The sequence below is a fragment of the Lepidothrix coronata genome, unplaced genomic scaffold (assembly GCF_001604755.1).
Source record: "Lepidothrix coronata isolate B3197 unplaced genomic scaffold, Lepidothrix_coronata-1.0 Scaffold7, whole genome shotgun sequence".
NCBI classification, from domain to species: domain Eukaryota; kingdom Metazoa; phylum Chordata; class Aves; order Passeriformes; family Pipridae; genus Lepidothrix; species Lepidothrix coronata.
Window position 1 is genome coordinate 6,290,136 of NW_016690187.1, and position 144,179 is coordinate 6,434,314.

At 39.7% G+C, this 144,179-nt stretch overlaps 1 protein-coding gene across 2 annotated transcripts; it reads right to left on the reverse strand.

Annotated features, from left to right (window-relative positions):
* Positions 1-15,527: 15,527 nt before the first annotated feature.
* On the reverse strand, positions 15,528-73,610 carry UBE2E3 (ubiquitin conjugating enzyme E2 E3). 2 transcript variants are annotated; one of them, XM_017838814.1, is made up of 6 exons: positions 73,486-73,610; positions 71,977-72,179; positions 69,755-69,805; positions 21,052-21,184; positions 19,130-19,277; positions 15,528-18,042 (listed from the first exon to the last, which is right to left on the reverse strand). In XM_017838814.1, exons 2-6 carry the CDS (start codon positions 72,168-72,170, stop codon positions 17,945-17,947), a joined length of 624 nt encoding a protein of 207 aa, XP_017694303.1. In that variant the 5' UTR covers positions 72,171-72,179; positions 73,486-73,610; the 3' UTR covers positions 15,528-17,944. The 2 variants fall into 2 exon arrangements, with proteins under 2 accessions (XP_017694303.1, XP_017694312.1); XM_017838823.1 differs by lacking the exon at positions 73,486-73,610 and adding an exon at positions 73,028-73,080.
* Positions 73,611-144,179: the final 70,569 nt, after the last annotated feature.

Genomic DNA, 144,179 nt, shown 5'->3' on the forward strand with positions numbered 1-144,179 from the left:
TCAATGTAGCCAGTCTAGTGAAGTGTCACTTTCCTGCTGTGAGAAAGCACAATCCTTCTTACTGCCACAGCCCCCTGCTGACATGTTTTACAACATTTAAGCAGGAAACTGTTAAACCTTACTTCTCTCTTTTCCCTCCATGCAGACAGAAATCTTCTTTCCTGCTGGTTTCTCACTTGAATTAAGAGCCGTTAATATGTGCCCTGACTTTTACCCTGAGCATTGCCCTAATTTTAACCTTGTGCAACGGTTATCTTAATTTTACTCAGACTTTTAAAACTGACTCATTCAGTAAGACAAACCGAAAGTGTCTGGTAAATGAATAGATTTTCTATAAGCTCGGTAAAAAGGTCATCTTTGCCAGGTTTTCTTCAGAGGGGGGACAGGAGGCAGCCTCAGTGCACTGACATACAAACCCCATCAAGTCACTTCAGGGCATTCTTGCTGCTGTAAAGAATGCGAAAAGCAAAAAGGCTGTGCTTGGAATTCTGCATCTGCAACCTCAGGCACGCGTCTTCACAGTTCTCACCAGCAGCATTTCTAAAGAAGGAAGGGAAAAATGAAGTATAGGAGCCGATAGCTCCATCAAGCTGAATAAGCACCATTAATAGATATTAAAGATTACGACTGAGAAGCTGATACAGGTGCAAGTTTTATGAGTTTGAAACTTTACATTGACATAATGAGTAAAGTTAAAGCCGGAGGCTGTTATGCCATTATGAGAAGCTCTGTCAGTGAGCACTGTAACCTAATTAGTTTTGATGAAGCAAATCAGCAAAGCCACCATTGGTTATGACCTCTGCCAAGAGCATGAGAGAGCCAGACAAATGAAGCTTAAGATGTTATCAGTTGTTCTATTGCAAAGTTCCAGATAAAATATGACAGGATGTTGTTGCTTGACTTCGGCATCGGTTCTCCAGATGGCACTCAGCACTGGCTTGTAGCGAGGCTCGCAGGGAGGCTGCCACATTGTCTCTGTCAAAACGAAAGTTTTCCAATTACAAAGAGATTATTCGAAGCGATGCAAACTTAATCTCCTGAACGAAAGGTTGCAAGCTGTGTAATAGCAGTTGAGGGGAGAGATTTCGCATAGTTCGCTTGCTGTAAACACTGCTGTTCAGGAAAGCTTTATTATCCTGCCCAGGGAAACAAAGAAATTAGATGCTCTTGACTCTGTGTGTTAGGGCAGCTGTGGCTGGATAGAGAGGTGGCACAGTCTCTTTGGTGGAATTAGTGGGTCTGATCGGTCTGCTGGGCTGTTGGTGCAGATCAGGAAAGATGCTCCTGAGATAAAATGGTGCAAGATGGAACTAAAAGGAAAATTAAGGACCTCTGAATGAACCGAGTCCTGTACTTTCATTTCATAGTAGACCAGGTAACTTCTGCCAGCTTGGCTGAGGGAAATAATGTGTGTTTTTTCCTCAAATTTTTACAAAATATTTAGTGGAAAAAAGAAATTATGTCATACAAGTGGTGAGGATTTGACACTGATGTTATGAAATATCTTCATATTTATAGCACTGTAACAGGCCTGTTGAAGCTATTTAGCAGCCACAGTGATAGAATGAGGAGGTAATGGCCTGGTAACAAGCAGAAACAACATCTCACCTAAAGATCATTTTGAGACGCTGGGAAGCATCAGGAATCGTCTAAAGGATAGAAGATACAGTCAAGAAAACATCTTCCACTTGACCTATGTACTGTTGAATGAAGGTACCACATTCAATTTTAAAAGCTTTCAGCAGTATAGCTTTTATATCACACTCAGTACTGTTAAGTGAATCACGGCTGTGCTTTTCAGGGTGTGAGTATCCTCCTCCACCTGATACTCTTCCGATGCTTGAAAGCAACATGTTTCGGGAACACTGCTTGAAATAATTCAACACATGAAATTCTCCTTAAGTATAAGAGAAAATCTTATCTAGAGAGGATGGTCAAACATAGGCACAGGTTACCCTGTGGCATGCCCCTCCCTGGAGGTGTCTGAAGCCCAATTGGGTGGGCAGTCAGCAGCTGACTCCAGCTGATTTCGATCAAGCCAGTGGTGGAATTGGACAAGATCTGGAGGTCCCTTCCAGCCTCAGCTGTTCTGAGTTTCTATGAATCTATTTAAATTATCATCTACTAAAAATTATTATCTACAACAAACCAATTTAAAAAGAAACTCACGCTCTCTGTCTTATTATAAGGATGTACTTACAACACATAGGAAAATATGTAAATGTAGACAAGCAATATCAAAACATGAAACAGCAGGATTATTTTTAATTCCCTGATTTCTAACTCAAACGAAACTGCCTGAGCAGCCCCACCAGCACACAAAGTGGGAGGGGGGGGTGTTGCTGGCAGGGTGTGGGGAGCTCCAGAGGAGTCCTGCATGACTTTAGCTGCATGCAATCTCCCAGGGGAATGCTGAGTGCTCTGAGGGTATCCAGAGAGATTTTCCTGCAAATGGGCAGCCTGGATTTGGCACCTCCTTCATGCCCCTGGCCTGGGTACTCTGCTGCCCACTGCCCGTGGGAGGCAGAAGGAGACACTACACATGACTAAGTGGAGTTACAATTTTCCTTTTGGAAGATGAGTTGTAAAACTAAGGATGACAAGGGAAAAGTGCTTGGAGGACTACAGAGAAATCTGGATTTTGTTGGTCAGAAGCAAATCACCAGATAAGTCTTCAGGAGGGGCATTTCTATGCTTATTTTTCAGACTAGTCCATACAGCAAATTCAGAGACAGCAATTTCTGACTTTAAGATGGGTGTATGGGCGCTGGTTAAGTGGGCACACAGTTTCTCTTGATGATACACTAATGACCGCCATAATTGCCAGTGTGCCTCAGCCCCCAGTATTTAGTAGGTAAGAAATATCTCTGCTTAGTAAAATGAAGAGGAATGGTGACATATATGTCCATACACAGAGACAAGAACAGCTTTATTTTCAAAGATGTTGCTGTCAATAGTTTGTCTTTGCATGCTGCATCCTTTTTGCTCTAGAATAGGACAGGACCTTTTTCATAGATACAAACAGCCATGACAGCCACAGGGCTGCCGTCACAGAATAAGAGAAGTCAAGGAAGTAGGTTACTGAATGGCACAAGGTCTTACCTGCAGAGGGTTGTTCCAGTGGGAATTTTGAGATTTGCCACCAATGGCAGAGCCAGCGATACTGAAAACTTGAATCTGAAGGGAGATGTGAGAATGTTTTCGCTGCTTCATAGTCACATTTGTTTAGACAGCCAGAGACAGCAAAGATGAGGGACCCATATCTAGAGGATTTTTCTTATCTGAGGCTCGGAATGCAACTGTCCCAGATTTTATTCATACATACGTTTTTTAAAAGATTCAACCTTCCCAAATAGCTGTACCCAAATGCTGAAACAGCTTATATTGAAAATAGGAGCTGGACCATGGAAAGGGGATCCAACAAAAGATCACAAATTAGGTAAGAATCTGCTAATAACTGCCTTGTAGGCAGCAGTGAGTTGGTAAACGCTCCATGGAAGGATGATGTGCACCGGTGGATCCCCGCAGTGAGCTTCAAGGACAGGGAGAGCTCAGAACATGGCCTGAAGGTGTTTGCTGGGACTGTGCTCTTCCTGGTAGGGAACAGCAGACCAGAGACTGTGACTGAGAGGTCACTGATGCCCAAGCCATCATCTGATGAGTGAGGACATGGGTTGGACATGAACAGCCTATGAAGGGAAGAAAACTCTTGCATGCTTGATTTGGTAGAGATGAGGAGGGTCTTCTTCCCTCAGCAAAATTTAATGCTCCCTCAAATGCGCAGCAGACCAGGGCCTGCCACTGCTTGCTGTTTTAAATTATATTCTTCCTTTTGGCTAAAAAGAACCATGAAAAGCATCCTACTCCAAAATGTAGCTATAAATTCAGCATTAATAGTGCAATAGAATAGGAGAAGGATATTTTTTTCCTTGCTGAAGTAGCAGGATGTGTAAATCTCCAGTGCAATTGAAGCAGGACTGAAAGGAGGACTCTGTAAATGGATTAAAGAAGTAGATAAATGCAAAATATAAAGAAAGGAAATCAGACATTCACGCACAGAAAAATGAAAATGTCTAAAGCAGAACAGCCTGGGGGAAGTGATTCTAGTTTCACATAGGTGTGGATGAGAACAAAACAGAGGTGAAAGGAAACGCCCTACAAGGTGACATGCATATTTACTGAGAAAATTAGTAGGGCTATGGGGTTTATGGGTCTAATTTTGCATTGTTTACAAAATTTGCAAAACTTTTTGCCTCTAACCATCCCTGTACAATGAATTGATCCCTGCCTTCTCTTTCTGAAGAAAGCTTAATTCTTGTTTCCTCGTTGTGAAATATAGGTTTGATATTACCAAAAGTTTTGCGAGAGAACACGATGTTCATCAATACTATCTTTCATGGAAATTACTGAAAATCCCCTCCGTGCTTTTGGTCAGGTGAAGCCACTTTGTTCTGGCTGCTCATTTGGATGCTGATAGTGGTGCTCTGGAAGGCACACATGCAAATGGTAACATAAAACAAAGTGTCTTCTCTCAGCCCAGTGCCCAACTAAATTCTCTTTGGTATTCCCAAAGTTTGTGGGTGTTTTCTACTCCACAACTTTCAAAATGTCAACTACTTATTCTGTTTTGGGATGAAAGGAAAATCTGAAATGTTAAGCCTGATATTTGTTCATGTGTGTGCAGCAGAGGTAAAGAGTAATCAAAGCTTAAAATTTTCTTTGGTTGGACATTGTGTATGGACATTATTTTAATAAGAAGATTCTGTGGCATGGTTGAAAACATTCTTTCACAGCTGTTGGTGTGTTAATCCAACATGGAGAAGAGAAAACTGAAAAGACATTTCAGCCATAGGGTTTATATTTATACATAAAATTAGAATAACGTTAAAGCTGACAGCATGTTTACATCTGGATCCTGTATGATAGCAGCTGATACATTTAATCTGGCATGTGGCATAAAACAGGATTAGATAAGGTTTTCTGCTTAGCCATGCTTCTCTTGTGCAAAAGAATATTTATAACAATGTTCTCAACAAATCACATTGTAATGCTGAATACTGTGTTGAAATGCAGTGTGCATCAGCAGTATTTTCCAAAGGTTATGTCCCTGTGATTTTTGCTAATTAGCAATGAATTGATTTTGGGGTAGAAGACACGCTCAGGAGGATTTTTGGAGGTTTGATTTCAAAAGCCCAAACCAACCCAGACCATTCCCCATGTCAGCTTGTGTGAACGCGTCTGAAAAAATAGGCTGAAGCAGGACCTCACATAAGAGTTGGAGTTTGGTTATGCAGAACTGAATAAAAAAAACATGTTAAAATTTTGGAAAAGACTGGACTCAAAATTCTAGGCAAGGGTCCAGGTGCTATTTTATTATTTGACATTTCTTATCCAAATGATTTAGTTTTCAAGTCCTCCAGAATGTGAAACTGCACTGACACCTATTTGCACAGTCCTTAATGGCTGGTGATTTCTGTGTGCTTTTCTTCTCATCTCCTCAGCTCCTACAGCACTATCCTCCCCAAACTGAACACACAGGTCCTGAGCGGGCATTTTTATGAAAAGCCTAACTAAATGGTAACCATGTGTGCAGAGGAAACCTTCTCCGTCATACTTTAGTGCTGAGCATCTCTGTGCATGTCACTACAGTACCTGGCAGTATGTACTGGGGGCTGGAGTGCCTGGTACTGTGGTCCCCAGACAAACAGGAAAACCCACAGAGAATATGTGAACCAAAGGTAGCTGTAGTGTGTAGTACTGATCACTGTCCACTGGAACTCGCTACCCAATACCTAGAAGTGCTGAGTGAGGGGAATGGACACTAAATATACTTTCCACCTGCCAGTCAACAAGAGTGATGCCTGAACACGTACTTCAAGTACATATTCAAATCCACTTCTAAGTAAGAGACATAAATGTAGTTAAAATACATATGGATACCATTCTGCTGGTAATTGTCTAGGCTATAGGTACAACACAGGGTGATGTTTGATGCTGTCAAAAAATATTTAACTCACAGCCTAGAGAAAAAAAGTAGCTGTGTTTTCATATAAGTCTGTTACAGACTGGAAAGATATGTGATTGATTTCTGTAACCAGTAGAAAGCACTACGGGCATTACTCTGAATAAGAACAAACACTAAACATTATGAATATAGAAATAATGAAATACAAAAGGATTTTTATTTGGAGAGAAAGACAACTTATTTCACTAAGTATATTGAGTGCATATATAAGTAATGTAGTCTAAATGATGAGAGAATTTAAGCACCAGAGACAGGTAATAAATAAAGCCCTAAAAATGCCTGCTCTGGCCTGTGCATCTCTATCATGATACAGAATCATTCAACAGAGAGAAAAGTTGACCAGACACTGACAGGAAATAATGAGCTTATCTGTTAAAGGAGTGGAGATAATGTAATATTTAATATGACATTCCTGATAACTAGCCAGGTATATCTACCTGTGACAGATTTCCAAGGCTATTTGTAATTGAATGTAACTGAATATCATTACAAAGCAATGTAAAAGGAAAGGAAAGTCCTGCAATTCTTCATCAGGTGCAGAACACCTTCAAGTCTGAAGATACAGTCTCCATCCTGAAGAGCTTACAGGTCCCAATTTAGGACTAATTTAGATTAAGCAAGTAGCTAAGCATTTCTCAGGGAGAGGGCAGTTCATTTTCCTGACACTGAGAAGGGCAGGTATCTTCCAATCCTTCCTGTCTCTGGATCTCTGCCCCTGCTCACAGCTATCACTCTCACCCATGGCTGTGCATGAGCACTAGCACCTGTCTGACTCCAAACTGAGCTGATGTAGTGTAAGGCAGCTGCACAAAACTAGTTCTTTTTTTCCTCTATATTCCTTGTTTGTTGGCTTAATGAGCTAGGTTGTCCTGTAGTTCATTTCTCAGCTGTTAGAGGGTTGGAAATTGCAGCTCTTGGTAGGTAAGTTCTTAGTCCTCAGTGCACAGTAGTGGCCACTGGATGTATGGGGAAGACAGGGATGGCAGGGCTTCTTATAGTGATATAACAATGTGATTTCTGACATGTTGAATGATTGTTTTCTTCCTTAGTGTAGGCTCAGATTCCCCACATCTGCACTAGAGCAGTATCTGTTGGTTTTGGTGCAGTTGGTGTAGGGCTAACAGAAAAATTAGGATGATGATGTTTGAATCTTTCATGGAAGACCTCTGGGGCATTCACATATGTGTAAAATAAAAAACATCTCTTTTTCTGTTCTTGCCAATTTTTTTTCCTCCATAATTCCAGCAAAGATGGAGTTTCTCCAAAAAAAGAGCATTCATTTCTTAATCCTGGATTTATTTAGAAAAGATATATAGAACAAGCAAATTGGCAGTAGGTGGCATGTAAACATTTAGGGATGCAGACTAAACTGTGGTATTGATTTTTACTTATTTTATTTTTCCAAATATGTCTTGGTTCCTGAAGGTGAATGAAAGTATATTTTGGGCACTATTACAGGGTAGATGTGTAAAAGTAGCATTTTGTCTGCAACAAGTAGAGCTATGGTGCTTCTCTTTTTCATTTACAGATACTTTCTGTGGCTGCTCAATCTTGGACGTCCAGTCTTCCCATAATTTATTAATTTATTTTTTAAAAATTGCAATAGCCCTACAGTTTCAGATCCAGCTTTATCCCCAACCCTAGTCCTTGTCTGAGGCTCAGGCTGGTTGCTCCCCCAGCCAGGGACCAGAGGATAAGCTCATACAGGAACAAGTCTTTGGGCAGTACGGCCTTTCCCTTCGTAACCTCCATCCTGCAGTACTCCAACCCAGGGCCAGGCTTTGTCTGTCTCCCAAGTCTAACTCTAATGGGATAAGAGCAGTGAAGGCCCAGTGGGATCACAGCCGTCTCAGAAGGCAGCACGCACGGCAGCCAGGATGGGGAAATCTGCACCTTCCTGCTCACGTCTTTTGTCTCACAGTTGAATTACCATCCCTCTCCCTAGGAAGAGGATGACTAGAGCTGTCCATCTGTTCGTTTGCCACCAGTCAGGCCTAGCTCCAGCATGTCAGCTTTATTTTCTTTGCTCCCACTGTCTTGCTCCTCCTGTTTACCAGGGAAGTTCTTTAGACTAGTCCAAGCTTTTGAGTTTTGTTCAGTGAGGCTTTATTTCTGCCCTTTGCATTGTGTTGGATTTTTGCAGCCATAGTGGAGGCTGAGCTGGCCCTCAGTTACTGGCTCTCTGAGGAGCAAAGACCCCCACACTGAGCATAGCTGGCTCCTTGCCACGTGCTCCTGTGATAGAGGATGGGTGTCAGAACAAAGCTGGCGGCATGAATTGGCATGATGAGGTGAGAAAGTAGGGTGCACGGTGCTCCAGCTGATGCTTGCCAATGTAATTGCCCTTCAGGCAATAATTCTTGCCAGTGTGATGGCCTCCAGGGACTTTCTGCAAGCCAGCATAAGCCAGAGCCACTTCTGCTTCCCCATCACTCAGCTGCCATGAGTGTTAACCTTATATTAATTCAAGACTGAACTCCTAGCTTCACATTAGTCAGTTTTTCATAATAACAAGTTGAGAGAAATTGCCTCTTCTTTTAAAATGCTTAAAGTGGAAGGAAAAGAAAGCACTAGCAAGGCTTGGAAGGATGGTTTTGGGAGAAAAATCTTTTGCATTGGTGCACAGTATAAACACCAAGAGGAAGGTGTACTCATCTGGTTCTTGCAGCCTGCTTGGCACTTGCTATAGTAAATTGGTTATTCTTAAATGAGTAGAAGCAGCTCTCAAAGCCTCTTTCCCAATGTGTTACTAAAAATGGCTGGGAATGTCAGTCAGTTTATGGCAACAAAAACAGGAAAGCAAGAACTACTGTAAACTTAAAGCAGAAAATAACACAGAGACAAGACCTGAAAAGAGCTAAGTCAGCTCCCTCAGTTGTCTGCAATGAAAAAAAATATCTTTAATCTTGGATTCCAAGAGACAGTCAGATCCTCACAGTAACAGTTAGCTCTAGCAGGTTAGAGCTGGTTGCATCCATAGAGAATTTTAAACCTTTCCGTCTCCAGAGCTTCACGTTTCACAAATGTTTGAGTCCCAGGACACTGCAAAGACCTCATCCGCTCCCTTCTGAAGAGCTGGGGGGTTGAATACCAAGGAACAACTAGCTTGTCATTACACTTTCAAATTGCTCTCAAATAATCTTCTCAGTTGATTCTGTTTTGTGAGCGTTTTTATACTACTGTGTTCCTTAGCTCTGTATAACTGCTATTAGAAAAATAAGTTGGGTTGGGTCACGAAATGTACCTCCTTTCTTTGTAGTTCCCCCTCTAAATCGAAATTTGGAGGTCCCCAGAGTCTAGCCAGACTGAATAGCAGGTAGAAGGTCCATCACCTCGAGGGATGAGCAAGAAGATCCCTTGTGTAGTGGCCAATAGGGAGCATCACTGTGATGGATGGGGCAGATGGGTCATGAAGCGCCTGGGTTGGGGGCACAGTGCCATTGTGGGGACCTCCCCACAATGCTGCCCTGTGCTAAACTTCTAGCCTGAATCCTGGCCTGATTGGAAAAAGCTTGGTCATTTTTAACAGTCAGCACTACTGCTGACTGTTTAAATTGTTGAATGTTTAAAAAGCCCACAGCCAGGAAGTACTGGTTCCTACCAGTGCAGCCTGTGGGATGTGGCAGTACTTCTGTAGGATTTCCAGCACATTTTCAGACCCGCAACACATTCAAAGCATAAATCTCATCAATTTGCATCAACCATTCCCCTTTGCAGTTTACGGTTCTGTAAATGTCTTTAATAAAAACCCTACCACAGGAAATGTCTTAAGACAACCGCTATTTCACAGCTTCACTACAGGTTCCTAATGTAAGTTAATAAGGCAAACACAATACCTGACGTTTGCAATGATAATTGCACAGGCCTCACCATGAGTGATGGCTAAATCCGATTGTGCGTGACTTCCATTGCGGAGCGTCTGAATTACAGCGTAGGCTGAGGCCTGAAAAATCAATGGCTGCTATAATCACTCAATTAAAGCCTTTGAAAATCATTAGCAATTTGGTAAATTTAAAATACTTAACCATACATCAGTTTTAAACAAAAAGTGCCAGACCAGCACAACTCCATTTGTTACACCGGGGAACTGCTGCCGGAGGGGTAAACAGGAACAGCATTAGTGCTCTATGGCTGAGTAGGCAAGTGTATCACCGGGGCTGAAAGGCTGAGAAAGACACAAGTCACCTCTGTGAGCTTTACCTGATTTGCAAAGCCGAGCTCACCCTTTGAGTGGCCAAATGCAAGTCAAAAGCCAGGAAAAGCCTTGCTGGTTTACAGAGCAGTAGTCCCCCACAACTGCCACAGGTTTGGAGAACTCTGAGACCTGAGCAGCAGAACGGACCATGCAAAGGAGGAAAGGAAGCAGAGCCATCAGAGTCCTTTGTTACCAAGAGAAAATCGTTGGACTGCAAAGCCAGCTTTCTGAGTGGGACTCATGAATGAATACAGTCTATAAGAAGAGGAAAAACAACTTATTGGTGCCAGGAGCCTAATATTTAATCTCATAAAGAAACCAGAAACTGAACATGATATTTTACTCCATCTGGACTAAATCTACCCATCTGCAAACATTTAACTTTGAAAGATAGTTGAAAATATCTCTTCTTAACTTGCATATTTGTTTTCCTTAACAGCCTGTTCTTTGGAATCAGTGGCATCTAAGAGCAGCACCGCTATTCTAAATATATGGTCTCTCTTTCTGAGAAAAAAAGAGGCACTCGAAGACGATGAGCAAACTGAAAGACACTGGCCGCTGCACCAACGCCTCCTGTCCCTCTAGGGCTGTTGGACTTTGTAAGTGCTGTTTAACTTTGGGAGCTTAATGAACTGGGGCGATATGGAGTGTGGGGCTGGGAGCAGCTATTTCAGTTATCCGTTGCTGCTTCTTATTTTTAACAATTTGGGGTTAAAAACCACATTTTTAAAGCGAGTTGCCCGTCCTTAGAGTGCAACGCAGCGGCTGTCGAGCAGAAAGGCAGCAAGTCCTCCCGCTGGCATCCATCCCCGCGGGCCGCGGGGTTTCTCCCTGCTGTACCCGGGGTGACGGTGTAGGGGAGCCCGGCACCGGCCTGGGAGGACGCCCGGGGGCTGCGTGACCCTGTGGCGGCCCCGCCGGGGTCCCGGTGCCCGCAGCGCCGGCCGTGCCCGGGGCCGTGCCGGGTCGCGCCGCCCCCGCCCGCGCAGCGCGGCCCCGCCACCGCCGCTGGGCTCGGCCGTGCCCGGTGCGGCAGCGACACCTCGCGGCGCCCGCGCCGCCCCGCCAGGGAAAGCCCGGCCGGGAGGAACCCTCTCACAGCGCTTGTCTGGCTATTTTTCCTCATGGAAAGGTAGGAAGTTAGCCGGACCAGAAAGGCCAGCATTTGGCTTGACTTGTCCTAGCTTTAGTTTTTCTTTACGGCAAAGTTCAGACGCTGATGTTTCTAATAAGGATAATTCAGGTAACTTTACAGTAAAAATATCAGTTCTATCACTGAATGAGGCTTAAACGATACCTTAATGTTTTTAGTTCTTCGTTAAACCTGTACTTTTGAAAAAAAAAAGTAATTTGGAAACAGTAACGTGTAACAGTGAATAGAATAAAAATGTCGCTTATATGGAATAACTGACCATTCCAGTGAAACAGCAGCACACCAGCTTCCCAGCTAAGAGGGAAACCAAGGCAACAGTAGAAGAGCATGGAGTATATTAATATTTCCCCTCAGAAACAGATTGCAAGTTCAAAATAATCTGTCATTCTAATTCCACTGCCTATAGATTAGGAACCCTAACTACTGGGAATCTTTTTTCAATATGTAGTCATAGAATCACAGAATATCCTGAGTTGGAAGGGACCCATAAAGATCATCAAGTTTGGCTCCTAAGTGAATGTATGGGGATCGAACTGCAGCCTTGGCGATATTAGCTCCAACCAACTGAGCTAATCAAGAGAGTCCCAGCTTGGTTTGAATTTTCAAAAATGTACATATACTTAAAATGCTGGAATACACAAACACAAGCCTAGATTTCTGCGCTTGCAAGAAGCTGCCTTCCTCAGTGTAAGAATTGCCATCACGCACCACTGTACATCAACAGTGGCTTTATTTCACTTCCATTTGTCACTTCTGCATTTCCAGCCCCACTGTTGCTGCCTGGCTCAGTGAACACACGCTAGACTGCAGATTTCCAACCCAATTGTATCCTTCAGAGATACATCCAATTGCTATGTTCCGAGGAATGGTCTCCCACAAGATTTGTGATTCATCCCTGTCTACTTGTATGATATCCCAGAAAACTAATCTCCAGGATGACAGCTCATTCAGCACTCTGGAAATTTACCCACGCTGAGCTCCTCTTTAAATAATGACCTGACATTTGTTCTGTAGAGGGAGACAAAGCCCAGACTGATGAAAACAGCTGGCAGCTCCTTTCATTTGTGCCATTCAGAAGCCAGATGATAATTTGTCCTTGGGGACCCATCACTTCTTGGCAGACAGGACATGTCCACTGCACTTTGCTATTACTTTTGCCGTTACCTCCCACCCCCGGTGCATGCAGCACACAGAGAGTCAATATTCAAAGGCAGACTAAACTAAAGCTGACTGTCAGGAGTCGTGAAGGATTTCATGATACTGAGAACTGGGAGGTAAGATCACAGATGAATTTGGTGCTGATAAATACAAAGCAGTTGATATTGGGAAAGACAAATTTGTCAGACCTACAGAAAAGTTTAAATTACCTATTGCTCAGAAAAAATGTTCCAGACTCTCTGAACACAGTTTAATGAAGACATTAGCTACGCAATAATGGCCAAAAAGGCAGATCATTCCAAACTAATAGGGAAGCACAAGAAACCAGAAAACATTATTCTAGATGAATTGTGAGTTCACCTTTTGCATACAGTGTGGAGCTCTCATTCCTTTAAATTAGCTAGAGCAGAATTATGAAATGTACAGAAAAGGGTGTCCAGGATAATCAGAGCATCCTCCATACAGGCAGAGATCAAATAAATGAAGACTTTCTGGCCTGGAAAAGGAGGTTAATAGGAGCTGATAACAATGACGGTACATAAAATCCTAAATGAGATCAAGGAGAACAGATGCAATTATGCATTATTTCTCACAATACAAAACTAGAAGACAGAAAATGAAGCGCTTACATAGCAGGTTGCATGAAATAATCACCTAAAAAAGTATTTTTTTCACACAGCCAATACTTAACCTGTAGTATTTACAGTCAAAGGGTGTTATGAATGGTAACAATTTAGAATGTTTAAAGATATATTTACCTTGGACAAAAAAGTTACAAAATGCTTCCCAAAACTTGGAAACACTACATAAAAGGATAGAGCTGTCCACACCTTAGCTGTGGAAGACCAGTAGCAACAACAGTGAAAGAGAGACCACTCTATGTATTTATATTCATGCATGTGGTCCCATCACATCTTACACCTCTCTAGGTGCAGAGCCTCTGGTCGCCAAGAGGGCAGAAGATATGTGTATTTTTCATACTGTGCCTCTTATTCTGTCTGTTCCTGGCAGTTTTTATTTCTGTGGATCTCCCAAATTGTTGCTACTGTGTTGGATGCTGGATCTATTCTACCCAGCAACAGAGGTAGTCATAGCTGCACTCTAGAGACACGCACGCAGAGAGGTGGGGAGAGACAAGCTGAAGCTGGTTTCTCTCTTCAAGGATAAAAAAAGCAAAAGCCCCCCTTTTGCTGCAAATGTTTCAGCATTATCTTCCAAGTGCACTATCTGCTCTAGTACCCAAGCTGAATGTGTGGAACAGTTGAACATCTCCAGTTCTCATGGACGCTGGCAAGGTCAGGCAGCAGTACAAGCACCCATGGTGTTGTTTCAGTTCTTCCTTCAGAACAGGTGCTCTATTACATGATGTCTCCTGTTGTCCTGGGACCCTCTGCAGCCACTTTCAGTCGGGGTTGGTTAGTGAAGGAAAAGGAGCTGTGGTTCAGCCTTGGAAGTAACAGTACAATACAAATGCAAGTGGTGCCACCAAGGAGAAGTCAAAGGGACACTACACAAAGCAGCACCAAGTTCTCAAATGCATCTGTTTCCTGGCTATAGCACGGACTGCAGAAACACAATGCTGGTTTATGGCTGAATCAAATCTCCTTTTAGTCATGCTACTGTCACTGTCCTTTGAAGCTGTTTTAGTTCAGGATGCCTACATAAGCCTTCCTTCTTTCACATAAATATCCAGTGCTGACTTTTGCTGAAGAAAATGCAGGCTCTTGGATTTCACTCGTCAGCCTGGAGTCAGGAGTCCTTGCTGCTTGTGCCTATGCAGACGAAACCACAGGGGTAGAAGACCACAAGATCAGTGTAGAAGCTGCTGTGGGCTCAGCTTCCTCCCCACAGTGCTGTGGTGACCTGCGCAGGGCCATGGGGAAGCCGTGCAGCCGAGGCTGCCCTGCGGCTCAGAGCTGCACCCAGCCAGAATCAAGCCCCTCAGCCAGAGCCCTGCACCTCTCCTCTCATGGTGCAGGAAAGTGAGAACACCACTGCGAGGCCACAAACCTGGGTCCCACAGATGAAGAAAGGAAGAAGCTTGGTCTCACTGTCTGCAATACCCATGGCCACAAATAGGCTGGTATAGAGCAGGAACTGGTGTGCCACAAAGTGTGGAAGAGTTTCCTCTTCCCCCAAGAGGCAGGGAGGGAGCAGAGCACCAACCAGACCTGGTTCAGTTGTTGCTTTCCTTATGAGGTTGTGCAAGCCTGGCCCGTGGCCTGGCTTACCCTACAGTCTTGCTTTCTATGACTCCCTTCTCTTCCTGGCTGTAGACTTCGAACAATCACCAGTCAACATTGATCAGTGAGACTGTCTCCACGTAAGGTGCACCACACATCACTAATTCACCACAGAACATGAAGCAGCTCACCAAGAACATGTTAGCACAGAAATAACAAGGCTAATATATATTTGCCTTTCCATTGTATGAAATACATTTATTTTTAATAGACTTACATTTACTTATCCCTTCTCACTTGATAGGACAAAGTATTTGCTCTGAATGTAGCCACCGCTTCAGCTGAAAAGGTGTTTGCCCCTCTCTGTTCCTCAGCAGTGTCACAGCTCAAAGGCTGGGACAGCCGGTTCCCACATGAGATCTCCTTATGCCAGATCATTGTGGAAACCAGCTCGGGCAGCTTCCCAGACAGGTGCATGTGTTTCCCCCACAAATCCCAAAGACAACAGAAGACGAAATGTCCATCCAAAATGGAGAGGAAGAGGGGATGCACAGTATCTTCAGCTGGTCTTTTCACAGAAATGTCAGTTCACTTTTTCCCAAATAGAGAGCCCAGTGACTGGTGATAATAAGATAGAACAAAAAATTAAAACTATAAAAGAGGATCAGTGCCATGCTTTGGTAGTGTCCAGTATTTACTCCAGCACAGCCAGGAAGGAAATAGTTTGAAATACCAGATGCTCTTTGCAACTGGTATTTTGGATATATTTCCAGTAGGGATTTCTTCCCTCCCCATGAAAACAGACACACATTCTCATTTAACAACTAATTGATTTATTTAACAATACAAATTTCTTTCTACTGCATGGTTTAGCAGAGAGAACTTGAGAAACAAAATTAGCTTCTTTTCTTTTTTTTAAAGTTTAAATGTTTACACAAAAACAACCTTTACTTCAGTAAATATAAAATTTACACACAAAAAACTACATTAAAAAAGAACATAATCATGACAAACCAACAAAAAAAAAAAAAAGGATGGGAATTCAGTGTAAAGGATCCAATTGCAAGGAAGGCAAGATGGGGCAACACTAACAAGGCATCCCATTTGTACACCTAGGTATCTGAAGTTGTAGGTACAATACAAAACCAAAATACATTAAAATTAGAATTAAAACCTGTATTTTTATACCATAATATATTATGATATAAATATCTGTAAATTCTGTAGGCAACACAGTTAATGTGTGAAATACATAGTTTGCTCTCCACTGGAAGGTCACTGGAGTGCTGTAGGAGCACCGTGTCACCCACGAGTGCACTAATGGTCAGCAGTGAGCAGACTTTGACGTCCAGCCCGGCTGTGATAGCCCCTTGTTTCTTTGCCAATCTGTGCTATTTCTCACACATCCAATGACATGATGAGAAACTCTGGTCACCTTCAGCAGTGATTTCCAGCACTTCATCTCCTGGCATTAGTGTGTTACCTGACTTAGGCATATTCACCTGCCAGATCCCATTTCTCATTCCCTTTTGCACTTTATAACCTGAACTCTAAAGCTATCTTGTAGCTACCAAGAGAGACTGGCTTCTAGGTTGAGATATTTGGGATATACAGTTCTTCAAGCCACCTTTAGGAATCTGTAGAAATATTTCAAGTAGGGTGGACAATTCATGGTCAAAGGTTATGTGATACAAAAACAAGGGACCTGTATAGTGATGGTTAACTTTAGACCTAAATCTTTAGCATTTTTTCTATTGCTTTAATATTTAAACTTAACATTCGGTTTTCATATATTAATTGAGCAGAGCATCTTATTGATGGAAGTGCTACATTATCTCCAAAACCACCACGTAGTCAGGGAGACTGTAAAGTTTAAAATTAAGTGTAAGTTTAAAAATCATTTAAAGAAATCAAGTCTCTTTTTTTTTATAATCAATATTGTGACTGGCAACCTACAAAAGCTTAAATTATAAAACTATTAGTGACTCTACTTTTTAAACTGTATGTACTATAAAGCTGTATTTTTGTTACTTACAGATGTTAAAAAATTTCCAAGCCAGAAAGTGAAGGGGGAGAAAAGTAGTCTAAAACAGTTTTCCAGATTTTGTTTTTACTAACAAAGGTTTGTTTCCCCCCAAACTGTTTTTGTGTCATAAAAATCTGATTAAATTTATTCTACTCCTCTCTTTTCTGGGCAGACGATACAGTGTTCAATCATGCTTTGGAAGACCTTTTTCAATGGATAACTGTAGTTCTCTAGATCAGCAAGTCCAACTTGCTTTACTCAGAAACAAAAGCACCAAACTATCTCTAAACCTGGCCCTTGTCCTGCAAAAAAACTTTGTAGCAAGACTGAGGCAGTCTGTTCTGAGAGCAAGACTGGCCCTGAAGCAACCAGCTACATTAACTTCTGGAGCAAGCATATGCAATGCTCTCATTTCAACTTAAGAAAAACCTGAATAGTACTAAATTTAAGAAAATTGTGGAAATTTCACTTGTTCTGTTAAAAACAAAACAGGGAAAACTTAAACAATCCACAGGTGTGCATTAAACATTTAATAGCAAACCCTTGCTTATGTATATTAATTTAAAGATTATCCACAGGGATCTGTGATACATTGGCCCTGCCTTGTTATTATAATTAAATTTATTAAAATATTAATTTAAAATAGGAAAACAAAGAAACTACTCCATGGGGAACATGTTTATTGTGTTTGAGATGATACACTGGGTGCTCTCTGAGCTACAAAGGGAAAAAGGAAATCCTTTCATTACAAACTGACAAAGGTAAAAGTTAAAACAGTTTTCACAACAGCATGTACCACATATTGGAAATAGATCTGGGTTTAATACAAATGACATAATTCCTAGTAATCTACAGCTACCTTTAATAACTTCATACAGATAATGAATTAGGCTAAAATGCACTATAATATTTGGTTGACTTCAGGAACAGTATCCTTAGTACATCACAAAATACATTTTGATATCCCAAAGAAGCAAGACTTGCAAGTAGGCATTTTAAACATAACTAATCTACAGCTACAAACTTCTACTCTTGATAGCATTTACCTTTTTGGGGGGGCAGTATCCCAGTCTTCAAAAGGATAAAAGCAGAGTAGAATCAGTATAACATATACACAGAAGTCCGTATTGTAAAGGCTATAAAGATTTGTTGCACACTGCAAAGTTGCCTTCTGCACCTTCACACTGCACAAGTAGTTTGTCATTTATGTTGCATATCTCTTGGTCCACTGTCTGGCTATCCTGTCATGTTCTGCTCTGTTGGTCAGGTACTGAGTGGCTATGCTTCCAACCAGAGGGTCAGCTGCAAAAGGCAGGAGAAAATGCATCAGAAACCATTAAACAACTAAAACAAAAAAACAAAACCAAAATGAACACATCATTTGAAATACAGCATCCTTTCCAAAATATAGTGTTTGTTAGATCAGAAAATGCTGTGAGAAATAGTGGAGCTCTTATCATATGACATTTCCAAGAAAGCACAAGAGGGACAATGAACAGAGAAAGAAACCAGCAAAATCTGTTGTGGTTATGTGCATAGGAATGAATCTTGCCCCAGCCGGGTGCTCTGCCTTCACTCCTGTGGAAGGGCCGCTGCGTGCAGGGGACATTCAGTGAGTGCTGCCTGGTGCACTCCTGTCACAGACCTGCACAGGACCTGCGTGTGTGAGGGCATCAGGCCTGCAGCACCACACCGAGGGGACACAGTTTGCTTCAAAAGTCATCAGACCTTTGTACCAAAGAGGCTCATCCATTTCTCCCTGACTATGACCACTTTCTATAAATGAATTGTCACCTCAGCACTATTGCTCAGCTCCTGCCCTGACTGCAGACAATTAGCATTCATTGTGTAATGACACTGGTGGCACAGTTGTTGCTGAGAAACTGTACTGCTTCCAGAGGAGTTCCTTCCCTCCCAACAGGAATAAGGAACTCTCTTTGAAAAAGGGAGAAATCTCTCTGAACACCACCTCCCTCGTACTTGCAAGATTAAACATTTTAATTGCTGTCTTAAGAGAAGAGACTTCCTATGGTTCCTTCTGACATGCAGGATTTACGATTTTATAACTCAAGAGAATGTTGTTGCTTTCCTGGATCGACCACTCACTTGCTGGAGCTCCTGCAATACAGACCTTCAATGACATCAGCTTATTTTCTCCATCAAACCTTTGGAAAAAAAAAACTTAATGCTATTCACATTCTGTTGAGCTATGGGAGTGAAAAGCACCATTAAATGTGGGACACCACATCCAAGCAGGAGTGTTTAATCCTAAATTTAAAAAATACTAAATTTTATTTAATCTGCATGCAATCAAGTAGGCAAATTACATTCCACAGCAACTGAGTCAAACAACTAAGAGCAGACACCCAGTGAACTATAAGCTCCTTACCTGGGTTGCAGTCTGTCAGAAGAGAACAAATAGACAGAAGAACCTTTGAAATAGTCAAAGCAGGGCTCCAGTTGTCTTTCAGGATGTCCAGACAGATGACTCCCTGACTGTTGATGTTGCAGTGATAAATCCTGGTACGGAAAGTAACCTGGAATCACAGCATGAGAGACAGGGAGAGAGTCATTCAGTGCTGCCCACGGATGGTGCCCCTTGGCTCTGAGCAGCCACAGCACCCACGGTGCTCCCAGTTCTACAGAACTGCTGTGGAGGCAGCTCCACTCTGCTCATCTTCTAAACCACAACTGTTTGAAAGAGGAGTGAGCACTGACTGCAGCCATGGCTGCCTTGAAGAAACCTACCATTAAGAGATTAGGTGCATAAACTGCTTTCACACAGGCCCTCTCTCTGGTACCCACAAAAAATTTAGGACCTACTTTATAGTACTGTAGGTATTTAACAAACACACTGCATGTCAGGAATGTTCTGATCACAAATGTAAATTTATTGTGGTTTCTGAAGGTGAAGATATTGACAGAATTTGTCTGCATGTGCAGTATTAGTTGATCTTTTTCTTTCTTTAAAAATCATAAATACAGACCATGAAAATATTTAAAGAATAACATTTAAAACTCAAGTATTGTATTTTTCTTGTTAAATTAGCAATGAAATATTTGTCTTACCCTTCATTAGGCAGGATATAATATACAGCCAAAACAATGCTATTACAGTAACTAAATCCATCCTGTTTTTAAATTATTTCAGACTAATATCGATAGAGCATGTGAGCATTATTCTGCACAAACAATTATTTGAGTGCTTTAATTACAAAAAGCACAAGAAGATAAGGAAATTTTTATTTTTCAAACTGATGCAGTGGGGGAAATCCACAACGTTTCCTGAAAATTCAAAAATTATCATACTCTAAAAAAAACCAAACTTCAAGATTTGACTGAGGAATTTGTCTAAAACTCTGCATCACTTCATTATAACATTCTTATGTCAGAACATATTAAATGGTGTGGGTTTCAGAGACGTGTGAGATACATGGAGTGTATATTATTCTTTATGCTGTAATCGCTCTGGGAATGAAAAAAGATATTTGATTTATAACAATGTTAGAGCCACAAAAAACATTAAAGTGTACAATATTGTGTGGTAGAATGTATTTAGTTTTGTGAGTGTCAGCAGTGTTTTTTCTGGTGACTCAGTCAAGAATTGTAATTCAGCAGTAAGGAAGGGGAGAAGGGAAAACTTTTAACTTCTTTGATATCCATTAATAAATTACAATTTGTTAAGTGTCCATACTATTTCTGAGCAAGGAATTGACATTTTGGTTTAAGTTAGGATTAGTTTAATTTAATAAAAACAGCTTTTGCTTAAAAATATTATCAAACAAGGGTGCTGATCTTAGCAGTAGTAAATAGACATTTTATAATAATGGAAGTCATCATAGCAATTTACCCAATTTGAAGTCACAATATAACACTCTAGTTGTCTATGTAAACTGATTTTAGCTTTTTAATATTTTGCTAAAAATTACATGATAATATTTAATATAGAATCTGGTTTATAACATAAAGACTTTATTATTCATATATTTTTGTAGCTGGAATGAGAAGAAGTAAGCATAAGTAGGTGTTGTGTTGTTTTCTACTACAATTAAAATTTCTTGAATCTTACCTCTTGATCAGAATTATCATCTCATTTATCACTTGGTGAAGCTTGGAAACAGACTGTGGTAATGAGGAAATAAATTAGATAGAATTTTTCTGAGACTGCAAGCCAAGATTTTGGACCTTGTAGTTTTCAAGGGACCACAAACAAATCTGATATTCGGAAAGCGATGTGCACTCACTTGGCTGCAAGTTACATTCTCCTCATCTGTGAAAAAATGGTAAACACAGCAAAAACCTTACCCTTACCTTTGGTGGCTTGAATGGATAGTCAGATGAAAATGTGATATCCAGGAAAAAAACGCCTCCTTCATATACAGAACCTGGAGGTCCAAGTATAGTAGATCTCCATTCATAAATGTTATCTCCTTTAGGACCGGCACTGCGTAAAGAACAAAGAGGAGAGAAAAAGAAAGTCAGATGTACCTCAGTGAGAGGCATTTTATGGATTTTCTTCTCCATTCCATTTTGTTTTATAAAAAACACCTGCCTATTTTCCAGCTGGTTTCAGTGGGCACAAAAGCTGAGTACTCTGCAATCCCTTTGGAGATACAGTAATGAAACGGACTGATTGTGATCTACTGGATTTTCACTGCCTGAAACAGATCCCCAGATCTGCTTTCTTGAGTATGTGGTTGCTCTGAGGTTCTACATCACACTCTTCCAGTGACATAATACTCATACACAAAGGAGTTGTACATCTTGACCACATTCATCTTCTCCAAGCATTTAACAGATCACACTTTCATAAAAAATGGGACTTTCAAGTATATTGATACACATTTATTGTCACTTGTTTCATAGGCCAGAGTGAAATGTTACACCCTTGGGCAGCAACACCAGGGAAGGGAGAGAGAATCAAGTAACATGGAATTGAGCTTCTTACAGCACTCAATTTGTCATTCCAAATAACGGTTTTCTTCAGGATATATTTGTGTTATGCCTCTGGGCAACCGGCAACGAGAGGAAGAGCCAAAAATAGTTTATTTTAAGAAGTACAATACTGAATGTGTTTCTCACTAGGGGAAGGGTTATTGCATAATTAATTATTAAAGTAAAGCTTTGAAAGAAAGGATAATGAACCAGCATTTTCTTGACTTATGAGTTATCATTAAGGCTATTATCACACAGTAACCATCTAACCTTCTTGCAAAAAAAAAAGAAAAAAGAAAAAATCAAATATGTAAGCAAGTCTGGGTAGAAACTAACCTAACCTTCCACAAAAGGGCCTAAATTCAACATCCTGAGATCCAATACTGACTGCTACAGAAAACAACACAGCTGAGCTCACACAGCCATGGTAGATTCATCACATCTATGCAAGTAAGTCAGTAACATAGCACTGTAAAAGATCCTTTCAATTCTCCCCTCCTCAGCATCTTCCCAGGCACCACCTACATCACAGACAAGTGGTGAATCGTCCTCATCCTTCCCCCTCTGTGCTCCCAAGGAACAGGCACAGAGGACTGTCATATGTGATTGCACATGAAGCAAGTGACAGGGCACGGCACCACACTGTAGCCTGGGAGTTTCTGGATTATGGAATTGCTCAATACTCAGAGGAGCCTCCCTGCAAGCCCTCCAAGTGTTAAGGCTCTTCCTATGTAATGTCACCTCACATATTTGTCATACATATGTTTGCAGTCTGTAACACGACATGTTGGACATTCATTCTTACTGTGTAGTCAAATGTGGAGACAATCATCAGAGACAAGGAATATGAGCAGTCTGCATTATGCATCTGCAATCCCCACACCAAAAATTTAGCTATTTTTACTTTAAAATCATATTTGAGAAAAAACCCAAAAGCTGAATTTGATTACAAATTCCCTTTCAATTCATAATTTTCCAAGATGCTTTTTATCTTGTAGACATTTCATGTATCAAATGTTGCAGGCCTTTCATAAACAGGACAAAATAATCATGGAATTTGGCTGACATCCTATTTAATTAAAAACAAAAAATTATTTGATGAAGCAGTAGCTATTTTCCTGTTGCCAGAATGAAAGTGGGTAACAATGGAGTGCTGGCCTCCAGAGCACAGCTAGGAAAGAATAGCTACAAGTGATGTCAAAATAAAGTTTGGATCTAAAATCACTCATCCTACCTTTCTATTTGCAATGCATGCATACAAGTGGAAGAAAGATATTAGATAATTTTTAGGAAAAAAAAGGGAAATCCAGAAATAAAGAGGTCCATTTTTGGTGATATAATGAACCATTTGTACCCTCAGTCGCTCCAAAAGATAATTTTATTCATGCTCCCTAAAAAGCAATTAGTGTAAGAACTGAAAATATTGGGGCAATAATGACAATATTTAAAACCCACACAGACCACTGAAATATTTCAATTAATTCTTGACACTCATCAAGCTTACAGCTAATTAGTATTGTGCTTGAAAACCAAATTTCTATGGAGCAATTCAATTTCAGCATTATATATCCTAATAGTTTAATGCAGAGTTTAATGCTCTTGCCCTGTGTGTCAGGTACCTTTCTTTCATATACCTCTAACAGCTGGATGCAATTCAATCAGATTAATGAAATAGATTATTTAAATCAGTGATATATTTCAGCCCAGTGAATCACTCACAATTAAGTGTGGTACCAGTCCAGTGCCAAACTATCTGGTAATCACTTGCCAAGTCAGAGCAGGGGCATCTATCAGCTGGTAGCCACAAGCTAAGTGCAGTGGCTCTCTGCCTGCTGCTATCTGCTGTTCCCTTCCACTACCACTAGCAACCATAAAAGGATTGGGCCGTAACACGAGAAAGGTAACAAGGTCTCAATCTTGTAAGAGGAAGGAAATGCTGTGTTTGAAACCCATCCTAACTGCTGAGGAAGAATTTCTGCAATGTCACAGAAACATAAAACTATAACAATAACCGCACTCAGGTACAGGAGAAAATTTTAAACGTCAAATCATTACATCTGAATGAGGTTTGTGAAATTTCTATTTAACAGCTGGTGTCTTGCTGTCAGTGGTGTAAAAGGTACCCCTGCTTCGTTAGCAGCCTGAAAATCACTGCAATTACTACATTATTGGTGTGAGAAGACACACACAAGACATCACAGTTGGCTCCTACAACCTGTGTATTTCCACTAGGGATCATCCTCAGCCAGCCATACTCGACTTTGTCTTCTGTATACATATCAAGGTAATCTCTTTTGGAAGTAAACAAACCTACACTCTCTGCAACTCAGCAGAAGACACCAGACCTATGCATTGCAGTCTCAGCCTCTGTAGTGATTTCCACGAGGACAGGACAGTGGGGTTACACTCACTTGGATGACTGTAGGCAGAGCGGAAAAGTGCAGTCCTGCCTCAGGCCACACCTTGGTTGAGTACAGAGCTGCAAGAGTGTCACTGCCTTGACTCTCCTGACACCCAGCAGAAATACTGTCCTCTTGTTGGGCACTAAAGAGGCTGGTATAGGAGACACTTCTAGAGGCTGTACTTGAGCTCTTCATTCCCAGAAGCTCTCCTGATGTTCAAGACATTCACTGTCCTATTGCAAGCACAAGCTTCAAGCATCTCACCTTAAACCCTGAAAACTATGAGTGACAGCCTAGGACTCTTTCTCACTGTCTGCCACACTGGACAGAACATCCCAGGCAGAGCACTACAATGGGGAGCTTACATGGGTTTTTTCCCCCTTCTCCTTTTGCCATGGAAAGACACAGATCCTTATGACCTCCCCCATGGAATCCATATGGACACAAAATTATCTCCTAAACACAAAGTCTTGATGGAGCAAGATCACTGTCTGATGACAACCTCAGTGGTTCGGCCACACAGCATACCTGTGCAGCACACTGTTAACAGCCAGCTGTCCTACATTAGCTTACAGGACATCACAAATTCGGTAAAGGCACCAGCAGTATATTCTCAATAAAAAACCCACTTGCTTAATTTTTTACGATATGCACTAAAAAATCTCAGACAAAATAACAAAGCAATTTAATTGAAATGAAAAAATATTATTTGCAAAATTAGGGGGGTTTACTTCATACATTAAAGCTGGATTGATTTTTAAAAATAGATAAAGTTAACTGGCTGCATCTGCTTCCTAAGTAAATATTCATTGTGCCACTTTACTGAGGGATATATACCTGATCCAGATAAGACAAAGGATTTATAACCATGCCCTAGGCAAGCTAGTCCACTGAACAGATTTAATTTACAAGTGTGACTTCAGATTGTGAATTTGAAAAGACATGAGGTTAAATTTGAGAAGCCCGTGGGTTCACACCAGGTCCTTCAAATCTAACTCTGCTGAACCCTGGCTCTCAAGTTTCATGAAGATGAAGGACAGCTTTTTCAGTACAGTGTAATGAGCATTCACACGGATGCAGCGGCATTCACACCAGAAAGAAGCCTGTTAAAAGTCCTGATGCAGTGGTTACAGAAATCCAAATTCAGCTTTTGTTACAATTCATTAAATCGAAATGCATTGAAGCTGCCCATATGGAACTAGCTGCAGGATGAGAAACTGGGACAAGAAATTTCCAATCTACATGATGCTAGTAGCATGTTGCTTTCTGCACTTGCTAAATTTGCTTCTGTCAACAGCACTCCTCTGAAACACGGGGCTCTAAATTTGGCAACAGAATGAAACTTCACAGTACTGAGACTGTGATAATTAAGAAGAAAAAGGGTGAAGGAAAATGTAATTTAGCTAGATTTGATGTTAACTCTGTGTTATGCTTTATTATGATAAAGAATATGGGTCCGTAATAGGGTGCAACTGGGGGGGTGGGTGTGTGTTTTTTAGGAAGCTTCTGATAGTGAACTCTGTCAGACCCTAAAACAGTCTCATGTCATTGGTACCACAAAACTAAAGTACTAGTCTACATCTCAAGAAAATCATCGGGAGTGCCTATATAGCACAGATTAAAGTGGTGGAATATTTTCCCACATTCTCCTCTCAAAAGCTCTGCCCTTAGGTCTGATACCCAGGCAGGCAGAATAATAGAACCACAAAGGCTGGAAAAGACCTCTAAGACCATCACAAAGGCAGCAGCTAACAAACCAAATGAGGCACCTGGAGCGAGAGTTAGGTAGGGAAAGAGCTCCCTCCATCCTTCCCAAAATGTTTATCTCAAAATGAGATTTAGCAAAAGTAAAATTCCTGAAGCTCTTCACAGTCTGCTCAATCACAACAACTCTGTCACAATAGTATAATTATAATTTTTACAGCAATCTTACAGTGCTTTACGAGAGGAGAAAGATTTTTTTTATATTTTTCTTATTTCAACTGAAGATACTAAGGAAAGGAAGAAGGAATGCCCTCAGGTATGATCCACAACCTCACGCTTCATAATGCTACATAGTGAAGTTCTGCAAAATCCACAACACAGCCTCAGAAACTGACTTTTACAAATCCTACCATAAAAAAGCACTCAGAACGTTACCAGCACAAAAAGCTTTGGTTTGGACAGCAATGTCTCAGCTAAAGCTGTTGGATGATGTTCTAGTTCAGTACCACACCACTAGAGACTAATGGGGCTGCAACAGATCCTGTCAGCATGTACAATTTAGACAAATACACAGATCCCATGTGTAGCGAGTCTGTCTACCTCACCATCTAAGCTTCTGAGCTTGATGGACTCATTTCCAGTGAAAGGAGAATGCCCCAGGCTCAGGTAACTCCAGCTTATCACAGAGGTGGAGATTCATATCTACCATGCAGGATATCTAGTGTGGATGCTGATGCTTGCACCTCAGACTTCCCAGACAATCAGGATAGAGATCAGTGACTCTGCAGCACAAGGAACATCTAAGTACTCCCTACAACCAAGGTTCTCCATCTCCCTCCGGTGACACCTACTTTTTGCTGATTGCATGGGGAGCCTGGCTCCTAACTCAAGCCACTAAGCTCAGTACTAGAGAAAATCCTCCTCACCCTCTATGCAGTGAGAAAAGGTTGTCTAGCTCTGTTTTCACACACTATCTTGTAGTACACTAACCTTTTATCTAGCTACAGATACACACTGTCATGATGTTGGTAATTAAAGAACAAAAAATAATCTCACCAAAGGATCTCTGTCTGGTGCAAGCTGTCTGAGAGTTATTCAGTGAAGCCTGGAGAGAGCAAAAATCACTTACCACTAGTTGTATTTTAATGTTAAACATGGGAAAAGAAAGATGCTCAGATTATTTTCTTGCTTTGATATTTTCAATATTTTTTAGAAAATTTGTCCACTACCCTTTTTTTCTTAATTCTCTTTTTCCAAGTGTGGAGGCATTCTTGTATTTTTGGTTACAGAGTGCAAAAAAGAAAATGAACATTAACTAAAAGGCATAAGTTTGTGGGTGGCTTTCAGCTCTGTGACCTGTGTCAAGCATGCACAAAAATTTCCATTTTCTTTATTTTTCAACACCTTGTTTACAGGGCTCTCTGGAGTACTTATTCTTAGTGTTCATATTAGCACCAGTGCCTAAGCACCTCTGCTTACAGAATCTAGATAGTACATCCTCTAGACACAGAAACCATACTGGTTTCACTGGCAAGAGCTACAAGTATAGCAATAGTTTTAGGACTACAGCATTTTTCTAAGGTTGGACACGTGGGCTGTCTGTAGCAATGTATCAAAACCATGTTGAAACGCTGTTTGATATGGTGCTCACTATTATTAAGGTTTACAGGTTACATGCAATCTTTTACAAAGAAAAAATTTCAGTCCATTGTGTTCTTCATATAGCTACAACTGTTCTTATTTTACCTGCCACTGAACTACCTGCTACATCTGTTTGCCGAAAAAGGTTATTTACTGCTTCTAGCAGACCCACACAGGCTCTGTGGAAATGAGGACACACAGAGTCTGGTTCACTCTACAAATCTTTTCTTCTGTCACTTCCCTAAGATCTATCATGCCCTTAAGATTGAAATCTAGAAATTACTGTTTAAAAAAAATAAAACCTATTTTTTACTCATGGATCCCCTGATACTTCAGCTGGTTGTAAAGCAGTGCAGGACTTCTGCCTGAGGACATGGTTCAGCGCAAAGCAAATCCAACTTAAGAGCTTCTCCTGCCAGATCAAAAGCACCGTGGCTACTCAAAGCAAAGTGTTGATCCAACCTAAACTAACTTGGCCAAACTGTACACATTTGAAAAACATCAACGGATTAGCTTTGTGCTTAATCACGTACCAGTTGCTCTCGTGCAGCCAGCGTAGGGCATAAACCTTAGTCTGTGTGCTCCGGCTTAGAAATGTAATCATGTTGCCTCTTTGGTTCACATCAAATTGTGCCATGAGGGGAATCTGATTGAGTGCAGATCTGCTACTGGTCATGCTACAGAGAAAGACATGTTTTAGACTAACAGAACCTCCAGTGCTAAACTTGCCATTAGTAGAAGAATATACACTGTTGTTACCAAACAAAGTTGAGTAACAAATCATTTGTTAATTCCATCAAAGGTGTAATATGTAGATAACCCAAGTTATGTAGTTTGGAAAGCTGGCAGTTTTTCCACTGCCAAAAGCCCCATTAAATTAGTTCATTGCTACAATAGCTCAGCATTACTTTCCTCCTTGTAGCTCAGCATTACTTTCCTCCTTGTACTCCTGCTAGTTCCTAGGACTTTTCTTGCTACTCTTAAAAGTCTGCTCAGCTTCTTTCCATTTTCCAGAACAACTCTAGCCAATTATGGAGGCAGAATTCTTGTAATTTTTATTTTGAAAAATAACTAATCCCAGAACACAATTTGCTAAATTAAAATAGGACCATTGAATTCAAACCATGTAACAAAATGTATTAGATTGCTTCTGTCTATGCTCTTGACAGAGGAGTTGTACCCAGGCAATACACAAAAAAGTTTACCAAACATGAGTTGTTTTTCAAAACAGAAATCTCAGGACTCACAGGCATGAAGAAAGTTCCTGCTGAACATTTGGTTTATTTTAAGTAACTTGAAATCTGCATACAAGTCCCTCTCACGTCTACGCAAGAGAAATTATCCATTAAAACACAGAGCAGGACAGCCAGTAAAGGGAAACATTTCCTGCTACTCTGCCATGTGTTTATAAGAACAAAGTTGTAATTTAGCATAGAATAAAAGATCAGCTCCCTGTCATCAGTGCTGAAACACCAATGATACTAGTCCCAAAACGTACTATTTTCTTACTGTTGGTATAAAGCTCCATTTGCACTAAGGCCAAATCACTCTCTTGAAGCAATGTGACTAGCAGCTACACAGTTCTGAACTCCCTAACATAAACAAAACTCATTTGGGATACAGGCATATTTTATTCTTCCATACCGATTCTTGCAATTCATACTGAAAGAATCACACCATACCTGAGAAATTGTGCAGCCTTAGTTTAAGGCTTCTGTCCACAAACACAAAACAGAGGCGCTCAGACACAAGATCATTTGCCTAATGCCACCCAGAAAACGTGGGCTGTGGAGTGTGACTGCAATGTAGATCTCCCAAATCCCAGGCCACCACTTTACCCACTGGATTCAGATTACATTATTAGTAGATCATTCAACGGGTCTGTGGCATCCACGTGTTTTAGACACCAGTCACCTCCATTCACTGCAAAATCTTCATGTCAGAAAGCTAAGTGACACTGAGAAATCCAGTTTAGGATTTTGTACCAATATTTTCAATGACACCTTTAATGACAACAAAGAAAACATTACTCCCAACATCCTTTAAGCGCACCCTTCAGATGCAGGAAGAAAGAACAGTCAAAAGAATTTCACTAAAGGCTCTAATTAATCTAAAAATACAACTGACTCTAAAAATGTAGTAAACTTCTAAATACTCATGCCTAGGAACAATAACTCGGCAATTTTCAACAGACTAAGCCTGGAACTTAACTAAGGCTGTTCAAATGAAATCCCCTGCTATCAATCTACCCCAAACATCTAAACATTAGGCAATTTCAAAATCAAAAAATCTTCTACTGCTCTGCAGATTATGTTTTTTTTTCTAAGGAAGGTACCTTCATCCAAAAATTGAAAGGAACACCCCTGAACAGTGCTTTTCAAGATAGAAAGCACATTAGTAATTTAGTGAATCACCACCATCTGACAATTCAAACCTAAAGGCAGAGTCTGTGATTAAACTTGTGAACATTGCTAATGTTGTGGAAAAACTTTTTTCTGATATCATAAAAGGATAAAGTGCAATTTACAGAACACAATTTATTCAGGTACTTCATGAAGGACCAAGAAATACAGAATTGCTGAGAAGTCTCCTTCACTGAAATGTGGGTGTATCCACCTGTCAAGAAGATGAACACCCAACATGCCTGGTGCTCCCACAGCGGCACCTCCTCCGCCACCTCCAGCATGTCAGGGATTGGGCTTCTCCTTCACTTCACAGCAGTAGAGTCAGAAGTTGCCTTTTCCCCTCTCCTCTAAAAAATCAGCTTTCAAGTTCAGCAAAAAAGTTCCAGCTTGCCCACAAAGAAGTAGATGAAAGACAAAACCAGCCAGACAGATAGCCTGCTTGCATTACCACACATTAATAGCCTGAATAAGAAGCAGCTACTTAGGGATTTAATGACCTTTAATACATGCATATTAGTTTTGTACTTTTAGTTGTTTCATACTAACTTCCCGAACGTTAACCCGTAGCAATCCCTGAATATTTTCCTTCAAAGGAAGTCTGTATTTTCATCATCAAAGTTCTTGGTTCAGCCTTCCTAACCTTCTAGCACAGGCTTTCTCCCAAATGTAATTCTATCATTACTTTTAAATACTTCCTCCCTCTTGCCTTTATCCATTTCCACATCAGGCTGTACAGACTAACAAACCAGAAGAGGCTGTGCCATAGCTCCCTGTTTCAGATTACTAACTTGACACCATAAAAGCCTAATGGAAATCTCTGTAACTAGTAAAAGGCTATATTTCTCAAAAAAAACAAAACCCAACCCCACAGTCCTTTCCCAGTTCGTATACCAAGGTCTTCCCTATGTCACAGATGCTTCCTCAAGTCTGGCTCCATTCCTAACATGCTTGGGGTCACTATGTGGACTACTGAAATTGAAAGCAGTTACCAGTTCTGATTAGCCAAAAAACAAGAACTCTGTTCAACACAACAGTCAAATGTTCAGAAGGTCTTTAGTCTGGTTTCCACCACTGGTTAACAAAATTTCCTACATTGAGGGTTGATTGAATGAGGTTTTCACTTTTTTTCCCCCACAAGATTTGTGCTCTAAAATGAACATCAGAACTCTGACTATGGGCTTTAAACTCTGCTTAAAGCAAAATGATTACAAGCTTTACATTCAATGCTGGGCAAGAGTTTATCATTGTTAACAATTTTTATATATCTAATCTATTACTTGATATTAGGTGGTTTCTTTTTTACCTTTGTACTTTCAACAAAACAATTCTGCAAATAGGCTTTTGTCAATCTGAATATATTAAAGCAAATCTCTGGGGTATAAACATTCCAGGAGACCTGAGCGCATGGTGACTGGTGCTGTCCCACAACCAATTAACCCCAACAAAACCAGTCCCCTCCCTTGACACCTGTAGTGGTGCCTGTGAAATCCCATTCCAAATTGCTGTGTGCTAAGTGGGTTGAGAAGTAATCCATGACTGCTGCCAGGACGCCTGGAAGCAGCAGCTGGCTGCAGACTGGCATGGATGCCATCAGCACAAGAACTGCTGCAGTGGAGAGTAGGGCAGAAGTGGGTGAGCCGCAGCAGCTCAACCTGAATTGGCCTAAAACATGCTGGAATTACTCTGCAAGTGCAATTCTGCATCTGCAGTGTTCTATTTATAAAGTAGAGGCTCAGGATCCTCCCTCTAATTCTTCACTATCCTACTCTGTTCGTGTGCTAGGTAAGTTGTAGAGTGACCCAACACCGTGAGCAGTAACCATCCTGTACCAAGCATAGGGCAGGCTTGACTGGGGTGCTAAAACATTAGCTCAGCAGTGTACACTTCACTGAATATGATTATTTGGAAAGTTTCAAAACAAAAGCAGTTGGGGATAGGAATCTGTTTTGTATAATGCAGAACTAGACAGCTGAAGAAACGCTTGGTACAGAGAATATATAAATGTAATTTGTGGATAAAAAAGCATTAAAAACCCCTGTGAATACCAGTTTTAGTTCCAGAAGCATAGCAATTCAAAGGAATAGAGAAAGTATCATGCATACAAATACACAGAAATCAATGTCTGATATGAGTTCATTTTATTCCACAAAGGTGTACTACACTAAAGAAAAATGTGAAAATGATAATCATTTCAGGGAAAAAAAAGTCAATAAACATCTAAGTGAAACAAGTCTCACTCAGTAAAATCTGTTTATTGAAAAGCCAGATCCAGCCTAACTACTGCTCTCTCTAACAATATTAATTTAATGAGTATTCAAAGCAAATATTCTCTGTGGAGTGTTCGGAGCAGAGGCTGTTTGGGTTAGCCTTGGAAAAAGGGCTTTGCGCCCCTCCTCTAAGGGAGCTGCCACTGCTCAGGACAAGCTAAGGAATTTGTGACCTGCACAGAACTCTGCTGTAGACCTTGGACCACTGGTACCACTGGACTAAGATATGCTTCAACTTCATTCCAAGAAAAGTAATTTTCTCCCACAGCCCAGATTCCAGGCAGCTGCTTGGAGAGTGGCCGTTTACTTCCCGCAGTAGGATACAGCAATTCAGACCTGGGGCAAATCAAAAGCACATGGACAGCACTGACCCTGGGCGCTAAATCCTTCTCTCCAACGGCTCAGGTTGCAGCACCAGTTGTGCTGCATTCAGGAATCAGATAACGCTACAACACAGCCACGGAATGACTGTGATCTTAAGAAGAAAAGGCTCAGAGTGTGTATGGTTTTTATTTGAGGCTATAACCATGATTTATCAGTGGAAAGAATACGCTTAATGTCTACCATTGCAAAGTTCATCAGTTATATACAAATTAAGTATAATCTCTTCCAACATGTCCTAATATTATATATTGATACATAACTCCACTTCCTTCATATCCTCAGTCAGTATAATTTAGTGAACATCATTAACCACACATTGGCTTACATTTGCAATCTAGAAAAAATACTGTCCTTTCTGATAACTAATCTCAATAATGCTTTTTCTTTGCTGTAAATGCCTAATTTTAAAGTGCAGCACTGTTAGAAAAATTAACTTAAGACAGGCTGCCTGCTCATAGTACTTAACAGATTCAGAGCTGAAAGGATAAATATTTTTATTAGTAGTTAGCCTGGTGGGATTGATTACTGATGTACTGTGATTTAGATGCTTAAATATTTGTAACAACAACAAAAAAGTAGTAGTAAATATATCATTTAGATCTTAACCATTTTGACTGTAGGTATTTAAGAGGATCAATATTCTGGTTTACAGACAGAATAATAAACATGACATGGCAATGACTTGATAAAAGTGACTGCACAGGTAAGGGACACAACAGGGTATTAGAAGTAGTCTCCCAAGTCTCTGAAATGTAATGTCTGAACTTCAGAAAACCCCACAAACACACCTTGCCCTATAACCAGCATGTAGATAGGTGCTCCCAAGAGACAACTTACAAAACTAACTCAAATGGCAAGTTTTCTCTCTTGCTTAAGTCTTCCTTAATGAAACTTAAAAAACGTAGCGGAAAATACAGTAGTAGCAACAGTACTAGTAATAGTAATAATAATAACAACAATAATGATAATAATAATGAAAGGATCAAACTCTGTGGCCTGGCTCTGGATCCCTTGCACCCAGACATGTTACCTTACTTCCCTGGAGAAGGTTACTCATCAGGTGCCCAGCTCTAACAGCAGTCCCAAGCATCACTGGCATTTTGGGCCAGGCAGGGGGATGTAACAAGCCAGTCCCACTCCAGCAACTCCCAACTGTGGTGCAGTCCCTGAGGAGCACAGCAAGCTGCTGTGGGGCAGACTGAGAGACTGGCTCAGGCAGGGAAAGCCATAAAGAGCTCTTTAACAGCTTGTTCCTCCCCTCCACTGCACCAAGCAAATGCCAGCAGAAAAGACAACCATGCAAACGGAGAAATGCTGGCATTTTTTTTTGGTAGGAGGTAGTTTTCCAAAGGAGTACTCGGAGTCCCCTCAAAAGCCCTTTGATAATTTGTGAACATAAAGATCTTGCTTTTCAGGGTTATGCTTCATCTCCCTCCTGTCCCCCCTCCAGCGTAAGCAGAGCAGCTTTCACAGGGCAGGACTCCATAGGAGCTGGAAGCTAATTACCAGATGTCTTGTAAATCTTTTCAATCTGCACAACTTCATCCAGTTTGCAATGCTTAGCATCAGCTCTTTTGGAACCTTTTCATCCTTACTTTTGTGTAACAAATTTTCAACAAGCCAGGAGTTCTTTGTTCTCTCCTAATAAAACAACCTAAAATGTTAACACTTCAGCATGAAATTAATGAACTAAATGCACTTTTCTGGAGATATGAGCAGAAGTACAGGCATTTCCAGATTTATGTGAAAATTTATTAATTCTGGAAAAAGTCCTTTAGGCTGTGTTTTTAAAATAACTTCAGAACTATAAAAATGAATAAAAACAACAGTTGTAAATTATCTATGTGTTTTGCCAAACATATGGCCAGTCAAATGTTGTGCTTATTGAGGATAACTTACAGGAAGATCTTATAGGGGGCTGAAAAGAGAAGTGGAGCAAGTCAGACATTTGCTCAGATGCAACAGTTCTGTCCACAAAGTTTTACTCCAAGTTAAGTGTTAGTGGCAATGCAGAGGCACTCTGCAGAGCAGAGCATTCCAGTCTACAATTTACAAAATTATTTTCAAATGCCTCCTCTTGGGGAATATAGTGAATAAGCTGAAGAGTGAAGAGTTGGTTGAGTATTTCTGCTCCTGCAGTACTGCTGACACAGGAGACTCAGTGTGATATAACCTATTTTAGTGGGATACATACCAAGTAACTATATGGATGTAGTCTGAAGCAGGAAAATAGACCCCATTCACATGAATCCTCCAGCTGTCAGAGCCGGGAGAGGTTTGAACCAACACAGAAGAAGGCTGGTAACAACTCCAAAGGTGCAACTGGTTGCAGAGCAAATGCCTGACCATGCTCTGACTGTGCTATGGAAGAAAGGACGACACTGAACTACTTAGGGAATGTGTCCTGTGCCCAAGGCCTAGAGGCTTTTTGGTAGTTGTACAGCAGGAACGACCTGTTTAACAACAGAGTTGCTTTATTTAAACCTTTTTGGACAAAAGAAACAAAGCAAGAACTTTCACCTTGGGCAAAACACACAGACTGCTAAATGCCACCTGCTCTGGAAAGACTGTGTCATGATTAAAACTGGAAGCAGCATCTTCACTTTTATTTGTACAAATTCTACCCTGTTATATGTTGTATATTACATAGTATAAAAATAAATAACCTTTTTCAGCAGCCAGTTTTAAATGTATTTAGATGCATGCATTTTAGCTAATAAGCCTCAAATACATTGTACTTCTTGGCAGCCGAAGATCATCTGCTACAAATATCCTCTTTCCCCCCTCCAAAAGACTAACTTAAGCACCTAAAGTATTGTTCTCAGGATATGATACTAAGAAGTATTTAGGAACATTGTTTATAAGAACTGACACTACAGAAGGAACAGCTATGTCCCAAACCAAGTGACACTTAAATCACAATCTTCATTGGAGCTGCTGTTGCAAGCAAACACTAGTATTAACTACAAAACCTCTGTGGCTAAAAAGAAAAGTGGCAAACATAAAATTAGTGGCTGTGTTCACACGTGGACGACTATCCAGGAGGACTGTGGTTACATGAAACTGCACTTCTGGCAGGCACAGAACGACATGATCCCTCCTTTTCCAATATAGCCACAGCTCCCAAGCAGCAAAACTCGGAAACGACTGACCCATTCTACTACATTACATCCCTCATGCCTTTGGAAGAAAGGAAGCAAAAGGCTCATTCATTCAAAAGAATTCAGGATAACAGGGCAGAAGAGTTCCCCCCATGTGCAGGAGTGCAGCTGCAGTACCTAAACAACAGTGCTGCTCCTGAACTGTGAAGAACTCAAGGCCCACATGGGTTTGCCACATGGGAGCAAAAAGTGTAATGCTAGAGCAGCAACAATGGTTTTTTTTCCCCAATCAGACTAAAAGTCAAAAACTGTTTAAAATATATTCTATGATGAGAAGTACTGCAAAATCCGGTACTATTCTCCTGCTGACAGTCAATGCTGAAGAGATGAACCAGTAATTTCTGACTTTTTCCTTACGCTTTCCTTGCATTAAAAGGGAATAGTCACCCTTGTCAGCTCTAAGAAGCCCACCCTAAGCTTTTGTGTATTAAAGATAAAGATTTACCCTGTTTTCCTCCAAGGTACTTGGCTCCCCGTGCTATCCTGAATTCCTTAAACACTTATGAGTGCTTCTTTTCTTTAAATGTTAACAAATTTCAGTCATTATTACAGCAATTTTACAAGTGTGGCTTTGTGAAAAGATATATCTCCTAATATGCTCTGAAATAGCCAAACTACAACACTTCTGACACACCTCTCAAACACTTCAGAGAAGGCACCACCCTTTAAAGATCTGACCTGGAGAGACCTCCAGCACCCAACATGACCTCATTAACCACTGACTCATTTGAGCCATGGAAGATGTAGCAGTTCACCTTTGAGACAAGGCACTAAACCACTTGAAGGTATAAAGACAGTGATTAGCAATATGAAGTGGAACATATCATGATGCTCTATTTTTGACGATGCTTCTTCTTTCTTTTATCCATTCTGAAAGCTTTATATATACTCTGCAGATTGTCATTTCTGTGCTTCTTGGATCAACTAAGTGGCTATGCCAAACTTTCCTATGAATAAGAATTACATTAGTCACCTAAAAATCAACTGCCTACACAGTCATAAACTAATTCACTTAGTTCAACTATACTGGAGCAACAAATCCTAACCAGACCGGCAGTGTCATGGGGGCAGAACTTTATGGAGCACAGAAAAGGGTGAACTCAACAGGCTCTGGGGAGAGGGTACCATTGGGACACACCTTGGAAACCCTCCCCAGGCAGCAGCTGCGGAGCAGAGAGGAACCATCTCACAAATATCCCAGCCTTGAAAATCTCTAATGCTCTGAAGGTCAAGCTCCACCCTCAAACCCATATAAAAACCAGGAGGCAATTTCGTAGGCAATTCCAATAAAGTGAAGCCTAACAAACTGGCACAGGCTGGATTTTAGCTTTTGAATAGTCTCTGGGCACAGTTCCAAGCAGTGGATCATAGAGTCAAGGAACAAGGTGAAGCAAGTATGAATAAGAGTCACATCCAAACAACATGGTACACTCGATATGCTAAGCACAAATAAACTAAACATAGCTGTCTATTTGCCATCAGAAAGCAGCCAACAGAAAAATAAATCACAACTTTCAAACGCTGACTTCCCTCCACCTTTATCCACTTGTTTGATTAATTTTGACAAGGTTGGTCCAAAAAACTAACGTACCTCTTCTGTAGACTGTACTTTTCCAGCCTCCTCATGGTTCAAATTTTCAAGCTCTTTACACCTTCCCACTCCCATTCACAGCCTTCTCAAGTTCCCTTCAGAAATGTAAGAAAATTATGTCTTCTACTAAAATCTCAGCCAGCAGAGATCGACCGCATTTCTCCCAGAATGTGCCTACATTTGCTCTACCTCTCTGCCTCAGTCTGGCTCAGCTGAATGTTCCCCATTCCTTCTCAGAGAGACCTTCTTCCCCTTCCCTGGAATATGCCCCTAGTACTCCTTCAAACTGTTACTCTTCTTGCAATGAAGACAATCCTCATCCCATAAAGACAAAATTCCTTTTCCTTGACAATCACATAGAGTCAAGGAAGAAATATTAATTATAAATTACAGTTATCTGCTTCATATCTGTTGAAAATATTAATCAGATAGACCGACAGCAATACCTAAGTGTCATTTGCCACTGCTGATTCCAACTCTGCTTGAATTACTCATCTTAGACTCATATTCAAACTGGAGAAGTTACGTTTACAAAACTTTACTGCTGAACGTGTCTGAGATAATCACATAACAACCAGAAACTACCAAAAGCTAGACTATTTTTTCTTCCTGAATTTCTAGTCAAATGAATGCAATGACCCTCTTTGTACATGGCAAAAGACTTCTTCATTGGTTTGTCTGTTGCATACTAACATGAAAATAATCTCTCATGTTTTTCCTATAAACTAGCCTAAAGAGGATGATACACTGCCTCTAGATGTTTGCATGTTAATCTCAAAACTACATCAGTGCAAATCTTCTGTAGTTACATGAAATACTGTGATCTGTTAACAGTGCTTATATTTCTCCTGTCAACATTTATTTCTCCTTAAAAATCCTTCTTTTTAATACAGAAATATTTCAATAGTGAAGAATAGAAAAGGACAAGGAAAATGACAAGGAAATATTACAGGAGATGATTAAATATTCATAAACTAGGTAATACTAAATTCAAAGTTACACATGACAACTTTATTTCTAAACTTCCCTACAAGTTTCTGACGTTCCCTTTAACTACCTGACTGTACACTTCATCTTAACTAATTTTTAACAACTTTAGAGACATCACCTTTTAGTAAGACAAATATTTTGTATCTATAAGTGTATAGATATAGATACCTGTAGAGCAAACTGTCTGTACCCAGCTTCCTGCCAGTCAAAATAACAAAATACTCGAGAACATCTATGGCTCATATGCTGAGTTGAGTTCATCACTAACATCCCTTGAAAGAATTATGAGGAAGACAGTTCCACTGCTAAAAGGAATTACATATTATACAATTATTAACCTCGATAAGAAAGAGGAAGTCTTGGAGAACAGTGAGGGTATTTTTCTAGAAAAGACATGAAACTAATGCCAATGTCATAACATAAGGATGAGGCAAATATAGCAGAAATAAAATATTACAGGTTGTATCAAGTGCACATCAAAACAGGCAAAACCAGCATCCTCAGTTTGAGAAACAAACAGAAATTTAAAGAGACTGTACAGTACAGGAGAGTTGTACATATAATTTTAGAGATATCGCAAGAAGTCTGCTTAACATAAAAATACATATGCGTACTCAGATTTGCAATTGTTTTACACTTGGACATTTGTAAAGTTATCCAAGCAGCAGCAGCACCTTCATTCCTTCTGAGCTTAGCAGTCTGAATCCTCATTTTTTGTAAGAAAGCTGAAAAATGGTATGGCATAAAAAATCCTGATTTCTTCACAGTAAATTCTCAGCCAAACACCCTGAGAGTTTGCTTGCTTGCTCTCAGTCCCCTGACCACTACATTTTGTACACTTGTCATGCACAAGGGGTTGTTTCCCTGAATCCTTTCAGCTACATGACACTGATGTTACTTTTCTGCAAAGTAGCTAAATCAGAGCTTGAGACAATGCATGTTAATATTCAAATATTCACAAAAAAAGACAAAGGACTGAATAATTTATTCTGTAGACTCCCACAAGTGAGAATGGCTTTCATCTGTAAAGATACCATCTCATCATCTCATCTTCCCCCATCTCAATACATAACACTGTAAAACATCTTTTTTTTTTTTTTGAATACACAAACAACAGAAACATTTGCCTTTTTTTTTTATTTACTTTTCTCAAACACTTTTATTTTAGCTGAGGACTTAGATTCAAAATACGGCTGTATTACTGAAGAAGACAAAAAGTTATCCCAGCAGTGGTACATCTAACCTAAACCAGCTCTCCCTGATAGACAAAGAAATTTCTTCACCAGCCTGAGGCTGGATATCCCTGTCTTGCAGCACAGACACGTTCACAGAAGACACATTGGCAAAAGCACACAAAACACAGTTAAAAGCTACAAAAACATTCCCAGGGATTTCTGCACAGCTACTGAATCATGACTGAATCCTTCAAGAACAATCAGGCTTCAGCAGTAAAAACAAGCAAGTAGTAAGGACGCAAGAGCAGCAGAAAAACTCCACCAGTGTGTGGTGCATGTAAATAATGCAGAAATATATTAAAGTTGCTTTTTCCAAAACTCACCTCAGTACCATACACTGCTCTGCTCTGGGAATATATGACACAGCAGTGGCTGAGGGAGGCATGAGCAGGCCTTGCCCACGGTGACTCCATGAATGAAATCTGGAAACAAGCCAGCTTGCATCTGAATGCCACATCAATCCATTTCCCTGCCTGGCACAGGACAAGTAATGCTGAGAAGTTAAAGCTATCTATATGGTGTTTTATTGATCCAAGCCTGGGGGCTGTGCCCTACTCTGTAACTGAGAGGAGTTTTCAAGGTCAGACATTATCTCCAGACTTCAACAGGTCCCATGGGTGTTGTAACAACAGAAACTCAACACCAACAAACCAGAAAGACCCCATACCCCAAAACTACACCCTCAAACTCTATGTGGTAGGTTTTTTATTTACACTTTCCTCAGAAACACCAAAAATAAACTCTGCTGAGGTAGGGAGTAATTTGGTTATTTGATGAAGTAAACCCAACCGTATCACCTGACTCACTGCATTCCAAGAACTGTCACCAACTGAAGATACTTGCATGGGATTTTAAAGAAAGAAAAGTCTGGCTGGAAAAGGGCCAGTACTGTTCCCTCAGCTTTTGAGAGCCTGCCTTCATATGTCCTGCATCAAAAGGACGGATAAGATGTCCTATACTAGACCCACTACTTGTCTTAGATGGGAATACCTGTTGAAGGAGAGGTTACAGATGTCATTGTTCTGGCAGAAGTACCACGCACACAGCAACAAACAACAGTGAGTCTGAAATTTGACTCCAAGACAACATTCCGTTTCTTTTCTGCATGCTGACACAACACTAACTTTTGAAGCCTAATTATGATCATTGAAATTTCAATAAACTCACTCCACTGTTGAACAACAAACCAAAACATGTTATCGGGCAGGAATTTGTTCAGAGCTGCCAAGGATACACTTGGCATGTCCCACTCCTCTGTTTGTTTCAACAGGGCTGTTCCAGGACAAACACACTTTCAAAAGATTTAAATAGTCTGGAGCAGCTGGATGCAATCTTGATTTTTACTTAGAAGAGCAGTGTACAAAAGCATGTCCAAAAACGAAACAAAGATTGTGTGCTCAGGTCCAGCCTGGGAGGGAGAATTCACATGACTGCTGAGGAGCTGTCAGCGGGGGTCTGTGGGAACTGGTGGAGAGGAGGGGGGCAGAGAGGACCACATTCCCAGTGGTTACGGAAAGTCAGAAAGAGGCTCAGTTTTATTATCTGGGAAATGTTACAAATGTCAGCATCAAGAGGTCAACTAAACAGGCCTTAAAATGATAAATGAGATCGTCATAATACACAGTATTACCTTCTGTTCCTAAAGACATAGAGTTTATGTTGGCTGGAACAATTTTAGAAACATTCTACGCAGAACACACTACAGGAGGATATCCTATTCTCCCCTTTCCTCAAGATTTACCAGAGACCTTGGCTGGATCTCAGGCAGGGCATGTAGGGAGAAGAGATGATTTCTCAGCTTCAGCCTGGACTAGTCACTGCCTATGTCAGTCTGATGAGCAGGTTTAGCTCTTGAGCTGTTAATGGCTTTTAGTTGCAAATCTAAGAAACATGCAACAGGGCAGGACAGAGGAAGGCAATAAGGAACAATGAAGATCCAAAACTCAAGACATTTTTCTGTTTAAATGCTTTCTGGACAGATGCTCCCCTGAAATTAAATGGAGGAGGTTGAAAAGATTTCAGCAAAGCTATTTTAATCTGTAACTTTTCACAGGACATATGCAGGGTATATAACAGTTGGTATATTTAGTTGGTATTGGAAATATTTTGCTGGCATTGGCTATGCAGAGCATTATTAAAATGAGCAAGCATACTCAGTCTCCCTTTGACCAAATTTTGTTCTCAGTCTTGTCTGAGGCTTGACTAATGTCACTGAAGTTAGTGGAGTTGCTTTAAATCAATATACTGTATTACACTTTAGACACTAATAAATGCTAGTAAGAAATACTTTACTTAATTCAAAATTCATAAAAAGACAGCAATGTGTGCTTTAATCTAAAAATGCATACATATAAAGTATACCTTAATGTATAGCTAATGAATTAACATCAATAATTAACATTTAACAATTAACAATAATTAACATTAATAATGTATAACTAATGAATTAGTATAGCTAATGAATTAATAAATAGTGTAAAAAGAGGCAATAAAACTGAAAATGAAACAGACCTCCAGTGCCTTAGATAAAAATCGATTTATAATTTTTTTCAGATTTAATATTTGTTTTACAGAAAAATCTCACCAAATAAGATACAAAGTCTCTTAGAATAAGATAAAATCTCTTAGGATAAGAAACCAAATCTCTTCAGGTTAATTCACTGTTGTTCAGAGCAAAGGCAAAACCCACAATCTTATTTCCTTTCCTGGTAAACAGATTAGATCCACTATTCAGCTACTGTGTTACATATGCATGTGACAACCACTGGCATATTGCTCTAGCAGTTCTCAAGAACACATTTCTCTACCAGTTAAACAATCTTTCCCGAAATAAACACATCTTTTCTGTTATCACAAGCTATAAAGCAGTTCAAGAGCCCTGAAATGATCTTTTCATTAGTTTGAGATGCTTAAGCATGTCAGTACTAAACATCCCATATAAGCCTTATGAGACAGGAAGTGTATAAATCCTGCCCTCCCATTCCCTTAATGAGAACGCCTAATAAAAATGTAAACTAATTCTCTTGGCTGCCACTATCCTGTCTACTGAATGAAATCTTCCTTTTTCTCATTATATATTTCTATAACTTAAAAGCTACAGTATATTTATGGCTGTTTGAGATTACTCAGCCAATGCCACAAGCTGACTTAACTTCCCTTTTTTTTTTTTGCCTTGACTGAGGCCACAGGGGATTACCTACCCTGTTAGCAAATCCATCAAGTCAGTACTGTAATAACCTCACCAAAGTCCATAGTCCACCAACAAAGCAATCTCAAAGCCCTTAGGTTTGCAACATCTCCTTGTTGAAGGTATACTTCAGTATATTTGAATTATCTATTTGATTATAAACATTTATGGGCTTTTAAACTCACATGAATATTAAATATGCTTAAACTGTGCTTTCCTTCCTCTGTAAACATCTCCTAGTCCTTATTCAAAGAAATACAGACAATGCTTCTCCCCACAACATTTGTCACTGTTAGTTGTTAGGTGGTCACTTCCGCCCCCATTCTACTTACAGAGGTACTTGCTCAGCCCTTTTCCTCCATCTCTGGGGTCTCTACAGGGAAGTAAGAGCTGAGGCAGGCAACAGCCTCACTACCCAGCAACAGAGAGAAGAGATGGATCTTTCAGCTCGTTATCATGCCAGACTGAAGCCAATCAAGAATGCCAGCAGGACCTTGGGAAAATTTGAAAAGCTATGAAAGAAGAAATAATCCTGAAGCATCCAACTAAAAGCCAGTGGTTATAAGAGAGATCCCAGAAACCCTGGAATGATGTGGAAAAGCAAGTTGTTTGGCGAATGGATCAGGAAAAAGCTGAAGCATGGACTATTCTCAGACATGGCCAGCAATTGCAGCTAACCACAGAGCAGAGCCATGCCACCTGCACCAGCCTGCTTTTACTCCCTGGGGAAAAGCAGGATCACAACACATGTTTCAAGGCAAAGAGGTTCCATGGTGGAAGCTGTCAGAAAGAGTACATAAAAGATGAGACTGTTGGAGAGGTGAGCTGCCCTTCACCCACACAGTGCTGGAAATGAGAGCAAGTTTGCTTGGTCCTGATTGGCTGTTGAAATTGCTGTCAAGCCTTCTGTAAGGAAGTGTTTCTCCAAGCTCACTCCTGAAAGCACACATCTTGCCAGGGGCCCAATAGGGAGAAGGCTTCCAATCTGCTCTTCCCTTCTGCAGCAGATTGCTGCTCCCACAGCGGGGTCAGCACAAGAAAAGAAGTCCTTGGGCCTCAGCTACCCATGGTACTCCCAGAGGACACAGCTGGACAAACTGATCTTTTAGGTGCTTCTCTGCACTCCTGCTGGGTACCCTCCCTCCAACTGCCTCACATTTGCCAAATGGACTGGCAGCCACCCAAGCTTGTTCCTGGCTCTCCCAGGTAAACACTCACTGCCAAGGAGATGTACTTTCCCTGGAAACAGCAATCCTCCCCCTCCTTGTCTCACATCTAACAGGATGAAAGAGTGTCTCCGTGGCCACGGAGTAAGATTCCAGGCAGAGGAGGTGCTCAGGAACGGAGCACCTGTGAACATCAGGAAAGATCAGGAACTGAACACCACCACTCTTTTGTGGGTTGGTACAATAGGAATTAGACTATTTAAGGAACAGCCTCTAGCTCATTTGTTTACTGCAAGAGGCCTAATGCATAATTAGGCAGAGGGCCTTGCCCTTCAAAGTCTTTCTTTCAGCTTGTGCTCTAATCTTTTGATGAAAAACAGACAGCAGAAAGAAACTTAGTGCATGTAATATAAGCAGGTCAGGTCTGGTGGCATGCTGATACTTCCCTGTCTCCAAGGAGAGGACAGCAGCTTGCTGCTTCAACCTCCTGCTGAGTTGATTCAAGCAGTGTCTAAAAAAAATAAAGCTACAACGCAGTGCATCCCAAACTGGGGGACAGGCATAGGAGAACATCTCATGCAAGTTTCATTGTGCAGCCCTACCCACAAAACATCCTGCACCAACCTCTCTGGCCCTGCACAACTGGAGTGTTTCCTCTCAGCAATCTCTAGCTGAACTTTCTGGTTTTTTCTAACACTTTGTGTTTATGCAAAAAAAAAGAAGCATTTTTCATTTTCCTGGAGCACTAGAAGATACAAAGCAAGGGAAGAGATTCTCCCGAAAAACACTCTGCCAGTCTTCCTGTCCCAGGACACTCCTGTTGTCTTCTCCACACAAGTGCAGGCCAAGGAGGGGGGGTCTCTCTCTCTCAGGGGCACTGGCCATCTTGCCTTGGCTGTGTTAGACTGGTGTATTCATACAGCTCCTTGCAGGATCCATTTAGCTCTGTACTAAATGGGCAGCCTTTGAGATGAAGTTAGACCAGCTGGTGTTCCCTTACAGTATTCATCCCTCTGTGCAGCTCTGCCTTTTGCCAGCCCCTATCAGGCCTGGAAGCTCACCTGTGCCTCACGCTCTTCACCATCCTCCCAGCAGCACAGGAAGGGGAGCTCACTGCTTACCACCACCTCAGTCCTGCTCGGTGTTTTCCGGTGCTGGCAGCCGCACACCCCAGTTCACATGGAGAACAGCCCCAAGAGGAGACAGGAAATTGAGGCAGGCCCCTTGGTAGATGCCCACTGTCTGCAAGCCTGGTCTGTACTTTTTAAATATGCACATGACTCCACATAAGAGCTTGCTGAGGCCACAGCGCCCCTTACCACAGCCCTGCCCACAGGGCTGAGGCCCTTCTGAGCTCCCAACTTCTGGCACTTAATGTTCTGACTCTCTTCCATATCCACAAAACCGACCTGACAAATGTCATCCAAGCTGTTTTGATTTGAAAAAACACAAGTGGGATGAAATTGCCTGCAATCTCATAAAGGTATGCTTCAGGTGCTGCGGGCAAGCCTAAGTGGTCATTTTTTTATTGCAACTGATTCAAAGCAAACAGAGAAATTCACATGCCTGGCACTGAGGTAAGACATCAGATCTATTTTAGATGATCTGCAATGCTGATATTACATTGGGAAGCTCAGCTCTGTGCAGAGGAAGACAAATTCTGCAGTGACAGCAGCCACTTGTAACACAGATCCTCAAGTCTGCTTCTCACAACCACTAAAAACTACATTTGCTTCCATCTGGCATTTTTCCCACCCTCCTGGAAATGCCATGGTTAAACAGCTGGGTTTTTTCCCCAAAACTTGTGATTTAAAATAAACACATACAGTTTCTATAAGAAATGAGAACTTAATCCGGATTTCAGTGATCACACAACTGCTGGAGGAACAGTGCTCAGCACCCAGGCCAGGCAGACACACACACAGATCACTGGCAGCTGAGCAGCCACCTCCAGACACTGCCCATTCCTGTCTAAAAGAGACCAACAATCCTCTAGGGTGAAGCATCCTAAGGCTCATCTCCTCCCATCACCAAGGATATGCAGACATTGCCCATTCAAAAACAGGAGCTGCCAAGGTAGGGAGTGAATGAGGAGGATCTGCAGCAGCAGTTGCTAGGGGTTATAACCTGCTCCTGCAAAAAGAGGACACTTTAAGACACTCTGACTCCTGATCTGACTTTTTATTCCACCAGCCATCCAGATTACAGCCCAAAGCATTCACAGAGTACTGTGAATTTGACCCTGCTTTGGGTCATTGCCCATTTATGTGCACTGCTAATGAATTCAACAGCTGCAAATCAGGCAAGGAAAAAGGGGGGTTGAGAACTATGACTGCTTCATCTGGCTTACACCTGCATTTCTGGCATATGTCCATAGTGCATCCAAATCATACTCTCTACTTTAGATAGAAACCACAGGAATCGCCCACAGGAATCATGTGGAAAATGTTCTTAATTGACTTCTACCAAGGACAAAGATCCTCTGTAAGACACTGAAAGGGGTTAGTGCTACCTCCCTATACAGAGTAACAGCCTGAGCTCTGTTTCGTAATTATATCTGACCTGGAGGTCATCAAGACAAGCTATCCAGACCTCTTTTTCAACCAAACAGGAGAACCATTAGTTACTGCAGATAAACTCTTTGGAGCAAAAACTGTCCTGAACACGTCTTTGTTAGGATCAGTACAACAGGGTCCCCTGACAAGCATTCCAAGAAATAAGTAAAAGGTATTTGCAGTGTTGAAGAGGCCTGTACAAACAGGCAGTGCAAACGAACAAGAGCCCATGTTGTATTTCAACCCTCTTACTTACTGGGTAGTGCTAAGGTTTGCCCACCCTTCTCCCACATGGGAGCCCAGAGACACTTCTACCCTGAGCATGACACGCTTCAGCACTTACTGATGACAAAAGAAGGTGCAGTTTACACTTACTTTTACAGCTCCATTAAAAGGTGACCTGCAAATAAAAAAAAATCAAGCACATTTAGTATTATGTGCTGAATTCCCCCAAATAAACAGGATTAGATGAGCATTCAGTCCTCATGTAAAATTTAGGTGAAAAAACTGGCACCAAATGTATACTTTGATTTTACGCTCATGAAACAGCAATGTAGCAAGTGGTTCCTCACAACTTCTGGCTCCACACTTCTGCCTCTTGCTGCTTGCAGACAGCACACTGGGATGGAAGTGTGGCAGAAATATTATTCCTTTGAATGGTATATTTCTGAAACTGCTACAAGAAAGCTGGCAAAGGCAAGAGGACAACAGGCAGGTCTGATTTGCCCCGCTTTCTCTCTCCTCACCTTGCTCAGGCACCAAAGGCCATGCAAATGCACTGGTCAGACAGTGGGCTAAACCCCATGTGGAGCCATTGGTGAATCAGACATATTTGAAGGAGATGTGGTACAAATATTAGCAGTGCATTGCACAGCTACAGGTAGAGCTGTAAAACAATGAACTCGGTATCTATTTCTGACCTGCGGTCATGCTGGTTTCCCCTCTTCTTTCAGTGTTTGGCCCCACTTAACTGGGGAAACACTGCTCAGCAAAGTGTTTCTGCATGTGCTTAAAACCCACAGACCTCAATGGGAAATAAGCACGTGCTTCAGTACTTTACTGCCTGGGTGTTCAAATGAATGACCTCTCCCACCAGTGCTCTTTTGTACCAAATTTTGAATCTTTATTATCAGTTACCGTGTATAAAGTGATGAAAAATCAGCCCATAAGTAATTTGATTGCTTTATAGTTATGCCCATTATTCTGATTTAAAAACATATGGACATGTAAAAGAAGATTAAGGGTTTTCCTCTCCTGATATTCTTATACTGCCCTCCAGCACACGTGAGGAGGCTGTTAAGCGTCATGCTGCAGTTCTCAAACAAGCTTGCTCTCTCCCCCAAATCTCATTTGCCATTTCTCTGAAGTGAGGCTTCACAAAGAACTACATTAACCTACAGAAATACACTGCAGAGGTTTTCATAACGTAGTTCGAATAAGGTCTGGCACCTAATTTCAAATCTCTTAAGTAAACAGAAGCTTTGGTAACCATCATCAAAATACAGTCTGGTACATGCTCATTGTTTGTTGGTTTCTTTAATATGGCTTTTTTATTTTTCATTATTTTTGAAATGTGATACTGCTTTACAGGTGTCCAAGCTGTTAATGTAAATCTTCAACATCATCCTACAACTAAAATTCTACTGTAAAGTCTTTAAAGATACTGTTTTGTAAATAAAAGTGTTAAAACAACTAGAGGTGTGCACACTCTACATCTAAATGTAGAATTACAGGCAAATTGATTGATATTAACTAGAACCATTATTTAAACTAAGAAACCAAACAAATGAATTATACCAATTCCTGCCAACAACAATTCTTTAGTTTTTAGTAGACTTACAAAGACATCTGCAATGGGTTAAGAAAGAATTTAAAAATAACTATAGTGTCAAGCAGAAGATCTTTTAAACTAAAAGTGCAGGTGACCCAAGAAAGGGGAGTAAGTTATGCCAAATTCTCACATTTTAGAAGAGGCAGATGATGGAGCTGAACTGAAACCACTGAACAAAAGCTGCTTGGTTCATTATTTCTCCTTACCATCCTCTCCGAATAAACCCACCTGCCTGATGTCTTTTTGCTTATAGCTAAATACACTGCTGACATGAAAGGCAGGTTTCCTTTTGCCTTGCCTGGGAAAAAGCATGCCAGAGGACAGTGTGCAGGCAAGATCATTCCTCATGTGCAGGCACAGTGGTGTCATGCCAGTGCTGCAGCCGGAGCATGACTGACCACTGACAAAATAAAGGAAACTAGCCAGAAAAAAAAGTGCATGGTGTTTGCACCACAAAATAAACAACAGAATAAAACCCTAAACAACAATTTTTTAAAATTTCATGTTGCCCATAATAACAGTGGACAGCATACTTTAGAAAAATATGCCATCCCAGGAGCATCTGTAAAGTAACACTGGCATGGATTTTTGTTGTCTGTCTGCTCTGGCAGCCTCCAAACAGTCCTTCCGTTAATATTTCAGCATACAATTAAAAGAGGCTAATTGTGTACAGAGAAACACATGCCTGAAATAGTGGCACAGGGTCTAGCTGAGCCTTGGTCCTTCAGCTCACAACTTCAAGAAGTTTTCAAGCAAGCCAAGAAGACAGCAGAACCACAGCACAAACTACAGCAGATTACTTGCTTAAAGCTGCAACAGGCAGAAGTAAGACTTAAATGAGGCACCCTCTCTTGAGCAATTAGAAGCATGAGTGATAAGGAAAAAAATACCTAAGACATTCACACTGAAAGATTTAAACATTTTTTAATTACTCTTTCAATTTACATTAATTTCATCTATTTTCAAACCAACTCTCAGCTGTTAGACTACCAAGCAATGCCACCTAGCGATGCTAGGTGAAAAAAATCATGCTCTATTCTTTGTTCAAAAGGTTCACTCTCGCAAAATTTTTATTAGTGGAACTACAGTATCAAGAGATGTGAATTTTTCAGCACCTATGAGCATTTTCGAACCTGCAGCATTAACTTAGCAAAAAGGTCTGAACCATTTTAGTTACCCTGAAGTGATTTGCGGAACTGACAACACAGAAAGAGAGCTGGGTTAATCACATGAGAATTTAAACATGCACACCATGTAGTGTTGAAATGATATAGGGATACAGTGCAAAGCCCAATAAATGACCTTCCGGATTTGGAAAGAGCTACAGATAGTATTGGTATGATGAAATATTTTACCTAATTTCAGAAAATTTCTGTTAGTGTGTGTAAAATACTTGCTTAAAAAATGTTACCCCAGCCTTACAATTTCAAGGGAGAAGAAACCCTGTGCAGGTTTAAACTTCCTTCTTTGAGAGGTGGAACCAGTCAGTCATCTGCTGGTGATAGCTGTGAGCTGTAATTAGCTTCTGCTGGAAATTGCCAGCAGATGCAACTAGAAGTTTAAATCAATTGGCTCTGCTTCCTCCTTACAAGAAAATTGGCGTTTCAGGACTGCATTCCATCGTGATGCATCTAAGAAACCCAAGCCAATTTGACAAGAAAGGGAAGTGTCCCTTTTCCTGGCCTGCTTTAACCCTGAACTCACTGCATGTTCCTGCAGAGGATGTATCATTTTTTCTTTTCTTTTTTATTTTTTTTTATTCCCCAGAGAAAGTAACTATGATTATAAAACAAATACTTCACTGGAAAAAAGCCAGTGTTCAGCCCCAATTATTTACACTTCACAGCTGTGGAGATGGGAGAGGGAGAAGATACAAAAAGTTAGAAACAGTGAACAAAGGCAACATGGTGAAAAGTCAAGGAAAACCCTGAAGTACCAGTTCTGCAGCTGGTCCACACTCACCCCAAACACCATCAGCTCATGACAGTTCTGCATTTTGGCTGCACCATACTGCACCTTTCAACAGTTCCACAGCAAATGCTGCACAGGCACTTGCTCTCACCCTGCTCTGCTGCACACCCTGCTTTCCACCAGTTTTCTGCATTTGATCAACATTTCATTATTTCAACATTCAGGGCTTGATGAGCCTGAAGTGGTGTGCAGGCTGTGTGTTCTTGTGATGTGTCCTGGGCATGTCCTCCTTCATATCCTTTGTCAAGCTGCGAATGTTCAGTCATGACGACTAAGTGGTATCATTGCTTTGCCAGCTTTGTATAAGCTTTGATGGGATTTAACTTCTTGTATCTAATTCGAAGGCATACCTGAAGACCTTGAACAGTAAAGAAACTTCACTTCCCCAAGGCCACCGCTAATTTGCAATGACCATGAAAGCAAGCGTTTTTCAATGAGATGGTATCTATTAACCGGCTGTTGTAACTGCTCCTCAGAAATAACGACTTCTTAACAAATCATGTAAACATCTCCATCAGGGAATGCCCAAAGCCTGCACATCAATGGCACACATGCATACCTGCCTTATCAAACCAAGTGGCACACAAAGAGTAAGGATTTCTGTCAGGCTGCCTTTCAGAACCCACTTTATCTGTATACTACAAAACTTAGCTGATGGTGTCTTCAGACTCAGCAGAAAGTAATGTGATTTGAGATATATAATAAACTCACATGCAAAACTAATACTAAATACAGCACTTACACAAAAGCTTAATGGAACAAGGAGGAGTTTAGTCAAGCAGAAACTCCAGCGTGGCAAAGTGGCCTTTTTTTTTACACTAGATAAACTGGTCACATGGAAAACTACTAGAATTATGCAGATCTAGCTACAACAAAGTGATCCTAGCAACTGTTTTGATGCATTTCCTGAAGAGACATGCAGTGACAGCACAGCAGAACTGCCACAACCACTCTCACTCCAGCTGCCCCATATATGTAAAACTTTTTCCTAAATATCTTTTAATACTCACTTTGTAACCCTACTTAAAGAGGTCAGCTTCTCAAAAAGGTATGTGGGGGTGTTATTTACCAGAACTTTTCTATCAAATTAACCAGAAAAAAACATACATGCACACACTTGAGTATATTATTCTCACACAATATAAGATTTTTCAGAAAGTGGGTTTAAGAGCACTCTTAGCAATTTTATTTCCTTTTTAAAAAGCCCATTTTCATTTCGAATCTCTTCCAGCATGCTAGATGGCTTTAGCTAGATGGGATCTTTTCCCTTCCAATTATTAAGAAGAAAAAATCCTGTAGATCTAATCCTGCCTCCAGGATATCTTGTTCTTTCTCTTTTTTTAAAGCTAACCCCTAATTATAAATTTAGTGTTTTGCACAAAAGTGGGATCTTTCTTAAGCTGTCTTCTGTTCTGCTGTCCTTTGAACTGCAAAGCTGTTTCCCAAGACTTTTATCATGTCTTTCTTGTTAAACAGTTATTCTTCCTATTAAACAAGCAATAGAACAAATCCTGGTTTCCTCTTTAAGCAGTGGAAAAGCAAAGTTTCAGCCAACAAATCTACATAGCCAAGAATGTTAGCTAATGTACCTTCGTTGCTTTCAAGGCTAAAGTAAGTTTGCATCACACAGGAATCTCATTCAGGAGCAGAAACTCTCAAAGATATATGCTCTTCAGTGAGAAAGTGAGCAAGAGATTAATATCTGTACAAAGAGGAGCAGGGAAAACTGGGCTCATACTTGCCCAAGCACTGAAGTGCTGTGGAGTGCTTAGCCCTCTAATACCCTGGTTTCACACAGCCTGGCTCCATCCCCTGGGTGGTGTGGGGCAGTAGGACACAGATCAGCAGTCCAGCTGTGCCCCAGGTCTTATCCTGATGGGAAGCAGGCAGCTGCCAAACAGAACATGCTGCGTACAGCACCTGCATTGTTCTCTGCCTCTCTAAGACACCATTCACTCAAAACCGAACATCATCCTCACCCAAAGTATCTATTCGGGCAGAAATACAGCTCACAGGCTTTGCTACTCCCATTGAGATCTCAGCTCGGTTTCTGTATGTTTGTTCTTGTCTAAAGGGCAGAACAAAGAGAATATTTGGCTTTTAAAATGCCTTGGAAACCACAAATGAAAAATTGCATGAGAAGTTACTGCTTTAATTACATCTCTCAAGGGGACAAGATAACATTTTTGCGTCCTCATCTTGTCTTCTCTCTGCCCTGGAAATTCATAAGATGATTGGAGGTACAAATGTTTGTATTTGTAGGGGGGAAAAACTACCTACATTACATCCTCAGCAGATCATGTAAATAACAGGAGATAAAGTCTCACAGAATTAGTTTACATTTGAAACATTTTCAAAATATTGTTTTAGCTGGGTATAATAGACCACCATAAGATGTGACACACAGCAAACACAGGGCTGCAATTACACAGCTGGCAAACGGCCAGGAAGAGATAAAGGCCCAGGCTGTCACTTGCTAGACAATATATATGGCTATTTTGGCAGCCAAAAACGAACGTGATAATTGAGCCATGACACATTAAAAAGGCACACAATTTCCAGAGAAGGAGTTCCTGAGCACTAAACAGGGAGCATCTATAGTGTGCTTACAGAGAATCAAGATTTATGAGTAATAACGAGATAGGACTGATGACAATTGAGTGTTGCAAAGCCAACCTTGTTTCACGCACGGCACCAGTGTATGCAGTTATATATCACAAAAACACATGAGTGAGGCCCACAGTGGCCATCAAAAACAACAGGAATCTGAGGAGTGTGTGGCACTGTCTTAAACTGTTTCTCTGCATATTTTTTATATTAGTAAGGATTTTATACAGTAGTATTGTTATCTCCAGAAGTTACAGTGCACTCAATTTGACTTCCAACATCAGGAAAAGCCACACAATTCCATTTTAAAAATAAAAATATATAGTAATGCACGAAGAGTAAATAACTCTTCCGAATCATACTTTTGCTGTAAAGAAAAATGACTGTTTTAAGACACTAAGAACCTTAACACTGACAGCAGTAGCTGTTTGGAAGACAAAGTCCAGGAGCTTTTCTAGTGTTTCACTGCATGTTTTATTAAATAACCTAAGGACACAACAAACAAACAAACGTAGCAAATGAAGACACGGTTTTAAGTTAACACCCAACAACTATATAAAGCCTCCTATAAATGCGCTTCATCAAATTAACATGCTGACATCAATTGCATTTCCTTCTTCAGTAAAGGACTTGAAAGTCTATGCACTGTCAGCCCCCAGTCCATTAATTCACTAACCTACCACAAAGTGTAGGTACTTCATGACATAAAATTATGCTTATATAAAAGGAGGCTAAATTTAGGCTCTGTAATAGGAAAATCCCTATGAAGAGTTTACCTCCTAATCTTATTCTAAACTTAACCACATTAAAGATGTATTCAAATAAAGAAATTGCATGTGTAGGTTCCCCAACCAAAGGTTGCAGTGCATCAAGAGAGCTTAAAAAAATTGTGAAAACCCATTGGTAGGTCCACAAGCACCAAGGATATCCTGAAGACAATTGCACAGTTCTCCATAATGGCAATATCAATGAAACAGAACTGACTCTGGTGATAACAACAAAAGTTTTAGAAATAATCCCCCGCACTAAGCATCAAAGAAATTGGAGAAAAAAAACTTAGAGACATCAAGTCAGAGTCCCTTCAATGTAACTTAATTTCTTTTATCAAACCAAAGTATCAAAGCGCTCTAAACCATGAAGATTTCCCCAGAACAAACTCCCCACCCACCTCAAACACCCAACAGTGAATTCATATTCAACAACCAGAGCAAACTGGCATTGCCATACTGGGCCAAAATGAAGAATCAGCATCAATACTAAAACCAGTACAACTGCAATAATTACATAATCTACTTCTACAAAATTATCTTTAATGGCTGTGATAGTAACTTCATTAAGTGTCAGTAAAGGAAACGAAAAAACTTAAAGATGAGGTCAGAACATGCACTTCTGGCTGCTTCCTCAGGAGGTGCATCAAATATGTTATTCCTGCCCAAGGAACAGTGGAATCCTGAGGGTAGCTGTTATGCAGCCCCAAAAAGAAAAATGAAATCACGACACGCATTTTTCTGACCCACAAATTAGAAGAAGCAAAAGGAGACAATAGAAAGAATAAATTAGTTGACCCTCATCTGAAAATTTCATACTATTGCATGCATAAATGGCATATTATATTAGTGAAATATATTAAAGTATAGTCTTTATTTTTTTTTTTGGTCCCCAATACTCTAGCAGACACACGGGCATATTATTCCATAGGCTCTGCCAAGTGATGTTTAGTGGCAGCTGAAACAGGGCCAATTCACTCTCCCTCCAGAAAAGCATTTAAACACACAAACGTTTCCCAGAAAATGCGAGAAAAGTGTGCTTTTTCTGACTCATGGCCACAAAGCAGAAAGGCAGTAATTAAAAAAGTAGAAACAAAAAAGGAATGAAGAGAAATAAGTCCCAGTTAATTAACATAGCTCATAAACTTGCCCCTTGCCCAAACATCCTATGAAATCTCACTGATCTTGTATCCAGCCTGCTTGTGAACGGCAGTTATGAAAAGAGTTTCATGGAATTAAATTGCAATCAAAAAGTAAATTTTCATATAGATTAGGAGAAAGTATGATGGAAAACTGTTTTAGGAAAACAAACAAACAAACATTAGTAGCTTTGCGGTATGAGAACATTCAAGGACTGTGAATAAAACTGTCTCAGGCAGAAAAGGAAAGACTGAGTAACAGATGAAGAGGAACACTACAAGTAGGCAGGTTATTTACACTTACTAGGGAAGCAGGGATTGTTTCTCACTATGGCTACTTTAACTCCAATCAACCTTTGGCCACTAATAATCAGCTGTAATTGCAAAAGAAAATTTGGAAATACAAGGAATTACTGGAAAAGTTTTTAATCTTCTGCTCCATAAGGTAGTAGCTGTAAAAAGGTATGTCCCAGTATAATGCAGAGCACTAATCCTCCCCACAAAGCAAAATACCCTGGAGTAGATAATAACATTCTCTGCAAAGTAAATCCTCTCTTTATTTATACTCTGGCATGGTTACCCAGTATTTACATTTATTCAATAAGCCAAAAAATTACTCAGACTTATTTTTTCCTTATATTTCACTTTTAGAAAAACAGTAAAGCTCTGAGCACCTGGACCATAATTAAATCTATAATTCATCCAGCAGCATGAAGACTAATACACAAATTAACTCCACCTGCCAGAAGAATTAATAATACTGAGAACAACTTATTGCAGATTCCAAAAATGAGAACAGAAAGGTTTTACATAAAGCTTCCGTCTTTCAGACTTCCCTTTAGAAAATCTTTTTCCCCAAATTTCTATTCCAGTGGTGATCCACACTCCAACATAAAACTTTAGAGGCTAGAAAAAAAAATCAGAGAATACTGCCAGATTGAGAGGCACAGTATCCATTAGCACAGTCACTTTGAGCCACGCTACAGGCAGAGCACGGCTACACCACTGGCACACTGGGCCAACACTGCTCCTCACCCAGAGAAAGAGGTGCCCTGGGTTAGTGCTGTGCTGTTAGTGCTGGCCTGCTCTGGAGCAGAGCCAAGCACCCCAGAAACATGTTCGCTCCTAATGGAAGTTTCAGCCTCTTGAGGCCACAAACTGCAGCTGGTGCAGTTTCAAAAAGCACCCAAGATATTTCAGTTTATCCACCCACCATAAGACAGAACAGCACAAAGGTGTGTTTCTCTGTCCTGTTCTGCACTGTTTGATGGTCCTACTCTGCACACAGACCAGATAAAAGCCAGGCTTGCCCCAGCTTAGTAGTTACACACTGCAGCAGTGCCAGGATGACTCATGGTGCTTTGCACTCTGCCAGGTGACTTTGAACCGAACAGAGATGTTGCATATGGAAAGTAGGAGCCGATGCTGTTCATCAAGCAGTCACTGCCTATGGCACCTACTGCAAAACTAACCGGAACTGACCCCTCCGTTTTGTGATCGGCGAACAACTTCGGAAACAGATAAGAGAATTACTTTCAGAAATAACATTCACTGCACCGCATGGACTGCTCACTGCACAATTCAGTGCTGCCTTTTTTTTTCCCTCAGGCTTCAAAAGCCCATGGCTCTTTCAAAGTTAACAAATATGGAATGCTTCTGGGCACAAATGGATTTGGACTAAGACCTGGAGCAATACGGTCTCTCATAATTACCTCTTCTTCACACACTTTCAAGAAGGAGAAAATTGATGTTTCTGTTGGTGCAGCAGTATTTTTTCAAACAGCACTCTTATCATCCCACCTCCTGAAACCAGCTGCTATCACACTGGTGAGCACGTGCCATCTTAACTGGAAAGCTGCCCAGCCTGGATGGATGATTTTAGAGAAGAGGTATCCAGCTTATCTCAGGTGTAGGAAGAGGTGGGCTCACCATCATTCCTGTCTCCTTACTCCCATGTTTGAAAACAAAAAGAGAGTGCAAGCACAGCTGAGTCTGACAAGCCAGATAAGAGATTTTATTGACATTTACTTTAAGGTAAGATTCTGAATACAGGAATAAAGAAAAATTAAGCACACTAACTTGCATTTGTCAGAAAACAAAGTAGATTTACCAAAATCTCTCTTACAGTCCTGCCTGAATGAAAAGTAGGCAGTAGTCATCTACAACACAAACATCAACCACAGCCTGCAGATTAATTCAAAGGCAATGCAAACAGCCTAAATAGCATCCAGCAGGATGAGAAGTCACATTCATTCAATGAATGACAGAATCCTGTACTTAAGCAGCCTGCAGAGGTTACAGGTACTCCTTAGTCAGAGGGGAATGACCAGCCACAGTGCTCCCACCCTGTTGGGATTTGGGCTATATTAGTTGGCAGCACCATATCAGGGAGCTCAACAGCGTGATGTGCCCACAGCCATGTGAACCAAACAGCTGAGAAATCCAGAAAACTCAGTCCCAAGTTCAAAGATTTATTCTTCCAGCCTAGCTATTTGCAAGGACAAATTAATTCTAGCTTACAACTTCTATGTTAGCAAAGCTCTCTCTGTTTCAGACTATGGAACTGCCCCCAGTGCTTAAATGGGATATGGACCCATGGAATTCAAAATTTTCAAATAAAGTCTCAATTTGAGGGTTAAAATGTCACCACATAATTGTTTCATTAGTAATCAGCTAATAGAAGCAGCCAGGAAACACATTTGATCCATTCCACAACCCCTCTGCCTAACTCAATGCTTCACGTCCTTTAACGTTGCTCATCAAGTGCCATTCCAGGTACAAGCACATGCAAGGTGCAAAATTAACCACATTCCATGAAAAACAGAAGGTGACACCATGCAGAATTTAAATAAATAAATAAATGAAATTTTACATCTGCTTCTCCAGCATTTGAACTATGCTGGAGTGCAGTGACAGACAGCAGAGACTGGGATATGGCTGGTGTAGGGCACAGCACCAACATGGTCCACAGGGCCTCTGCACTCACTGCCTGGAACAAAGTCCTGAGCCAGAAAACCTCCACAACCCAAACAAGACACAGGTTGTTGCAACCATTTTCCCTTAGGAAAGGCATAGAGATAAATTCTGAGGAGAATGTGAAAACACACAATAACTGTATTAACAAGCCAATAGTAAAGAACTTTGTCACTGTTTGCTTCTGAAGGGATAGAAGGATAAAGGGGAGGAAGGTTAGATAAAGGAGAAGAAACCTTTTCCATCTCTCCAGCCAATAACTGCCTAATGGAAAGGGCCTAAAATAGCAACCCTTCTAATTGTTAAAAAAAGAAAAAGCCACAAACTTTGGGATTTTCCCCCTCAATATTCTAATACCTTTTTTAAAAAATATACTATTGAAAACACCCGTAATGTATTTTGTAACTACAACTTCAGTTTTCTGGTTCCACAGAAAAAGCTCAAAATATTTCACAGGTGATACTTTTATAACTTGGCATCAACTTGCAGAACCAGCTCCTCCTTTTCACTTCCATTAGAACACTACAGAGAACAATAAGGATCACCACTGCACAATGCCAGGTCAAATATGGTTTATTAGACCTTCAACCAATAATTATTTCTAGCTTTATCTAGACATTGTATGTAAAACACAGAAAAATCACACAAAAGACAAAAAGTGCAATTCATAGGAAGTAACAGTTCCCAGTTCCTTCTCCTCAAATCAGAACTATCGAAGTCTAATTCTGTACAGAAAGAAAACAAAGTGGTAACAGAACATTTATCTGAGTAGTACAGCTCACATCTCTTTCTATTTCCTCCACCCCTGACCCCACCTTCACTAATTTCTAGTAAGGCACACTGGGCATTGTATGGGAACTTTGCCCAGAATGTCCTTTATATCTGTGAGAACCATACAGTGCTCAGCCTACAATAGCTGGTTTAGTATCAATAACTGCTACCATTTGTTTGCCTTCAAACTGATAAGAAATTATTTTGCTTCTTCTATTCCTAAAACAAAAAAATCCAAGCAGGCTTAACGAAAAACAAAGACTTTAAATAATGGTAGTCTGCTGTATTACCATGAAAAATAAATAAGCCACCCAAACCACTTTAAAGTAAAATGCTTTCACTGTATTTGTTTTCAGAGAAACTCACAAGTAACTGATTTCTCCACATATTGATCTATTTAAGGTTTGCTGCTCTATATTATCAAACAAATCACTGCTCTGTTTTGATGATGTCCCTTTCACTTCCATAACTTGGGGTTGTTTTTTTTTAAACTGAGTTGTAGTGTGTTTGTTCTGGCATAAGTAAGGACACAACCTGGAATTCTGGCCTTCAGTAACTTCAAAAAAAAAAAAAAAAAGGCAGCAGCAGCAAACCAAACTCAAAATACGAGGCAGCCAGGCTGCTGCTACTGCAACTCTTCACACTACCCTATCAATCCAAGCACTGAGGAGGAACAGGAACATGACCTAGGCACTACCTGACTGTATAAAACTTGTATGGGTATCATACAAAATACATTATCCAGACAAGTAAACACTTTTGCAGCCATAGGCTGTGCTTCAGAAAGTTTGTCTCGAGAAGATCACCCTCTCAGATTTGAGTAATGTTTAATCACGCTTCTAGAATTGTAGGTTGTATAGTATTTCTACCTTTTGCAGAACTTTGTTACATCACTCAAACTATGCTTAATATGCAGCAGATTGTGCTGCATAACTTAGATCATTTAGATTTGCTTCCAAGGGAATATAGTCCTTTTTAAAGTGTTCAGTGCAAGTGATTTAATCTCTGAAGACCTCCATTTGCTTTAGCTTTATAGATATTAAACCAAAATGCATTTCCACCCCCCCAAGTTTCTTAAGTCGAAAACTTTAAACAGAAAATCTGGCATTTGCATAAGGGTGCAGGTTTACTGGACTCTCAAGGAGTCTGTAGAGGGAGATGTTGCTAAATCTGTAATGTCCCACTAACAGCTTCTGCCATTGATATTCTTGAAGCAGCTACAGATAAGCCTTGGGTATCTATGAACAAGTTAGGATGAGCACGGATGCACAATGACAACACAGAGTTGTGTGTCAACTAACCATCCCTTCACCACTTCACTTATCCCTCAGATCCTCCAGCCTGGATGAAATCTCTGATGTTAAGGTACCAGGAGGAAGGACAAACACTAGCTAAAGTATGAGCAAACCCCAGGCACTGACTACACAGTAGACAAGTCCTTGTTTGTCAGGAAAGGTGTATCAGGGAGGAATCTGCCCATTGTCTGCTACAATAGCTGCAGCTTCACAGCAAGAATCTCCATCAGCTGAACTTATCTCCTATCCCACAGCTACTGCTCTATTGTTACGCTTTTCCCACCCCCCAAAACTCACTCTGCTCAAAGCATTTACAGTGTAAATGCTTTACTGAAATCGAAAACAAAAATAGCTTGCTGCTGCTAACCTTCCCTTACAGAAAGGAAAACAACCATGTTTCTCTTGGTCGTTTGTTTTCCATTTGTCCAATGAAATCTGACCAGCTGATGCTCTACCGATTTACTCTGTCTTCAACATTTTGGTGACTTCCATGTCTAGGCTTCAGAGTGAAGTGATAACCTGAGTTCAAACCACAACCACCTCACTCAAGCTCAATGAACTGACCTGCCAGGACTAAGAACCTCTGCTTTCAGCACCCTGTACTGCTAATCCAGTCACGGGGTGGCTGCAGTGCTGAGCTACCTTTGCTCCAGCTGTGTTAATCGAGCTTCCCAAAGGCAGGCTGTCTTCGCACGGAATGTGCACTTGATTTGATTACCGATTTCCAGCCCTGCCCCGATGGGTTTCTGGCGAGGGAAGAACTCACCTCCAAGACAATTGCGTTGTGAATCCCTGAGGCTGGCCTCTAGCTTTGCCGTCTGTTCTTTGACTTTGTTGGCCACCTTCCCAGCGCCTGCACCCTTCTGCATGCCTCAGAGAGGAACTACTGAAGTTTATAGCAGCATTAACTCATCAGCTGGAAACCTGCCAGGCTGCTTACATTTTCACTACAATCGTCTGAGCCCTGATTCCAGAGGGTGCTTCAAGACAGGATCCATGGTCAGAGGCAGTAAGTCATACAACAGTTTTCCTGATGTGCTTGGATCCATTTGGAGTGCTGTGCACAGACACACTAGGGCTTATATATGTACTGCAAACTGCCTTTAGGAACGGAAAAAATGTCCCTTGATTTTGTTTAGCTCAGTGTTTCAGGTACTTATGTGTCTGTGGAACAAAAGCAGAGAATCCAAGTACAGAGCACATGAAGTACCAAAAATCAAGATCTACTGCACAACTGGTGCTATTTATTTCTCAAAAGGTGATACACCTCTGGAGAACCAATGACATGTGTCTAGTTGATTTCTAGTTAGCAGAATGTGACAACTTTGTGCAATGAAAGTAGGACTGGACCCAAAATTAAAACGAAGTCAAAACGGGAGGGAAGGGGGAGAGAATAATAATTCGGTTGAAAAATCGCAAGACATTTCTTTTTTTTAACTGACAACAAGACAAAATCTGTACACTTCCAGTGACTTTTTAATAAATGCTGTTGCTGCTTGGAATCAAAGAAACTATATACTTTCCAGGACAATTATACACAAAACCCTGACTAAAATACAGTTTCTTAAATGAGGGGAAAAATCACTTCCCAGTGAGCTTTCCTTTAACATTATCATTTAAGTCTCATATCAGGGATAGTTTGATCAAACTGGTTTTAAGAGGTCACTTAGTCCATTTCCTGCTTAAAAGTAGAATCAACTGTATCTAAACTGCTCCTGTCAGTCATTTGTCTAAACTTTGCTCTTAAAACCTCTGGTGATGCAGATGCAGCCCACCCTTTTGCATGCTATCTTTATAGCCAGGTACTTGTCACATCTAAATTAGGCCTCTGTTACGGCAATTTAACTTGCTCTCTGTAACCACCAACTCTGAATTAGCAACAGTTGCATTATTTCCTTTGCAGCAACTTTCTTCTATATCCAAAGATCTTTTTCTTTCTTTCTTCCATTCTTCAAAGTGCATGATCCTAGAGTTGCTACACCTTTTTTGAAGAGCTGCTCCTCATCCAGCCTTTCTTTCCCCATGGATTTGTGTAGCTGATTATGCCTACTAAAGTGCTGTGCCTTGCAGTTCTCATTATTAAATTACCTAGTATTTTTGAGGTCACTTCCTATATTTGCCCACATCACTTTGCATTCTAGTCCTGTCCTCCTACGTGCCTACAACCCCTTCCTCCCCACTGTCAACTGCTAGTGCAGTATTTATATGCTCTAGTCTAGTATTCTTGCCAATAATGAAAACACCAATTGCTAAGGGCTGCAGGATGGTCCTCTACAGACCCTCTCTACACATTCTTTCAGCCTGAAAGTGACTCACCGGTAACTACAGGTCACCCTGGTGTTTCCTCAATGAAATCCTTCCCCTGATTTGATTCTGAAAATGATGCTTTCAATGGTAGTTTCAACACTGTCAACTAAATCTGTATCTGAGTTTCTAAAAGATCTGGCCAGTCTGTTTTTGTAGTAAGCACTATAAAACTAACAACTGCTTCAGCCACAGTTCTGAACTAGCTAACAGTATAGTGCACTCTCTGCACAGGGAAAATTAACCCAAATTAATGCAAGCAGGCTAGGACTCGTTTATCACTAGTAGTTCCTGGCTCAAACTAAGGCATCATTTTAAAGTAACAGCATCATTCTTGGCTACCTTAATGGTATAGGTGCTTCTGTCTGAGATGGCAGCTGGATATCCCTGCTCCTGCCTACTTAGCGCTGAACTCAGAAAACATGCTAGAGGAATTTTCATCATGTCTGTATTACCTGTCTCAAAATGTTCCACATCTAAGCAAACCCGAGTTAAAACAGCTCCAGGAAATATCCACACATCAGTTTTACAGGAAGTCGTCAGGCAATTTTAAATAAAGTCTTAATGTAGTTTAGTTAATTCTCTTGTATTTGCACTTTGTTAATTTGAATTAAAAGTAGGTGTCCCAAGCCTGTAATAGTAAAGAAATTGATACAGAGACAAGTGTCTCTGTTTTGCGAGTGTCTCTGTTCTCTACTGGGAGGGAAAGTTTGTGCTAGGATCTCGCCACACATACTGCTTATTACAAACTAAAGACATATATATATATACACACGGTATATTTCAGTCAGTTTTATCACAGAGCCTGAAGAGCCTTTGCACAGTTATACAAATGGATATTCAAAAAGCAGATTTGTCTTTAAATCTAAGGACACGTTACTTGGCAATTTTTTACAAATTTTTGAACAACAGTGCTTAAAGAATAGTTTAAAAACTGGTCTGTCAGGCTTTTCTATTATTTCCAGATAAAACTTAGACATAATGAGCATCATTTCTTTAACACAGTAGCTGAATGAAAACTGTTTGAACTATTTCCACAACTCTAGAGTAGACAGAAAACCACAGATTTTTTTTTTTCATTTTGACAGATGTGCTAATGAAAACTAGTGAAATATCTATATGACCTTTTGACTAACACACAGACATTCAGGAGCATGTAGGACTGCACTGTGGACACTGCTCACACAAGTGTCAAACCTGCAAATCTGCAGGCATGAAAACTTACTCCCATGAGTAGATATGTTGATTTGTGTTGCATAACCCTGTCTTAATTATGCCACTGAGAACACTTGCATGAGAAATTCACTCTGTGGGGGCTGATAAAAAACCCTTGGTTTATAGCTTGCAAGAGGTCAATACTAGCACAGAGGAAAAAAAAACTTGAGGCATTTTAAGTTAGCAGATCTGTCATAGCTCGTCAATTGAAATTATTTTAAATATTCTCACAATTTAAAACGTTCAGGAGTTACACAATCTTCCACTATTGCATTTTTTTTAATAAAAGCATGTTAAATAACAGTACATGCTAGCTCTACTTAACACTTAAACGTTTTACTGAAACGCCTTTCTATATTTGCATCATCCCTGCTCTTTAAGCAGTTTCTCTGACTACTGACAAATATGGCAAAAGCCACTCTGCACACACAAGACAAGTTGTTACTACAACTGGACAGAAATACAAAAATACCAGACTGCTGATTGCTGTGCTAAATTATACCACTCTTTCCCGCTCTGACCTAGACTACAGCCTTCTGCTAAGAAAGGGAGAGGCAAGAATGAGAACGGAAGAAAATGCTTAGGAGAAATAATTCTAGACAAATCAGGGCTGCCACCTGATAAACATAACTTTAAATCACTGTGAGCCACCAACTTACATTCAGCAAGTAACAATGAAAGAATTGCTTTAGAAGGAACTGCAGGACTATGTTCAGAGACGGACAATACTAAAAAGTAGAATTTCAAAATTCATTTGAGAGTTACTTCAAACATGTTCTTATGGGAGCTGTGAACCCTCTTCATTGTAGTTTTATAACTGCAAAATTCTGTATAGGCAAGGAAGTGTTAGAAAAAATCATATGGGTTTGTGTTCTCAGAGCCATTCTGCAAACTTCAGCTTTCTTTTCCTGTAGCATGCATTTATTGCACTCAGTGGTGAGAAAGTGCTCGGCATGGAGAGACAATAAAAAGCATAATGTGACAGAAAATACATTATCACATAGAGTTTGGGTGATTTTTTTAAATTTTGCTCATTCAGCTTCAGCACAGGCATTTTTGCAAATACTACTAACATAACTCTCTCTTACATAACTTAATAAACTTCTCCTTCCATAGGGAACCATTTAGTGTTCACAGTTGGGGTTTTCACTGCAGAGGTGAAACCAAGAAAAATTGATTATTTTTTTCTCTGTGAGACTCAGTATTTAACAATATGAAGATATTTGCCCAACAAGAAATTAACAGAATAAACACAAAACCGAGGGACTGTCATTCATCTGAAAAGTCAACAGCCTGAGTGGAAAAAAAAATAGTACATGTGAAGATTTGGGCACACACTTTGTGTGCTGTATAGAGACCTGCGACTTGACTGCATGTAGAATATTCTTTCTCCTGATTTCACAAAAGCAACAGAATGCCTGGCTTTGACAAAGGGGAGATGGAAACTTACTACATTTGAGAGACAAAGGAATGGATTGACTTATTCATATCCTTGTGTGTGTGGCAAAATGCTTTGTGTGAACAATGCCTACTCTGAGGGGATGGAGGAAAAATCCAGCAGAGTTCATTTGAATCACCTATTTAAACCGTTTAAGCAAACTTGGAGAATTTTTTTTTCTTTTTCCCCTCCTTGGGGAGCCTTACAGAGTAATCACATGAATCTGCTTCACTTTCTCACTGGAGTAGTCACCTCCATGGCAGAAGTGGAGCAAACCACAGCTGTGCAGTAACATCTTCAACAGGTACAACTGTTTGCAGAGTAAACATTTGCCTATAACCTTACTGTAGACAGAGTATGTTAACAAAAGGAAGGCTTCTACCAGCTTAGCTGCGGCACCTTCCTCGCAAAAGTAAGGCTGCATTCGCTCAAATCCAGTGCTGCCTCTGCACGTGGAAGAGCTGCACCACCAGCACAATGGTTCACTGCTCCTCCTTATTTCAGACAGCTCAACTGAAAGAGCTTAAATTGCTGGTCTGAAGAATACCTTCACAATATTGCTTAAATACACACTGCAGTGCTTCCACGCTGATGGAATAACAACCACAGTAAGACAGTTACAAACATCTGGATTCATGGGTCCATAACTAAACCAGCAATAGCATTCGTCTGCCAGGGTTTTCAGGCATTCTTCTTTGTGTCAAACTCCAGACCATGAGGTTGGCAACACTTTGCAGCGTAGAATTAGCCCAAGATGTGGCAGTAACGAAAGGGACAAATGCAGTCCTTAGGAAGCAGAAGAATCCTGTATTAAAACAAAACCCCTACATGTCTGACTGCCAATTGTGCTTAGTACACATAGTTTGGAGTGTTATTTTAAAATAAGTAATTTTAAAATTACTCATAAATCGTCAAGCTAGTTGCAAGTCTAGGAGAGGCTACAAACAGCAAAATCATCAGCTGATACCTCTTGTAGTATTGCACAAGAAATCACATTAGTATATATTGGCATACAAGATTAAAGCCAATTGACAGAACAGGATATAAAATACTTAAATTCTCCCACTTGCCTTGGAAAGATGCAGCGTTTCAACTCAACTCTTCTTAAACCACATGAATTATGCCCTGAGTGGATATACTGAATTTAGTGTTTGCATTCATTTCTGACAAAGTTTACACTAAAGTGGATTTGTTGTAAAATGGGTTGTAAACTATAAACTAAGCTGACGCGAGTGTTACTAAATTCAACTTCAAAAACTTTTCCGCGAAGATGAACAATGATTAATTTTGGAATGGAAATGAGGAAGAGTGAGCAAAGAAGACCGGGAGTACACATTTTTTGCTATTGTGGATCATCAGGGCAGCCAGGAACAGCTAAAAGAAGATGTAATCAATCACAGTACCCCTGGGAATGGCCCCACTTGTGCCAGCCCTAAAATCCAGGAAGTATAGTGAGCGATGGAGCCAGCAGTGTCCTGCTCAACCTGAGCTGCAGCCTCCAAGTTGAGCAGGTGAGAACAGCAGCCTCAGATATAACCTTAACTATAGAGCAGTGACCTCTGATCTAAACAGTTTTATGCTATGAGCTGAAAATAGTTATTCCAGATATGTCAAACCTATTTAAGAGCATCTCTGCAGCCCAGATTTACCATTCACTACGTGCAAGACCTTTGCAACATTTTCCTGAGAATGTGTAACGGTGGGGTTTGGCACACTTCCACACCTTGAAGTATGTATAAGTGCTTGGCCATGGTTTGAAACTGAGCTGCCTAGGAGCAATAGGGCCAAGATCTTTTTAGCTTTGCTTTATGCTATTAAAAGCACAAAAGAAATTAAATACAGCACACTGCACCAAGTAGCACAGCTTTGAGTTAAGCCAGAAAAAGCAAGAAAAAATGGAATCAGATACCTGTGTCCTAAGTTTAGCTACGTGTCCTAGTGCTATGGTGTATGTTGGACAGTAACTGCCTTGTTTCAGTCTCTTCCTTTGGACAGGAGAAAACATGAGCAGAAAGCAGCACTTAATTTTCCTCCAACATCTTTAGTGGCCTAAGACCAAATTTTATTGGTTTGGATGTGTTATCTTTCTTGAAAATCACTCTGAAATCACAGGAATTTAGTATTATTGCATGTTAAGGAGTAAAGCTATCAGCATAAAGATTTTAAGTTTTATACTTGGTACACCCAAGATGCAGTTCGTATTCACTGCTCACAAACACAACAGCATGATGCATAACAACGTGGTTTTTTCAACAGTTCATTGTCCAATTAACAGAATCAGAAATCAATCTTTCCTATTGAGACAGGCAAGCAAAAAATTACTATTTAGTCAGTTTTACTGTGTCTGTCATTCTGCTCTCCCACTGCCTAAAACAGAAGTCAATGCGCAGCCCAGGCCTGCTCAGCACACCCAGGAATGGGGCTTTCTTGGGGCCCTGGTATTTTTATAAAACATATGTTACAGCAATAGCTGTGACTGTGGGAAAATTAACTGCTGGGGAAACCTACACCTCTTCTGCATGAGAGTCACAGTGCAACCAGTCACTGTCATTTTAAAGTAGCTAAATTAGCCTCAGGTCACTCAGATGGGGTGACTCCACGGGCAGTTGCATTGGCAGGTGAGAAATGGCAGCAGACATCAGTGTTTAACATGATATGCGAGAGCTCAACATAATCTTCAGTATTTCTACTGTATCCTGTAAAAGTAACATTTAATGTTTTATATGTATTAAAATACATTATTGTATTTTAAAAATTGTTACTTTTTTATTACTTATGTAACTGAGTAACCAGAAGGACTATCAATATCCAAGAGCATCAGTTGGCAGTTGTATTCTTGTGAAGCTTGAAACATGTGGACTGCAAATGATAAGGGTGTGCTCTAGAACCGCAGGACAAACAACTGTGCATGACAGTCTTTGGGAGAGCTTATTACACAAGGTTTTTATTTTTACAGCATACGTGAATATGCCCAAGTTATACAGGCTTTTAAATTTATTTTTTTTTTACAAATTTACAAATTCTTCTTCTTTTACAAGAAATGTAGTAAGTAGCATTCTGCTGCTTGTTGCATGATGAACAATGAAGAGGTGTCATATGCCTGCTGGGTCAGCCCGTAGCCTAACCTGTGCTACTGCACCCTATAAGAAACTATGTTACAAGTGTCAACTGCTCTGCACAAAACACACAGCTGCATTTACCTCTTGATACCAGAAAGGCTCCCTCTAACAAGTCAATTTCAATGTAACACTAATCCTCTGGCCATTGAAATGCTGTTCAGATTGTTTCTGGTGAAAACCCCATGCTCTGTTACAGAAGTCTATTTCTCTTATAAATATTTTTAATTTTGCAAAAGGTAAAAATGTACTCATCATAAAGTTGTTATTGAGTAAATCTGCTAAATTTCTCTTTAAAAATACCTACGGGGAACAGAAGCATTGACTTCCTCACTGGCAAAAAATAATATTTTCCCCTACACTCCGTAGGAGAGAAACTTGAATAATTTTAGACACATTGGGGGGGTTTCATCATTCTCAACAGCGTTCCTGGGCATCTGGTTGTACCAGCTCACAAGCAAAATGCTCTGCAATATTCTTGTGCTAATACGAGAGAAACATGCTTTTCCAAGGAGCTAAGTATCAGATGGTATTGGAGAATGTGAAGGTGGAAGCTTCTCTTTCTAAAAGCTGTAACTCGCTGTACCAGAAACCGCTACAATTATCTTTTTGGCAACTCTAAGGCAAAGTGTCAGTGTTCTATTTAATTTAAACACTTTCTCTCCTACTGTGCAGATCCAAGTACAAAATACATGACCAACGCAGAACTAGATCCCAGTAATTTATTAAAAGTTATCTAAAGCAGTTACTTAAACCCAAACAAGAAACACTTCCCAAAAAAAACCTGCAAAAACAAACAAGCAAAAAACCAAGCCCAAAGGCAACAGATACCTGCTCTCTCAAAAAAGCTCACCTTCATTGAAGAAGGAGAGCCAATGACCCTGCATGCAAATACATCAGACTGCTATAGGCAATCTACAGCACAGTCCTCAGAATAAAGCACCTTTACCACAAACTCAGTATAACAGTGCTCTGGTTAGTCCCTGCGCTCATGGATTAGTGAGACAGAACAGCAGCTCACATTTTATCAAATTCACAAAATGTGCACCAAACCTTTCCGACTATTCAAAAGCCAAACGTTTCCAACATAAAATCAGAAAGCATTTCTAGTATTTTTTTAAAACATATACAAGGCTCACTGTTACACATGAGCTATTAAAATACCTTGCAGTCAGAAATCTTACTGAGATGCATCAAATAAAAGTAACATTATTTAAATGTAACTTTACTGCAAATCTGAACACTGGATGCTCACAGCTAACGAGAATTTTTATGCACCCTTTAAACAAAAGCAAAACATACAAAGATTTAAAGAAATTAGCTAACTATGCTACTATTTAACTTTCCTACAGATCAAGTGCTCTGGTTCCCAACCGTCACTTTATTTAAGACCAAATCACTCAATCTTCCATGCTTAAAATTTCATTTTCTAAAACCTAACACAAGTGTCTCCCAAGTTGGGAACTTCCTTAAAAATAGTCTCTATCAAGAGACTACAACTTTGACCAACCGACACATAAATTTAAAGGCAATACTTCAAGGCAATCTAACTGTTACAGAACATACTAAGAGAAAGCATATAAAAATCACATACAGTTCTTTACTTCAGAATGGAATGGTAACTCTATAAACTTGGCACTCAAAAAGCCAGTTCAAACTACACAGAAACACTAAGTTGAAAGCTTCAGCATATTTTGAAGTTCATATAATTGTTTCACGAAGGCAGTGACCAGCTAACAACAAACCGAATACACTTTACTGTGTACATCAGTCGCTAATGACTACACCTTCAACATGCAGACAAAATAGCAAACTTCAGTTTCAAACGTTTCCTATGCTTATTCAATCTGCTGTACACAATTTTTGTCTAACAGTCACCAGTCATAAACACTAAGTTTCCCGTTTTCTAACCTGAGCATATTAATCTCCTACCACCATCCACAATTTAAGAAGCCATTACATACCTGCAGTTAGGAGGAGGATCAAGGGTTATTTCAGCTAGCTCCTTCTGGATTCTGTTGGTGAAATGAGAACAGACACAAAGCATTTGAGATAGTCTATAGAATAAATCAGGGAATTACACTGCCCTCTACCACCATGCAGTTAAATGCAAGATTGGCTTTGCCTTCAGTAATGCTAACATGGCTGCTTCCTCTTTGTTCTCAGAGGCATAACCCAAATCCCACAGCTGAGAAACTTTGCAGCTTTTTTCCTGCTACACGCTGCGTGTAAACAGAACACTTACAATTGAGTTGGGTAGAAATGTCCCACAGGTATTCAGAAAAGTAACTCTTTTCCACATCCGAGCACTTTTTACCAGAGAGATTTTCTTTTCAAGCTAATATGCAAATGAGGAGGGGGGGAGTCTGCACGGGCAGATTTGACAATGACTTTAAACCAGCGTTACAGACCTGTGACTGAGGCTCGAGCGAACTGCACTGGCAGCAGACACACTCTTTTCACGATATTTTACCTACTACTTCACAGTGCGTTTAAAAAGCGGATTTGCAGATCTGCCAGGCTGTCTCTGTTACTGGAACAATCTCTCTGGATCAACTTTGCTTGTCTCCACACCTTCTGCTGCCTTTCCTCCCCCAACCTTATACAGTAGCTTTATTTACATGACAAAAAGTGATATAATAACTTGAAATAATCTGTGCTTAGCTTTACTCTATTACAATCACTCCCAAGGAGTTAAGATCTGGAAAATGAACATCAAAAACATCTTGTCAATTTAACATTTTAGTCAGGTACCTAAGGGGTGCAATTTCAAAAGACACATGTTAAACTCCTCTCAAAAATATCAAGTAAGACTTATCTTCACAGAAGGACCCATATGAACAATGCTGTGAGTTTCATGCAAATAGCAAGTGTTAAAACATGAGCTAACAGAAACTGCTTCGGATGTCCTTGCACTAGTACCAATAAGTTCAGTAAGCCCACTGAACTATCTGAGATGTATGGAATTAGACTTGCAACAATTAAGAGATATAAAGGCAAGACAGGAAAACTCAGTGTCAAAAGCCTGCATCTCAGGCTTTTCAAATAAAGATAAGTAACACCAAATTACAAAGCCTACATAGTAGTTCCAGAACTTTTTTTTCTTTAACCAGTCCTATTTCAAAGGGTTTCTTCAACAAGCTCAAAATTCACTAAAGCCACTCAGTCATTCTCTGCAACAATTTTGACACATTTCAGAAAGTATTTACTAAATTTAAGTAAAATACAAAGTATTTGTATTACTAGAGTGCTCCTAAAGTCTGAACTACAGCATTCATGCTGAATAAGCAAAATTTGAAGGTACTACAGCTATTTTACAACTTTTCCTGCTACAGGATACTTATAAATGTTTGTAAAGAAAAGCAGCTCCAGGGAAAGGACTGAAAAGTTGTTTCATCTCCAAAGATCACTGGAATAAAGGGATTTAAAGTTTGCATATTTCATACAGCTGATCTTACGGAAAAATTACCAGAGTACACATCGTGAGAGCCAGACTGCCAGTAACCTTACATGCCAATAACAGTGCAACTAACAGAACTAAACAAGATCTCTGAAGATTCTCATATTTAAAGGTAGAGGCTACCTGTACAACCTTGTAGTTTAAATCCACAGGTCCTAAGGGAGAAAACTCAGCTAAGTTTCTCCTGAAAAAACTGCAGAATGAACCCATTAGTTCAAGGTGTGTAAGACTCTCCAGCATATCAACATGAGAAGCGAGCCATGAGGCCCACATCAGCCACTGGGGTTTTGCGACTTCTGTAATTAGAGAGCATTGCCTGTCATCAGTCTACAGACTATAATAAAATACACCAGGAGGACTCCTCCCCATACCAGTCAGGCATGGAAATCTAACTCAGAAAAAGACAGCCAAAGCTGATGCTCTGTCTCGCGTTTTTGCAAATATAAAACACATTTAAGTGTCCACCCGCCCAGTAAGCCTGTAAGTTACCAAGTTCTGTAACAACTCTTCAAAAGACATATGACAAGTCTGTGTAATTTTTACCCCAACAAAGGTTGGATTAATGAAAACACTGCTTGGCAGGCTTCTGTACTACCAAAGTTGGTACTTCACTCCCCTTCGCATAACTTTACAAGAAGAACCGCGCTGCCCTGAAAAGTGCAATGCAAGTACTGTGACTCCAAATACTGTGCAGAAATACTACAGAATGTTTTACTCTCCCCTTACCTTTTTGCACTTGTAGATAGCTTAGCAGTAGTTTTGCTGGATAGTTTGGTGTTCTTCTTCTGCTGGGTGGCAGAGGGTTTTCGTTCTTCTTGCTCTTCAGGTTCAGGTGCAGGTGGATCCCTCTGATCAGCATCTGAACTACCACTGCTGGTACTTGGACTTTCATCATCTGACCTCTGCCTATCACTGGACATCGTGGGGAACTTTTTTGGGGAAGGAAAAGAAAAGAGGCACAGTTAATACAACAGGCAGGACTCTCTCCTGTCACTTTCCAAGTTCCACTGACCATTGCCTATCACCAGACATCATAGGGAACTTTTTTGGGGAAGAAAAGAGGCAGAGTTCATACAACAGTCATGACTCTCTTTTTCCATTCCCCAAATTCCAGAGAACAATTTGAATAGGTGTCAACTCAGTTTCAGTGAGAAATTAATCAAAATATACCTCTTTGTCTCATCCCCAACGGCTGCAGTTTGACAGCTACAAAGCAATATTTACACTTCGGAAAATACAGATATTTCCAATTTTTAAACCCACTCGCATTTTTTTCATACTTTAAACAATATGCCAATTGTCGACTTTGTTCTAAGGCATGAGACAGATTTAGCAGGGTACTTAGGCAATGAACATTAATAACTTATGACACATTGTAAATAACAGACCTCACTGAAAATGTTTTTTAAAAAGTCACTAATACCCTGTAAATATTTACACTGGAGCAGAGCATTTTATTGGGTCCAAACACCAGATCCCCCCTCTCCCCCTCTCTCCGAGAAAATACATTGCCAGTAACACTTCGGTTGATTTCCGATGGAAATGTACACTTGCTCTGTGCATTTAAAGGTCTGGCGCGGGGGGGCTGGGGCGGGGGAAAACGGGGTTTGTTTTTTTGTTGTTGGTGGTGGTTTTTTTAGGAAGGGGACAAACCCCGCGGTGCATTTAAAGCCACTGGGGCAGCAGCAGCCCCGGTTATTTACATGGCCAGCAGCGAGAACTGCATTTGGCCACCACAGAGCTGCCGGAGGGGGAAGAAGCATAATTCAAACTGCACCTTCTGCACAGCTCTCCCCTCCGCCGCTCCCCGCGCAGCTCCGCCAGGCAGACCGACATTTTTCCACCGATCGGGAAAGGCGGGGGTTGGGGGGGGGGAGGAGGGGGCTGCCCCGGCGGCCGGGGGGGCCGAGGAGGAGCGGCGGGAGCTGCGGCAGGGCTGGATCCAGGCGGCCGCCCGGCCGCGCTTTGTGGGGAGCGCCAGCCCGGCTGGGCTCGGCTGGGCTCGGCTCAGCTCGGCGGGCGGCGGCGGCGGCTCGCCCGGCCCCGCTCCGCACCGTGCGTGTGCACCAAGTGAGGCGTGAACTCGGGCCGGCCCCGCGCCCCCGGCCGCCGCCAGGCAGCGAGCGCCGAAAACAAGAACAAAGCTCCTCTACCAGCCCCCCCGCCTCCTCCCCGCCTCCCCCCACCGCGCTCGCCCAGCCGCCGCGGCGGCCGCCTCGCCCGCCGCTCCCTTACCTTCGCCGGCGTCCTGTCCCGCTGCTGGGTCGGAGGGGCGGGATGGCGGGGGGCCGGGCCGGGCCCGCGGCGCCCGAGGAGGGGACGGAGGCGGCCGGGGGGCTCTACGGCGGCGGCGGCGGCTCTGTGGCCGGGCAGTGTGGAACATTGAGAGCCGGAGCAGGGGGGGACGGGGGGAGGCGCGGTGCGGCCCCGCGGCCGGCGGGTGGCGCTGGCGGGCCCCGCTCTGCGGCGCGGGCTCCCGCGGCGGGCCGGGGGGCCGGGGCGGGGGGCGGCGGGAGCGCGCGGCGGAGCGGGGGCGGGGAGGGGGCTCCGGCCGCCCCCGGGATCCCCCCGCCCCCGCCCGGCCCCCCCCCCCCCGCCCGCGGCCGCCGGCGGAGCTCCCGGCGGGCGGGGGAGGGGAGAGGAGAGGGGGCGCTCGCTCCCGCCCGGCGGCCGACGGGGTGCGCGCAGGCGCGCTCCCGCCGGGGCCGGGGGCGCGCGTGCTCCGGGCCGGGCAAGGACAAAGCGGCGGCGGGGGGGGAGGTTCGTCCCTCGACGGTCCGAGCTCGGCGCCTCCCGCAGAGCCCCGGTCCCGACGGGCTCCAGCCTCCAGCTCGCCGAGCCCTCCCGCGGGAATGGCCGCGGGCTTTGCCAGGCCAGTGCCCAGCCACGGCAAAGACCAGGGGCCGTGGGGTCTCCCCAACCCTTGGCCTTGTCAACCGCCCCACCTCACACCTCACACCTCACCTCGTGCTTTGCTCCTGGTGCCAGCACAGGGACACTCAAGAATGGGACAACTGGTGGTTTCTCACCAAAAAATCCCTGCCCTTGGCACATTGTCACACCTGGGAGCTGAAGAAACACCAGCCACCCTGCTGGGGTGCCTCACCACTCTCAACAGGAGTATTCGGCGTCAAAACCAGAGTTAGTTGTTCCATGAGCAGCCACTGTGCCAAATCATAAATGTTTTAAAGAGGAAAGGGGATAATCGATAGTGGTTGTGGTAGGTGTCACAGGAAGGTGGTAGAGGATAGAGATGTAGCTCGTTTTCCGTCCCATCATGGATATGTGGTGCTGGTGTACACTGGAACAGCTTCTCATGCCCTGTGCCCGGGCACACTATGTGCCCAGAGCAACCCACTAACTGAGGGAATATAAATATTCCAAACACTGCAACAAAATCTGGTTTTGTAAAAGAATATCTGTGAAAAGTAGATGAGGTTGTGGATAACCAGAAAGGGTTAACAATTACTGTAAATGTTTGTGCAATTTACATGAAATCTCAAGGCTAACATTGCTGTCCAGTACAAGGGCTTTCACCTTGATGGCTTTTACCTCAAGGGCTTTCATTAGCAACAGCCTAATGACTTAAAACTACTGTGTTTTCTTAGCTTGTACAGGATCAAGGGGTCAGAGAGCATATATTATGCTCTAGAGGGAATAAACAACCGGTGTGTCAGGGAATACCCTTCTCTGGGTAGCTGAAGTTAGCTCAGTTGAAAACTATGCTGAAGATTTGGCAAGAGAATTGAATGATGTGATGTGGAGGAATACTAGAGGTTTGTTTGTTAAAGTAGGCTATAGAGAATTCCCAGATCACCACTACAGGCAATTTGCCCCTGAGGTATGCTGTAGAAAATTCCTAGCATAAACACTATCTGGCATGATGAGCAATCTGGGCATAATTAGTAAAAGGGAAGCATGGCAATATTCCTCCCCCCCCATTCTGTTGATGATGCTCAAGATGAAGCTTGCTGAGCTTTGAAAGTCAGGATTATTTAAAATTTTATTTTATTTCAGGTGAAAATTTGCAGTCATCCAAAAAAAAGTACTAGAAGAGTGTGCACTACAGAATGAAAGTAAGTAGATTGGTCAAGAGTTGCACACCACATCAGCTACTACATAACATGTAGTGTGGTTCTGTGGCTTTCAGGGTATAAAGTGAAAATTAAGAAAGCCCATTTAACAAAGCCTAATAGAAAAGCCAGCCTAGATTTTATTTTTTTCCCAGTCTTTTGTACTATATTAAAACAGATTTACTACAGCAACATGGATATACAGATATTTATTGGATTGAATAGTCATTTGACATCAGGTCTAGAGGATGACACTTTGTTCTTACTTTCCTTGGGTATGTTTGTTGTGTTGTCATCCACAGAAAGAATGCTGCACTGAGAGGTACAGTACAGTTTGAAGGAGAGGGAGAAATGCCAATTGTAATAGTCATTGTTACAAATCTACTCTACTTTTTCATATCCCTCATGATCTGACTTCAGTGTAATTTTAACTGATGTACCCATCATGAATGCTTTTCTCTGTCAGTTTATTGGGTGCTCAAGTTTGGAAGTGCTGCTGGCATTGTAAACTGCAGAGTCTTCCTAAGGAAGTCCTGGGCACTCAGAGTGAGGCCTACGTTTTTTTCCCCACTCACTTGCCTTTGTTGTTTGTGTTTTGTTGCTGTTTCGTTCTCTGAGTTTGTTTTTTTTAAGGAGCCCTGCTTGCAAAGGTGGTCAGAAGCTCAATGCCTTTTCGAGTCTGTCTCCATCCCTGCTCTGTCAGAGCACAGTTTCTGGTAGCACACAGAGGTTTAACAGCTGTCTTGGGCTGCACAGACATCTGAAAATATTTTTCTAGGTTTAGGAATTCACAGTTCAGTATCCTCCATCTGACTTGAAGTTCTTAGATAGCAAACAAGGCAATGCCTGGGAGTAGAACTAGGGTGAAAGGCATTTTCTGCTTCTCAGAAGAAAACTGTGAGGGATAGAAAAGTCATTGCTTGATCTCCTTGCCCCAATCCTTTCAAGGGTGTACAGATGGTAAAATAAGGCCAGCATACATTTTTCATTATTAAGAGCAGCTCAACTGAAAATACTACTTAATGTTTACAGTTGTATACTTCATCTTCTTTATCACAAAATCATTGTCTCCTGCAGTAAATACATCTTCACCTAGGAATGCATCTCTCTGTTTTATGTGTGTTCCCATTCCAGATTGTGTTAAAGCCCCTGTCAGAGCCCTACTGCAGTGCCACAGATAGATGAGCACAGGCTGCAGAATCAGGAAATGAATAAATTTTTTTTTTTTTTTCAAAAAAGTAGATGGGGTAAAATTTAGATTGTTTTTATTAGTAATTAGTGTCATAGTAGCAAGTCACAGTAGCAAGTAGTACTCCTTGTAAGGTAGATCTTGTACAAATATCCAGCATGTCTTTTCCCAAGATAATTAAAAGTTTTAACAGAGTGCTAGGAAAGTAGATTAGGCAAAAAACTTGGGCCAGGAAGAGATGTAGTGACTTACAGAAGTGAGTACAGGAATCCTGCTACAAAGTCAGTAGCTGCAGCTCATCCTATCATGCCTTAAACTTACAATCATCACCATAAATGTGATTATTCTTACATTGTGATGCTGTGGATTCTTTTGGGTTTATGAAGGAAAAACAAGTCCCTAAAGAACAATGTCCCTACTATGTTTCAATTAATTTGTGTCCTTAAGAATTTACAAGAACAGCAGAGAAATTAAGTCAGTGTGGCAGTGGACACCAACCATTAAGAAACCACCTCCCGGTCCCTTTTTCAGCTGGTGTTTAGCCCATCTGTTGGTTTTGTGTTGCCACCTTACAAATCCTGGCATGGGAATATGGTGGAGGAAGGATGGGGAGGGGGCTGGGGGGAAGAGATGAAGGCAAAAGCCAGAACGCTGCTGTGCTTCAGTTGTTCTTTTTTGAAGAATGACTTTTTGGAAGCTGCTATAGCTCAGCAATAGTCTTGAGACTGTGCTAATGCAGCCTATCACAATGCCTGGAACTTGGGATGCTTAGAGGAGTTTTCAGGATATTTTTACCTTCTCTGAATCCTTATGCGCTTGAATAAAGCCAGCAGGAGAATTTTACCAACTGTTTTCTAGCACAGGAGTTAGCTGTTCAGCCAGGGTTCTTTATAATGTTGAATAACTGCTGTATCTAAATCCATAGAAAAATACTTAGCGGGCACTAAAGCACTACAGATATTAATTAATCTTCATTGCAATCCTGTGAAGTAAACAGTAAGTCCTACTGTTTGGTATACATTGTATTTGACAATTGTATTTTACACACTAAAAGACTAAATGGTCAGTTGGGTACTGGTTTTTAATGGGCAGATTGGTATTAAGCACTTAAAAACATAACAGGTAAATGCATGTTTTTGAAGGACAAAGTCATGTGGAAATGTTTGTATTTCAATGTTCCCAGGGAGTTCTTGTGTTCTATTGTGTAAATTCTTTCCTTGTGTGTGGATTATTGATGCAAGAAAAAAACACAGTGGCCCCTTTGGAGTTCCTCTAGTCGTTCATACGAATCAAGTGTCTGTGCATGTCAAATGAGTATCAGTGCTTTAAAAAAAATCCATAGTTTATTTTTTATTGAAGGCAGCTTGTGTTCACAAGCTTTTAACCTCTGTAATTTTTATTCTACTTGGAAAGCTGTAGGAAAAATGAGAAAAATTAAATAGAGGAAATTCAGGTGGGATTAGTCCATCTACTGGACAATAGTAATTCATATGTCATAAGGATATTTCCCTCAATAAATAAGCATTATTTCACCTGCAAGCAATGTCACAAAGAGAATTTTTTTCCCTTGGCATTTTAATTGAAAAATTATCTTTGATGTATAGATATGGGTAGTTTCAGCTTGCACATTTAATTTTTAGTGCAGTATCATGAATGTTTGACTATAGTAGAGTAAAATGTAAATACTGGCAGACTTTTACCAGTACCAAAGTGTGAGAACAATAGTTCTATAAGCAACTTCATAAATTCTAGAAAATGATTTTGTGGTATATATTCAACGGTACAGTGTGTAAATCATAAGTTAGGGAAAAAGAACTTGGCTCTACATATACAGCCCTGGCAGACCAGCATTTTTGGAAAACTTTCAGTATGAAATCTGCCCCTTTTCTCACACTGGGTGTAGTAAAATAGTATTGTCATTCTTGGTGTGTGTGATAATCTGCTATGAAAGGTGTTGTAATGAATAATGTTGAAGGCCTAGTAAAACTCTCATTTCCCTGTTACAAACAGAGATATTCCACCCTTAAACCATCTCAGACTGAATTATCTGTAAGTATATACACAAGCATATATTTCAGTGCTATCTACAGACTGCTTAGATTGGAAACCTTTGGCTCCATAAATGCTTTGGCTTTAAAAGACCAAGGTTTGAGTGCAAGCAGAAAGTTAATAGGCTGATAGTAACAGAGCCAATATCCTCATTCATGCCAGCTGAAGGAAGGCAAGATGATTATAAAGTCAAACTCACTTGACTGAGATGAGGTCAGAAAGAAACATACACATGAGGTAGGCATTATTCATGAGCTGATGGATGTTTTTATAAAAAAGTAATAATTAAAATTTACATGACTAAATTGGCCCATCCTGAGAGTGTTATTAAGAAAAAGGATCCTGGACAGCTCCTTACTGCTTCAGTCTGACTAACCTATTTATTTCCCTGGGGTTAGGTGGGTAAGCGATTTCCTTCGTCACCTTTAGGGCTGGTGACAATTGGCACAAATAGCTTTATCTGGCTTATCAGCGGTTTGACACTTCAGTCCCCATCAGGCTCTTCAAATTCTGACATCCCATGGAAGAAGAAGGAACCCATCAGCATTTAAAGCAAATCTTACAAATTCCCTGAGAGCAGTCACACCTTTTAGTGATGAGTCACGGCGCTTTACATTTGCCTGCCTGGAAAGCCAGTGACACTTCTGAATGCACCCTAATTATAGGGAAAGGCCCATACATATTTCCCATTATCATGTCTGCACCGGATAAAAGGCCAGCTTGGCTGATGCCTGTTCTACAATAAAGAAGCAATACTTTTTTAGCTATAAAGATCAGTATTACCAAAGATTCCTGTGAATTTGCTTTTTGACTAGGAACATTATTGTCTGCATTTATCCACTCCCTTCCTGCTTCAGGAGCCCTAACCTCCCACAAAGGGACAGGAAAGACAAGTCAGGGCCCTATCATGATAAATCACCCCTGGAAATGACTGGGCAGGGCTGATCTTCCACAGCCCAGACTCCTGAGTGTCCTGGGCAGTTTCTGCAATAGATGTAGGTGTTGCAACTCGGAGCAGTGTCTATTGTGTCCTGGTCAGTGGGAGTTGTTCCCACAGCAGTTGTAGCAGGAGCAACTGTGTGTCAGGAACTGATCTCCACCCATGGTAGAGGTGAGGGCTGGGATGGGAGGACAGCCCTAGCTGAACACTCCACATATTTGATCTGTTACCTCCTGTGCTGGAGCAGTCACATCCAAGAGGAGAGCCTGGGTGGTGATGTCTTAAATAATTGCAGCTGAAGCCATCTGAGATGGGAAGTCAGGCCCTGGAGATACAATGGCAAAACTCAAGGGCAAGAAAAGATTGGATCCTCAGGGCAGGTAGAGGGTTTCTGTTTGTCATTCAGCGTGTTGAACTGTTTCTCTGAAGTATTTTGAGTGGTGAAGTGGTGCAGACTTAGCAATGAGCTGCTTTTAGTGTTACAGTCATTTTTATTACCCCCGTCTGTGTGATGTCAAGATGTGACTGTCTTCAAGTAGCTATTTTAGTATCACCAGCCGGAAATCTTTGCCCAGGAAAGAAATTATGATTAGCAGGTGTGAGACCAGTCTGATTTTAGTATTGTCTCATGGTTTCAACAACAAACTCTTCTTTCAGCTTTTGTGTCTTTTTGTAATGAGAATTTCCATTTTACACTTCAGAGCAACATTCTCTTTCTGAGTGAGAACTGAACCAGGCTCTCTCTGGAGTCTCTAATTACTTCTAGGCTGGGTGGGGAGCAGCTGATGGATGAGTGTCCTTCCTGGCCAGCCATGTGTGCTGCCTCTATTGCACTCCCAGCAGAGAATGAGAGATCAAGGATGTTCTCCGTGCCCCTGCAGAGCACAGCTGCACTGCTGAATGAAGTTATTTCTCAAATTTTTTTGTCTTAAATACCTACTGTGTCATTTCCCTACCTTTATTCACATGTATGTCAACAGACTGATTGTTGTGTGTTTTCCAGTGCAGTAATCCCAGCTGCTACTGAAGCTCTCCTTCACAGTGCAGTGTGCCACTGCAGTGCGTGCTTTTCCTTACAATGTTTGATAAACATGTAAATTAACATACACCATCTCTTCAGGTAGGGTGGCTGTATGACTGCACACTTGTGTATCACTGAATATGCTTTTCATGAGGATGGCACACTGGGGCAGGAGCTTGAGGTGGAAGTTTGAAGTGTGATTAGCACAATAAAAGTGTCAGTTAAAATTTAAATTTAAATTTCCAACCAGAGTTGAGCTGAAATGATGCTCCTGTGTTCTGTGCAAAACTGAGAAAGTCTAGGAAATACAAGCTTAATTCATGCCAGTTCTGCTTGGATTGGACTAACTATAGTATGGCCTATTCATACTTGAATTTCTAACAGTTATCCTTTACTACCATTTTACTGTATTCTCAGTAATATTTAATAGGAATATTAACATACTGTGGTCTTAAAAGTACTTTTTGGTTAAATAAAAATAGAGGGGACTGTACTATGACAGAATAAATAAGAACATGGTGCTAACTTCAAAACAGCAGAAAAATATGCCAGTGAAGCTGCTTCCACTCATCTAACATCAAAAGATGACTTTACTTTGTACTGTATCCATGATCTTGAAAGCCACGAAAAAATCTCTCAGGGGTATTCTTATTCCTAAGTTACCTTACGTTGTTTTAATTAATTAGCTAAATGGAGATCATTATTCCTGAGGTCTGCTTGTTTTTGTCCCTCTTTCAGCTATTTGTGAGAATGAACTTCTAGCCTTTGCTGCCAGGGTGATCATGATTTTAAATAGTAATGTTCCTGTTAGTAGACTGTGTTAATCCTATGAGTGGAAATTTTAAGAGAGGGGACATCTTGGTCAATGGAATCAAATTAATCTAATTTAGTGTTGAACTGGGACACAGGTATTTAAATGCCAGCATATAAACAGATGGCCAGGTTGTTTTGAAAAGAGCTAGTAGCTCCCATCAGTGTTTTATATGATGTCTCCTAATACCCAGTATAGATATCTGACGTATTGACGTGGTATTTTACTGTCTCAGCATCAGATCAAGGATAAAGGAGATGTAGAACCAAAATGGTTCCATTAATCAGAATTATTAGCATATCCGTTTAATAATGGACATTTTGCAATGTGCATTTTAAGTCTACAGAAAAAAAGATATTTTTTTCTATTTAGTTATCTTTCTCAAACTTAACATTGAAGTAATAGAGTGCTGGTATAAATGTGGCTGAAACACTTGTTTGATGCCTCCTTCAATGAAAAAATACAATTACATTAAGATTCATTTTATCAAATTAATATCTATTAAACTTTGGTGACATGGATAGAGCTCAAAATGTGTGAAATCCTGAAGCAAACAAAACTCTTTAATTATACATTATTTTTCATTGGTTTCTCGTACCAAAGAAACAGTCAAGTCAGTTTTTGCATTCACAAATTTATTTCACAGAATTCTACACAATAGACATGTACAGGGAAAAATAGTTTTAAAAGTGCAAATCAACTTCTTTTCTTTGCATTGTTTCTTAGCAGTTACTATGCTATTGATGAGATTATCCAAAAGCACAGTTCATGCAAGAAATGTCCAGCAGAATAGGAAAAGCTTTTGTGCTGAGGCTCAGTGCTAGCAGACCTAGTTTGTGGTTCTGCCACCAGTAAAACAATAAAAATGAGAAACAAATGGGAGAAAGCACCTGTTGACCACCCGACAGTATTCAGAGATTTGGATCTCCATTAGCATTGTCCTTTACTACACATTGAGGAAAAAAAACCCTGCAGAGGTGAGTAAATGCTCCATAGACTAATTAATTGTCTGTTGGTTTTGTATTTTATTAACAGAAAACTCATGCTGCTGAGTGCAAGATACAGAACTGTTGAGTTTCCATCTCAGAGCTGATCTACAGCTCCACTGTGACCTTCATTAACAAAAGCAGATCAGATGGTGCCAGTCAGTGCACTGGGCTGTTCAAAACAGCAAGGAGAGGAGGTAAGCTTTGCTGTTCAGCCACAAGTGCTAAAATGAAAGTAGTATCATTTAAATATATCTACCTTCAGGCTCAGATCTCACCACAAGAAAGGATTCCCAAGATCGGTGCTTGTAGGTTTTACATGCCAGTGAAGCTCATTTCCCAAGGTACTTTGGTATTCACACAGACTGTACTCAGACATTCCCAAATTGTCTATCCAGTCAGTCACATGATTGTCATTCAGGTAACCACTTTGGCATATGTTGGTCACATCACTAACTCAATTACAAATACAGGATGTACTGTAAGGAGACCTGAGCATATTTACCAGAATAGGTCAAAGTTCTTTGGTGGGCAGTAATGGTGCAGCTGTCACAGGACTTAATGTCCTTCAAAGAAGTTGACAGGCTTCTGGGAAAAGGCACTCCCTAGAAATGTACAATATGCCTCCTTGTGATTTGGGATGCCTGTCCACCCTTGCTGCAGGATGCTTCAGTACCTGACAAAGGAGCTGCAAGATTGTCAAGATCATCTCTGAAGAAGTAAATTTATATTTTTTTCAGAGCTGTGCTCAGGTGAGACCAATTTTCACATGCAACAGAACTTCCAATTAACAAATAAACAGCCTTTTCCCACGAAGCATTAGAAAGGAGAGATTTCTATTCTGTCTTCAGGTGTACTTGTTCACTAATAGTTACTGTGCTGCCTGGAATCTAAGAGGTTTGCTTCCTCTGTAGGCTGGCCCTCCACAGAATTTGGGTCAGTTTCAGAATATCATTATTCAATTTAAAAGCTTTGTTTTCTAGTCACTACCTAGAACAGCTTATTTTCAGACAATGTTCTCTTCTGCCATCTACTTTACACTGTGAACAGTGTTTCTACTAACTTCAAGGGTAAGTCTCACGACAGTAGAAGACTTTTGAATCCCTTGCTGAAACAGATAAGAATAATCACAACATTCACAGCCTTCAGGGTAAAGTGTAACATGTTATTTTAGCCCTGCAATCCCTACAGCTTAAAGCATCAATGAAGAAAAGAGGAAAGCAGAAAAGGTTGGAATGGAGAGTGAGAAGAGGAAATGTTAAATAAACCCTATTTGAGGAAAGGAAAAAGTAAATTTAGACTTTTGGCCTTCGTAATATTGGTTATTAATTTGTGAGAGAAGATCATACACTGTGGGAAAGGGTAGCAGAGATTGACAGGTGAGATTGATAACATTGCTACACTCTGACCCCAGCAGTCACAGAACCATTCTGTTTCTGAGTTCCCTCATCTATAAAAGGAGAATTGTTCCTATTTACATTTCAGTGTCCTTGAGCATTAATCTGTGCATATTGTTAAAGCTTATTGAGACCACCAGTTGGAAATACAGAATAACCTGTGTCTTCTGGGTTGTCTTTTCCATCTCTATATATTCCAACCAAATTTAAAAAACAGGTACTGTCAGTTCAGAGTTTCTTGGAAAATAATCAGCTTTAAAAATTAAAAGAAGGAAGGCTTGTTCTGAAACAAATATAATAATTTAAAAGCAGAGGAGCACTGCTAATGCACACTCCTATCTGCTGTGATGCTTGTCCCTTCCTCCCCATTTCTGTTAAGCACAGTCAAGCCTCAGGAACTGGTCAGGCTCCTTGTGAGACTGTTCTCTGGAAATAAAATTGACATTTTCTTTTGAAGGAAAGAGTTCATTTCTTTACAAGAGCTGAAAATATTATTCCAATCTTGCCTCTTCCCCCCATGCCATGCACTTTTCTTGCCACTAAAAGAGGACTGTTCAGTAGTTGCTGTGATAGGGAAGCTCAAACTGTGGCATTTCTTCTGGAAAAGGTGCAACGGAGAAATAGAGAGGTCTCATCTCTGTAGGAATAAGTGATGCAAATAGAACTGTAGCCCGTGTGCTCCTCTCTTGATGTCTGCCTTTCCACAGTTATGCAGGATGTGATTTGCACCAGTGACATGGTTGTGAAAAGCACAGTGGGCATGAGCAGTTATGGAGGGCATTGCCTTTTACATCATGTTCAGCACTACTCTTCACAACGCTCCTATCAGCAAGGGGAGTACAAGAACTGATGAGATGGTCTGGCCCTCATTAAGCCAATGTTTGGAAAGGATTAAAATTCTTCAGTTGCCTTTTTGTATTTTAAATTAACATTAAACTCACAATAAATTATGAAATAAACCCAAATATCTTTTCATCCTCAGATCAGGTTAGTTGTAATCTTTACAATTATTCCCATTTTTGTAACATTTCCAAAAAACAGTTATAGTGTCAGTGGCTACATATATTCACTGACTATTAGTTACTCTTTAGCTGTCACAGAGCTCCATAACTTCTCTCACCGTGACTTTTTTCCCAAGGCAATCCAGGAGCATGAGCCTTCTTTTATTGAAGTTTATTTTCCAACATCATTCAAATATCTGTGCTGAACAGCTTCTCATTCTTGCAATTGCAACATGCAATATTCTTTTTTTCCCCTCTCTGCTCCATCTTGGAGAATATCAATGACATCCAGAGCCTCTGATCACTGTCATCTCTTATGTCACCTGAAATATATAGATTTTTTCCTTTTGTAGGTTCCATTGCTTGCATCACTCCTCTGTGCTCCCACAATTGATATTCTTCACAGGAGAGTTCCTCAAACTGTTTGTTACAGCCCCCAACAAGTTTCCAGTGGATCGTAGGAGCTGTGAACTTTTAGACTCTTTAAGGAGCAATGAACTACTTTGACTTCCTGGCAGTCTACATCTGCAGCTGTTATATAAAGCTAGTTTTCACTTCCTTGCTTGCACTTGGAAGTGCTGAGCAGATGCTGTTTCCTCAGACAAGTGGAAGGACTGAGTGGATAACATCTCCTCTGAGATACCCTCCTCTTTTTCCTCTTATAATTTGCATGAATTTGTTCTTGCAAATAATATGAGATGATACCCTCCAGAGGGACTAGTTGTTAAGCAGTACCAATCTTTACTCCCCAAAAAGCCAGTTTTTAATCTCCATATTCTGATCCATTCTCCTCTTCTCCTCTATTTATTCCTCTTTGTCTTCTCTGAATTTTTCTCATCTTTCTTTCTCTTTGCATTTATCTGCTTTCATCCTCTTAAGGTCTTGGTAGTCAGGTTGGCCACCCATCTCACTACCTCACTTCACCTTTCATTCCAGATCTGCTCTTCCCATTTGAATGCCTGCTTGTCCAGCCTTGTCACTTCTCACCATAATAAACCAACTGCTCCTTGTTAATGCTTCCTTCATCTGGTTTTAGGCCTGTTTTTTTGAGGAAACAAAATGTCTCTAATTATACTGTATAAATGCATTTTAAGCCTTTGTCAAAACTTGGAAGAGGAGTAGAGGGATTTAAAGTGTCTTTAAGTTTTATCAAAGAAGATGGCCACACAGAAGAAAAAGAGTTTATTTCATAGTCCTCTGAAAAGAAAGAATGCAGTTTGATCTCATTTTTACTAGACAGTAGGAAATCCAAGCAGAGGACTGTGGGACTCTCATTGTATTAGCTATTAGTATTAGAGATTATATTGTTAATGTGGGTTTATCTCCTCTGCGAACTCTCCAGATGCAAAGTCTGATTTTAGGTTTCCCCACAGGTGCAGCCTTGAAATTATTTTTCTCCTGTGTGTATTCTTTGCTGTCCAATAACAAATAAACTCATAGTATATTGCTAATATTATGGAGTAGCAAAACCGATCAGTCATGATGTGCAACTCCAAAAGAAAGAAGACTTCATAAACTCTTATATTCACAGAATTACTACTTTCTGGCACTTGTTTCTTAATCTATTGTATTGTTTAGATTGTAAATATTTAGGATAAGGGATCATCTCTGGGTTTTTTTTCACTATATTGTATTGGAGTAGTAAGCAATGGTTATAGTTAGAAAAATGGTTCCTATAGTTTTTAAACATTTCTATATGTTATGTATGTTTTAGGAAGATTAAAGAAAACACGTGCTTTCAGTGGCACTGCCTTTTGACAGTATTAAGTTGAAGATTCCTTAACATATGCTTGGAATATTTCAGTCTTAACTTAGTAGTATGAAATTCTTAACACAGGCATTTCTCGGGAATATAGAAATTACAAGTGTGAAACATTGTAAGAACTAATGAGCAAAGGTAAGTAATATCCCAGTTGAAATCAAAGCAGAAAATACCTAAATCATTTGAAAATACATGAATTACAGTAAAGCAGCTGTTGCACAGTGCAGTGTATAATGATGAGAAATTACTGTGATCTATAGTAGAATGGACTCATCTTTCAGTGAGTGAGCCCAGGTCCTACAAAAATAGCAGGGAATCACTCCTGGCTAAAAATATATACTCGGACAACACCAGAAAAAATGTAAAAAAAAAATAAATCTGTTTTTTGTAAAGATAATTTTTCGCAATTATTCCTGGAGGAGTCGTGATGCACCTGTGTAATTCACCCTATTTTGTCTGATTTATATAGGAATAGTGAATACATGTGAGATATTTTCACACATACACACAAACAGAGAATAAGCCACAACCAAGGATATGAAAAACATGGTGGATTTAGTGACAGTTAAAAATTATCTGAGTAAAAATGGAAACATTTTTTGCATCCTGTGCAGTCTGCTTTACACTCTGTGTCCTGTGTGTAATTACTCGTTTACACCTGTGTGGAATGTCATAGTTCTTATTTGGTAACATTTTGCACTGGGTTAAGTTATACTGTAGCTGCAGGAGTTTGATAAACAAATTACATTTCTTATTTACCTATTATCTTTTTCCTCACCTAGAATATGTTAAACAAGTTTCAGACATGACCTGATTCCAAATATGAATAGGTTTTCAGTAGCAACATCATATATCTTAGTTGAAGGTGTAAAGAAAAAGGAAAACCAAAAATGTTTTAACTCGAGTGCACTGTTTTCATACCTCAGCATACTTGTGTTCCCCAGGTGTCATATAAGTGATAAATTAACACTTTTGACAGCAAATATATTTCTATATAACCTTCTTCACAATGAGTGACTAGTTATCAAATTTAATTGCTAACTATTCTCTAACTTTGCAAAAATTCTTGAACACCATAGAATTTCATGGATAGGTTTGCAGGGAAAAAGGCCTAACTACATCCTAAGAGGGGGGAAACAGTGTGTTCTTAGGCCCTGTTAACTAACTGGTTCATATAAATGTTTTCAAATATAACCAGTTTATTTTTACAAACCTGCCCCCTTGTCAGCCCACATCTTTAGTCATTAGTTTGCTTTTCTTTTCAGGATTCCTCTTCTATGTAAAGAGCTGTGTGAAATGCTCCATGTGGAAAATTAACCCACAGCATATTGCTGTTTAACGGAGCTCCTGCTAGACAACAGTGAGAGCCAGGACACAAAAGTAATGACGATACAGTCACCAGTTGATGATCCAAGGGCTGAAGCACCTTTTCTATGAAGACAAGCTGAGAGAGTTGGGGTTCTTCAGCCTGGAGAAGAGAAGGCTTCAGGAAGACCTTAGAGCACCTTCCAGTGCCTAAAAGGCATACAAGTGAGCTGGAGAGGGACTTTTTACAAGGGCATGGAGTGATAGGACAAGGGGTAATGGCTTCAAAGTGAAAGAGGGTAGATATAGATAAGATATAAGGAAGAAATGTTTCACTGTGAGAGGGGTGAGGCACTGGAACAGGTTGCCCAGAGAAGGTGTGGATGCCTCATCCCTGGAAGTGTCCAGTCTTGGATCCCCCAAGGCAGGTTGAACCTAGGTGATCTTTAAGATCACTTCCAACCCAAAAGATTCTATGATTCTATGAATTCAGCACCTCCACGAGCAGCACAGAAGAACCATTAAGAATCCCAAAGTGGCTGTTACTATCTGTCATCTTCCCATGCTGTTGCTTGTACTTAGACCAAATATTGTTATCATGGAGTTATCATTGTTATCAGGCTCATTTGAAACTGGTATAAAACCTGAAAGATTTAATTTAGACACAGTTTACACAGTTTAATTGTTTGATTTCCATGCAGTTGCAATTACACTGCAGCAGGTCTGGATCTGGATACACATTCCCTGCCAGGAGCTGTTATACTGCCAAGGTGTTCTCTGCATCAGTTTTCTCCTCTGCCTTTGTCAGCTTTTGGTGTCACTAAATTACCAAACTGTCTCAATGCAGAATTGTAGCTCTAATTCTGGGATGTACTAGTTTCTTTATTTTTCTTAACTATATTCACAGTGGTGCATGCCATTGTCATTCCTTTGGACTGCTGAGACAATGACTGAATTTAGCCCTTCAACAACAGCAACTTCAGTACCCTTATTAAAAATGAGATTGTGATCACTACATTCTACATTCATACACTGATGTCTTTGATCACATCCTGTCTATCCCAGCCAAACCTATGCTACTCTTTTCTCTGAGGACTGATTTGCAAATTGAACTCGCCATTTCTGATGTAAAAGCTTGATTTGGTTTGAGTCCTCTTCTGTCCCGTAAGTTTGAAATCTTTTCTGGTCCACAGATGAGCAGTACTTACCTGTATATTCTCATCTGCAGTTCTTCTCCATTATTTGCAATGTTTAATTAGTATCAAGAGGTATAAATTATAGCAAGTACAAGCTGTATGAAAAGCATTTAAGAAATTAAATGTGGTCATCTTTTCTTGAAGAAAAAAGTCAGATGTTCTGATAAATTACTCACTTAGCAGTAAGAAACATAACATATCAGTTGGTGTCTTTTCCATATGTATTTCTTCTCTGATTATGCCAGAAACAGCTGTGTTTAGTAACCCTTGACCTTAGGAAATGTAAAATTAATTTACCTAAAATAGGAAATCAACATTTTCTGTCAACAAGTGCTATGAAGGCAGTGTCTTTTCCAGGTGTGTTCTACAGGAATCAAGGAACTTATGCCCTGTAAATTTTTCAGATGTTTGAAAACATTCTGGTCTTTATTGTTGATTAGTATGTATCTGCTACTTATAATGGCCTATTTCTGTAGGTTGTTCAGCACGTATGGAAAAAAGCATAAATAAAACTTGCAATTTTTCCTTCAACATATGATTTATAAGCAAACAGAAAACATTCCATGAAAAAAAACCCTTCATGAGATTGGATATTTGTATTGTACTGTATAAAATATTGTATATTGTATCCTGGGTAAAACCGGAAAAAAAATAGTATTAGCAAGTTAGATTTCATTAAAATCTAGATTATTCCCCTCAGATAAATGTTTATTTCAACTAAATGATCTCTAGAGAAAATATAAACCACCTGTCCTATAAGAATAGCACATGGAGGAGTGATGATGTAGCTTCACAAGTCACCACATCATCATTCACATATCATCTCCTGCTGAACATAATACTTTATCTTCAAGAGGTAAATTCAGCATAATTTCAGGAAGAGAGATTTATGTTTGACATCAGGAAAAACTTCCTGGACCTAAGATTTCCTCACCTTCCTAAGTGCAGTGCAAAAATAAGGCAGATCTTGTGCGATTGTGAAATTATGGAGGATTTCTGAGAAGGTGCTAGAGGAAAATATCTGCCAGAAATAGCTTAATCCTGTTCTGGAGTAGGGAGGTATACTCCTGTGATTCTGGTCACGATTGTCTCCTCGTGATCAGAACAGCATGATTCAGCATTGGCTCAAGAATTGAAAAAATTAAAGCATTTAACTTCTGTGAGAAAATTTGATTTTTCTCTTTTAACCAGAAATGAAAATATGTCAGCTGTGAGAATGTCCAATTTGTTTTACAGTCTGCAGGCAACACTTGCAGAAAAGAAAAATGATGGGCTTCCTAGAGTGCTCCACCTTGCCTATGGATCCTTTCACGGAGGAATAGAAGTGCCCACACAGGTCTAGCTTTCTCCAAGAGCAGTCTAGGTGTTGAATGGCTGTCAGACGAAGTAGATCTGCTTCACCTGGTAGTCAAGAATTGCCACAGAACTGATCTGTTGACTCTGCAAGTAGGTCTGTAGGTGAAAACTGTTGTTACTTTTCAGTGGAAACAACCTGTTGAAGAGAAAACTTCCCAATGACAGGCCTCTGGGCTTTCTTCTCATCTCTACTGCATTTCTGCCAGAGTAAATTGGATCCTGTGTCAGCATAGGGGTTTGTACACAAAAGTGGAGAAATTTTTTCCCAAAATAACCTCGACGTGTGCTTACGTAGTGTTTTGTATTGCTGTGTATGCTGCTTACTTTAGTCATTTAATGGTGTATTGTTTAGTATGTTAATCTCTCTGCTCAGGACGGCATTACAGGTATTAAGGATATCACAGTCTTTAATTTACTGACTTATTTTTTTATATAAACTTACAGCCTTACTCATCATATCAACATTTTACTTCCTTTTCATTGAATACTGCCTCATCTTCTGAACATACCTCTTAATGCAAGGTGTAATATTTATACACAAAGATTAGTCAAGCGTGATGTTCCTCTCCAGAAAACTTTTCTTAAGTGTTTGCTATTAACAACAGACTTGAAATATTTAAGCTAAACCAGTGAGCATTTTAAAGCATTTTCAAAAGCTTTAAAAGTTAGAAGCACCTGGGTAGAAAGGCTTAGAAAATGTCTTTTTAACATCACTCTTGGGTTGCTATAGCAATGTTTTAATAGTGTCTTATTAATAGAAAACTACCTAAATATGCCTTAAAAAAATCTGTGCAAATTTGTGCAATATTTTTAATGTCAGTGCTGGTAACAAGCTAAAGAATCTGAAGATATTAGCCCCTTTGTTTTGGGCTGCTTTAAGCCAGGATGGAGCATGCTGATTTTATCTCGTTTGCTTTATCTCAGCCAAATGCTTATCTAAGCTTTGTAGATAACAGAAACCCCTGGTTCTGTGGTCAGTTTCTATTTGTGTGCGCCAACTACGTACACATACCCAGCTCCTTTTCTGTGCACAGTTTCCTAAACAGTTGCTTTTGTTGCTTTAAATGGTGCCTGGCTATGTCCTCCCCCTGTTAGAATGTCAACTGCAAAATGATCTTCTATGGAGTGTGCTCTTTTTCACTTCCTTTGATTCTTACCCTGGCGGTGCTAGTGGGTGTATAACCCCTGGAGTTGAATTGAAACAAACCATAGAACACAACAGTATTCCTCTAACTTTGGGTGAACGATCTGTTGTGGGGGTGGGGAGTGTAATTGTGGCATTTCCTATTCCTGTTACTGAATATTATGATGGATAACAGCAGGTAAGATGTCACACTGCATGAGAAGTTAATACATTTTTCACGCTCTTCATAAAAACCTTGTGATTGTCTTACCATTGCTTTGAGGTCATGTTGTTCAGGAAGGAAATAAGGCCACTGTGGCCAGAAAAACAGTTTGTCCTGAGCCCTTAGAAAGAGTTAACTCCATCATCCATAAGGCTTTTATTCATAAGAACTATTGCAATCTTGATTTTTACTGATGTGGACATTAGAATATAATTTTTTGTGAGCCAGGCTACTTTTTCAAGATTTTCATTGCTTCCACTGTTTCATAGTCAGCGTTTCACCTGTAAAAGAGCAAAGCAAACACAAAAAAGTAGGAAAAAATTACAAAGAACTGTTATGTCATGACTCACTGATTTACCCAAATTCATAAAGCTCTTTGATAGAGGGAAATAATTTTTCTCTTTCTATACTGAAAATAAGACATCAGATTATAGTGTTGATTATAGAATCATTGAGTCTACTTATTATTTTGAAAGTTAATAAGTACTGAATAAGATAAACGTCTTTAATTTTGTCTTGCGAGATTTTACACATTAGCCAGAAGATATTTAAATCTCTTCTGTAGAATAGAACACCTTTTCAGGAATGTCCTTCTGACTCATCAGACTTCTTGAACATTGCCATATTTTTAATTTTGTAGTAGAATCACTCTGCTACTTTTCTCAAGCCTTTTTTTGACAAATTGTCATTTAGCTTTATTTTTTCCCCTTCTGGCCAGAACATTTTCACATGGTTTCTGAAGGTGGTGATCACACATTACAAAAAAAGCGGTGCTGTTATGTAGAATAATTGTTTTCATTTTCATGGCTTTCAAGTTAAAATTCCAGTTAATCATTATAGCTAGTGGTTAAGGTTGACTGATGATTAAGAACATCGAGTGATGTATCTTTGTGATGAAGGAAGGATTTCTGGTGATTTTTGACACTTAGTTTTTAGATTTTCCTCAAAAACTTTCTACAAATTAAACATTCCTGGATTATTGGTAGATTCTGGTTCATATAAAGTTTCTCATTTTCAGGGAATTGCTTTTATTTTTCTTAGATCACTGATAAATTGTTTTTCTGCAACCTCTTTCTGTAGTCTCCAGTTTCTCTCTAGTAGGCTGTTTTTCTTCATAAAAGATTCTGGTTGTATTTTCATCTACATGAAGTATATCGTTTAGGCTATGGAGCCTAAATTATTTTAGCTTGCAGTGAAGATAATTTTTTCTTAAGTTGCCTAAGTTTTTCAGTTGTGATCTGCTGCTTTGTGTATTTTCTTTATTTCATGAAGCTTTTTTATTGTGCTTCTTTAACCATGGAATTAAGTAATATTTCAGGGTTTTTTTAAATCCAAAGGCTACTCGTTATATTCAACACTATTTTTCCTTGCTTTTGGGAAATTTTAATACTTCTACATGATTTTTCTGAGAAATTTGTAGGATTATAGCTTAAAAACAGTCCTTAATTGTTGACTTAAGGAATGACCACTGTAGTGTATTTATATCCACTTTTTTGTCTAGTCTTCGTATATGCAGTTTCTGAATATTTACTAAAATTTCAGAAGATACAAGTATTTATCTGGACATACATATCGAAAGCACATTTTTCTTTGTTATTTCATCTCTATTTTATTTGGACATTCTAAGTCATCCTTCAAGAAGGGAAATTTTGGCCTGTGAGCTAAATGATCAATAGCATGCTATGAATAGTCAGTATGAGTGGTTTGCAAACACTGCAGAAGATTGTGGCATGGTTTTATAGAAGCAATTTGTTGCATGCCTACAAATTTAAAAAATATGTTCACAAATGACTCCTGAACACTAAACTTATAATAAATGTGTACAATATGTAATTTGACCTGATATACATGAAATCAAACTTCAGTTGATGTTGCCTAGCCTGTTTGTTAGGTTTAACTTTACAGCTTCCTGTAATGACAGCAAAATGGATTTTAGTTTAAAGCTTAACCTTCAGAAATTGTTTCCATTTTAACTGGATGACTGTTCTATCCATTTACATGCTACCTGTATTTCACTTACAGTGTATGTAATTCCTACCCTTTAATGTAATTGACTCATTCCGCATTATTTCAGAATCCTTTTCATTTTCAGTCATCACACATCTATGTCCTCCAGCTGATTACGTGCAAGGACCTAACACAGCCAAAATTGTGTGCCTGGACCATGCCAAGGACAGTGGAATAGTGTGAAGCCTATATAGGAGGGCTCTATATTTGTTTGCTCTTGGTGTTACAACTGGAGTTACTATCTACTGTGGCACAAAAGTGTTCTGATGCCACATAGCCACCTGCCCTCACACAGGACCCTCTCTCAAGGGAGGGTAATTTTCTGCATCGACTTCTCCCTCTCTATAAAAACTAGTTATGTGGAAAGCCTGGGACAAGTAGGATGCAAAGATGTTTTTCCTCCAACCTGTAAGACCCTAATTTGTGATTGCGTTTCCAGGCCAAATTTGCTAAGGAAAACTGAATCAAGTAGCTAGCCACTTTCAGAAGTCAGTTTTCAACTGGCGTACATCTATCTTTTTAGGTAGTTTGACCTGTGGCTCTCTAAAAATGTATTCAAGAATATTTCTGTAATTGGGAGACAAAATGGCAGGGAGGTATCTGGAAGGAAATGGAATTTTTTTATGACCAACGAGACATCGTTGCTATAAAATGACTGCATTTATTATACAAAAATTAATAAGAAATTATATATTTATTAGAATTACTCTAGTAATATCAATATTACTTCTTAGGTATCATAGAAGCTATTATCTGTCCTAGTGCATTAAAAAAAACCTACAGTTGATAGCAGTTTTGTATAGATAAACAAAATGCTTTTGAAACAAAAGAACTTGGCAGCTAGAAAATTGCTGATTATAATGATATTTCTCTGTGTAGGATGATGTTACCACCATGACTTGAGTGCCAATAGTAGCATTTTCAAAACTTTTCTGTAAACATACTTTACAATAAGTGTTGCCAATGGCATTTCTGACTTCCAGATCTCTAAACATTGACTCTTGCAATTGTTTTGTGGTGTACATATATCTGTGTATGTGCTGTGTTTAAATGTATGTTGATTGAACAGTATGTTTATTCCAAGTGGGTGATTTTTTTTTAAATGAAACAGGCAAACCCAGAAACTACATACCCTTTGAAGCAAGGGCATCTCACCCAAGGGAAAGAACATACTTGCTGCCTCTTACACTTACTTGTTCTGTGGGTGCCAGAAGGCAAAAATGAAGGAAGAAAAGGTGAGAAATAATCCCTTAAAAAATTTCAATTTAAATATTAATTACATTAAAAATTAAAAGAGTTTTTCTGGCAATGGCTACATATTTTCTGGTGCTTAAAAGGGGCATGGTGTGGCAATGAGATGTGAAAAACTGTGTTTGTACTTCTCCTCCTGCTCTGTACCTCCCACTGAACGTCCTTAGCAGAAGAATGAAAACATTTTAGTTAGCTGTCTTTCTGCATCTGAAGGGAACTGCTGTTATGTACAGATGCACACATATGCTTAAAAGTAATAGCCATAATGCATCATTAAAAAATGCAATCCTGATACGCAGTTATTATGTAGATGCTATGTATTTGTTTGAAACCACTGCCTATGTTCACTGTCTCAGCAATATTCATATCAAAGTCTAGAGGATAATAAGTTAAAAATAATCAATAGTCATTTATCATTTAATTTATTACTACTTTCACAAATTCTAGAAGAGTGCTTGATATAATCAGCTGAAGATACATCAGGATAATTTAATACATTAATAGTTAGAGACTCCAATTGAAGCTCTAGTTCCTTTCTGGGCTTGATTATACATCTGTAAAATATTTCTTTTAGCTACATTAATTGGTAATTTGGCAGAAAAAAATACAGCAAATTAACCAATAATAATCATCTTTTACGAAATATATTTGTATCTTCTTGACTATAGAAAGACAGAATATTTAAATGCATAAGCCCTAGTCCACAGAGAGTAATTCTGAGACTGTGCCACTGAGACCACTGTCTGGACCTCAGCCTTGTGACAGAGTGCTGTGTCCCATGGTGCTAGCTCAGTGAGGAGTCTCCTAACCTTCACTTAACTAGACTGGCCCTGAATCTAGCCTTGCACTTAGTTGTTTGGGTTCTTCTGGACTCATCCCTCTGAAAAAAATGGCTGCTGAGTCAGATGATGGGGCTACAGAATGAAACACAACTTTAGGAGCTTGCAGTCAGCACTGGCTGCAAGCACCTTTTGGTCAGCAGATGGAGTTGGATAGGTCTGTGTTTGAGACTAGCTAGGTCTTGTGGGCCCAAGCATTGGATAGAATTCTGGTGGGCACTTATGTAGGAAGAATTCTGACTGATTAATCTGAAAAAAGTGATTAGCAATTAAAAAGTTAATTACTATCCTTCTGTGGTAGGTGACCAGAGCAACACTCCCGATTGGATCGGACTTTCAAAAAGAAGTTTAGGACTACAGTTCTTTAAGATGTGACAAACAAATACTATTTCTTCTTTCACCTCTCATTTTATCACATATGAAAAACAAAGCTCCCCAAAATGGTCTGGCAATCAGTAAAAGAAGACCTTGAGGCTAGGCTCCCTCCAATAACTGGAAGTGATTAAGAAAGAAAAACAACCAATAAGCATGCTACAGGTATTTGGCAATATTCTCTGCCTTCTGAAACAGTGTGCTAGAACCACAGTTAAGACCATCCATTGGGCTCACAGACAGAACTAGTAAACGTTACAAATGTGAGTGACTATTTCTGGAAAAGCATTTGCACTATTTGTATTAGTCCTAGCAATGAAAACTTATGGCAGCAAAGCCACTCCAATTCATACTGACGCGATTCACACTGAAGAAATGTTTCTGCAGAAAAGATGAACAGAATAGCCAGAAAGAAATTTCAAACAGCTACAAAGACTGTAACAAAAGCAGGCATTGTGGCAGTGGAAAACAAATTGCCAGCTATTGTAAATCCTATTATTTTCTCAGTGTGCCTAAATAGCATACTACCAGGACTCCCACTGACATTACTAGCATGGAAATAGAATATGATTGTGAATGCATTTTCAAAATATTATAGAAGCCAATAGGGTCCACGTTACTGTCTACAGAATATGCAATATAAGCTATCAAGCTCTCCCTCTCCTTTCATGTCAAGAAAACATGTTTCTTACACAGAGTAAGTCTGATTTTTGGCAAGGCCTCTGTTTTACCACAATAAATGTAAATATATACAAGTAGTGCATTCACAGGTTTAAAAGATGTTTTTACCACCTGATTTCCATTTGACTAATGCAGTCTGCTACAGTTTTGACATGTTTCAATTTCATCACAAGACTTTTCTCTACATGAGGCACATTGTGAGGAAATGCAACATGTCACAGCCGAACATTGTATCCATCTCTTCATGCTCGCCCATGAACTGTTAGAGATGTTTCAGATCAGTTGTCTTGGATACAAAACAGGTGACACTGAGTGCTGCAGTGATGCTGAGCAAAGTTTTCCCAGAAGATCTGTGAAAAAATAATGTTTTGCCCAAACCTGTCCTATCTATCAAAATTCTTTCCTTCTTCCATACTAAATTATTGGTTTATACATAGCTTTCAAAAGAAGTAAGAGGGTTTTTTAAAATCCCATTTCTCTTTTCTACTCTATAGTTACATTGTAAAAAGCTCAGTCACACTTCAAAAAACAAACAGTTCATTTTGTTGATGACACACTGGGGAAGATATGTTCACACTCAAACATTTGTGTGTGCACACACATTCTACACTTTCTACTCTAGAATAAGCTTGCATCAGAATATTTTGAAAAGTTCCCAAGAGATTTACAAGCTTCAATGATCAAAACAGTCTGAATATTTAGATTCTAAAGCAATCAGAAAAATAACAATTTTTACAATAAAAGCTGAAGAATTAAACCACTAGCAAGTACAAAGGAAGACTTGGGTTCACCAATACAATTGTAAATTCAGTTCTTACAGCTCAGTTGTTTTCACCATCATATGGCACTAATTTAGATGTCCTCATTCCCCATGGGAATTTCACAGTGTATTAACAGATACAATTAAAAATAGTTTGCTTCAGATGTGTAACTTTTAAAAAATAAACCCAGCAAACTACTACTTAAGCAAAAATGGACATTATTTTAAATTCTGATTACTAACATACTCTGATACCAGTTTCTTATATGATCCTAGAAATTTAGATTTTTTTTCAGGTTTTTTAGCTAACTATGAATTCTACAGGAAAAGCAGCCTCTTACCATTATTGTTTTGAACAGACTGATAACTTGACTGAGATATATGCCTTTTAGCTCAATGACTTTAGTATTTCATATTTACCCGTCACTTCCAGTGTAGAAGCTTTTCTGTCACTGTAAATCAATTTAAAGAAATAAGTTTTCTGTAGTTGTGAGTATCTTGTGGGAGACATAAGTGGTGCCTTTGTGGGAAACTCAGTGCAAATTTCTCATTGTATAGCTTGGATTTCTCCACATGCATATATAATTTGGGACATTTCATACAGTCCCTACAGCACACCTGAGGGAAGTACAAATGTTCACATGACTGGCAGTGTGCATGCAGTACCAAGTTCACAATAGACAGAGAAAAGATTTTCAATATATGAGGGGGAATAGATTTTAACTTGCCTGATAAAAATTTCTCCACTTTCAAGAAAGAACACAAAGTAGCCTAAGTTTCATGTAGCATGCAAAATTAATTGCAAAGCACACAGGATTAAACTTTTGCAGCAGACCTTGCTCTTCTTTGTATTGCTAGAATTAACAGCCATGTTATGCACATTTCACATCATGTTACACATTTTCACAAAATACACATTTTATTGTACCTTTGAAGATTTCATGCAGAAGGAGTGTTAAATCTCATAATGCAAACTTCAGGAGATCGGGATGAATTTCACTGAGCAAAAGTAGCTGCATATTGCAATATAGATTGGACACACTACAGCTGAGTAAAACCTTAAATTTATGGATGGATTCAAAATAAATTACATGAGACTATGTCATACTAGTATTTCTAAAAACTTCAAATGAGTACCAGCAGTTTTCTCATACAGCAGCTGCAAAAGTTAGTTGATCTTACATTCTAGCAGATCTCATACCTACATCTGCCCACCTGCAATTATTGCTTTTTAATTTAAAACAAACAGAGAGAAAAAATCCAACAAATGCAGAGTCATTATAAGAAATGTAAACAGTTCAGATGAGAGACAAGTAGTGTTTGGATTAGGAAGTGGAAAGCCACTATGCTACACATAAATGCAGTGGTTAGACAGTTAATGTATCAGGCAAATTCCAGCAGCTTGGAAATGTGGACAAAAAAAACGATGTAAATTGAACAACTGTGATGAATAATTGAAATCACACCCTCAGTGCAAGCTTTCCTGCATGATTTTCCGGCCTGACGTAGATTCAAATTTTATACTGTTTGTACAACACAAGCTTCACGGAACAAAACTAAAATTATCTCACGTGGAGAATTACTGCACAGTGTGGCTGAATGTGGAAACTGTTTTGCAGAGCTTGCTTGTGTAATAGCCCCAGCAGTGGGCTTTAAACTTTGACTTCAGTTCTCTGTTGAGGTAATCTAGTAAATAGCATTAAGAAGTACCTGCTGGAGACAGATGTCACCTGTTCACTTCCTGTTGTTTCATATTCATCCTGTGAATTTGTCTGCTCCACCTGCAGCTTGTACAGCCTCGGTAGAACACAGATTTTGTAGAGGACATCATGAAACATGTGTTGTACAACATATTTGAAATTTTTGTTGCACAAATTTCTACATGTCTTGATGCTAATTTGCCATCAAAACAGACACAGTAAATAACAAAAAGAAAAAAAGAGAGAATTATATTTATTCATTACTGGTATATAGAGGGACAAATCTGTCTTATCAGTATAATAATCTTGTCACCTGACTTGATAGCTGTTGGTTCTTTCTCAATCCTAATAATTCTGAGGGAGCAATGAGACATAGTAGAGTACATTTCCTCCTGTCAGCCAGCCAAAGGATTAGAGCTAGAGCTGCTACTCACTACCCAACCTTAGCATCAAAACAAGTTGTGGGTTTTTTTTCAAACTACAGTTTGAATTTGCTAATGACAAAGGGAACTCCCAGTGGGTGTGACAATCATGAGATAATCAGCTTTAGAGGATTAGAGGACCCCAGGGGGGTGATTAGCTCAGGTTGGCCAAGCCCTCTGTCATGAATTAATTCAGAAATGAATATTTGCATTCCAACACTGCATCTTAGTGAAACTGATTCCCAGCCTATGATTTTTTTTTTTTTTTTAATGAAAAGCGACTCACATTGCACAAGACAATTGGCAGCTGTGGCTAATGAAATGTGAGATGATTAAGCAATAAGGATCTGAATTTTGTGTGATTTACTTCTGTCAATGATCTTTCAACACAAAGAACATGTTCATTGTTATTTTTCCTGCGCTTTTGTTAAATGCTTGATGGAATATTTTCAATTTGTTTGATTCCATGGTTGACAATCAGATAACTTTTCCTGCCATAATTAGCAATTATCAACTGTACAAAAATACTGAATGCTGTTGGGTTTGCATAATAAACAAAAAGCAGAAGTGATGATAGCAAGTTTGCTGAACTGAAAATATATCTTTTGTGCACTTGACAGCTATTTGGGAATTTGAAATGTTGTTACACACTTATGGATACACTGGTGAAATGGCCTATATGTCTGACAGCTACATTAAATCCAACCAGGCAAAATTGTCGCCTGACACAGATTTAGCCATTGCATTTGATAAAATAGGCTGGAGAAACATAATCTGACAATGTAGCCGTAATTTAAATCTGTTTTATAAAATAAAGGAAAAGAATTATGTGCAATAAGAAACAGAAAGAGATTTGTATGGCTAACATTTTGCTCTAAGAGAGATCATTATATCTATGGAGGATAATAGATGAATAGCAACCATGTGGGCTGCTTAGTATGGCTTACCTGTGCACTCTCTCTCTTCTTTGTATCCGTTTGCCTGCTGGTTCCACAATCTGCTCTTCAGTGTTGGCAATTTCTTGGATAGATACTTTTTGTAATCTACTTGTTCTGATCATGTATCAATTTCTATGTCTATAAAATGAAGATGATAGTGATGAACTTCTCTCAATACAGTGCTTTGAAATTTGGTCAAAAAAAGCATTAAGTATCATCATTAAAGAATTAATTTTGCAGCTTTTCTTGCCTGAACTTACTTTTTTTCTTCTCTTTGCGGAAAATAAAGAATAATTCTGTTCCAGTACTGTCCTATGTTCCAATCAGAAACTGCTTTTTAACTGAACAAATATATCTTATAGTAGTCATTTCTGTCTGCTTTATCAGTCCATTCTTCTGTCATATCCACCACATATTACGTAATCTGTTTATAAAATGATGCCCTTAAATTTTGTTAGAGTTGTCTGTTACATTCTATGGGAGAAACTAATGACTATTTTGTTTTGTTTAATTGTCTTCATTGTCTGCCTAAATGCTTCAAAGCACTCAGCAAAAGCTGAATTGTTACTTCTTTACCAGTAGTAGCAATAGTCATAGCTGTAGCCCTGATGACAGAAAGTCAGTAAATTGTGTAAAACCCAATAATTAAGCCTCTTAGACTGAGTATTAAATTGTCCTTTGGAATGTGAACCTGGAGAAATGAAAGGGGTAGAGACTGGAGTTGATGGGCTTTTGTGAACTTTCTTGAATTGTAGCACATGTTAATCCAAAACCTGAAGGTTAGCTACTGCTTTGTTCTTAATATTTGCATCTGCCTTGTTCCCTTAGAGCACTTCTGTACTTAATATGATTTATTAATATTTTAAAAGGAAATTTTAAGGGAGTTTCTATGGTTCTGTATCCCTGCTGAGATTCTTCACCCTTAAATCCTTTTGCAATCTGTTTTTTTTATTTCTCCTGTTAATCTCTCCTTGAGTAGGCTCCCGCCCACAAACACATCCATAGGTTGATTGGTTTGAACACTGTGCCTTAAAAGCTGAAAGTCTAAGTGAAGTGGTGCAAATCTTACCTTATTGTTATATACTGCCATAAAGCACTAAATATAAAAGAAATAGACTTGCGAGCACTGGACAACCTGACTCTAAAAAAGTTTTAGAAGTAATTCCAGTTTGATTTTAGTGGGTGCATAAGTACCTCCATAAATCTGGCCCCAGAGACAGATGAAGAAACAATTCTTAACTGTGAATGGTCTTATGCAATGGTAAACAGTCAGTAGTGAGGGCAACTTTATCGGTAACATTGCAGTTCATCCATATTCAATACAGCACATTGCCAACAAAATTGTGTTTTAAATTCTGCCTAATAACTACTGCTAAGCCTGTGCCCATTGTATAGGGACAGTACCTGCCTAAGGTCCACATTGCCAGTCTCGATAGAGAGAGCAGAGGCATAACTGAATTCCTCCCAGCATGATTGCAGCCAAAACTGTCACTGTTTGGGATTTTTTTTCCCTGTAGTCACGGTCACAAAACCCACAGAGCTGCTGTCTGTCAGAGGACAGGCTGCTGCTGTACACAACTGAGCAAGTAACGCTGCCAAACTCGGAATGCTTTACAGGGCTGCCCTCTGCTCCTTCGGAGCAGCCCACTGCTGAGCTGCTCACACCCAGGCACACCAATGACACAACGAAAAAAGGCTGGAGTTAGAGGGTGTGAGAAATTGCCCTGTTTTCTATATGGGCTGTTTCTATGCAGATGTATTATGTCAGAAACAAAGAAACAGGGGGACCAAAACTTAAAGGTGCAGACAGATGTGTCTGTCCAGCATGACATTCATACTGACAGAAATGTGGGCTGAAAGCGTGTGTGTGGACTTTTGAAATTCCACAAAGTACCTTTCTGTATCTGCAGGTGCTGCTGTGTTTCAAAACTGTGGACCTTAATGTTTCCGTTTCGGTTTTAGAGTACTTTGCAAATTCCATTATTTCACAATTCTGATTCTTAAGTACTGATTCCCTTGTTGTATGGTGAACAGACTTTTTTTTCTTTTTTGCAATGCATCTTGGATGGTTCACAGTATACCATTTTAGGATGATAAACAACTCTGGTACAATATATCTTTGTATTTTCCTTAAAAGGATAAAGAAATCCTAAAAATATTTAAAGCTGAGTTTTATCCAAATAGAAAAGCATTGGCTGCATCTAATCAAATAGCACGGATAATAGGTCACTGAATTGAATACATTTTTCTCAGACCCTTAATGCTACCATGAGCACAAATGTGAAATTTCTGCTGCACATGTTACAGATAATGGATTTTCATCAGTCAGAGAAATATCCTTTCAGATACTGTATTACATTTACAACAACAAATCTTTTTTGTTTTAATCTTTCATTAGAATAGAACTTACGGCATTTTTAAAATTAGGTTTATTCTGTAACCAACTTTCTAAGCTTAACTGGAAGGGTAGGTATGTAGTAGTAATGCAACAAATATGATGGGGATGGATATCTGGGTTTTATAATGTTGTTTTAAACACTCTGCTGTTTGACTGCAAGGGCCATAGAAAGGGTCATATTCAGCACTCACTAAAAATATAAGAAATCTGGCTTCAAGTTAGGTTATAAAAATATCTATTCTGGAATTTGTATGTGGTGCTCTAAGTTTCTATTTTTAAGCAGTCACAGACAGAGGAGTTTGCACCAACCAGTTGCTTCAAGGCATTGAGGTGTTGTAGTAGTGGAAGGGACCAACATCTGAAGGGCTGTGAGTCCTTGAAATCCTCAGCGTGGTCCACATCTTGTTACTGTGGTCAGCCCTCATTTCTGCTCTGGCTCTGTGTCCACCCTGACCCTCATATAGGAAAAATTTGACTCTTGGAATTTCATAGAGGAAGAGAATACAGAGAAGGATTGAAAAGACAAACACCCTGACTAATATTTATAAAACCTGAGTTAAAGCTTCTGGTCCTCAGCAGCAGGATCCAAGGTGCACAGTGTCTCAGGAAAATTTGGAGACAACCTGCAGCGGGCTTACAGGAGATAGATGTTAACTTTTAATACAAAGGTTTTAATAAGATGGGAGTTTACCAGGTTTGCTTCCTGCAATAGTAGCTGTCAATATGGAACTCCTTTGTAAAACTTCTGTTCTCAATAAGGGGCTATAGAACCATGAAGAAAATGTCCTCACTTAGCAATAATAAAAAAGCCTAAATAATCCACGTTATTTTAATTGTCTGTACATTGTTTTTACTTGTCTATACTCTGTAAAATTGGTAAAAAGGTCTTCCAAGGACACCTTTTTAGCAGTAGAAAGTTCCTAACTTTGGATTTATTTTAACACTGTTGTTCTTTTCTTCCCATACACAAAATAGTAATTGGGTAATCATGAACACTTAAAATCCAGCATTTGACATAGCTCAAATGCAGATTAACTTGCATGTGTTTTTGTTGCATTTCTGTGTCCTGGTAAAGAAACAGCCAAAATTAATGTTTCACATTCCTAGAAGATTTTTCTTTACAAAAATGCAAGTACCAGATAGCCTGCTATTCTGTATGTAAACACAGAGCTGTAATTAATACATAATAAATTTAAAACCTAGGATACAGGGTCAGTTTCCAGAAGGCACCCAAATATATGAAATTATATGTCACTTTGTAACATGAATGTTCCCACAACACAGTCATCTAGAGAAAAATGCATAGTTGTTTTCACTCTGTAAAATTTGAGCATGTCCTAACTGATGTCTAGCGTGGAAACACCTCTGCAGTGTTCAGTGCTGCTCTGTAATTCTGAGGCATTTTAGAAAGTAGTTGCAATATCTATTTTCCAGACATAAATATCCCATCCTTCTCACAGTAGCAAAAGTAATTCTCTTCCTTTTCAATAATAAGTGCTTGCTGACCAGTATTCTCCTTCCCCTCCTCAAAATAGAGGTTTTGGGTTAAGAACACAAAAAGAATGACTTTGAATAATCCATTCTAGAAAAAGCTGTTTGGTAGATTTTTATATTTTTGAAAATGGTTGAAAAACCATTTCAATTGGTTCCTTCAGTCATAATTCAAAAAAACCTTTCAGGGCACACGCATCCTGAAAAATCTTTCAAGTAAACTTAAATTTATATATTGTACAGTAGTTTCAAAAGATCTCCTATTCTTTCCCAATGTAAGTCTTATTTTAAAAAATAGAAGTCTTTGAAACCGTATGACATAAGACATTGCTAACAGCCAACACCCACTTGAGAAAAACAGGCTAATTCACCAACTGACAGCAAGGTTAAAAATGAGATTTGATCAAAAATTTTCTCCAGAATTAATTATCTGAAGGATAAAATTTTTCAAGGCTAGACTTTCTCAGATTGTTCTACATTTATTTTCCACGTTTTAATTTTGTGATGACAGCTCTATGTCTGTCCATTACTAATGTCCAAATCCCTTTTTATTACTTTTAGAAGGAGCAGAATTGCTGCTCAGCTGCAGGGAAAAAGCACGGGCACAGAGATTCCTGCTCTCTGCTTTGCCTTGTTTGGATTAGAAGATGGTCACCTATTGATCTCATTTTGGATGCTCCAGAGTGGAAACTTTCAATAATCTCTCCCTAGAAGAAAAAAAGGGATTTAAGTTGTCTTCTTACTTGCCACTAAGGTTTTGGTTTAAAAAAAAAATTCACACAAATTGTTTTTCTAATATCCATAAAGCAGATGAAAGTACAGATGAAAACTGGGCAGCCTAGGCTTGTCTCTAATATGTGCCTATTAAAGGAAAAATCCTTTGCAAGTACATTTAATACTTGGGATTAAAAGTTTAAAGGTAAAACACAAAAGACTTTATGCTTTCAATTCATAGCAATTCACAAAAACATATCTGAAAGGGAAAAAGAGGGGGATTTCTTGACAGAAAACAAAAACTGAGGTGAGATGAATTATGCTAAGACTCTGCATTATAATTAAAACTTTTAATTACCATGTCTCTATCCAAAAGCATACTTTTAAGAAGAAGTATTGTTTAAAGACAGGAGGTCATCTGGTTAGGGCTCAAAATAGAAACTCCTTGGTGAGTTTCTCATTTTTAACTATGTCTCTACTAGTGTTGGATGATGTAATAAATTCATACAATAACATTACGACTTAATGCTTATTATCTTACTGATTTATACTATTTCCTTGCAAACAACCAGTGCTCTAAATTCTCTGAATGAATTTCAAACTTATTAATATTAATGAATTATACAAAAGATAGTTTTAGATCTTGCAGTTATTCATGAATTGTAGTAAAAAGATATCTTCAGAGAAAAAATTCGTATCACTCTAAATCAGCAAATAAAATCCAGGGAACTGAATGAAATATCTGCCATCCTATTGAGGGAGTCTGGGCACAACATTGCGTATCAGGTTTCTTTTGCATCAATTTATCAATCTTGTTACTGGAATGAAGTGTGAATGTATATGGCTTAAGTTCATACTGGCCTTAATCTCCGTGGTTAACAGGAGCGACAGAAAAGACCCTGATTAAAACAAATAAACCAGCCATTTTAACAAATATATAGTTTTAAAAAAAGTATGAATTTGAATATTATTGAGTGATTTTAGACAACTCTGGCATCTCAGTTTAACTCCCATTTTTTAAGTTAATTGCACATACAGCTTTGATTTTTAACGGTAAATTGCACTTTCTTTTCTTTTCCCCTTTGTTCATAAAATACTGGATTTTAGCTTATATTTCCACAGGAAATGTAGACTCTGCTAGCATAAAAGTCTGATGGCACACCACGGATAATACTGTGCATGGTGTGGTGTAACCTACTGTTAGCTGCCAGGGTGTTCTATTGGTGTTCTAGTAAACTCTAGGACCAAGTGGAGCCCATAATATACCCAGCAGTATTACATTAACATCCATGTTCACTGGACAGAGGGAACTTAAAGTATGACATTGATTTCTGACTGCTGAGTTGGTGGGCCAGAAGCTTTCCGGGAAAGACAAAATATGGCAATGATCTTGTAAATCTGGAAGTGTTTACTGTTGTCATAGCTAGAGAAGGCTTGTAATGTCCATCCCATACCACCATCTAATTGTCATCACCAGCTATCCAGTTTGCCTAGAGTTAGTATTTGCCCTGAAATATGAGATCACCATGGAAACTAGTTAGTGTGTGTAGTAGGGAAGTAACGTTGTTATTACAGCTTTCCAGTCCATGCTGTTATGTGTGAACAGGTTTCTGGATCTGCCAAATACTTCAGTTTCTTTCACTTAGCACAGTTATGTTTGATCAGCAAAGGATGTTTGGTAGTGAAGATGAGTTTTAATATGATACAGTGGTGTTTAGTCAAGTGTGAGTTGTGTTATATTGGATCTCAGATAAGAAAGTGAGGTAATAATCAAACTTCAACATCTTCAAGTTCAGTCCTAATCCTAACATACTTAAGCAGGACAAAATGGTACAAACATGAATGAATATAGAATAGAAATTAGGGGAAAATGTTCCTAATTCTCATATTAGTGGAAATCTGGAAGAGATTTCTACTAATAAAAGGACTGTTTTGAATACAGAAGTCTGTTTTTGCAGGCCATTTATTGACAGTAATATTTTAGTGATGGAAGACTGGTCTTGATTAACTGAAAGTTTCCATCCTGTGTGACTAAGGTTGCTAACATGCACCTATGCATGTATTTTTACTCACCTGAACTATAAATCTGGCAATAAATCAGTGGGAATGTTAGTAGTACCATTGTTAACATGATTAAAGGCTGGAAGGATCAGGGCTTTGACTTTCTAAAATTTAGTAAAAAGGTCTTATGAGTCTGAACTACTAAGTACCAAAAAAAAAAATACAAAGAGTTTGTAAAGTCTGCTGTGGTACATGAAGAGAAGACTGTGGTCCCACAACACAAATTAAAAATCTTGAGGAATGCCCTCAGAGTGTTTTGGACTTGTTTGCTTCATCCATCAAAAGACTGAGAGAACTTTTAATCTACAGAGTTGTGAGACATTTAGTTTTTCTTGAATTCTGGATTTCACTTTCACACTTGCCATGTGACTACTAGTATCAAGGAACAGAGTACATATTTAGTGTTTTCATTCAAACTCAGATTTCACAAAAATGACTTGAAAGTACATCTCCCACTGAAATCACATGTAACTTCTTAATACAGGTTTTAAGTCTGAGTAGATTTTATAGTTGTAAAAAAGCACCTTCTTTATGTCTATATGAGTCAAGTGAATAATTCACCATGAATAATTTATAAGATGAATTGAGGTTCTTCTTTCATGTACCACCTACATGAAACAATTTCATTTATTTTACTTTTTTTGTTTTTGTTTAAATTCTGAGTTAATATGCACATCTGAAAGCTTCGCTTCCTTACTTAATGATGCCTGGTCAAATAAGATCCATGTTTCTGTATATTGAATTGATGAGCAGAATATAAATATGTTGTGGACACAAATGTTTTAATTACACATTTTAAATCTGCTTTTGACAAACACTGCTTAATTTGAAACCTGCTCTCAGAAGTTATTATGGAGAGTAACATGAATAGGATAAGATGCTTACATAAATCAAATACAACAGAATAATCAGAATCATCTCTCAATTCATGTGCAGGTATTTTTATGGTTAATCCTCTTCTGGAATAGATATAGAAGAGGCACATTTCTTATTTTAAGGAACCCAAAGTACCCCTGAGGAACAGAGCTTACTGTGGAGTAAGCACATGCAGAGAGCAGGTTTTCCGGCTCGCGGTGCCCTTTAGGAAGGTCTCCAGAGAGCAGCATTATACGACAGAGAAAGCATAGCTGAGGCAATCACATTATTCCCCTGGTACATCAAAGACTGTCTCTGGTGTACAGGTTAGGGCAGTCTCACTCCCTTTTTAATACGTACGAACAGCCAGACCAATTCCAAGCTGGCCAAAGAAGGAAGTAAGAGCTGCCTCTCTCCTATGTTTGTACTCTGCACCACCTCAGAATGAATCAGGACTATGACACATAATTTATAGAGAGCTTTAGACTCTTAATCCTATTTAAATTTTAATTTGAAGGCTTGTTATAATTTCTATAATTTGGGGCATTAAAAACAGATGAAGCATCTTTAATCATATAAGTTTTTTTGCTCTAATTTACGATACCTGTGTTTTAAGCCCCACCATAAAGTGGGTTGTGTTTGTGGGATGATATTTCACACTAAGGAAATATGATCCATCAGGAAACTTGTTCACATTAAAACATTTTGACAGCATCAGTAACTAAACCTGTTTCCCAGGTGCAGAGCAATGTTTTAGCTGCCCCCCTGGCTACAATACCATTCAGGTTTGTCTGTCTTTCTTCCTTATCATCCACTGCAATAACAAGATAATGAGAAGACAGCAAAATATAAGGAGGGCTGAACTAGCAAGTAATAATCTAAGTATATAATCAGAATGTTAAAATCTCATTTTAACTGATTTGTGTATTAGTTTTGTATGTCACTGACAAATTTTTTTGCATTTCTATATGCTTGAGAAAGAGCAAATGGGAAATCATGGTACCAGCGCTTGCTGCTGTGACAAGTTATAGCCTAACATGATCATTTCTGACTTTGAAGTGTGAGTTGGCTCTAGAGCACAGCTATGCAAACCTTTTTATTCAGACAGCATGTGATTTTTTTCTGTGAACCTTGGAATAACAGTGCAAACAGGGCAAACCTTAAAAACCTGATAAACTCATGAAAGTATAATTTGGACAAGTACAAACTTGTGCCATGAAGCCGAGGGTAAGATCTGTTTAACTTATATACAGCATAGATGAAATGCTGCTCCCTGTCTGACAAGATTCTTTTAACACCCCATGCCTATGCTAACTTGCTTCCTATCAGCCTCCTTCTTAAAAGCCCTAAACTGACAGATGAATGGGTACTTAATCATCCACTTAATGACATTTTTTGGGAATAACCAGTGAATTTTGTTCTTCTCTTCATTGACCAGAACAGCAGTCTACAGTTCTGCATTTCCTAACCAAGCATCTGAAATCTTTGGAGGAAATCTTTGGAAGCAGAGTGCTGGGTATGAGTCTGCCGTTGATGCTTTAGCCAACATATAATTTTGGTATTCTGAAGACTAGGGCCTGGCAGATATAGGTGTTTAATTCTTTGCTTGTTTCCACTGCATTGTCAAGGTCACTATATCAAAAGTGTGTGGCTCCACCTGGGAAATTTGATTACGTTGGAAGGTTCTGGTGACTTCTGGCAGTGGGCTGAAGCCAGGAATAGCAATCCACTTGTGAGAAGTTTTGAGAAGGAGGAGGACAGTCACAGGAAGTCTGAAAAAGAAAGGTTTTAACACCACCCTATTGCACAGATAGATATGTCTGCTCTTTCCAATACAATATTTTCTACAGCTGATGAATGGACAATTTTCACCATTATTCAATGCTTGAGAGCATATATATAATGTGTTTAACTGAAGTATTTATCACTTAAAAACACCTTTAAAAATATCAGAAAGCTATAATTTTTGAAATACTAAATGTCAGCATTATTATTCCTACACAGTTTATATGCAAATACATGCCTCTTCCCAAGCTCGAATTCACAGGAAATTAAATGGATCAGCTTCTTTTCCCTTTCATGTGTTTTTTTTTTCTGTATTGTGATATAAGGTATTCCACAAAACTGTCACTTGTACAATCTATAGTCCTTGCAATACAATCTTAATTACTGAATTAGAAACTCTGTATCTTCATATTCAGTACTAATTCCAATAATTACTATGGTTGCTCACCAGTTCTGCACTGTGGTCAGGAAACTATGTCTATGCCTGGTGCAAATGAGAACCACATCAGTATCAAAGGGATTTTTGAGTGTTTATTACTTTTTGTAAATATACGAACATATACAAATATTTATTAGAAGCAGAAGCCGCTGTTCATCATCCATTTTATTATAATGGAAGTGATCTGATTTAGCACAGCTATAGCAATCATGTTTTCATACATATGGTACAGAAGGTATTTGTATAAAAACCACAACAAAGTGGATCACCTGAGACATTGCTCTTAAAAGAAAAAATATGATCATTATTCACATAGCTATTGTCAGAGGCCATAAGTGGGCTCTATATGTCCTAATGCCTCTACATGATGCTCAGTTGAAGCACAGCACACTCATTTCTATCTGGGTTTCTAGGGTAAGAGGCTGCCTGGATCACCAGAATACTGGCAGGGACTGTATCCTAAGCACTGTAAGAAATATCTGTTAGGAGTTGTAAAAACCTGTGCTACAGCAAAGTTCATAGTTTGCAACAGAGACCTGTGTTAGTCTTACAGAACGTCAGCTCTGTGCCACGATGTGTGCTGGTGCTGTATCTGTTTAATGTTTGTATACCAACAATCAAAGTACTTCTGTAACCACAGGACTGGGTCATGTCCTGTCTTGTTCTTTGGGGAATTAATTGTACTTGTTTTAGAGTTAGCTGCTAAGGAGATTAGGAAGGTAAAGCATAGCAGGGTAGCTGTGGTTGCATGGCAACTGGAAAGAACAGTAACATCTGGTGTTCTTAATTTTCTTAGAACCTATAGATCTCTGTGCCATTGTATCAGTATTATTATTTCTACCACCATGCCTCATTTTTCCTATTTGTTAGTCAATAGGTAATGTCCTTGATGTTACCAGTTGACCTAAGGGCAAAATTAGATATAATATTGGATGCTGTGCTGTCAAAGTCAGCTTCCTAATTGCCAAGCACTGTTAGCCCTAGAGGATACTCTCCAAAGCAGCATAGAGGAAAAGGTCTATCCTCATATGAAACCTCATATGAGGTTAGTCAGATAGTGCTGTTAGCTACTTGAGTGTATGGTGTATCTCCTGTCTGCTTAAACAATAGATCTATTTGAAATTTTGTTTACTGACCTCCTGCAGGACCATTTCTTCCATTTTAGAAGGGCAGGAAGACCAGGCCATCTGTCACAACAATGGCATCTATAAGGAAAACTGCATTAAGTGTACTTTAACTCATCTTCCTTGATAATTTCCCCACTTGTGGCTTTGACTGCTTTAAGTTTTTTTTCTGAAAAACAAAAGAGCCTTATTAAAGCAGTGCTTTGCTTCATTCATTATTAAAATAATGACTCAGTAAATGATGTGGTGTCAAGTGTAGACCAGACTGGTTATGTTCAGCTGCCTTTAGCATTTGACATCACTCACCCACCCTATGGCTTTCTTCAGTGGTTACTTTAAAATAAAAGGAAAGACAGGGTTTTCCACAGAGTTTCCCACTGGGGAGCTGCAGACATTAGGCAGACTCAGCAAGCGCCAAAGCACTGGGCTGATACAGAGCCTTAGAAAACGTCCCTGGCCTTGCTACACCAGAGACACGATCTATTTTAAGCTCTCCTTACCTCTGTGTAGGCATCCAAACCAGCCCATTTCTAGAGCAAAGCTGCTCATTTCATCAAACACGAAAGTGGGGCTTTGGGGAGCAGAAGCTGCAAAGGAGGGTGGGTATTCTCCCCACACTGCTCAGCACCTCTCTCCTCTGGACCCACTGATCTGCTCAATGCCAGACAGAAGATAAATGCCAAAAACATGGTAAAGCCCCTTTTTCAGCCTGAACACGTTGCTGGAAAGATCAAGCAGGGACCTATAGTTTTGTGAACATCAACAAGAAACTGTTTTCCTCAGTCAATGAACTTCAGTGAACCCTGTATGTGCGTTTGCTTGGCTGCTACAATTCTCATTGTCTCCCAAGAAGCTGATGAGAGCATTTTGAAATAGCTAACAATTGTATAAATATAGAAAATTAATTTCTTATATTTTAAAATATTGACTAGACTAGTAGATTTTATAACTGATGCATAAAAATTTCATTTTGCGTATTCTGCCTTTAAAACTTCATTTTACAAAACTACCTTTGTAAATCCTCTTTTGCTACTTCCTATTCATCCTTTTGTTCAGATCTTTTTGAGACAGCCTAGATTAGAATTCATCATGTCTAAAAAAATGAGATGCTAAAGGTATTCTTTCTTCAATGTGCATCTCCAGCCTTTCTTGACAGGCTGTCAAGAAATATGTCTCTAAAAAGCCAGGTTAGATCCTCAGAGACAACCAGTGATGCAGTTCTTAGTATTACTAAGTATTGCTAAAACCCAGCCAGAGTGCACCTTATTGTTGCTGTGTTCAGTGATGTGACATCTGAGTTATTTGTTTGCTCTGCCATAAGATAGCATTAGGGGATATAATGTGAGCAGATCACTCATTTGTGGAAGTATTTATGGTGCTGCTTTCGAGGGATCATTCAATTCGAAAGCAGATGGCAAAGCATGGATATTCATGGACTACTTTAAAAGCTATCTTAGGTAAAATGTTTTCACACAGAGCAGCTAAAGCATGTAACAATCTGATATTTTACAACACTTATAACTTAATGTTTACATATATTTACAATAAATCTTCATAAATGCTACTCAAGCAAGAATTTGCTGGTACCAGGTTTTATTGTAGTATATCCCATGAGTTCTTTATCGCTCAGTCCCCTGACCCTGCAAATATCTAAGCATGAGTTAAACAACACTCAGCTGAGGGGGCCTACTGTGTTCAGTGACACTGTTTGTAGCATGGCAAACTCTAGGAACATGTGGCATGTGTCAAAATTTTCCGTTACCTGGGGATTTGGAACCTCCATCTCATGGCAGCTAGAAGGAGTCTAGCTCTAGGAGTGATGAGCTTGTCTGCTCAGAACTGCAGAATTCTAGGGCGTTACTTTAGGCATCCAGAAAACAAATCTTTTCTAAAGATGATGTCCAAGGGCTTTCCTATTCTGCAAACACAAATTCAGCCAAATGTGAGTTAACTATTTTGATAATTTCATTTCATTCTTCCCCAACTATCTGAAGCCCAGCTTTCCATGGTTCAATGTTTAGAAAAAGTGGTAAATAAAAGTCTGCTAATTGTGCTGACTGGCCTTTTTCATGGAATAGGTGATTTAGCATGTATTCAAATACTACAAACTTCTCAGCTTCCTGATAGTGTTTGGTATCCTCCATCCAGCACTCCCTAGGCTGCCTCTTCCTCACTGCCTTCTGTCCTTCAGGAAACATCCACAAGCCCTTTCCACACAGTTGTTTAGAGATTTGTGTACATTCACACGGCAATATCCCATATGTTCTGTTATCAAAACCCACACATTTAAGTTTGACATAAAGAGAAAAAAAACCTATGAGAATGAAACTATTCCCTCAATAAAACTTATGACACAGCATTTTGATCTGCCTGGTTTAGCTGTGTTCACTTGCAGTTCTCTTATTCTCAGCTCTCTGACATTTCAGATACATCCCCATTATGTTGCAGTGCTTCAGGTGTGGGTTCTGTTTGGTGGGTCCTCTCCCCGTGTCCCAGGTGGAACTGTTTAGGTTGTTACTGGTGCCAGCTGTTTGCAATGAGGGCTGTGCTATATTACAGGAGCTGGTGGGAGCACTGGGCTATTGTCAGCTTTGTGTAGGCCTGTTTCTGCAGGATTGGCAGATAAGTTACTGCAGTTTTATGTCACTGAAGTTGCCAAGTTCTGGATGATGTGTAACTTTATGGCAGAGGAAGGAGGGACTGAAGTGTATTAAGGTACTGCAAGTGTTTCCTAAGCAAATGTCTTTTGCATGTTGGTTTTAAATTTGCTGGCTTTATTTCCTATGGCTGTATAGATATGAAAGTATTGAGCTGAGTGTGGGTCAAACTTTTTTGATTGTGGCCTGTCCTGTCTCTAAAAAATTACTCGTACTGGGGATTGACTAGCTTGAAGTTTGCTGAGTTGAATGCACTATCTGTGCACTGCTGGCATATCTTTAGATGTCAGGGAGAGGTTTTTATCCTTTTTAGTGTTTCTGTTGGGTCTAGTCTTGTTATAGCTCTCATGGTAATAAAAATTATTATTAGAGTATCCTGCTGCTTCTTTCTCCCGCATCCGCCCCAGCCTGAGTATAGTCATTTCATGTCAAAATTGAAATAAGCCCTGTAACTAAATGTGACCTCCTCACCCACTGTGGGCTGTGCTTGTTCTCTGGCAGTGCCTTTGGGAAGGGGCCATCCTGCAGACCTCCATCTAATTTGCTGCTTTATTTTCCAACTTTGTTTTCCTGCAGCCTTGCAGTGCTGGTCTCTTTAGTCTTTCTAGTTCTATAAATTAGACCATCTCTCAGGTAACAGTAAATACACTTGGTGGCATAGCAGGAACAGTATATACTCTGGCAAATATCTTGCCATAAGCAGTTCAAAGCCCGATGCAGAGCATGTACTTATATGCATATGTATGTGGTGTTTATTAAAACGTAGATGAATAAGTATTAATAATGGATACAATGCTAATGTTTGTTATGGGTTCTCAACCCAGCAGGGAAAGTGGAGTATAAACTGCAACTTGAAACATTTCCCTGTTGGGAAATAGGTGGATTACAACTACTGCAGTGCGCTCACTTTCTAGGAAAGCTATTAGTTAAATCTCATTAATGACATAAATTGCCTGAAGGAGATAACACACATCTGAAAAATACTCTTCAATAGGTAAGCACTTGTGTCCAGCCATGTTAATAGCATAGCAAAGACTGACACTATTCTTTCTGTCTTAAATACAGTAGTTCTCTTGCCTGTACTTGTAGAGAAGGATCTGTGTGGAACAGACCTGGGATTTTCTGTCTTTGTCCGCTTTGACTCAATGTGCTAGTGATTTTTGTAGAAAAAAGTTGGATGTTCAGATTTAGGTTTTCTGTAGTTGAAGCCTAGTGCTGGTGGCAAAGATGGTGTGCAGAGTTTGTGTGTGCTATTTGGTTTAAATTATTTAAGCCTTGTTTTCACCAAGTTAGTATCACTCATGCTCTGTTGTGGTGTGTGCTATGAAAACCTGTGAAGTATTGCAGCAGAATTCTTTCAAATTCCTCATTTTGCCTGGCAAAAAGAATACTAAGGAGGTAAAAACAAAAGCAACAATTGAAACTCAGCAAAACTTACTGACTTTACACAATGTCAAAGCATGCAGTCTGTAGTTGACTTTAAATGAAACAAGAACACAGGGGACTATATTTAATTTAAACAGTACTCATCCTAAAATAACTTAACCTGCAGAATGATTGCTGTGCAAACACTGTAATAATATAGCAGAGCTGTCACTTCAGTCAGTATTTAATAGTCTCTGGCCAATTTCATTATTAACACTTAAAACACTTCATGAAAAGTGATGAAAATACCAATGTATAACCCTTACTGAAGTCTCTGAGATCCCACAAAATATTTTTGTAGCTACTCACTGACACTTCTCAAGGGAGACTGCAACTGGTTGCAAGCTTGGGCAGTTAACAGCAGATTCCAAAACTCCTCTGGTTTCAAGATTGCAACCAAAGTAGATGAAATAGGCTCCTCACAACTTTTGCCTCCATACAATCTGTCTGGAAGCCTGGTAAGGGAGGTGCAATGTTTCCTCCTACTTTTGCAAATGATGGGGAATTATTTTTTTTCTTAATTTAAATTTATATGAAGACCGTGCTTGTATATTAGACTGACTGGAAGATATATATCAAAGGAACAACCCAAGAGTAAATACCAAAAAAAGGACTGTAGTTGCAGAAAAAGTACCTGCAGTCATGCTGTTAATCTTTAGTTTTTACTACCCTGTATGGTAAAAGTTCCTTACCATAACACAGATCCTGATGATTGTGGAAAGAAGCAGACTAGCCAAAATTTTTGTATTAATTTATATTTGTGTGTGTATATAAACACTAAAATTAAGGTGCATGTACCACTAAATTCAACAGCATTCCTGTAGGTTTTTTCTGTTTTTTTTTTTTAAGGCTCCAGAAATACACTTCCCTGACACTGGGAGAGAATGCTCAGGTTTCTTATTTTGTTACCACTGGGCTTTGGTAGAGATAGTTCCTGTAGCTGTGGCTGGGCTGATGGTTGTAGTTAGTAACAGCTGGCACAGGGCTTAGCCAGGGCTTGATCACTTGTCTGAAGGAGCTAAAATGGACTTCTTAGAGAGCCTGGATATTTCCTTGGTTCCTGCAATAAGCTCAGGCAGCAAGTCACAACCTTTCCGCTTTGAGCTACAGTGTCTGGCAAGTTTGCATGTCTGTTTTGTGTTTCCATTAGTGATAAGTTAAGTAACCTTATTTTGAACTTGGAGGTCTAACTTTAGGTGCAGCTGTGGTGGCACCTTGCCTGGAATAAGCATGAGCATGGAACTTCTGGCCTTCAAGGCAAGAGCAGTAGGTAGGAGAGATGAGGCCAATAATGCGGTCTTCATGGCTAACGTGGAAAAACCCTTGGGTAGAACATTTGTTTTCTGCCTCCTTCAACTTCTGTAAACATCTGGGAATGCCTTACAGCATTTGACTGATATCGAGTGGTCATTTGAATTATTGTGTTCTTGTCTGACACTCGTGTCGTGAAATTGAGAAAACTTTGATTTAAAGGATAGGGAATTGCTCATAACTGAATTTTAATCATGAATTCCCAGATGAGGTGTCTCCACTGGGTATATTGGTTTCTCTTTTTGGACCAGTGCATTTCAGATGACAAAAAAGATAAGATGGTGACTAGATTCTCCTTTCCTCAAAGAAAATTTGTAACATCTCCCCACTGTGCTCTTCTTTGGTGTTGCTTGAATGTGATGCTAACTGCAATTTATGAAGTGCTGAATCTGTATAATGTAATACTGCTGAATTTCTGCAGTCTAGGTTGGCTTGGGCAGGCTTTCAGCTGATGTCCTGGAAGCACTTGGACATAAGCCATGCTTGATTTAAAGGAAAATTAATGCCTAGAACTTTTTCAGGCTTCATAGGTGTTGTTTTAGATATTAAAAAAAAAAAATCCAAATGAGCTTGTAGCTTAGATTAAAATAGATGATGTTTCCTAAACTTGCCAGTATCTTCAGAACTTGGTGACAGACACAGAATAGTTTGTGTTGAAAGGTACCTTTAAAGATCAATTGGTCCAACCCCTGTGCAAGAGGCAGGGACATCTTCAACTACATTAGGTTGCTGAGAGCCCAATCCAGTCTGACCGTGGATTCTTCTAGGGTTGGAACATCTACCAGCTCTCTGGGCAACCTGTTTTAGTGTTTCACTACTCTCACAAAAAACGTCTTCCTTATATCTAGCCTCAATCTACCCTTGCTGAGTTTAAAAACATTACCCCTTGTCCTATCATAACAGGCCTTACTAAAATGTTTGTCCCCCTATTTCTTAAAAGCCCCCTTTAAGTATTAAAAGGTAACAACAAGGTCTCCCTGGAACCTCCTCTTCTCCAGGCTGAACAACCCCAACTCTCTCAGCCTGTCCTCATAGGAGAGGTGCTCCAGCCCTCTGATCATCTTCATATCCTCCTCTGGACCTGTTCCAACTGGTGCAGGTCTTTGCTGTGTTGAGGACTGCAGAGCTGAAGGCAGTACTCCAGGTGGAGTCTCACCTCCCTCAACCTCCTGGCCACAATTCTTTTGACACAGCCCACAGTACAGTTGGCTGTCTGGGTGGTGAGGGCACATTGCCAGCTTGTGCTTGGCTTTTCATCCACCAGGACCCCCAAGACCCTTTTTACAAGGCTTCTCTCAAACCTGTCATCACCCAGCCTGTACTGATACTGGGTGTTGCCCCATTCCAGGTGCAGATCCTTTCACTTGGTCTTGTTGAACCTCATAAGGTTCACACAGACCAACTTTCCAAGTTTGTCCAGATCCTTCTGGATGCCATGCCTTCCCTCAGGCATATGAGCCACACTGCACAGATTGGTGTCATTTGGAAACTTGCTGAGGGTGCACTTGATCCCACTCTTTGTCATTGATGAAGATATTAAACTGGTCTCCATATGGACCCCTGAGAGACACCACTTGTCACTGGTCTCCATATGGACCCCTGAGAGACACCACTTGTCACTGATCTCCATATGGACACTGAGGAGAACTGGCTAACTCCATGACAAGTTGAGCTAATCTGGTCTTAAAATTTACCTCTGCAATAGAACCTGGAGTAGAATGTGCAGGTGAGTGTTATGGTGACAGATTGGACAAACTTTGTGCTATTTCCATAAACTTTCCAATGCCTCCATTGCCCTCTGCCTCCTCCTGATATAATTGTGCTGCCTCATTCTATCTAAGCAGTGATAAACTGCTATCACCTATTTCTTGATCTTTCTTCTCTGTACATATGTGTATACCCTCTAAATGTACTGTGGGAGTTAGTTTGCTGCTGTCTTGCAAGTTGGGACCTGTAGAATTATTTTGGAACTGAGGAACAAGGGATTTTTATTTAGTAAAGACAGTTATCTTTGGAAGATCAACCACATAAATTTGTTGCCTATTCATAGAAGCAGTTGGACAGCAAGAGCCCAACCTTTTCCATGCTTGCCTGAACACTTCTCAGTTCTCCTGTGGTTCTGGGCTGTCTGGCTCCTGTTATAAATGAAATCTTGGCAGAGATGCTCGCACTAATAAATGGTTATGGGATCAGCCCTGTAGTGCACTGACACAGAGGTACATGCAGCCTGGCTCTTGAGACTGATGCTGGCTAAAGCAGAAGAGAATTCTAGGCTCTTAAAAGCAGGAGAGACAGGTTTGGTGCTGTCTGTACTGCGAAGGCAGGTGAGGGGTCTGGCTGAGGACCTGAGATGTGGTGAAGGAGGAGGCTGATGCCTGGCCTGTGCTGGGGTGGGGCTGATGGGGATTGGGAGAGGGCAATAGGAGGCCACTGTTTAATCTTGTTCAGCTCTTAGGGATGCATCAGCTAAACTGGGCTTGTTCACTTAGTAAACTATTAAAGAAGTTGTCTTCAGGGTATTTATTTCAGGCAGTTCTAATGAAGTAATCCTTTAATTCCTCAGAGTAAATGCTGATGAGGATTTACTGTGGACTAAGTGCTGTGGAGGTTGCTGTGTGAGTGGTTATAGAGGTATTTGGGAGCAGTGTAACTGCTGTCCCCTGGGACTGGGTGGTGGGAGCTGCAGGGTGCCCCCCCAGCTCCTCTGTGTGGGTGCTGATGACTGTGGGTGGCTGCCGTGCTTGGGAATGCTTGTGTTTCTGAGCCTGGAGGAAGAGTTTGGTTATGCTTCAACTTTGGCTGAACCCACTTCTCCTCTAAATGTTCTAATGTTTATTCCTCTTGTGCATGCTGCTCAGCCTTCTCTCCTCTGCCTTGATCTTTCTTTTTCTGGGTCCTCCCAAATAACTAGAGAAGTCCCAGATGACACTGTGCCCTGATGCATATACTTCATTTCGGTGCCTTTTCCTCTGTATGTGTTATCTTGACCAGAAAGGATAATTATTTGTCACTGTTTAGACTGAACAATTTCTTCACTCTGTACAAAGAGTGTACTGCTGCTTAGGAGGCCAGGAGAAGGCTTGTGCTCTCCCACTTATTCAAAATAGATGCTCAGGGCTTTGATTAGCTAAGTTTACAAGTTAGGAATTATTAATCCTCATTTTGGTATTGCGGGAGCAAGCCAAAAGAAACCTGAGGGGAGTTGCAGCCTGTGTTGGGCAAAGGAATTGGGACTTTAGCATTTTGTCAAACTCCCCTTCCCAGGGGAGCTGGTTTCCTGAGAACAAAAGGGCAGAGGTGTTGAGGCTGTGTCACAGGGAAGCCATATGAGTAAATCTCATACCAGTATTTCAGATGGTAAACTGAATAGTTACAGAATGTCATGTGGTATAGGGACCGATGAGCTATGTTATGAAAAGGTAATGACAGCCTGCAGTGGGAGAAAATGTAGGTGCAGTAAGTAGCTTATTTGCTCTGGAAATTCCTTTGCTCATGGAAAATATCTTAGAGGCCAGAGCATGGCTGTGGTCTGAGCAGATATTCCTGGTCTCTGCCTGGCACTGCGCTGCTCTTACTCCCTTCTGTAAGATGTCCGTCCTAATGCTTGTAGCATTGTTATGCAAAAATCTGATATTAGAAACTTGTTCTTGAATAATCATAATAAATCAAAACCCGAAAGTATTGGAAAAGCAGAGTCAGACAGAAACCCAAGACTTGTAGCAACTTTTTTCCTGTGGAGGGAAAATGATGAACAACTTCCACCAATTCCAGGTTATTAAATAAAAATTTTAAGTATCTTTTTCTAATAAACTGGATCCTTTCAACTTTCTCCATTTCTCAGTATCTCAACTCAGACATGGAGCTGGTTTACATGGATAACTTTTTATATTAGAATTTTCAATATGTTTTCGTATTCCAGACAAAAAAATTATATTAGAACTTTTTTTGAAATTAAGTATAGTAGAAGGCACTTGAAACCTCAAGTTGGCTAATAGAGCACTGTAATTCTAAGACTTACAATGCCTTATATATAGCTAAAACCTATTGGTTTTGCATTATTTCTGGTTAGGTACTGAGTAATTGTAGTCCTTGACAGGCCCCATAGTCGAAAGATGCCGTTTTCATTTAATACGAGAAGCTCAAAGGTATTGAAAGTAACTGCTTTACAGTTTAGAAATAGTTTGCTAATTTGATCTGGAAAATAACAATAAGTCTCATAACAGGGGGGAAAAAGGAAATATTTTAATACAGAAAATAAGAAGTTTCAAGAGTACTAAGTAGCAGCAGTCACCCTGAAAGTTTTCAAAAAATAGAATATTCCAGGTGTACCTTAATCCAACATGTCATTATGTTTATAAAGCTTATGATGTGACTTAGTACAATGACGTGTTGTATTTAATATTATTGCTGACCTATGTCATGAAATAACATGGATAGTAAATGTAAAATCGGATTTTATTATCATAGAATCAGCTGGGTTGGAAGGGACCTCAGAGATCATCAAGTCCAACCCTTGATCCACTACCACTGTGGTTACTAAACCATGGCACTAAGTGTCACATCCAGTCTCATCTTAAAAACCTCCAGGGATGGAGAAAGCATTCTTCAACGTGAAATAAAACTAAAAAAATATCCTCCTACTCCTGGAAATTGTTCTGAAAGAACAGTGCAAGTTGGTGAAGTTTGAGTGACACATGACACTGAATATATGCATGTTCCTGCAGCCTGCAAACATCAGTGTGGTGTTGGAAATAAGTCAAGGCTGTTTACACCTCACAGCCTCAGCAAAGGATGACGCTTAGCCTTGTGGGAATCATTGGCACATTTCCTACTAACTCAGTGAGGCCAGGATTTTGGCAGTAGCTCCAAGAGCCTTGTGGAAGAGGGTACACAGGAGTCCCCAGTTCTGTGAGGACCCTGGGTTGTGCTGTGCTGTGGGCAGCTATGGGCAAAACCTGCAGGCTGCCGGGGGTAGGGAAGAATGTACTGCAGAGCAAGCAAACCCTGGTGTGACTGCCCTCTCTTCTTGCATCAGCTGTTGTCTTAATAAACAATCTTTATATGTAACACTAATAGGTATGAGAAATTAAACTTGGTAAGCCTAAAACTGCAATACTGATTATATTTTGTAAGAGAAATGTCATCTTTCTGAGTATTTGAGGCCTAAATGCAGACCTTTGAAAGGGAGGACAAGTTAATGGCCAGACCTACACGAAGCAGCCTCACTTTCTGTTTACCCTGTCCAAACAAAAGCATTGTGTTACTAGACCCTACTCAGGGCTTGATTATTGGAAGTCTTTATTTAAGCACTTTTGAGTTTTAAACTATTGCCTGTTAAACTGATTTTCCTTTTTCTGATGATTAATCAGTAGCAGATTATATCTTGGAGGGGGAAAAGAAGGGAAAACACCAAGGGCAGTGAAATTATAACTTAAATTGTCATAGGATAGTTTGTGTTGGAAGGGACCTTTTAAAAGTCATCTAGTCCAACCCTTTTGCAATGAGCAGAGACATCAACTAGACTGGGTTGCTCAGAAGCTCTTCCAATGTAATCCTGGATGACATTTCCAGGGATGGGGCATCTATCACCTCTCTGGCCAGCCTGTTCCAGTGTCTCACCCTCCTTGTAAAAAGACTTAGACTATATCTAGTCTAAATCTACCCTCTTATAGTTTAAAACCATTACCACTTGTCCTACTGGAACAGGCCCTGCTACAGGGACATTAGTGTGCCAGCCTTCTTTCTCATGTACCTGTTGCTGGTTCAGTCTAGTACTTGGCAGTCTTCAAGAGTCAGTGAGTTCTACAGAGCTCTTGTGTAACTACCTCCATTTTTACAGAGGAGAAGTAGACAAATTAAGTGTCACACAGGAAACAAAGGGAAAAGCAAGTGTATTTGTGTTCTCCTGTGGTGCTTTTGCCTACTGGCCACTCTGCTTTGTTGTAGAGAAAAACCACAGCTTGTCTTTCTCATATCTGTTGCTGAGATGGATGTTTTTCAACAAATCTCAGGGGAGCAAACTGGAAAGAGAACATCACTACATGTAGAGTTATTTTGCCAATGGCCTTAACTTTATCACAAGGCCGATTGTAAAGTTAAATTCTCATGATTGACTCTTCCTCCATCATTGCTAGTTGTTTGCCTAACATGCAGAAAGAAATGAACGCAACTATCACTGTTAGGTAGAGAAACAAATCTTGAAGTTATGATGGTTTTATAATCCTTTATAATCCTTAGGATATTTATTAAGGTGGATAACATTACTAATGTAAGCTGTGCTACAGCTGCTATTGATTATCATTAGTTTTGTGTGATACACACACTTCAGCTTTGGTCCATATTTATCTTCCTAGTCTTTCCACTATGCTCATGTCCAAATCAGTCCTGATGAAAAATCAGAACAGCTGTAGTGCTAATCTGGTTTATGTTTTCCAAGGTCTCTGTCTCCCACTGCAATAAGTATTTGCAAGGCCAATGTCACTTACAAATACAGTTCTGTGAGGAGATGCTTACCTGTGTCCACAACTGCTGCTCCAGAGTCTTTCCACACCTTCATTTCCAAGGTTCAGCCTTGCCCCACTATGCCCCACTACTTTGTTTAATCAGGACAGATGAAGGACAAGTATAATAACATATTTTGGTGAACAAATAGTTCATGCATGCAGTGGCATCTCAGTGTTCAGCAGCCTTCACTTGTTGCATCTCTCATATTTACATGTTGACTAATTTCCATTATATATGTAGTTTTATATAACCAGGTAAGACTTCTATAAAAAGATTATTTTTTAGCTAATTTGTTAATGCTCTAAGCGGACAAATTAATAAACCATGAGTTTACTGTGTATTTTTTTAAATGCCATATTTGGGATTTATTTTATTTTCTTTTATAAAATGCTACGGGTGTCTTTGATAACTTCATTAGCCATTTAATAGAGTACAGGCATCTTATTCATTAGTATGTTATCTGGCTGCTTACCAGCCTTGCTTTCAAATTCTGAACATGTTGTCCTGTTATAGTAGTTGGGCTTTGTTCTTCTAAGGTTTGTGTAGCATTGAATGAGAGTATTTTTTTTCTGAGTATAAATAAAAGGAGCATGAATAACACTTTCCCATGTTACAGAGCAGTTTTGAGGATTACTATGTATAAAATGTATTTGTACTTTTAACTGATAAAGCTGAAACAGGGCACCACACTGAGAAACATGATGAGTCAGACCTGGTAAAATAGTAGGAAAAAACACAGACCCTCTGTGGAGATAAAAGAAACTTGTAATGGGAAGGTGTTCATCGGGGATACACTTGCCTTTATGTCAGCTATAGAATTTCCTGCCTCACTGAGGAGATGTGTGGACAGTCTGCTACTGTCTAACTATCAGGAGTAAAAGGGAATCGTAGATCAATTTGTGAGCCTGCAGTGAAGGTGACACAGTCAAGTTCAAGATAAAAGTAGCTGTTGACATAGGTCAGTGCTGTTGGAATTTGTCTGAGGAATCGGGTGGAAAAGTCAGGCCAAATAAGAAGTGAAAGCTCTGTACTGGTTCTTCGATATCTTAAATGCCTTTAAATCTGAGTTGGATTTTTGGTTTAAGTCACTGCTGTGGCTCCTGGTGCTGTGTGGCAGAATGACAGGTCTGCAGCCTTGGCTGCCTTGTTTGCGGTATTGCAGAAAGGTCAGAGGGAAGGAAGCAGGAGGGACAGTTGAGCATCTTTTATTTACAACATTGCCTACTGGTGGAAGTGGGGAAAAGCTGTGGAAACAAAGTGGGATGTGGAAAGATGGAAACTGAGAAAGGAAACCACAGAAAGAAAGGCTGTTTCTAATCTCTGTCTAGGAATACTATTAGTAGTGTTTAACTGCATGCCACTGACCAGGATATCACATTAAAGAAGATGGGTAAAATTATTATGGGAGTTCTTGCTAACCAAATATGACACCAAGAGCAATAAAACCCTCCTGGCCTTAGCCCCAAGGTTTCATGGAAGGTCCCAGACACCTTGTTTGTCTTATTGGATGTTATACTTGCGGGAAGAAATAGTAGCTTCCCTATGGAAGCCGAAAAGGCAACCATGGGGAGCTGTCATCTCAAAATTGATATACCTGGAAATCACCTATCCTGCTTTTCAAATATGCAGTCAAAAGTAATTTTGTGCAACAATAGAAACACTCCAAAGCATCTGTGTACCTTCAGCAGTTTCACTACTTAGTCCGTATTCATTTGGATCCATGAGAGATGGTAAATCCAAAATAAATGTCCAGGCAACTGTACTGAAGATCTCACTTATTATAGTGTGATAGAATAAACAGGATGGTGCTAACCCAGAAAATCTGACAAATAACTGTGTTAAACTCTGGCTGGCATAAGGAATGAGGCATAATGACCCTCCATACTGATGCCTCTGGGTATAGCAATGAAAGCATTAGTGTACATCTGCAGTCTGGTTAAGAGTGAGAATTAATCTGTGCAGAGCCAAGAGCTGTACAGACCTTCCCATCCTCTGCATGTGCATGAAAACACGTGTGCTCTGACCCTGGCTCTAGGCTGTGTCCTTTTTGCAGCTTCCCATTTGTACACTTTTCTTTGAGGGGGATGAGTGTTGTTCTGAGACTCATGTTTCATGAAACTAACAGTGCATGACACTTCATATGCAGAAAGGAATGTAGTCAAGACCTACATTCCTTTTAGATGGAATAAGTGCAATTTAGCTTTCAGCTGACAGATACACTTGACAACATCTGATTCAGCATTATCTGAAGAAAAAATTAGCCATATTTACTTAAGGAGTTTGATCTCATTTAAGAAAGGTGTTTGGCTAAGCCACAACTGACTTTTTTTTTTAATTTAAATATTGGTTTTGATTCAACTGCTATAGGATTTAGCTTTTTTATTTTTAAAAGACTAATCAGTTGCAAAGTCACAACCCTCCCTCAAAGGGTTTATTTTGTGTTATTGCTCTGAAAGACTGTTTTCTCTTTTACAATAATTGATTTTTTTGCCTTTAAATATTAACATTATTTATATAAAGAAGAATTAAATCTGATCCTTTCCAGCAAAAAACTTCCTTGTGGAAATGTTGAAACAAGACCTTAAAAACACTATTCACTGCAAAATTTTGAAATAGATGTACTAAGTGCATTTAATTTTGACAATTAAACTAACTTTCAAGTTTGCATCATAGGATGGCTTGGTTTGGAAGGGACCTTAAAGGCCATGTAGTTTGAACCTTTATCCCTATTGGGAAGGGACACTTTCCACAAGACCAGGGTGCTGGGAGTCCCATACAACCTGACCTTGAACATTTCTAGGAATGGAATCCATCACTTCTCTGGGAGACCTGTTCCAGTGCCTCGCCACACTCATAGTGAAGAATTTCTTCCTTGTACCTACTTTCAGTTTAAAACCCTTATTCCTTGTCCTGTCACTCCATGCCTTTGTAGAAAGTCCCTCTCCAGCTCTCTTGTAGGCCCCTTTAGGTACTGGAAGGTGCTCTAAGGTATCCCTGGAGCCTTCTTTTCTCCTGGTTGAACAACCCCAACTCTCTCAGCCTGTCTTCATAGGAGAGGTGCTCCAGTTCTCTCATCTTCATGGCCCTTCTCTGGACTCTTCAGGGGAAAAAAAAAAAATAGAAAATCTAATATTACCCTATTCTAGGTGTTTTGAAATGTTACTAAATAAAACAATTCGCTGCAAGAACAGAAAATAAAGGCCTTATTTGCTTAGTCATACTTATGAGGGCTTGCTTTTTATAAAACTAAACTGAAAATATTCACAACGTATCTTTAGATATTGCTTCAAGAAATACTCAGAACCTCTGAATTTCCCCTTTTTATATGCTTTCCTAAGGTATTGGTACCACCTTCTGAATCACACGTAAAACGTTCCCTTGTTCAGTCTATCTTTGAGTGGAGATGAGTTAAAGCTCTTGCTCTGAAGCAGGCACCACAGGTCCTCAATGTGGCTTTATGCTGGACCCCTGTAGCAGCTGGCAGGAGGATTTCAGTGTGTTCTGTAATACATATGTGAACTGAATTGCATATAATTCATAGTGTGCATTGTTCTGCACCTATTTTAAATAAAATCAAAGTACTGTTCAGTGTGGGTTGTATTCAGTTCTCTAATACATTGTAGGTTTTACAGATGACTCTTTAGTTTCTGGTAACTGCTCTCCTATTTGTGGACCATAAAAGGCTTTTCAAGACTTATAACTGCTTGCCAAATGAGGAAAAAGTCAGATCTCTTCTTTGAAGAGTCAATGCACAAGTGCTTTCAGTCTTGTGGTACATAGGTATGGTTTCTGCCCAATTCAATTTACTAATGTGGATTTTTTTTTGTTTTGTTTTGGTTTTTTTTTGTTTGTTTGTTTTTGGCCACTATGTTCATCATGAGACTGACCAATTCCAAGTAGGATTGAGACTTGTTAAGCAGCTCTGGGGGGAAAAAAAAGCCATGGGATGGACCTCCTGAGCACAAAGCTCACTCTGAAATTATTTGAAAATAAGAAAGTTTCTGCCAAGAATCTGCTTCTGCTAAGATTCTGGGGTTATGTCTCATTGATTATGTACAAAAGTTGACAACTTCTATTTTCCTCTTCCCTCCTCCATGTTTACTGCAATACTGTGCCATATTATAGGTGTTTGCACAATCTGCTTACCAATACTGTCATAATGTTTATTGGTTTCAAATTGTGCTCATTCACTGTATTACATGCTATTGCTGTTAGATTATTCTCTGAGGCTGTGCTCATCTCTGAATAAGCTTCACCAAGTAGCTATTTTATAGTTTCAGATTACATGACAGAGATCAACTCTATCTCTTGGGTTGCCTTACATATTTTTGCTGAGTGTTACAGGTTACTTGTATCTCCCAGGCAATGAAAGCCCTTTGCACGGACAAGAGCCATTAGAAGTAGTAGAGCATGTAGAGTTAGTTATTAAATATATGATTGTCATAACTTGAATACATTTCCTTACAATCTGCAGAGTTCCTTGGAAGAGTACTTAGCCATGTTGAATTGTTACTAATCAGAAGCCTAATGTGTGAACTATGAAGTAGGGCACAGTATTTCTGCTTTGCTTTCTGAGTATGTGCTCCCACTCCTGGTTTTCACAACTTTGGATTTAATTACAGTTTAATTGTTTTAATTTCAGTTTAATAGCATCTCTTTACAAAGAAACACTAAAACTGATGCTAGAGAGATTCTTAGAAGTCCTGTCAAGACTGAAGAATTGAGATCTGAACGGGAAAAGAACATATATTAAACCCAGCATGCGCTGAATATTCTCACTTGGCATCATGGTAGCTGTTTTCTGGCCAAACTAAGTCTGCCCGGTACTTCTTGGGAACAAAAAAAAGTTTTCTCAACACTGGCAAATTTTGTCAAATTACATTTGTCTTAAAACTGTAATAGGCTATTTGTACCACTGGGGTTTACTTCAATTTTTATGCTAAGTGGGATGAGGACTCGTGTAGGATGTGGTTCATTTGTGCATGCTGGCTTTATGTTTGACGGGTGTAGACCATTCTGTATGTGACTACTCATCCTATAGAGAACCTTTAATGCCCTGATGAGATCATGTCTTTTTCATTCAGGAAATACAGGATTAGAGTCAATTCTGACCTGGGCTGTACACCCATCTGAAACCAACCAGTTTGGTTTTAAATGAGGACAGAACTTGGCCAGAGTTCTGTGTGCTTTGGCACACAGGAAACCAAGAAGTGATCTCATCAGATATAAAACTTGCAAAATACACTCAGAGTTTATGAATGCTACCTTTGAAAAAAGGTATAGTATGTTCCAGGTGCACCCTAAAAGGATTTGTGGACACTGAGACCTGTTTTATGATTGGTTAGTAGATTTGCTGAAAAATTCTGCAACAGTGTAGTTTGGAAATAACTTTATTTTTGTGCCTTCTAAGAGATACCAATGCAGATGTGGAAAGGTAAAATGAAAAACTATGCCGACTATTTCTTGCTTCCACCCTCCCTTCTTCTTTCTCAACTAGAAATCATCACTTTCTCTACTACTGCAGTGTTCCAGGATATTGTGTCACTCAAAGCTATTTCTCTAGAGTGAGAGAGCCTTTTACCTGGAGCAAGCTAAGAGTCATTCCCCCTTATCCCTCTGCCCAAACTTTTTTTTTTTTTTTACTCTAGATAAATAAGAAAACTGACAGGATCAAGCTGTTTCCATCTGGAGACACCAAAAGAAGCTGTGCTCTGAGATAACTGTGCTATACACTCCTTTGTCATGATATGTTTATCAGAATCCTAATAAAATAAAATTCTCTTGGGTTTAAATGCCTCTGTTTGGAGTTTTTCCCTTTCTGAATAACTTAGGTTTTTAAAAGAATGATGGTTTAGTGTGGTTTAAGTGTTGTGCTTATTGATGCAATATAACACCGATAACAAAACAGAGTGCCTAAATGAATCTCTAATGTCAATTACAGTATTACAGAGTTGGGATAAGCCAGCAAGTAAAGCCGTTTCAGTGCAGCTCTCAGCTGGAGCTGATGGCTGAGAAGATGGAAAGCCATTCTCCCTTTATACCTCGAGCCAGCTAAAGAACACTGGCGACATGCCAGTCCCCATTCCTTCTTCCTTTCCCTGCCAGAGGCAGGAGAGCAATAGTAAATGCTGCCAGATGTGGGGACGTCCTGCTGTGTGGCAGTGTCCAGGACTGGTGAGGACATTTCTCAAACCAACAACTGCACGAAAACTTGCCAAGCCATCTCAAGCATGGCTTGAGTAATCCCACAGCCTCAAGCTAAGTTTGTTAGCTGGTGTGTGAAAGGTTTTTACATGTTAGTTTTGAAATTTTAGTGTACTTTTCTGTATGTTTTTTAAAAAAGCTTTCTATACCTCAAACCTGTAGATTGGTGTAGTCTGTAGCTCAGTCTAGGAAAAGCATCACAGACAGTAACTGTCCTGAGAGAGGAAACGATCAGGTTTGATTACTTCTACCATTTTTTTAATGTCAGGGACCTGCCCCCACACCTAAAACTCCACCAGCAAGTTGGAGTATGTCCCTCTCTCTCTCCAGCTTGTTCCTTGACTGTCGGTTTACACAATAAAAAGAAGAATCTCTAATGAAATTGCTCTTGCCCTGGAAAAGCAACATATATGAGGTGAGCACCCTGAGCACTTTTTTGTCTGTTCCAAGTTTGAGATTTCTTCTCTAGAAAGTGTTTTCTCTTCCCGTAATTATATAATGCAGTCCAGTATGCCAGTCCTGACTTCAGTGATAGGTGGTACATCTTGCCCGGAGCATTCAAATTCCTGAGCTGCTGATGTATTTCTCATGCTCTAGGTTATGTTCCAGACTTTGAGGTACCTGAAAGGTGGTTTTACCATTGACTTGTAGAGAGATGGGAATTTCCCTTTTGTGGTATTTGCTGCTGTCTTAAAAACAAATCTGTGACTGTAAAGTGAAGATTAGGTGTGACTTCCATTGCCTGGCATCTTTTTGACCTCAGTGGCACCAAGAAATACTTGCAGGTGTGATGATAATGGCAATAATCTTTAAAGCATCATAAAAGCATAAAAGAAGCAGCACCTGCCAAGACCTGCTTAGTTCTAGCATGTCCAGGATATGAAGGTGTAGACAGAGCAATTATTTCTCTGAAGTTGGAATGTTCCTGGGAAGCCCAGTAATCTTCAGATATAAAAGCCTCCTTTCTCCTTGGAATTCTTCCCCCCTGCTGCCAGGCTGACACTTTTTCCTTATGTCTCTGCCTCTGTTTGCCTGTGTTCAGTGTGAGTGCTCATTTGAATGATGCATCTACCCAGTTTGTAGAATATTGTTGCTCATTGTGACAGTAGAGTTCCTGCTCACAGTTTTGTAAATGGACTTCAGTAATTGCTGCTTCATGTCTTGTGTCAGTGTTCTGGTCACAGGAACAGACATCATTAATTACATTCCCAGCTTAGATTTCCAGTGTTTCTGCTCCTGGCAAGCAGGTGGTAGCCTTCAGCCTCCCAGCAAAGAGCATTGAGTGTGATTTCAACATGGGTCTGCAGAAGGCAAAGCAATCTAAGTGCCAAACAGTATTGGTATGATTTTCAAAAAGGGCAAGGAACATGGCAAAACAACATGACTTAGACCGGCAGTAGTTTCTCAGAAGTTCCTCAAAAGTGCTCTGTAGCTGAATGGAATGTTGTGAAATACAGTAGGGCAGTTGAAGCTCAGTACCTGTTTTTATAAGCAAGCAAGGTGACAACACAGGTGTTACACCTGTGACTCCAGGCCTGCCAGCAGCCTGTGGGAGGGCAATGCTGTATGCTGGCCCAGGGCAGCTTCTATTCCAGGCAGTGTTTCATTTTTCTGATACAGAAATGCATCTAGTAAGTAGTGGAGCAGGACAGCTACCTGCTGGCTGCAGAAGGCCAAGGAGGATCTCTGCTGATGGGACAGGAGTTAGCTGGCAGCTTGCCAATGAAAAGCTAGCTTTTCCATTGCCAATCTGTATTTCACTACCAATCCTCTGTATAGTCCAGTCCCTGAGATGAAAACTAGTGCTTGAGCAATAAAAAGATTCTCACTTTATATGATGCATTATAGATCTTATGACATCATAATATAGGATAGACATTTTTTCTTCTGATTGTTATTTTTATATTGATTAAAATCTGATCTTTACAAATTTAACAAGCTCAAGACTGAAGCTGTAAAAGCAAATAAATCTGCCTATAAACCACCAGATTGGTCTTTGTGTTGCATACATCCCAGCTCTGCATAGACAGGCAGTAGGCTTAGATATCAGCAAATCTGTTTTAGTGTAAATTGTTTGCTAACTTGGATTTAGATTTCTAGAAGCGAGAATTGTTTACAGTAGTATTGACCTTGAACTGAGTATTTAGTTAGGACCTCTTGCTTCCTGTTTTAAATGAGGTGTTCCAGCCTCCTTTGTAGTATAAGCAAGAGGTCTACATCATACAAAATATAGTTCCTTGACAGTGATTTCTATCTCGAGCTCTCTTTAAGCTGTGCAATTGGAGATTGATGTCGCTAACTTGAGCTTATTTATTGCTTGTTAAAAAGAGTAAGGTATGCTTACTCTTCTGAAATTCCTCTTAAAATTTCAGGGACTTCATACTTCTGTGCTTGGCTTGCTACCTGTTGATGTGCTGTTGAACTTCTTACTGATTTTTTTTTTGTTTGTTTGGTTTTTTTTTTTTTTGTTTTGAGTTCACTGCCAGGCAAAGACAAGATTTTCTTCCCTTCTGATTAAGACAAGGGCTGTCTTGTACATGAGGCCAAGAATATACTTTCTACTGCATGGATAGTGAAATCCTTATGTGATGAAAATCTCTCCAAGTCAGCTCTTCATTGGTTAGTTTTGTTTCAGATGCTCATTTTGTCTCACTAAATATATGGGGCCAGTTCCAGAGATCTGTATGGGGACAAATTAATTGTATGCCTAACTTGCTGTTAATCCTTTTTTTCAAAAGGCCCCTAAATCCTGCACCTTAGCAGCAGTGTGAGTAGTTAACTTACTGCAGAATACCCTCTTCCCCCAGTGGTGAAGCTATGGCAAATCTGCTCCTTCCCTGTTGAAGACCTCGGTGTCTATCCCCTTACTGCCCTCCTCGTGTTTTTATAGATCCTTAAGTTGAATACAATGTAGTGGTAGTTCAGCTCCTTTGCAGAGGGGAAACTAATTTGGTTTGGAGTAGGCAGCTCTGACCCATCACTTGTCACCTGGCACCAATCTTTAAATCTCAGTCAGACAGCAAATTCTGAATGTTACAACTGCTGTTGTTTGAGCTAGTGGGCCAGCTTCTGTTAGCTGTGCAAAGGCCATACTTTGGAAGAGAATGCTACACTACTCAACTTAGCAGTGGGCAAAAGAAATGTGTTTAGAGAGAAATGGACAAAGAGGAAATGCTAATTTTTAGTGGGATTTTTAGTTTCATTTCAGAACTTTTGGACTTCATCTATGGCATCACCCTAGAAGTTATCATAGAACTTCACAGCTCACTGAAACCATGTTTTTTCGTTTTTATTTGGGCAAAAGAGTTTTCCCTCAGGTTTTACATGCTTAAGCATGTACATGTAGTTTTCAGTCTTTAGTTTTACTTGTCTTGCTATCAGGCCTATAAAAGGAGTCAGTGTTAATTTCTGTGGGTTTCTGACCTGGGACTGTATTAATTTTAGACTGACTTACTGAAGCAAAATTTCTGGGATAAACCCTCCATGCTGCTGTAACCCATCTTTTCAGGTCATGAATAGTCATGCAGCCTTGTTTAAATATAGCTAATCTCATGTTTAAATCTAGTACACATGGAAGGAAAGTTTTGCTCAGATACTTAGAGACAGCAGAGGAAACACTAGCCTAGTGAAATTTTTCAACGATGTACTCAAAGAAATGAGAATAGATAACACAGTAAAGACTTCTCATGTTTTGTGTGACACTGATACTTATTGCTATGTATATCTTCTCTATGGGGGTTAATAGCCAAGAATGTATCTAAATATTACATAACTCATACACAATTACTTAAGTTTTTGAAATGTTCAAAACTTGCACCTACACACAAGTTCAGGCATCTTCTTCATGTTCTCAGCAGATTAAATGTGAATGTGTGGTGGAAGTGTATATTGTTTTTCTGAGTACATCAGCATTTTTAACCACATAAGCACTGATGCTTTTTGCAATGTTAAAATTTAGGTGCAGCTAAGATGATTAGAGATTGCTTTATTATTGCCTCTTTTTTCCTATCTTCATTTTCCACCCAAACCTCTGACAAGGGTATTCTTCGCTAAAGCTTGCTTTTATTTTCAGAGTAATGAAAACTGTTTTTTGCCCTTTGAGCCAGGAGCTTCTTTCTGAGTCTGTTTCCTTGTACAAACATTGCTTCCCTCCAAGGCCCTTGGCAGCCGCTCAGCCTCTGTTACAATTCTTTCTGCAGTAGAAAGCGAGGATAATGGCATCACTAATCGCACCTTCACAGCAGTGTGGTGAGAATGAGCTAGTTACAGTTTGCAAACTGCTTTTATGATAACATGCATCGTTGGTTCTGGCCTCGTTCTCATTTAAGTCAATGGCCAAAATTATGTAAATAGCATAGTATTCTTCAGTACACACACACATCCCTCCTCCCCCAAGATAAGAAGCCAAGTCCTGGAAGGCATGAGACTATCAGGCAAATGGAAGACAAAAAAAAAAAATCCCTAAATTGTCATCAGGAGTGTATGAATTCTGGATAATAACATGTTGCATCTATAAAATTTACTATATTATTTCTATTAAAGTTTAAAAAAGAGATGACTTGCTTGTCTTCTGAGCTATATAGTTGTACTTGGGTGATCTAGGAGACTCTAGAAAGCAGTGAAGAGTGTGAATTTAAATGAAATAATCTATACTGTACTCTTCCATGTGGGTTTCTGTAATTGTATAATTATTTGAAATATTTCCCCTGGAAAAGAGGTTTGCCACAAGAATAAATCTTGTGTATAGATCAAGTATACTATAACAAGCACTGTATATATTCAGATGGTATTTTTGATAACTGATCTGTAGTCCTTCAGGAGTAGCCTTTATATATCATCTGCAAATAATTGAGATAGACTGTTGCTCACAAAGCTAAAGATGAATCATTCCCTGTCTGGAATCCCATTTCAGTTGTCCACAAGAAATAAAAATTACTTTCCTGTAGCCTTGTATTGTGCTTTCGTATACATTGCCTTGTGAAGATAAGGTTGGATGTTTGTTGTTTTTACATCTGATCTAAAAGCAACTGTGTTTTTGTTGAAGCTGCATTTATGACTGATATGAGAGGCAACAGGGTGCTGCTGGACACAGTGCTACACCTGGCCTGCCCCCTGAGAGAGAGGAATCTGAGGGTTGGCAGCTTAGCTCACACTGTCAGTTCCTGCATGTAACTGTGTGCACAGGCTGCCTGCAACAGACTTATGAATAGGACTCATGCCTTTTAATTTGTTGTGTTTCTTGTTACATTATGAGACTGCTGAAGCACAGCTAGCAGAGAAAATACTTGGTGATATTACACCGTTACCCACTGGCACAGAAAATGCATGTTCTCAGCCATTATTTAGTGAGCAAGTAAGTAAACTTTATTCTAACCTCTGGTGAACGACAACATTGAAGGATTCTGCAATGCAAAACAATGTTTGCTACATAGCCTAATATAAAAATCAAGTGTGTTTGTTACAGAAAGAGGCCCCAACTCGTTAATGGAAGGGCCTTAATCTGTTATGTGATCCAGGACATTCACAGAATCATCTTGAATATTTGCAGCATCTTTACCTGCCAAGATCTTATCTTGTAGTATAGCAAAACCTTCAGTCAATTTTCAGTAGTATTTCATCTTATGAACAGATGACACAGGATTATGATGTCTAGTTTGACAGGTTCTTTTTTTTTCTTAAATCAAATGACTATTCGGAGCTGTGTTCACTTTTGCATTAAGTATCATGTATGTTTCAGAGTAAGAGCATATAATTACTGATCCTTGATACTTTTGCAAAACAGAAGTGTATCCATTGGACTGTTCCATGCACATTTTTTTCAGGTAAGTTAGTCAAGGACTTACTATGCTTGAAAAAAGGGTTTTTGTAAAAGTAGTGGGTAGCTCCAATCTGAATTTAACTTTGGGGTAAAATAAGCAATTAGTCTTTGAAATCTCTCTAGTACTGACTCATGCCTCAGAGTTCAGCTCTGCTTTAGAGACAACTCAGTTGGGACTGTATCCTGGCTGTTGTTAACTAACATAGCTTTGTCAAAGGAGGTATACTGACTTACACTTGCAGAGGCAATAACCATCAATATTTTTAGGTCTTAAAGAAACCTATTTGTAGAGGTCTCATTACTTTTATCATCAATGCATTGCTTCTAGTTTAAAAAAATTTTAAACAGGGACATCAAGATCTTGGATCTATCGAATAAAATTGTAGGTCCTTCAAATATTTACAGGTGCAAATGAGGTGTATTTGAAGAGTGAGACAAAGGGTAACTATGTATACAAATATGTGGGGGAAATGCATCATCTTAAAAATTGTGATATTTTCCTTGGATAGTGGGAGAAGGGGAAGGAAGTACCATTGACATGTTAGTAAATGGTATACTATAAGGGGTACAAACCTTATGCAGGACTGAGATAAGAAAAAATGGATTAGAATATTATTACAGGGCAAACTGAACTGTTGTGAAGCATTCGACCTTTCTAATGTATAAGAACAGATTAATTTTCTCAATTAAAATGCCTCACCAGAGTGTAATATACTCTAAAACATACTGTGAATATAGGTCAAGAATAGGGAATACTATGGCTGAACTGCTTCATTAGAGCTGACCTGCTGAAACCTTTGCAATCAGTGTAGTCTCACCCAGTGTTCTGTAACTATGAATGTATTCAGTGTGCTTGACAGCTTCAAGTTAGTTCAGACCACATTTCAGTAAGTGGATAGAACAATATTACCTGATCGATGTTGGACATAATATAAGGTAGAGCTCAAAGTTGCAGCTATTCTGATTTACCTCTAACCCTCCCATTTTCACTTGGTCTACTGACTTCAGTAGCTGAACTTCCTAAACTTCATTTGGGCACAAAAAGAGAGGAAAGGCACCAAGGTAGTTCTTGTTAATAGTGTGACAGAACATATCAACTTTGTCTAACACTTTCTCAACCTATTCCTGAATTTAAACCCTGTGAATTGGTGGGTTTTTCACTGGGACTGCTTTCTGACATGTTGATTTGGGATATGAAAGTGGATGATACTGTGCTGTTTTAAGTGGCAGACAGACTCAGTTGTGAGCAGCCTTCTTCAGTAGACAGAGCTTGATGTTTCTTCCTGGAGATGTGCTCTAATGATCCTTTCAGCACCTTGCAGGGATGTGGTGATTTCAGCTTGTGTCACAACTTGCAGATGCTGATCGGCTCTTTGCATTTTTCTAAGCAAAGGTTTCTGGAAAGGATCTGGTGAAATAATAGGTGAAAAGCAGTTAGCTAATCCTGGGTGAAGAAAGACTAAAATGCTTCTCATGCAGTAATGAAAAGTTTTGGAGGTCTTTGGCTGCTGACATGCCACCAGTGTTGGTCTACTTGGTCTATGCACTCAGAATTCTTGATCCCTGGTTTTCAGCCTTGCATAGAACAAGTTGGATTTTCTGTCAACTGGCTAGAGCAATCATATAGTCTGTTTCACACAAATATAACTGCATAGGTGAATTATTGTTGAATAAGAATTTGCTGGTAAGTAAAAACTGTTGCCATATTTTATAGAAGTAAAAGCTTTGTTCCAGAGAGAATCCAGGGGTGCTCTAGTGACCTGACCTCTTGCCTCTAGCCGTTTCCAGAGTTCCTTGGTGCTTGGTGACAATTTCAGGCTTGGGGAGCTCCAAAACTCTTCTAGTGATGAAGAGCCCAAGTTCCATCATCAGAAAGAGTCTCACCGTTCACAGATTTGGTCTTTACACTTAAATACCTTTTGTTTTTTTTTTTAACCTGAGGAGTGAGCTACTGTAGAGTGCTTTGTGTTGAGGTAAACTTGAGTTGTGCTCAAACTGGAGCTGGCACAGAAAACAACAGCGTATTTAAACACCTTCTGAGCATGATGGTACCTGCAATCCTCAGGCTGCACTGGTAGCTTAGTGGATAGAAGATGACATTTATTATGTGACTTCTGCCTTCTGCAGGTCCTAAATGGCCTCCCTAATATATACTGTGTTTTATTGTTTTGTTCTGCTGTGCCTGTTCCATAGAAAGAAGCTCATTATGTGCAAAAGTGGTGAGAACCAGTGTTATTGTCCTGGGCTCCTCCTCTTCTATAGCCTTTTCATCTGTTTTGGAGATAGTCTGGCAAATAGAGGAAGCTTCAAATGCAGTTATGTAGATTATCCCTTGATGGAGTTCTAATAGGATTTCTTGCAGCTGAAATATGAGAACAAAACCCTCCTCTTATGAAAAGAACTTGTTGCTGATTTTTTCATGGCACTTTATGTAAAGCTTAAGAAGGACAATCTTTTCATTTTTTAAAACCTGTATTAGTACCTTGGCCTCCAGATTGATAGTGTTGTAAGGGTGGAAAGGGAAGATCCTATTGCAATTTTAAAGCCTGGGGACTGGAAAATCTACACCTCAATCACTTCTTCCATGATTTTTTTTACGAAATTGAGAAAAATAAAGATGGAGATGCAACAAAGAATTAACTCAATGAGATACCATTTTTCTGGAGCTGCCTTTCCAAGGAGAACTACATCTTGCACTCTTATGTATGAGGCTTTAAAGGCCTGGTAAATGTTTTGCTAATTTTGACATATAGCAAATAAGGCTGCACCCTCCCCAGGACAGAAATGGTGTATTATGCTCCCTGATCACTGTTTTTCTTTTCAGGGAGTAATGCTGTTTGAATAAGTGGCACTTGAAAGCTGTTTGTGAGACAGTCTGTGGTCCATGAGGCAATTTCTGCATCACTAACAAGTATAGGTTTTCTAACTTAATATACAGCCTTCATTCAAGGAAGCAGGCGATGAGAAAAGGTCTCTGGATTTTTCTGACTTGCAGAACAAATCCTTTAAGGAAAAAAGGTAGCTCAAAGTAGTGCCGTTTTGGTGAGTAACGTGGTATTTGCTGCTGCAGGGGAAGACCAGAAGTTACAGATGGGCAGGCCCTGGTAAAACAGGGAGAGGTAGGGATTGGTCCCTGAGGCAGGGCCCCCTGCTCCTGAGCCTGCCTCTGCACTCTCTAACCCTAGGGGTGTCCTGGCTACCCACCAGCATGCTAGGGAGGTTCTTGCCAGACCCTATGCTCTCTGAGGTGAGAAATAAAACAGGAGTTGATGCCAAGCCCACAAAAGAAAAATGGGTATACTTTGAATGTGACAGTTTTTAGCTTTTTCATATTGCTCTGAGCGATGCAACTCCTGGTATAAATTAAAAAAAACCAAACAAAATAAAACAAAAAACCCACAAACAAACAAAAACCACTAAAAAACCTAAAAAAAAAAGAAAAGGAATCTTTGACTATTTCTCACTAAAAGCGCTTATTTTTGGTTTTTAATTCTTTCAGCATAATTCTTGCTGAAGTAGCTTTGTATAGGATATTCTTGTCTCTGTCCCAGGGAAATTCTGAGTGCTCTAGGCTGAAAATGTAAGCTAGGCTGAATGAAAAATTACACACTTTGAATACCAGAGATGCTGTGAGCTCATTGTTTCCAGATCTCCATAGCTGGAGATGTAGGGAAAGAACAGATGAATCAGATTAATGTCCCTGATTTTCCATAATGCCTGGGGATTTGCTTGGCAGGTTTCTCTTTCCAACAAGTTCCCCAACCCTCTTCTGTTCTTTCTTAGTTCCTAGCTCCTCTTTCCCAAGAAACAGAAAGCTGTTCTAGCTTTCTATGCTCCTCTGTGGAACACACTCCTTACCCTGGCACTGCAAAAATGCTGCACCGTGCCTTTCAGAGCTCAGTCAGGCTTGTACTGTGCAGGGGCTCCTTAGTCAAGGGCTGGTGAATCAGCTGTGGGGAGAGGGACCTCATCTGAATGCCACATTTCAAACTATGAGAAATTTAGCCTATCTTCAGCTGTACCTGGTATGCATATATATGTTACATAAAATAGCAGTCTGAAGTGTGGTTATTCCCTTACTGCAAATGCATAAGTATTCTAGATGCAGCTTGTCCTTGAAATCATCTCTGAGTGTAATCTTGGTAGCTTGTTTTCACTTGATCAGTTTTTTGTTGTTTGGGGGAAAAAAAAGATGTTTTTATCTGCAGATACGAACAATTAATCATTTTCAGTTGGCATTACATTTTTGCTGATATTAAAATCTGAATTTGAAGACTTCTTCCTCAGCCTGTGGTTGTTCTACCACAACTGCTATTTACTGAAGGGCACTGTGTCTGTGCTTCCATGTGCCCTTGCTTCCTATAAGCTACACACACCACTTCACTGCAAAGAGGCACCACATGTGTCTTCTCTANCCCTTGCTTCCTATAAGCTACACACACCACTTCACTGCAAAGAGGCACCACATCTGCACACTTTAATATTTCTTATGTATTAGAATTTTTTTAACCTTACCATAGTGTACCTGGAGTCTTTTTGCTTTCCAGAATGGTGGCTGCTCTTTCCAGTTGCAGTTCCATATCCAGAGATGTGGACAGAAACAAAATGCTTTTCTCACTTCAATAATGTTATGTGCAAGACCTTGCATGAATCCATCATGCAAGAGAAAACCTGCTTCCCTTAGCTCATCCTACCTGGTGCACTTTGAATATATTGTTGAGTGATAAACACAAATTATTGGTGAAACCCTGTTTAATGATAGTAGAGATTTTTCTTTTTTTTATATGCTACCTTGTGGGTTCTGCAAAGACAAACTTCCTTCTTGTGCTATTAAGGTCCCTAAACTCCTTCTATCTCTTTGACCAAGTAGTTAAGAGGTCAAAAATGCTTTTTGATAAGACATATATGATGAAGTTGCAGGTGCACAGATAGGAAAAGGAGGAACAACTCAGTTAAAGTACATGCCTTCATAGTCTTAGCTGTGTGTCCTGGCACTACCTCAGTACACCTGCAATATGTAGATTTCTCACTTTATTTTGAACTCAACTGCATAGAACTTATCTTCCCTCTCAGCAAACCTTTTATCCCACCACAAGAAGGAAGGTTATGTCCACTTAATTCTACAATTCTTGTTGTCTCTCTCATGTTTCCTGCCACAGAATGTGGTATTTTACTACCTGTCATTAATCCTAGAAATCATATCTGTCTGTGACCTGACTGCTGACAGTCCCTCTGGCAAAACACCTTCCTCAGTTGTGACAGATATAGTCTATATAACCCCATGCTGAAATAAGCTGTTTCTGTTTCTCTGAAAGTACTTTCAAAAAGTTTTGCTTTTATTCATATATAGAGGGTTTTTCTTTCCCTGTCTTCACCCCATGAGATCACTGTTTCTCTGATGTTTCTTCACAACACTGCAAAGCTTCTTTATGTAATGTCTCTGCTACTCTACACCTACATACCTCCCAATGAATGCAGCTGACCTGTTTGTGGGTAATACCTTTTGGCTGTTACCAGCTTCAGGGCTGTCTGAAAGGGCTGCACTGGCCTGCTGTGTGTATCTTTGCCTTTTGTCTTCAGGCATTTGGTCTGAATTCCTCTTCACGTGTGTTTTCTGTGAGGTGTGGTTTTGTAATGGTGGTTGTTTTTCTTCCTCTTTGAAGCAACAATATCTAGCAGCAGTACAGAGCAATTCTATATAGTTTAGGAAATTGTTTCTAACACACGGCCTAATTAGCTGAATTGGATGTGGTAGCAGACAATAACACTTTCAAGCCAATGGGGGAGGAAGATTTCTCATATGAGACGTAAAAGAGCTAGTTTTCCTTGATGGCATTACTGAAGGAGTTATTCCTCACCTGCAAGAGATATAAAAATTTTCTGTTTTGGCTCTGTATGCTAGAGAAATTAGCCTAAGCTGGAATGCTGCAGTGAAGTCAAGCTGAAGAGTCCACCTGGAGCACAGTAGCTCCTGGAATATGGCTGATGGGCTGCAATAATAAGGTACAGTGTTGCAGATATAACCCATCCATAACAACCTTTGAAAGACTTCCCAAAAGTACAAGTTACCAAGAGGGAGTGAGAGGTACAAGAATCCTACTGAAAGAAAATTAGTAAAAGAACCTGGTCTGACTGCAGAAAAAATTCCATTATCATCCATTAACCCATTAATACATTTGTCAATAAATGCATGTATACTATAACAAAACCAATCCATTTTCTACAATGTTTCTAGTAAGAATAAATGCTGTGCGAAAAGTACTTAAAATGGGAGGTTAACCTTTACTGTCCTCTTTGAGAAAGTTATTGTAAACATTCATTCAGAAAGTGTAAATAATAGATTCCCTTGTTCCTGCACTAAAGCCATCTGGTGGTCTCTTTAAAAAAAGTTATATGATTATTTTTGAGTATCCTGTTCCCTTATACCTGGTTAATTATGTTTCCTGGGCAAAAATTGTTTTTTGTCTCACACTTATTGCCTTATAATATTTAAAATTATATTTTTTTACTTTTGGTTTCATTTTTGAACAGATAATATTTGTTCATTTCCTAAACTGGTGCTTTTATCACCTTTGACTGAATCCAAACTGCTTCTTACTTTAAAAAGTAAGCCTATCAAACAGTCTGACTCAGACAGTGGTACATTAAGCCACCACACATCTTTGAATTTCATTATTGCATAGGTTTAGCACTGTCACACTACTTGCAATAAAACATTTAAAAAACTAAAATTAAAAAGTTTAGCTGAAGGAGAGCATGAGCTAAATAATAAAAATTCTAGAACAATAAACAGAACAATGTAGATTCTACAACTCATGAAGGTAAATACTCCGGAGTTAAATTGGACACGTAAAATGACGTAAGAGGAGCAACAAGTTTATCTTCATGTATCTTAAATAATGTGGTTCAGTGCAGGAGTGTTACTACGCTATTATACTTAATTCATGTGCACATGAACTAAGAAACACCTGTCCCAAACTCCATCACTCTTATAAACACTAACTGTTCAAAGTGGTGGGTTGGACTAAAACACATGAAGGTGATGTTATATAGGGCACTGCGGTGCCTCTGTAACAATAGATGAGAAGAAAACCTTTTTGTCTGTTCTGGGCAACTTTCATTGCCTATGGTAAAGAACCACATAGCTCTGTGAAAAAAAATTTTCCAGATCTCTCTCCTGTGAGTTGCTGTAGGTGACAGGATCCCAGAGGACACTGCTGTAACTTGCTGGGCACTGCTGTCATCTGCAGGCAGTGCTGGCTTAGACTGTGAGCAGGAACACAGCTTTGCCCAGGTTGTGACAGGCAGCTAGAGCTGGATGGTGTAAAAAAGATCTGTGCAGTCTTCTTTAGAAACTGAAGGTTTTCTTTTGCAGTTAGTTCAAGGCATGGGAGCAGATAAATGCATGCAAAGAAGGACTTTTTCAGTCCTCATGCAATTGAACATGGAGGCTGAAATACCCGTAAAATCCCAGAACAAGATGGAATAATGGTTAGTATTTCAGAAATGCGTGTCTTATTAGTTCATACAAACTCAGACACTGTGTAATCATCCCATGCAATAGAGAAAGCCGGGGCTTTCATCTGGATTTATTATCATGAACTACTTATGGAAGAGTTCAAAAATCTGTCTCAATGTTTAAACATTTGAGCATATAACTGAGGACAGACACCTAACAATTCATAGCTGAGTATAATCAGCCTTGCACATCATAAAACATAAAACAGAATGCTTCCTTTTAAAGCAGTTGTTGTGTCTAGATCAAAGGTAGAGGATTATGCAGTATGCCCAGTTTAAGAAAGTGCCATTCAGGAGGTTAATGTAAGACTGCGAACACCAACACTTTATGCGTTGTCTTATCTACTATCTTTCTATTATGTGGAAACATTAGTGAGTGTTTACAGCCTGTCATGCTAAAATTCTTTTAGCTCCAATGAAGAAAGGATAAAAGAAGCCTTAAATTGTGGGGTCTGCATTTTAAAGTGGTGACCTAGAAGGAACATCATGTTACTCAGTGTTTCTGATCACTGGATATTGGCAGGCTTTCAGTCTCTTATATCATTTTAAACAGTAAGGTGTTACATACACCTGTCACCCCTGTGAATCTGACCCAGGAATGAATAAGTATCTGCTGGGTCTTGTGGCCCAGGTACCACCAGTGAAAGGGGTGAGTGAGTTTGAACAGAGGCCAGCTGCTTTGTATCACCTTCAAATCTTTGGTTCCTCCATGTTCTGTGTGGTTCCCAAGACTGCGGAATTAAAAAGTGTGTAAATGTGATATGATTTCATGTGCTTTTAATTCACATTTATGGAGATTTTTCCAAGTCATAACTAACCAGCTTGAATTTCAGGTTTCTTAGGGAGTTTGAAAGAGCAAAAGAAAGAGTAAATAGGACTGCCTTCCTCTTCCTGGAGAAATTTTGACTGTTCTTGAGATTGAGAGATGATGGAATGTGGCTTTGCTCTTTAAACAAAGTCACTCTTCAGAGTACAAGTACATTAGCAGGAATTCCTCCTCTCCAGTCCTTTGATTCTCTGTATTTATCTGTACTTCTTCAAGATTTATGGTGCCTTCTGTAATGAGAGCAATCTTATATAATGTATGCAGCCCTTGTACTTTCTAGACTAGAGCTTAATCCAGATCTTAGTCCGTTGAAAACTGCCTTCATGTCTGCCTGCCTCTTTCAGATCTTGGGCTTTCAAAGTGCAAAGACCTATATTTTTAACAGTCTTGGGCTGTA

Excerpts from the sequence above, each read along its gene's own strand:
- UBE2E3 (XM_017838814.1), bottom strand. The coding sequence starts at position 72,170 with ATGTCCAGTGATAGGCAGAGGTCAGATGATGAAAGTCCAAGTACCAGC. Across the intron at positions 21,185-69,754 it reads GATCCTCCTCCTAACTGCAG|TGCCGGTCCTAAAGGAGATA; the intron begins GTATGTAATGGC and ends TTCTTTACGCAG. Across the intron at positions 19,278-21,051 it reads ATCCATTCAAGCCACCAAAG|GTTACTTTCCGTACCAGGAT; the intron begins GTAAGGGTAAGG and ends CTGTGATTCCAG.